General features: G+C 42.2%; 1 protein-coding gene and 2 long non-coding RNA genes across 10 annotated transcripts in view; 2 read left to right on the top strand and 1 right to left on the bottom strand.

The window, feature by feature from the left end:
• MTDH (metadherin) overlaps positions 1 to 9,195 on the bottom strand; it is a 57,801-nt gene extending 48,606 nt beyond the window's left edge. For 3 of the 5 annotated variants that reach the window (XM_040494067.1, XM_040494069.1, XM_040494071.1), the window contains exon 1: positions 8,495 to 9,195. In XM_040494067.1, coding sequence (XP_040350001.1) covers positions 8,495 to 8,875 — 381 coding nt within the window. In that variant the 5' untranslated portion in view covers positions 8,876 to 9,195. The remainder of the gene's footprint in view (positions 1 to 8,494) is intronic. The other 2 variants (XM_040494068.1, XM_040494070.1) reach the window with 1 other exon arrangement.
• Positions 9,196 to 11,329: 2,134 nt separating this feature from the next.
• LOC121042744 (uncharacterized) lies at positions 11,330 to 18,676 on the top strand. The gene is made up of 3 exons (XR_005796422.1): positions 11,330 to 11,379; positions 17,309 to 17,437; positions 18,404 to 18,676. It is a non-coding gene; the product is annotated as an uncharacterized LOC121042744 (long non-coding RNA).
• A 14,602-nt stretch (positions 18,677 to 33,278) lies between these two features.
• Positions 33,279 to 127,177, top strand: LOC121042743 (uncharacterized). 4 transcript variants are annotated; one of them, XR_005796420.1, is made up of 7 exons: positions 46,450 to 46,595; positions 55,542 to 55,774; positions 59,218 to 59,525; positions 119,003 to 119,076; positions 124,295 to 124,447; positions 124,905 to 124,968; positions 126,930 to 127,177. It is a non-coding gene; the product is annotated as an uncharacterized LOC121042743 (long non-coding RNA). The 4 variants fall into 4 exon arrangements; XR_005796421.1 differs by lacking the exons at positions 46,450 to 46,595; positions 55,542 to 55,774 and adding an exon at positions 33,279 to 33,665; XR_005796418.1 differs by lacking the exon at positions 55,542 to 55,774.
• Positions 127,178 to 144,179: the final 17,002 nt, after the last annotated feature.

Here is a 144,179-nt window from a genome sequence, read left to right as displayed (position 1 = left end):
CGACAATAAATGAGAGAACATGGCTATAATGGTTCAAATCCTCATCTCCTTGTCCAGCTTTCAGGTCACAACTAGCAAGCCTACAACCAGCGTTAAGTCCTGGTGGTCAAGAGGGTCAACAGACACTACATGCATCCATCAGGCCCAGTGCTCCAGACACAAATTCTTTTGGGGAGTTAACAGAATACAAATGGTAAGTAAACACAGCCTCTCAGAGGCTAGAAATAGTCCAGGCTTGCTGTCAAAGACAGCAATGTAGTATCTTTCTTTTTTAAAAAACTGCTTATAGTTTCACCGTTTTCTAAGAAAAGAAAATTACATCATACTCACTTATGTTCATTCACTTACTATCCAGTAAGTGAACATAACCCCTCCAACCCTACTCGTAAAGGAAAAGAGTATGGGTTTTAAAGGCAAGCTGAAACCAGGGTTGAATTCCCCAATGTGTGTAATCCCAGAGAAGTTACTATTTCACTAGAGTTTCAATTTTCTTAGCTTAAAGTTAATCTGAACATACAGGAGGCATAAGTAGACATATTACACCCATCATAAAAAAAGATCAAGGGCAAAATGTTATGGAAATTCAAGGTGCATCATCTTTAGCTGACAGAGTGAAGACGGCCTGACACGTAATTCCCAAGTATCTGCCGTGGGCCAAGCACCTTGCTAGATGCTTTACATGCATCATCTCATTTAGTGAACAAGACCTTGCCTTGGTCAGTGTATTTTTAGTTTGAAGAGTTCTGATATAAATTCAAGATAGAACAATTTCTTGCCATTTATTTGAAAGTGTCTTTTTTTCTGCCAAATGTGAATATGTCAAATATAAATATACTACAGCTTTAATTATAGTAATTTACTAACTTATTTTTAAATCCAACCCCAATTTTAAACTCTTAATAACTGAGAGTACAATCTTACAAATATGGCCTATGATTCAAATTTGCAAAATCATGCTATATATATCCTGAGCTATTTCCTTTAGTGTAAAGATCCTGTGCCTTCTAAGCAGCTAGCCAAAGACTCAACTCTCTTCAGGGATTCCGAACTATCAACTTGTTAACTGCACCAGGAATCCTCATGCTGTCAGCATGGAGCCCAGTTTGAATGCTCTGTGCCCCTCCCCCACTCACGTGCTCACTCTCAGAAATAAACATTAAAAAAAATTAAAAAATAAAATTAAAAAAATACTCTCAAAGCTTTCATAACCTTGAGAAGTAGTACATTAACCAATAATGTCAAAGTGCAAAAGAAACCTCAAGTGTTAAGAGGGTTTATTGCTGCTCTTAATATCTAAGATAAGCATAATTATTAAAGGTCTTCTCTGTTAGGACTTTGGCAGAATACAACGACAAGATGAAAAAGTCCTGTCATTTAACCAAACAGAGCCAAATTTCTGGAGCTTTGGTAAGAGTCACTACAATTTTCAGCACAAACTTTTGATTCTATTTTTTTAATGATTATTTACTTATTTTTGAGAGAGAGAGGGAGACGGTGAGCAAGTGAGCGGGGGGGGGGGGAATTCCAAGCAGGCTCCATGCTCAGCGCAGAGCCCAATGGGGGCTTGAGCTAAGGAACCGTGAGATCATGACCTGAGCCGAAATCAAGAGATGGACGCTCAACCGAATGAGCCACTTGGGTGCCCCCAAACTTTTGATTCTAAAAGTAAATTTTGAAAGAAATAAAGAGAGGGGCGCCTGGGTGGCTCAGTTGGTTAAGTGCCCATCAGCTAGTTCACGATCTCCTGGTTTGTGAGTTCGAGCCCCACGTGGGGCCCTGTGTTGACAGCTCAGAACCTGGAGCCTGCGTTGGATTGTGTCTCCCTCTCTCTCTGTCCCTCTCCTGCTCGTGTTCTCTTCCTCTCTCTCAAAAATAAATAAACCTTAAAGCAAATTAAAAAAAAAAAAGAAGAAGAAAGACAGCTGTAACTTACTGGGAAAATTGGAATTGTTCTCTGAATGCAATGTAATATTCTTGAACATGCTATGAAAACCAGAGAGGTACACGGACATAACAGCAGAATTTGTAGACTACAAATTATCATACCATTTAGCCTTTGAAACTCCTTTGCTCTATGACCTCAAATAAGTTATTATAATCTATAAATCTCAAGATTCCATTTCTGTAAAATCAGCAATGTTTATCTAGAACTCAGGAGTTTTTAATCAAATGATTTTTCTTTTTATACTTATAACATGGGGAATAGTGATTTAAAGGTAAAAAGAAAATCCTGTTTGTAGGTAGCAAGTGATATAATTTACCTTTACTAATACCTGGGATAATACAGCAAAATTACTACCTAGAATAAAAGACATACTTCTTTTTTTTTTTTAATTTTTTTAACGTTTATTTATTTTTGAGACAGAGAGAGACAGAGCATGAATGGGGGAGGGTCAGAGAAGAGGGAGACACAGAATCTGAAACAGGCTCCAGGCTCTGCACTGTCAGCACAGAGCCCGACGCGGGGCTCGAACTCACAGACGTGAGATCATGACCTGAGCCGAAGTCGGACACTTAACCAACTGAGCCACCCAGGCACCCCTAAAAGACATACTTCTATTGGAATATCTTAACAGCTAAATTTACTTAGCCAAATAAATTATCCAATTAAACTATGAGGTATCATTATACTTTGTTCAGAACTGAGTTCGACAAATAATCATCAAAGGCACTTTACATGCCAGGCACTGTTTGCCATTGTAAATATATATCAAGATATACAACCTAGGGGCGCCTGGATGGCTCAGTTGGTCAAGTGTCTGACTTCTGCTCAGGTCATGATCTGATGATTCATGAGTTCCAGCCCCATGTTGGGCTTTGTGCTGAGAGCTCAGAGCCTGGAGCCTGCTTCGGATTCCGTGTCTCCCTCTCTCTCTGCCCCTCCCCTGCTCGCTAGTGCACATGTGCTCACACTCTCTTGCTCTCTCAAAAATAAACATAAAAAAAAAAAAAAGACTTACAACCTAGTGGAGGGAAAAGGCCTCTGAAAAGTAAATGGGTAAGTAATTTACAAACTGTGATAATTATAATAAATACATACAAAGAGTTGACGCAGAAGACAGAAGGGGATGCCTATTTCAACTAGGGTGATCAGTAAATAGTTTTCTAGGAAGGTGAGGTTTTTTTTTTTTTTTAATGTTTATTTATTTTTGACAGAGAGAGACAGACAGACAGAGTACGAGTGGGGAAGGGGCAGAGAGCGAGGGAGACAAAGAATCCAAAGCAGGCTCCAGGCTCTGACTGTCAGCACATAGCCTGGTGTGGGGCTCAAATTCATGAACACTAAGATCATGACCTGAGCCAAAGTGGGATGCTTAATTGATTGAGCCACCCAGGCATCCCTAGGAAGGTGAGTTTTAAGGTGAGACCCACAGGCTGATTTGAACAGTAGGCAAAAGTTTATCCCAGAAGTGCTAATAATAGTTCATGCAAAGGAACTGGGTTGTAAAAGAGTGAAGAACTGAAAAGAGATCACTATAGTTGGAGGTAATAAAGAGAGGAAATGAACTCAAAATCAGCCTAGAAAGAAAAGCAGGTACTGGGCCACACAGGAAAATCTAAACAGATTTTAAATGCAAAAGCTACTGAAGTGTTGGTTTTAGACAAGTGTTGGCTTTAGGACTGGGGGGCAATGTGCAGAGGTTACTACTCTGTAAGTGAGCTAAGGGGCCAGACAGACATTAGAATGAGAGTAGTCAGACTGAATACACATCTTGGAGATAAAATTAATGGTACCTGCTGACGGATTAGATATGAGGTACGGAAGATATAAGGGAATGAGAAAAAGGGAAGAATCAAGAACGACTCTTAGATTTTTGGACTGAATAACTGAATGGGTGGCAGTCATTTACCATTTACAGAAATGGGGAAGACCAGGAGAGAAAAGGGAATCATGAATTGTTTTGGAGATGTTAAAATTTGAGAAAAATGTCAGATTTCCAATAGAAGAAATCAAGTATATACCTAGACATGAGGTTCTGGAGATGAGAGGAATGGTCCAGTTACAGTTACAGACTAATATGAAGTTGATCCCATTATTCAGGGATTCCATATTGGCAAGTTCACCTGCTCACTAAAATTAATTTCTAATCCCGAAATTAATACCTGAGGTGCTCTCCTCATCACTCACAGACATGCACAGGGCTGGGGAAAAAATCTGAATTGCCCTTCAGGTACCTTCCCAGGCAATGTTCAGTTTTGTTTCAATATCATAAAAAATATAAAATAAAAATATAAAAGAGAGAGACTAACCCTAGCTGCAGAACTAGGGAAGGCTTCAGAGTAGAGACAGCACCATAGCTGGGCCTTCAAGGATAAGTAGAAATCATAGAGAGAAAGAAATAAAGGGCTTTTAATAGAACAAAATAGTTTGAATAAGAGACACTAAAGTCTAGCCAATAGTAATGTGTTTGAGATAATAGTTAAGAGATAAATCTAAGATGGGGGTTACATTATAAAGAGGATTGAGTGCCATGTTGTCGACTGGGTTTTATTCAACATGTGATGAGAAAACTACTGACAAGACGCAAACATGAAAGTCATGGTCAGAGCTGGGCTTTAAAAGATTTAACTGGCATGAGTGGGTAGAAAGGATTGGCAACAAAGAGACTGGAAGCAGGAAAACCAGTTAGGATGGTATTAGTACAGTCTAAGCAAAAGGTAATAAAGTCCAAAAGGAGGGCAGTGGCAATGAAACTGGAACAGAAATAATGACTACAAAAGATGCTGCATACTATTAGAATGATTTATTGGCTATAGAATGACGGACCTTATAAAATTTTAGCCAGAAGAGGCAAACACAGCCATCTTCCACTGTAAAAATAAAAAGGTGGCTCACATGGCTGTTTACCAGGCATGAAGAATGGGAATGAGTGGTATAAATACTTTGGTAGGGCATCTTACTACTTTATGCATTCAGTAATTTTTTACTGAGTACTAAGCACTATGCAAGGTTATACAAGAGCAAACAAGACAAAAACACTACTTATTCAGTGAGCTTATAGATATCAACAATTGCATTATGGCAAATCTTTATGAGAAGTCCTACACTAATATAAAAATAACCTTTTCACTAATACAAATTTTCACTGAAGTTGACCCTGGCTATAGGTAGGCTTCTAGTTGAAATTCAAGGCAACAACTGTTAAACACCAGTTAGTTATATGATATCTCACATCCATCTAAATTATGGCTCAGATTAAGTCAAGTTGAAAAATATTTACTGAGTTCCTATTTAATACTTACATTGTACTAGCTGTCATGGGAAAATACATAATGATTTCCAAAAATGCCAAGAAATAAGCCCAGTGAAAAGTGCCACCCCCTTCACTTTTAGTAGGAAAACAAACTGCAATTCATACCCTGAAAGACCTTTGCCAAGATATTAGGGGATAAAAATCAAAATGATATAAAGATTTTAAAAAGTGCTTATGCGTTGGTTTAAAAAAGCTAAATACCACCTACTCTATAGATAGAAATAAACTACTAGAAACAAATTTTAAAAATCTGAGTTGCAAAATTTGCAATGATTTTAGAGACAACTAAAAATAATGGGATAAAAAGATGAAAACAAAACATTTAATATGTAATATCCCTTCACAAAACTAGTTAGTTGGATCAGAGTAAGTATATACTAAAATGTGTATCAGAATGATATAGTAATGAAGAGATAGATTGTAAGATTAAACATGACACCCCTTAGAAATCTCTCCTTTACTATGGATCTTATGGCTCTATGCTAGTGAGTGATTTTTTAAACTAATAGCAAGGATTTACCAAGGGAGCTTGTTAAAAATGCAGATTTCCTGGACTCAGTTCCAGAGATTTTTGATTCTGAATTTATAAGATCTGTGCTGGTGTTCAGGAATCTATAAATTTTAATAAGCATTCAAAGCAACTCCACTGCAAATAGTCAGAGATAACATTTAGAGGAATCCTCCAATATTTTAACTCAACTAAAATCTTCAATTTATAAACAAGATAAGCTAAACAGAGCAAGGTTAAATGCCTTATGCAAGTTTAGTTCCTGCCAGGCTGACAGAGTTAAGTCTTCCTCTCCTGGGCCTTTCCTGTTTCTTCAGCCTTTTCCACTATCTTGCTCCTACCCACTTTCAAAGCCAGATTCCGTGATAAGGTCTTTCACGGCCTCCTGGGCCCACAATGGGTTTGCACTGTTAATTTTTTTTAGCATATCCTTTTCCACAACTGGAATAAAAATCTCTCTGGGGAGCAACTGAGCTTCTACTTTTGTATCCCCTTCACAATGAGACATATGAATATTGTATTCCTTTTCACTGCCTTCAAATTGCAAGCTGTATGCTACCTTTCTCCAAGTAAATACTTAGCACAGTGCAAAGCACAGGAGTACTACATAAATGGGTGCTTCTACTTCTCAGTCTCATAAAGCAGTGTTTTTCTGTGGGTCATGCCTCACAGTGAAATGTGAAACCAATTTGATGGGTCACAACTATCATTAAAGAAAAACAAACCGTATGGTTTGATATGTGTGTGTTCTCGATAAGGGGGTGGAAGTTGGGAGGTACTGTAATGGAAAATGTGTTTTTTATTGTCAGTTGCAGTCAAAAAGCTAGAATGCCACAATTTTGTTAATGTTGATAAACTTCTCCAACACCTGTATACCATGAGGTAGGCAAAGATATTTTCTCACCCAATCAACACTGAACAATTTGATTAGTCATCCCGTTCTTCACTCCCCAAAGCTTAATACTAAGATGTATTTACTCATTTACTGCCCCATTCGTCAACTAAGATGAAAAAGAGGAGTAAGTCCTAAGTCTGATGAGTATTTTTCACAGGAACCTGTTCCTTCTTCAGATAGGTCGTCTGAGTGTTATGATGCACTTCGGATGGACTCCTAGAGCACCTGTCTCTCGACTCAAGTCTACCTGAAATTCTAGATGTCCCAGACAGGGCTTTGAAATGTTCACAATCTGCTTCATCCACACAGGGTTTAGGGTTATTAATGTGCGTGGTTTTTTCAAGATCACCTTCTTCACTTATTTTGGAGCCAGGTTCTCTATATCCACCATAACATTACTTTCCAGTAACCTCTGCTCAAAAAATGTAATTATATATATTCGAAATCAGTTCTATTTCCTCTTCCAACTTAAGGTAGAATTCATACTGACAAAGTCATATCCTTTTCTAAGTTTTGTATGTTATCTTAATCAGCAGACTAAATGTGAACACTTATCTAGGCCTAATAATGCACCAACTGTGACCTGTCACTTCTCTAATACTGACTTATTCCAACAATACTCTCATTGCTTTAGTTTGAACTCAAATCCCACTTCCTCCAGTAACTTTCCTAAATCCCTTCAATGGAATTAGTCTCCCACCCTCCAAGCCTCACCTGTCTGTGCTCTATTAGCATAATTGATGAATCTGTCTCCTACATTAGTCTCCATGACTGATTCTCATTCCTATGTGTATACCTCCCACCCGGCAACACACACCAGAGTGCATTTCACATGCTACGACTGGGTTACATTTACTTTGTTGCACTGAAAGGTAAGGAGCTTAATTCAGTGTATATAAAAATAGCCTAGCTGTTTCTAATTCTACACACCCTCCACTTGTATTGTAAAAAACAAAACTCTAAAAGATATAGTGGGAGATCTACGGGTAATAAAGAATGTACAAATAAAACGGGAAAGCATGATAAAATGGATGTGATGCTCTCTGCATTTCCACACGTGGCCCGGTAAAACGGTGCCTAAATCTCTTTCAGACAGCACCATTCTGCTCTGTCATTCCCTTTTACTATTTCAAAACCTCGCACACCAATTACCTTGACTTAGCTCTCCCTCATGGGGCCATGTACCCCGAAGTATATTAGGCAGCGACTCCCTCTTGCCTTGCTGCTGTTCAGGCCTCCATTGGCTGCATTCACAAGAGTAAGAGTGGGCAACCATTTCCCTTAAACAGTTTAACTAAAATGGAAGCGCGTGTAGACCTAGGTACCTTTAATCCTCCGTAAACCCCAGATTTTTTAGGTCATCGTATTTCCTCCCCCGGCTACCGTCTCAATGTAACTTGAAGTAGACATCTGCCTTCCAGGCGCAGTCTTTCCACAACTTCCCAGCACCACCGTAAGGTCCCATCACTCTCCACACACAGCCTACCCGGTAGGCCTCAAGAAGGGTTGGCATGTTATTCCGGCGGTCAAGGTTCCCGAAAATGGCCTGACCTCCGGCGCTTTTATTTAAACGTACCCCACGCCGCCGTCTAACTTCCTTCCTCGAAACTAGTCTTCCCCACTCGTCCTACACTTCCCGAGTTTCCACGATTCCCCAAGTAACGTGTCCACCGATCACCTCCTCCACCTGGGGAGAGCTCAGTCCCAGCTCTTGACTAACCTCACTTTTCCCCTTCCATTCCCCGCTGGGGGGACTGGGACTCGGCCTTCCGCTCGCTCGAGGGTTTCCACGCCGGGCCCTGGCCCCTATTCTACCGCCGCTCCACCCCTACTCACTTTGGGCTTCTCGGGCAATTTCTTCCGGTTCTTCTTCTTCTGCTCCTCGCTCCTGAGATTCTTCAACAGGGCTACATCGTCGGTGGCCGGGGCCGGCAGGGCCGCCGCCTCCTCCCGCTTGCGGGGCGGGCTCCTCCGCTTTTTTCGGGCGCCGGCACAAGCCGCGGCCCAGCCGTAGCAGAGCAGGAGGAGCAGCAGCAGTCCCAGCGCGCCGGTGCCCACCAGGATCACCCAGCCCGGGTACCGCTTCGGCTCCAGCCCCAGGTCGAGGCCCAGCTCGGTGCGCAGAAGGCCTAGGCCAACCGACAGCATTTCCCGCAGCCGAGCCGAGCCCTCCTCGGCCTGCTGGGCCAGGTCGTCCTGCCAGCTCTGTGCAGCCATCTTCCCTCCGTCAAAGAGACTCTCAGGGTGACGCTGGGGCGCACAGACGCCGTAGAAGAGTCAAGGGAGGCGAGGAAGGGACGGGCCGGACTGCCTCAAGCCGAGCGCATCGCGGCCGCCCCTCGCGCCGGAGCCGGGGATCGGCAGCTGCCGCCGCCAGGAGAGGGGGCTCCCAGTTCCCCCTAGTCAGCCTCACTCCGCCGCCGCCAGGAGGAGGGGGGCGGCGGGAGGGAGTGTCTCCAGTGGCGGCCGCTAAGCGGCGTCTCGGCGCCAGGGCCAGGCCCTGCTGTCGTCCCTTGGCGGAACAATGGCGGCTCCGGCCGCGATCCACGCCGCGCGCGCGGCGGGGGGGCGGGGGAGATGGCCGCGGGTCACGTGGGCAACCTGGGCGGGACGTGGGTGTCACGTGGGCAGGGCGGGGCGGGAGCCGTTGGGTCCAGGGCGCGGCTCTCGCGGTTGGTGGTGACCAGTCCTGGCCTAGTGGAGGCTCCGAGCCTGGGGATCGCTGACCTTGGACGGGAGTCTGGGAGGGGTTAACTGCAGGAAGCCTCCGCCGGGTGGCTGGTGCCCCGGAACTAGGAGACGTGGCGCTTTGAATGGGTCCGGGGGAGGGGCTCTCGAGGAAGTCGGGGATGGGGTGGGGTAGGGAGGAGTGGGTGAAGAGTGTGGAAGCGGGTAAGGGGGTCTAGGTCAAAGTCGCTCAAGGAGGGTGTAGGTTTTCTACATTCTTTTCCTGGGAGTGGTGTTGAGGTGGAACAAGCATTTTCTCCCTGGGTCACACAGCTAGATGCTTCCAGAGTAGGCTTAACTGAGTATGAAGCCCGCACTCTTGCAAGGCCTAGGTTTCATTCACAAACTGGCTATTTCTCTTCAGGGCCAACTAACATACTGCGTGCCTATCATTCGCTAGCCTGGCTCATTCACTGTTGATCTGGGTGTTCCCCAGAAATCAAAACTTGGAAAGCCCGTGGGCGGCACTATTTTCCTAGTAATTTGTAGCTTTAATAAGAAATAACAAGAGAAGCACATTGAACTGTGTTTACACGTAGAGGTAGCTCCCCCCTTGTGTTTTATTTTAAGCTTTTATACAAGACCACAAAAGGAGTTTGAAAAAATTCTGTGTTTATAATCTGTGTTGACCATCTCTGGGTAGAGTTAGGAAGAAATGAATTGCCTTTTCAGATTTTAATTACAAAGATAATGTTTGCTGGATGCCTTCAGTTTTTTCCTTTTTGCTATATGGAAACTTTAATCATTAAATGATAGCAAACATGTAAGCAGGTGTCTTGACTGGACTAATTACAGTTGACCCTTGAACAACTCAGGGGTTAAGGGCACTGACTCCTGGGCAGTGGAGTATAACTTTTGCCTCCCCCAAAACTTGTAATAGCCTCCTGTTGACTGGAAGCCTTACCAGGAACAGGAACAGTCACCTAACACATATTTTGTATGTTATATGTATTACATACTATCGTCTTAAGTAAGTCTTAAAGTAAGCTAGAGAAAAAAAAATGTTAAGAAAATCGTAAGGAAAATACGTTTACAGTACTGTGCTGTTTTATTTGTTGAAAGAAATGCATGTATAAGTGGACCCAGGCAGTTCAACTTCGTGTTTTTCAAGGGTCAACTGTGCAGACTTTCTCAAAGAATATAAATGGGATAAGATTAATAAGCACCTAATGCCAAAACTGTATTAAGGAGTATTTTGATCTACTTTGCAACAGTATTGTAAATGCATGTTGTGATTAATGGGTGGAAGGGAATTTTGTAAATAATAATAAAAATAAACCACTCTTGCTAAGCTTTTATAGACTTATAATTAAAGACAGTGTAAATTATAAGGCCTAAAACTTTGAAGATATCATTGGGATCTGCTTTATCTCTACAAGGTTCCAAATTCCATTTATGTTTATGAAGTTAGATTTATAATCCCATTCTTAACATTTTGTTTCCAGAGACGGGAAATGTGATGACTTTCCTAAGAGGTTCCACTGCCCATTCTAGGTTAACACCTGTGGATTTAGGAATTGGGCAGATTATACAATAAGAGTAGCAGGATTTCCCTGTTCCTTGGGCAGCCTAGCAAGTATTGATTATGTAAAATCATTTCACCTTTCTTTTTTCTGTGACTGTCCCTAAAAATACCTTTAAAAAAAACTTTAAAATAAATTTAAAATTTTACTTTGTTTAGTAATACAGATAACATCATTTTCATATATAACTTTATAGTCATTTTTCCAGGTTTTGTAATATATGTATATATTATCTATGTATATATGTATATATTATATATATGTTTTACACATTTATTTTAAAATTTATTTATTTATTTTTGAGAAAGAAAGAGAACACAAGCGGGGAAGGGGCAGAGAAAGAGAGGGAGACAGAATCTGAAGCAGGCTCCAGGCTCTGAGCTGTCAGCACAAGATGTGGGGCTCGGACCCAAGAACAGTGAGATCAGGACCTGAGCTGAAGTCGGCTGCTTAACCACCTGAGCCGCCCAGGTACCCCTCAAGTATCTATATTTTAAAAACATAAATAAGGTTGTACACTATTTACTGTTTTGCACTTCATGTGGTCATGAACATTCATGTCAGTGGATAAAGCCTATCTAAAACCAGAAACACACCTGTAGTTCCACAAAGTTGGGCTTATTAACTTGTAGCAGAATGAAGTTTAGGTAAAGTTTAAATGAAGCAATGCTTTGAAAGACTCAAAGAAAAACTGGTTGTGTATAAAGGAGTTATCAGGCCTGACCCAAGTAGACTCAGAATCCTAATTCCTTGGAAATGGCAAAATTAAGATAAATGTGAAATGTTTCTGAAGCCTGAAATGTGGGTTGGAATTAAAACACTGCTTTATCCTTTTTTTTTTTTTTTAAGTTTATTTTTGAAAGAGAGAGAGAGAGAGCTGGGAGGGGGAGAAAGAGGGAGAGAGAAAGAGAATCCCAACCAGGCCCAATGTCACCAGCGTGGAACCTGATGTGGGGCCCTGAGATCACGACCTGAACCAAAATCTAGTCGGTCGCTTAACTGACTGAGCCACCCAGGCACCGCCCCACCCCCCAAAAAAACCCCTGCATTTTCTAAGTGTCAAAGTGACTCATACAGTGGAATACCACTTGGGAGTAAAAAGGAATGAATTATAAATACATGCAACAACATGGATGAATCTCCACATAATTATGCTGAGTGAAAGAAGCCAGGCAAAAAGAGTACATAGAATATGATTCCATTTATATAAAACTAGGAAATGCAAAGTATAGAGACAGAAAGCAGATAAAATAGTTACTTGCAGGGAGGGGTGGGAGCAAGAAGTAGGAGGGAGCGATTACAAAGGGGTACCAGAAAACCAGGGAGTCATGGATATGTTCATTATCTTTATTGTTGTGATGGTTCTATGATGTTTACATACATACAGGTCAAAACTTATCAAGTTGTATACTTTAAATATTAGAGTTTATGTTGCTACACCTCAAAAAAACCCAAAAAAACAGTTCAAGGAAATTTTTAGAAAGTGCATGGCTCAGATCCTTACAACAGTGCGATGTTGTTCCAGTCTCACTGAGGAGATTTCTAACAAAATTTTTGCCAATCTACAACTTTAAAAAACAAGGTTTCTTGGGGCGCCTGGGTGGCGCAGTCGGTTAAGCGTCCGACTTCGGCCAGGTCCCGATCTCGCGGTCCGGGAGTTCGAGCCCCGCGTCGGGCTCTGGGCTGATGGCTCAGAGCCTGGAGCCTGTTTCCGATTCTGTGTCTCCCTCTCTCTCTGCCCCTCCCCCGTTCATGCTCTGTCTCTCTCTGTCCCAAAAATAACTAAAAACGTTGAAAAAAAAAAAACAAGGTTTCTCAATACTGTATCCTTGATGTTTCTTAACAAAAGCAGTTTTTATAGGCTTACACAATAAATATTCACTTATTCTACTGTCTGGCTCTACTGTAATTTAACGTACTTTATTGTTGGATAGTTAGATTACAGGGGTTTTTGTTTTTGTTTCTTGCCATTGAATGCAGTTCTGGCATGAACTAAATCTTTGTGACTATCCATAATTACTTCTTAAAGATAGAATCCTAGCAGTGTAATTGCCTGAGTCATAGCCCACAAATGTAATCTAACCCTTTTAATTAGGAAGTTTTAAGGGACCTGAAGAAGTTCTACTTAAAGCCTCTCATTTCACTGAAGAAAAAAGAGAGCTTCAAAGTGTCGTCATACCCTAGAGTCAGAGTAGAAGCCAGCCTTCTCCTTGCCTTTGACCCCTTGGCTGCTCCTCTTTTTCAGTATCCTGTGTGATCAGTTCTTGGGAATAGAGTGTGTATCTGTATGTTCAGGCTGCCATAATAAAATTCCCTAGACAGGGTAGCTAAAACAAAAGATTTATTTTCTCGTGGTTCTGGAAGCTGGAAATCCAGGATCAAGGTGTCAGTATGGTCAGTTTCTGGTAAGGACTCTCTTCCTGGCTTGTAGATGGCCGTTTTCCTGCTGTGTTCTCACAAGGTAGATAGAAGGCCAGTGAACTCTGGTGTCACATAAGGATACTAATCCTATATATATATATATATTATACATATATATAATATATATATAAAATATATATATATAATATATATGTATAATATATATATATAAGTACCATTTTTTAAATTTTTAAATTTTATTTATTATTTTTTAATATAATTTATTGTTGAATTGGTTTACATACAACACCCAGTGCTCATCCCAGCAAGTGCCCTCCTCAATGCCCATCACCCACTTTCCCCTCTCCCTCATCCCCACATCAACCCTCAGTTTGTTCCCTGTATTTAAGAGTCTCTTATGGTTTGCCTCCCTCCCTCTCTGTTACTATCTTTTTCTCCCCCTTTCCTTCCCACATGGTCTTCTGTTAAGTTTCTTAAGATCCACACAGGTGAGTGAAACCATATGATATCTGTCTTTCTCTGACTGACTTATTTCACTTAGCACAATACCCTCCAGTTCCATCCACGTTGCTGCAAATGGCATGATTTCATTCTTTCTCATTGCGAAGTAGTATGCCATTGTATATATAGACCACATCTTCTTTATCCATTCACCAGTTGATGGACATTTAGGCTGTTTCCATAATTTGACTCTTATTGAAAGCGCTGCTATAAACATAGGGGTACATGTACCCCTATGCACCAGCACTCCTGTATTAAAGATACTGGTCCTTTCAGATCAAAGCCCTACCCTATGACTTAATTTAACCTTAATTATTTCCTTAAAGGCCCTATCTCCAAATACAGTCACACTGGGGGTTAGGGCTTGAACAGATGAATTTGAGGGGCAGGGGAACACAAACCTTCGGTCCATAACTGTGTAGGAAGCTTCCACTCAAGTAGCTTATCTCTGAGGGCTCATGGAAGGAAAATGTTGACTTGGGTCTTCAAAATGTAGTCTGCTGCCATTGTAAACTCCTGGGCCACAGGATTATACACCAAGAGAGTGATTTTACAGTAAAGCAGGAAATTACAGTTTGAGTGTGCCAAGACTTTGGAACTATGGTCAGGAAAAGGTTATCCTCAGAATAAATTAGTAAGAATTAATAAATAATGAAATTATCTGCAGAAATATCCTAAGCTGAAAGATAATTTATAAATATGTTGCTGAAAGGGCCAGGATATTTCCCAGTCTCTTTAAAAGATCAGAAGATATGCTAAGAACCTGCATGGAAGTAAAAACTGGTTGGGGCATGAAGGTAGGGGCCAAGGGAAGAAGAGAAGACTGATAATAAAAGCAAAAGTTACAGCAAATTCATTTGGTGGAATGCCATGCCACAATAAACCTAGCAAAGGTATCTCAAACTAGGTTGTGGGTACAAGCGCCTCCTTATATTATCTCTACTTTTTATATGCCAGAAATACTTTATAATTAAAAATAAGCAACAAAAAGTAAATGACAAAAGCAATAGTTTGTACAGAGGCTAAACAAAATAATGGAGGCCCTCCTTGACTACTCAACTATTGTGTCACTATTATCTTGCGGTGGGGAAAAGGGTATCAGACCATCTTGGCTCAACAGGTGACTGCTAAGGTCATTTAACCCCCTTTGCACTGATTTCATGCTCAGCACACCACACCCATGTGGCATCTCATATAGACTCTATCACATAACAGAGAATGGGTTGAAGAGTTGGCTTAAGTACTCTGATTCTCTTAGCAGTTACATTTATTGGCATAAATCATGCATTCTTGATGATCCAATGTTGCTCCCATGGGGGTACAAATAACTGGTTCTTGGGGCAAAGAATACTTTAAGAAACATATAACACACAAATAAAATATACTAGATGCAAAGATATGCAATATATCTGTGGCATTACTAGTTCACAGGGGGTAATTAGGGAAAAATAACTAAAAAGGCACTTAGAGAGGTGATAATGAAAATATGGTTGAAAAATACTGGTGTAAAGGAAGAAATTGACATTTGGTTTCATCAATTAGGCTCCCATGTTTTTGGTTAATTAGTCTCCTTGGGTCATTTAGTCATTTCTTCACTGTACTGTTATTAAATTGCAACTCTGATTTAAATGCATATTGTCCTCAGAAATCTCAGAACCTAGTGAGTAAAATGGACCCATTTAAAAATAGCCTTAATGCAAGATAGTATTGCTATAGTAAGTTGATTTGAACATGGGGATTATAGTGGATGCTGTGATGTGCTTCCTAGATGCCCCTTCAATAATGAGGAACTTATCCCCAACTCTGGGAGTATTACTAGAAGGCATCTCTGAGGTAGGTGTCAGACTTTTGGGAAGATTACTGAGGAAAACCTCCTCAGCCAAAGTCATGTCTCCTTCCAGGAATAGCCCACATCGAGTCACCCAATAGCCTGGGAGTATAAAATCTTGGCCGCCTTGTCCTAACTTGGGACTTATTTTATTTTACTTCTTAAAGTTTTTTTTTTTTTAAGTTTTAATTTTTTATTTTGAGAGAAAGAGCATGTGCTCAGGGGAGGACCAGAGAGAGAGGGGGAGAGAGAATCCCAAGCAGACTCTGTGCTGATGGCATGGAGCCTGACACAGGGCTCGATCTCACAAACTATGAGATCTTGACCTGAGCCCAAATGAAGAGTTGGACACTTAACTGACTGAGCCACCTAGGCGACCTTATCTTATTTTATTTGAGAAAGAAAGAGAGAGAGAGTACAAGCAGGGGAAAGGAACAGAGGGAAAGAGAGAGAGAATCCCAAGCAAACTCCACACTCAGCCCAGAACACAACATGGGGTTCGATCCCATGACCCTCGGATCATTACCTGAGACAAAATCAAAAGTCAGAGGCTCAACTGCCTGAGCCACCCAGGCACCCCCCTAACTTGGGACAATTTTAAAAGACCATCCCAGCCCCAGAGCACTCCATGGGCTTGGCTGAGGATTGTTAGCACTGTATCATAGCTCAGTTTTCCCTCTGCCCAGTCCTACTTCCTTCCCTCCCTTCTACAGGCACCGTTTCTGAGAGCACTTCCTAACATGCTGATCTATCTTAAGTCTGCTTCCCAGAGAACACAACCTGTAACAGGGATGATAAGAAATATACAAAATATTTGGCATCACTAAGGTGGGAGAGATGATTTCCAGAATTCAGTGATTCATCACTTACATACAACTTCCAGTGCTTATCACAATAAGTGCCCTCCTTAGTTACCCATCACCTATCTATCCCATCTCCCACCCACCTCCCTCCATCAGCCCGTAGTTTGTTCTCTATCATTAAGAGTCTCTTGCGGTTTGTTTCCCTCTCTTCTCTCCCCACCCCCTTCCCATATGTACATTTGTCTTGTTTCTTAAATTATACATATGAGTGAAATCATATGGTTTTTTTCTTTCTCTGATTGACTTATTTTGCTGAGTATAATATATTCTAGCTCCATCCATGTCATTATGAATACTTCATGCTTTTTGATGGCTGAGTGATATTCCATTATATATATATATATATATAAATACCTAATAGTGCAATTCTTGGATTATAGGGTAGTTCTATTTGCATTTTATTGAGGAACCTCCATACTGTTCTTCAGAGTGGCTGCACCAGTTTGCATTCCCATCAACAGTGCAAGAGAGTTCCCGTTTCTCCTCATCCTCGCCAACACCTGTTGTTTCTTATGTTGTTAATTTTAGTCATTCTGACGGATGTGAGGTGGTATCTCACTGTGGTTTTGATTTGTAGTTCCCTGATGGTGAGTGATGTTGAGAATATTTTCATGTGTCTGTTGGCCATCTGGACATCTTCTTTGGAAAAGTGTCTATTCGTGCCTACTGCCCATTTCTTAACTGGCTTATTTGTTTTTTGGTGTTGAGTTTGATAAGTTCTTTATAAATTTTGGATACTAACCCTTTATCAGATATGTCATTTGCAAATATCTTCTCCCATTCTCTAGTCTGCCTTTAATTTTGTTGATTTTTTTCTTCTGTTTAGGTTAAGTCTTGAAGGATGAGTAGGATGTTGCCAAGAAGAGAAGGAAGGGGGTAGAGCTTAATTCTAAGCATGGAGACCAGCAAAAGTAAAGGCTTGGGACATGAGAAAATTTGGTGTATCTGGATTGTGGTGAGCATTTCTATAACTGGTGATAAAGTCCTTAAGATTTTGGCAAGGGATTGAGGAAGATGGAATTTTCAAGAATGATTCCTATGCTTCTCACTTCCAGTTGCACAGATGGTGGTGCCATTCACTGAGATAGGGAATATTGGGAAAGAACTAAGTCTGGCAAGCCAAGATTAGTGGTATGGTTTTATATGCATTGATTTTGAGGAGTACAAAATATCCAGATGAAGATAGGCAGGTGAATACATAGGTGTAGACTCCAAAGCACAGATGAGAATCTGGAGGTGACTCTTGGTTTCTTTGCTCTAATCACATTTTTCATTCCTCAATCACTCGATGATTTCTGCTCTTATAAGCCCCTTGTATTTCTCTTCCTTGGGCTTTCCCTGGTTAATTCCTACTCATTCTTCATATCTCAAATGAAACATCCTCCCACAGGCTGTGCTCAACCACCAGATCCAGTCACTTCCTCATATTACATATTTTCATAGCACCACAAATTTTCATAGTATTTGTCAAAATTGTAATTTCACATTTATTCACAGAATTATTTTCTCTCTCTCTCTGACTATAATTTCCATGAGAACAAGACCTGTGTATGGCTTTGTTCATCATTATACCCTGTACCTAACATACTGCCTAGCACATGTAAATGTTCAGGACATATTTAAAAGAATGGTTGATGTTCATATTAATGGGAATAAAAACCCAATGGCCATTTACACACGAAGATATGTCCCTAACTGAAGGCACCAGTATTTTGTGGATGAAAGACTCTTAGGATGCCGCCCAGTTATCCTGACTCCTTGTATTCACATCCTTGTGTAATTTCCTCCCCTGGAGCATGGGAGAAGCCCATGACTTATTTCTAACCATAGGATAAGGCAAAGGGTGATTACATTACATAAGACTGTAGCTGCCATCTTGCTGGAAAATCCTATTTTCTCGTCTCTTGCTTGTTTGGTAAAGTGAGCTTCCCTGAGGAGAGGCACATGGGGCAAGAAATTTGAGGGTGGCCTCCTACCAGCAGCCAGTAAGAAAGCAAGATGCTCAGTCGGATGATCCAGAAAGAACTAAATCCTGCCAACAACCACATGAATTTGGAAACGGAATCTTCCCTGATAAGACTCCAGTGCTGGCTAACGTCCTTCTGAGGGGCACCAAAGCAGAGCAGCCAGTTAAGCTGTATCCATATTCATGATTCACAGAAACTGTGAGATAATAAATAGGTACTGTTTTTCAGTTGGTAAATTTGTGGGAATATTGTTTTGTAGCAACAGATAACTAATTGTGGGATTTTGGTGCCTAATAGGGGGTGCTGGTAATAAATACCTGAAAATGTGGGAGTGGGTTTGAAACCAAGCAGTGGTCGAAGGCTGGAAAAATTTTGAGGAGCACCAAAAGGAAAGCCAAATTGTCTTGAACGGTTTGTGAGAAGAAATAATGGACTTTAAAGACAGTGCCCAGGAGGCTTAAAAGGACATGAGGAACATGTTTTTGAATATTTTTAATGTTTATTTGTATTTGAGAGAGAGACAGAGCACAAGTGGCCGAGGGACAGAGAGAGAGAGGGAGGCACAGAATCAGAAGCAGGCTCCAGGCTCCGAGCTGTTAGCAGAGAGCCACACCCAGGGCTCGAACTCACGAACTGTGAGACCATGACCTGAGCTGAAGTCGGACGCTTAACCGAGTCACCCAGGTGCCCCAGGAACATTTTTTTTTTTTTTGTAATAGCAGAAAATTTAGCCAGGTGTTTTCTGCAATTATGTGGAAAGCAAGACCTCTAAGTGATGAACGTAGACATGCAATCATGAAAATTTTCAAGCAAAAGTGTTGAAGGTGCCACTGGGTTTCTTCTTGATATTTATAGTAAAATGCAAGAGGAGAGAAATAAGAGAATAACTATTAAACAAAAGAAGCCAGGACTTGATAATTCTGGAATTTTTTAGCCTCTTCAGATGGGAAAAGATGCTAAAATGGAGGACCGGCTTTTTTTTTTTTTAATGTTTATTTATTTTTGAGAGAGAGGCAGACTGCAAGTGGGGGAGGGGCAGAGAGAGAGAGAGAGACAGAAACGGAAGCAGGCTCCAAGTTGTCAGCACAGAGCCCAATGTGGGGCATGAACCCATGAACAGTGAGATCATGGCCCAAGCCAAAATCAGAAGCTTAACTGCCTGAGCAAGCCAGGCCCCCCTGGGGGACTGGCTTCTAAGCACTGACTGAGAAAGTGGCATGGAGAAAAAGCTGAGAGTGTGACTTAAGAACCTTTTGTTAAAACCTCAGAAAGATCGAAGGATCATACTATTCAGTCACATGAAGGATCTTGAGAGAGGTCAAGGGTATGCTTCAAGGAACCTCTCAATTAACCCATAGATCTTCTAGGAAGTGTAAGAGCGTTTTTTTTTTTGTTGTTGTTGTTGTTGTTTTTTCTTAGCAAAATGAAGAGGGGCCCAAAGTAGAGACGGTCTTACCCAGAAGAGATTTTGGATTGGCTTTTGTGCAGTGGAGTGAACCCCAGTGAAATTCATAGTTGACCCACAAAGTTTATGAGAAAATTGCATCACCAAAACACTGCCACTTTGGACTGAATGGGACAGAGACAGTACAAAAATGAAAAGAAGGTGTTGGGCTTCCCAAATTCTACTGGCAGGAGTCAGGCTGAGAAAACCACGTACACTGCCAACTTCTGCTACTTTCGCGAAAAGAAACAGAGATTCAGAATATGGGACCAAGATTCTAGGGGGTGGAGTCAAGGACCACAGAGAACTATACCTAGACCTTGAAGCCTAACCAAAGAATGTCCAACATTTGCTGAGGAGTATTTCTGAGTTGCTCTGGATCACTGATGCTTTTGTATCTACCATTTCCCCCAATGTGATTGGCAATGACTTAGCTGTTTTCCTTTGCCTGTCACACCACTGTCTATTCGGTGTCTAGGAGGAAGAAAATCTATCTCTTTAGTTTCACAGTCCCCCTAAATTGAAAAGAACTGTGCTCCAGGAGATATAGCTACCAAAACTACACCTACGTAGCTTCCTTTGTAGCAGGACCTGATTTAGATGATGAGATTCTGAACTTTGAGCAGATGCTATAATGGGATGAAACCCCTGAGGGCCTTAGGAGAGGATGATGTGTTTTGCATGTGGAAGTGATGTGAATCATTGAGGACCAGAGGGGGGATTTTGGGAGGCATTTTCCAACATGGACCCTAATGATCTCTTCTTCTGGTGTTTATGGCTTTGTATCATCCCATCTCCTTAAATAACTTGCTTCTAAGAAACAATAGACTACTTCAACATTGAGGGAATGTCATTTCTATGATCAGATTGCAAAAGATTCTGAGTTCCATCTGGCCAGCAGACTTACTTCCTTGATGGTTTTGATGAAGCAAGTTGCCGTGTTGGAGAGGCACACGTGGCAGGGAACTGAGGGACAGCCTCTGGCCAGTAGCCAGCTGCAAACTGAAGCCCTCAATCCAACAACCCAAAAGAAACTGAATCCTGCCAACAGCCATGTAAATCAGCTTAGAAGCAAATCCTCCCTTAATTAAACCTTCAGATAAGTCCCCGGCCCCGGCTTATGGTTTGATTGCAGTGAAAATTTTGAGAGAATTTAGAGGGACCCAGTTCAACTGTGCCTGAATGCCTGATTCTCAGACCCCGTGAGATAATTAAATATGGTTTCAGTTGCTAAGTTTGTGGTAATTTGTTACACAGAAGTAGAACTGATACACCTGTTATATTGCCAAAGTTGGAAAAGATGGACAAACCTCAGTGTTTGCAAGGCTGCAGGGGAACAGACATTCTCATGTAGTTTTGGTGAGAGTACAAAATTTCTGAAGGCAATTTGGCAATATAAATTTAAGAAAATTCAGGAGCACCTGGGTAGCTCAGCCAGTTGACCGTCCAACTCTTGATTTCGGCTCAGGTTATGATCTCAGGGTTTGTGAGTTCAAGCCCCGTGTAGGGCTCTGTTCTGACATTGTGGAATCTGCTTGGGATTCTCTCTCTCTCCCTGTCTCTCTGCCACTCCCCCCACTTGCGCTGTATCTGTCTCTCTCAAAATAAAAATAAGAACTTTGGAAAAACAAAAGAAAATTCAAAAGCTCAAAGGTGGATATTTTTGATCCAGCAAAGTTCATTGCTAGGAAATTGTCCGAAAGAAATAATTGGACAAATGTACAAAAGGAAAATCACATAGTCATTACACTGTAGTTTATTCTCTCAAAAAATTATATGCAATCCAAAATGGTGATTCTTTGAATACATTGTGACACATGCAGGGATAGGATATTATGCAGCCATTAAAGAATATGATGTGTATTTAGGTATGTCAGTTATTCACTGACCTGGAAAGCCACACTGCTAAGTGAAAAAACTTAGTTACAAAATAACATGTTTAGTAGTAACTCATTAATATTTTAGAATGTATTTTTATATATCCATGAATAGACATCTGGAAAGATATTCCCCCACATCTTTTTTTTTAAGTTTTCATTTATTTATTTTGAGAGCATGAACAGGGCAGGGGCAAGAGAGAAGGAGAGAGAGAATCCCAAGCAGGCTCCGTGCTGTCAGCACAGAGTCCAACAAGAGGCTTGAACTCATGAACCATGAGATCATGACCTGAGCCGAAATCAAGAGTCAGATGCCTAACTAACTGGGCCACCCAGGAGCCCCCCCCCAAATCTTTATAATAATGTATAGCAGCCATGTGTAGGAACTAGAGTTTTTTGATGGTTTTTATTGTTTCTATACAACTTTAGAACTGTTTGAATATTTTATATGAACATGTATTATCCTTTTATTTTATTATTTTTTAATGTTTTTTTTTAATTTTTGAGACAGAGAGAGACAGAGCATGAGTGGGGAAGGGGCAGAGAGAGAGGGAGACACAGAATCTGAAGCAGGCTCCAGGCTCTGAGCTGTCAGCACAGAGCCCGACCGCGGGGCTTGAACTCACAGTCTGTGAGATCGTGACCTGAGCTGAAGTCAGATGCTCAACCAACTGAGCCACCCTGGTGCCCCTGTATTATCCTTTTAATCAGAATAAAATAAGGGTTCTTTTTGCCTTGCTGAAGCTTAACCTACAGAATAATTGTGCACCACATCATATAAACAACCTTAAAAATCATAGAAAGAGAATGGCACAGCTATGTCTATATGCTCAGAGAAGCCATTGAGTTTTGGTGACATTTAAAATTTGAACAGTGACTAAGAATGAAAACAAACTCTGAACCATACAAAAATCATTCATTGTCTACCAGGTACAGCTAAAGCAGTGGGCACTGTTTTGTATGGTACGTGTTTCGGCCTCACACGTGAGCCGGGTCATGGAAGGAATCTGTTCAGAGAGGCTAACCTCTGTCTTCTGAATCATTCTTTTCTTCCTTCTTCCTAAAAGAATTTTTCATTCACCTTTTAAAAATTGGAAAGAAGCTTATTATTGACCCATAGAAAAATTTCTCCCAAGAGGACCAAGAGGATAATCATTTTCTGGGTAATATGTATTAGTTAGTATAATTTAGATTTAAAATGCCTTCTTGGGAAATGCTCCCTAAGAGTTATAATATTTAGTTAAGTATTGTGTTTCATTGAGGCTCACTTTGCTGAATCATGCCAGTACTAAATTTTGAGATATGCCAACCCATGTCATTTATTAATATAACCAGTGGCTTCTAAAGTTCCAGTTAAATTTTAAGATTTATTTCTTTGCCTGTGAAACGTTTATTTCCTCAAGGAAAACTTCTTTAGAAGGTGATAAGTAGCCTCTGCTGAAAGAGAGGGGAAAAAATAATACCTCAAGCCTTATTGAGACCTCATGTCCATAAAGATGAGTAGCTCTTCTGGTGGCTGAGTAGAAAGGAAAGACACAGGTGCACTTGCTGGGAAAGACCAAAGTTTATGAAAATTAGTAACCTCAGATACTGAAAGGGAACCAATATTGTAATCTAAAAAAATAAACTAGGCAGTTAGCGAGTTTATTACTCCAATGTGGCCTTACTACATCTAATAAGTTCTAAATTTGATGAATTACTTGAAGTCAATTTTGTGTGTGTGTGTGTGTGTGTGTGTGTGTGTGTGTGTGTGTGTGTTGTTAAAGCTTAGAGTATGGTACAAGTGAATTGCAAATATGAACTATGGTTGCTATTTGGAGAAATTCCTTTATCCATGCTGTGACCCTTAATCTTGATGAACCATGTTGTGAAGCTATGTGACAGCTTTAACCACGTCAGTACAAATTTGTTGTCTTCACCTTTCAAAAAGGAATATTTTTGATAAATAACATCTTTTTCAGATAGGTATGTTACGACATTATTTTCTTGGAAAAATGGAAACAAAAAGTTGCAATGTGGAATACCTTATTACTTTAAGATACTATTTGATAGTTGCATCTGGTTTGGCCGAGACAATTATCTTGGCCTGCGAGCGTCTTCTTACTCTTCTGTGAGTGTCACATGAAATCTGTTTGTGAAAGGGATGTATACCCAAGCAGGCAGTTACTTTGTGACTTGCTCTTAAGAGGTTCTTTAGTTCCCTACGTGCACTTTGTCTGCAATTAGAGTAAGAAAAACCCCATTAGTGCTTTAGTTATAGCCTCCTCTTCCAAATAGACTTCCATCACTGGCAGGAAGAACAAAAAGAGAGATTAACAAACTTTGCCCAAATTATGCCTTAAGAAATAATGACGTTTCTTATTACAACAGTGGGGTAGAGTGATGATGAGGAGTTACATGGACAAAGGTTTGGAATAGAGAGCTGGTGTGTCTTTGGAGAATCTCACTTAACTGGAGCTGAGGATTGGCATTTGAGAATAGTGCCTGTGTGGTGGGAACAAGAGTAGCAGGATGTCTTAGTCAGCTCAGGCTGCCATAAAGGAATATCACAGACTAATCCACAGACTGGGTAGATTAAACAAAAGACATTAATTTCCTTACAGTTCTGGTGACTGGAGGTCTATGATTAAGGTGCCAGCAGAGTTGGTTTGTCTTGAGGCCTTTCTCCTTGGCTTATAGATGGCTGCCTTCTTGTGTCTCCACATGACCTTTTGTTTGTGTGCGAGTGGAGGGAGAGAGAGCTCTGGTGTCTCTTCCTCTTTTTCTTTCTTTCTTCCTTTCTTTCTTTCTTTCTTTCTTTCTTTCTTTCTTTCTTTCTTTCTTTCTTTCTTTCTTTCTTTCTTTCATTCTTTCCTTCCTTCCTTCCTTCTTTCCTGTAAGCTCTATGCCCAATGTAGGGCTTGAGATCAAGGGTTGCATGCTCTACCAACTGAGACAGCCAGGCACCCCTCTTCCTTTTATTAAAAGGACACCAGTTCTACAGGATTGTGGTCACCCTTATGATAGCATTTAACCTTGGTTACCTCCATAAAGGCCCTGTCTCCAAAGGCAGTCACACTGGGGGTTAGGGTTTCGATATGAATTTGGAGTTGGCAGGGTGGGGACACAAACATTCAGTTCATAACACAAGAGATCTGGGATTGTTCTATAGAGTCTATAGAGTCTTTGAGGACAAGATACCATAAAATTGACTTGCTATCATCCCTTGCTAGACCGTAAGTCCCTTGGGGACAGGAAGAGTGTCTGACTTGTGTACTATGGTACCCCTAGCACTTACTGCAGTGCGTGTTAGTACAAGTATTTGTTCCACTGATGAATTAATGAATGTGGTGACTGGAGAGTAGGGTGGAAGGAAGGATGTTTCAGTGATCTGATAAGCGAAGTACCAAGTGCCTGAACTTAGTGGTGGTGGAAATAAAGTGAAAGGGTGGCAATGAGTAAAAATAAGAAGATGGGATAAAAGGGAGTGGAGGGAAGAATCATAGATGTGATTAAGTGACATGATGATCACTATCCTATCAGATAGAGACATTGAGAGATTTTAGTACGGTGAATCCTCATGTTGAAATGAGATGCCTCTTAGGACTTGCTCCAATGTTTGTGAAACTGAAAGTTCTCATAGCTTCTCCCAGATGTCCCCTAAGGTTTCCCTGAAGGCCGTGTGATTCCTTTCTCTTCAAGCAACATTTACAGCTTCTCTTTTCTGACTTAGCACTCTCACCCAATTTTGGTGTAGCCCAAAGAGAATCAGGAAGACTGGAGACACACATTTCTCCTCCTCTTTTAATAATACTACTTCTAGCTTTACTGCCTTTTATTTATGGTAACCACCATAGAAATAGAAATTATAGTCATACTGGGCATCACAGTGAAATAAAATTTCTAATCATGAGTATTCTTTATTTTAAGATGGTTCCTCTTTTCCTGACTGCTTCCTTGTCTTCATAATTCTAAGAGCAATGACTCATAACTTTCTTTCTCACTTTGTTCTCTAGCTGAGTAATTTGTGAGTGGAAATTTGCATTGAATAGTAATCTACTTTCTGAAATTGCTGGTAGTTACAACAGCCTCAGCTTGTACCAGAAGCTTTTTGAACATCTCCATTACCTCTTCCGAACAAACTATTCTTAGCCAACTTTAAAACTGAAACTCAACAGGTTGTTAAATATAGAATTAAAGTAATTTGTTTACATCTGCTAAGAGGATTTAGCAACAGGAAGTTAATTGTTTATCTCGAATAATTGAAACTCATTCTTCTAGCTTTTGCTCTAATTGCACCAAAAGTAAAATGTTTCCGTGTACTCCCTTAAAAGTTTATGTTCATTTTCTTTGTGAGTCAACAGCATTGTGCATAACTTTTAGAATAGAGTTTGTTCACTGGATGTGGACTTTTATAATTAGCCAATAAAATGACCACTTTGTATATGTGCTGCCAAAGTGAGCACTAAAATGACCACTTTGAACTACTAGATGATGCAATGCCCATCGATGTTAGTGACCTTATCATCCTCTTTGTATAGACATTTGTACAATTCTTTGAACGTTTTATTGCTCCTTGACTTAAATACTCTGCAACATCTAGTGAACATGAAACAGCAATGAGTCACCAAAAGCAAACATGCTAAATGTAATAAAACTGAGGAGTACCTGGGTGGCTCAGTTGGTTGAGCGTCCAACTTCGGCTCAGGTCATGATCTCACAGTCTACTGTCTGTGGATTTGAGCCCCGCAATGGGCTCTGTGTTGACAGCTTGGAGCCTGGAGCCTGCTTCAGATTCTGTGTCTCCCTCTTTCTGCCCCTCCCCCATTGGTGCTCACTCTCTCTGTCTCTCTCTCAAAGTAATAAATAAACATTAAAAAATTTTTTAAAAATAAACATAATAAAATTGAAACTGAAATTGTAAGGTGTTTCAATTAGGATCAAGATTAATCTGCTTTAACAAAGACAGAGGTTTAAACAATATATAATTTTATTTCTCACTTAACAGTCTGATGTATTTCTCACATAATGTTGAGACGTTGGCTCCTTCCATCCTGCAGTACCACACCAGTGTCCCCTAAATATTAGCCCTGTCTGCTTGTTCTTAGGTGGCTTGCCACCATGTCCAAGTTCTAGGCACCAGGATGGCAAAAGAAGAGATACATTTTCCATTCAAGGAGCACAACTCAGACATTGTCACTTCTGCTCACATTCTGTTGGTCAGAAATTAGTCATTATAGCCACACATAGACACAATGGAGGGTGGGACATATGCCCAGCTGGAACTTGGGATTCTATCCCTTAAGGGAATATAGAAAGATGGATATGATATGCCAAAAGTTGTGACTCTTCAGTCTCTGATGAATGCTCATTGGATTAAGCCGGTTGGCTGTGGATTCAACCGTGAAGGAAGAAAACAGAGGCAAGAGCACGCACCATTAGCAAAATGTTGAAAGTATGTTGTCAAAAGCCAAGTCTGAAAGATATACAAAACTTATGGGTCCCGGTAACTGAAGCTCTCCTTATAACTTGCAAGTTTATGGTTTGATTTTCAAAGATCTGGCCTTTGAATTTATTTAGAGTAACACGCTTTGTGTGAAAACAATGAACAACATATCTGCATGAAAATTTCTGGCTTGTCTTTTGTTTTGAAATTTTATGGCAGAATCAGTGTTACAGAGAAAGCTAGATGCTTTGAGTAGCCAAGTTTTCAGTGAAGAATATAATGTGGTGGGTGTCAGTACTTTCTAGACAAAGCTTCTCTACTGAACCTTAGAACATGCTTTTGAGTTTGTGTACAAGGAAGACTTGGTCATCAGGCATCATCAGTGTCCACTTTAACCAGAGCTGCTCTTGAGGGAAGCAGCGCTTTCTAATATCCTGCTCTTGTGTGGCACTGTCAGTCTGCCTGGAGAAGGGAACAAGAGCACAGCCTGAGAGCAAGTGAAGTGTTAGGAAGCATGAAGTGCCAAAGCCCAGCCTGGGTTCCGGTAGACCGGAGAACAAGATGAGTGGAAAAGTCCGGGATCTCACTTTAGAAGGGGGAAGAGTCACATGGTACTCTTCTGCTCTGGTCCATTTGAGCGCCTCAGAACCTCAGCAACTGGTGAGGGAATGACTGGGGTGGCCATCTTGTTCAACACCAGAGCCACTATGGCTTGAAATGTTTAATACCAGACCAGAACTAAATAGCCACATGCTTGGGGTTCTTTGAGGAGTCCCCCATGTCTCCCCCCCCCCAGCCATTTTATATTTCATCTATTAACCTACTACAGCCCTTAGGGACTCTGACAAATATGAGATGCTATAGCTTCCTTTGGCTCTAGTGGCATGAATTTTCTACCACTGAAGGCAATCTTTCAGGTTAAGCAATAAAAGTGAAGACATTGTCTCTGAAAGCCACAGTCTGGCTTTGGGAGGACAAGGGAGTGGGATGTTGTATCTCTAGTTCTTTCTTTAGCTCATAATCATTTATAACTGACATATTTATTTGATCAACTATTTGCCACATTGGGAGTCAGAGAAGTGTGAATAAGTATGCCAGCAACTATACAGTCTGACTGAGTAGGGGCTGTTTTGCAGGGGATAAGCTAAGGAGGGCAGGGCCTGGGAATTACGTTGTACAGAGGCAGGTTGTGAGTGTGGAGCAGAAAAGTAGGAGTGGCACATAAGCGTCATCCAGTGAAACATATTCTCCAAGGCTGCTCCTGCTCTGACTTCTTCTAGGCTTAGAACGTCTGGGTTGGAAGCAACGTTATTGTGATTGTCCAATTCACTGTGGTTCAGTAAATGGAATATTTTTTCATCTTAATTTTTTTCATAATATATTCATAATTTTTTTGCTACTCATACCACTGCATTTTCAATACTTTGATCTTTAAATAGTTATATTATGATGAATTATGAATTTGGGTTAGAGCTTTTTTGCTATAGCCTTTGATGAGATTAGCGTGTCTCTGTGAGAAGCCTGTATCTTATGAATAGTACAGATCTTTAATGATATGTCTCTTTAACCCAAACAAGTTTGAAAAAATAACCACATTTCTTTATGTATAAATATTTTTATAAGTCTTTATGGGATCAAAGATAGTTCCTTTAATAATGGATGAGAAACTATCGATCAATGGAAAATGCACTGCACCTAGATTCAGAGGACCTAGGTTGTCATGGGTCCTGCTGAAATGATTTTGTTGTATTTTTAATCAACTGGATACCTAGTTAAAAACTTACAATGAGAAATACACCTTCCCCATGATCAGAACAGTCATATCTATTGACTACGGGTCTAATCCCAGTATTAGGGTATTGGGAAATAGGTATAGTATTACTTCTGATGTAATTTCTCATGATCTTAATTCATATTTTATAATATTAGAGGTTTGGATAAGATAGCCTTTAAAGTTCCTTTCAATTCTAAAAATTCGTATTGCATGGTCTGCATCATGGGAAAGGGAAGCCCCGCACAGAACTTGGAATGTAGATGGGTTCAGTGCCAGGCACTGTGGTAAACTCTCACTGTGCATTATTTGTTTAATCTTCACAATTCATGAGGTAGGTATTGTTATCATCATTTTTACAGGTGAAGAAACTGAGAATTAAAGGTGTTAAGGAACTTGCTCAATATCCTACAGCTAGTGAGAGGTAGAGTTGAGATTTTGAACATATGTATGTGGGACTCCAGAGTTTTGGGGATGAAGATTGTGCTTTATTTTATTTTATTTTAATTTGTTTTAATGTTTATTTATTTTTGAGTGAGAGAGAGACAAAGCATGAGCAGGGAGAGGACCAGAGAGAGAGGGGGAGACACAGAATCCGAACCAGGCTCCAGGCTCTGAGCTGTCAGCACAGAGCCTGACACGGGACTCGAACTCACAGGCTGTGAGATCATGACCTGAGCCAAAGTCAGACGCCTAACCTACTGAGCTACCCAGGGACCCCAGAAGACTACGCTTCTTAACTGTTATTTAGTAGCAGTTTTGAGGAATGTTTAACTACCCAAGAGCAATAAACAGTCTGATCAACAAGTTTTTACTCTATAACAAATGATGTAGCAGCAATATTTCTCTAGATATTTTCTATATGCCTATTATTATAAGTTTATAAGATTTGAAAACTGAAAGGGCAAAGTGACCTCTGATACAAATAGCAAAATAACATCGGATTAAATCATCTTCCTTCAAATCTAATGAAATGAACAGAAGTGGTGAAAAAAGGCAACAATTCATGAACGAACAAAGGAGAACACCTTTGTATGAACTCCTTTGTATGAACTTCAGTGTAAACTTCAGAGTGACGGCTAAGGCAAGTGACGAGTTGTGCTATGGCTCCTTTCTTCATACCCACTCACCAGGAGCAGTACTGAGAACTCTGAGCGTTTTTATTAATGTCATCCACTGTGGACGGAAGCAGCCTGAGGGAGTAAGTAGGTAGCCCTGGATAAGTAAAGGGAAATGTCTTAAGTGTAGTTGACCCAACTTCTCTTGATGGGGCCTTGAGGTGGGTGGGGTGGGTGAGGTGGAGGGGGGCAAGAAGGGCCTCCATAGCTTCTGATCCTTCAGGCCCCCGAGGGTGGGTAGGATGAATGAGAGGCTTATCTCCACAGCTGGGTGGGGTGGGCACTGGTGCAAGATGTTTAACTGGCCTCCAAAGGAGAAATTAGAGGCTCCCCCCTACCTAGTACGGGTTTGACCTCACTCACAGGCCTCCCAACATGCCCTCGGCTAAAGATAAGTGTATTGAAAGCAATTCCAATACAATGAATTAGCTTCCTATGGGCAGACAGACTGGTCCTAAATAAAGTGGAAGCATTATATCAGACCAAATAAAAGTCACAACAGAGCTAGCTAATGAAAATGAAAAACCAAAAATGGCATGGCGATAAGTAAACACCTTAGAACAAGAAGATGAAAGAGAAGGAAAAGAAAAATGAGAAAAAAAAGGAAGAACATGGTACAAAAAGACATGCTTTAAGGGGGAGAATGGCTTTTAACATAATAAAAGTACAGCTTTTTCAAATAAGATTCCCCGAGAGAGCTTTAAGGTACAGAATTGCTTTATGACCCTATTATTCTATAAAACTAAGGCCTTAAAATAAGATAATAAAATAGCAGAATGAACTCAACAGGGACATTTCAGAGCTAAGAAAACTAGTTGCAACTCCAAAGAGCACCATGATAGATCTAAAAAATTATTTAGGAAGAGCAAGGAACAAGAGAGACAGTGGTTGAAAATAAAATTAGGGGGCGCCTGGGTGGCACAGTCGGTTAAGCGTCCGACTTCAGCCAGGTCACGATCTCGCGGTTCCGTGAGTTCGAGCCCCGCGTCAGGCTCTGGGCTGATGGCTCAGAGCCTGGAGCCTCTTTCCGATTCTGTGTCTCCCTCTCTCTCTGCCCCTCCCCCGTTCATGCTCTGTCTCTCTCTGTCCCAAAAATAAATAAACGTTGAAAAAAAAAATTAAAAAAAAAAAGAAAATAAAATTAGTGGAATGGAAGAAATGCATGACATAATCAGTGAATGCAGAGAAAAGGGACAAAGAAATTAAAATATGTAGAAGGCAGTCAGTATGGAGGACAGAGACCAGCCAACAGAGACAACAAAATGGAACAGGAAAGGTAGTTAGATATGTGATAAAAGAAACTTTCCCTGGAATTAACAAATGAAATCTTAAGCTAGAAGGTCACTCTGTATGCTAGAAAAAAATTGATTCAACACAATAAACATGCAGACACCCTTTGGTTAAGTTACTGAAATTAAAGGATAAGAAAAGAAATCTTTAGCTATTCAGAAAGAAAAAGTAAGTCACCTATAAGGAGGAAAATGAGGATTGCCTTAGACTTCTCAGCAATATTCAAAGCCAGAACATGATGGAATAATGTTTACAAACTTCTGAGGACAAGAAAGTGGGACCCACTCAAAAACTGTTTGGTTATAAAGTCAGCAAGAAGGCTGTCTCAAACATGGAAAAATACACAGAAAGTAGTGTTTAGAATCTGGTATGAAAGATACAGAATTTGAGAGACTTTCTTGGGAAAACAAAACAAAACAAAACACAATACATTTGACATTGAAATTCTGCCAAAGAAATGAATGAAGATCAAGAATTTATGACTCGTAAAAGAATCAGAAATGGACACTGGACCCATGTTTAAAAAGAACGAAGATGAAATAATGAGGAGTATTGCAGTTACAGCACACAATGTGATGGTTTATAACCTGGCCAAGTAAAAATATAAGCAATGAACAATAGAACAGGGAAAAGTGTAGGTGGGAGGACTAACCAAAGTGTATCACTTCATCTTTCAGAGCACAGTCAATTCATGCTGTCTCAAATTAAACCACATTGTTTAAAAACAAACAAACAACGAAACAGCAGCAGCATTTCCAAAACTTTGATTTTTATAATCTCTGTGCTTAACCTAAGAGCCAGCAAGGCAAGGCAGCCTATGTGTGCCAGATTCACCTGCAGCTATGTTTTGGTTTTGTAAGGTCAGTTCAGCATTTTTAACTATTTTAAAATATGAATGTTTTTAGATGGGGGGTGAACTTGCCAGTTAACCCCAATTTCCATCGTATTTCACCCTCTTAGGGATCTGCCTGGCTTTGCCTGTGGGGGACTCTTTAGGAACTAAAATCTCTTGTGAAGAATTATGTGTCTGAACTTCAATCATTCCTAGTGTAAGATGAAATAGTAATTGATCAATAGATATATTCCTCTCATTTGTTTTGTAAAACAAGGTATTTTTCTCTTGCACAACCAATGACATTTTCCCATATGTTAGAATGACATAAATCTGTCTCTTGGCAAATCACTGTTTCCTTAACTTGGCTGCCACCAGGCCTTGACTCCAGTGGCAATCAGAAGTGATACAGAGTAACTTTCCTGAAAGATCCCTTTTACCACATAGGAACACTCCTGGGAAGCTTCTCCTTAGGTGGTGTCTTTCTTATGCTATTTAAAGCCTTAGGGCTTAGCTGTTGTCACCTACCAGCTATTTCTTTGGGTCAGTTTTAACTTTCAGCCCTTTAAATAGAGTATGGATGGGGACTGAAAAGGAGCCAGAAGGAACAGCTGATTGGCTGTGAAGGCCCCATGGGGAGGATCTGACACCCGCCTTAGAGGCTGAGCTGGTCATTCTAAGAAAAACTACGTGGGTGGCCCCAGGGGCTACTCTGATGGCTTTAGAACTGGCATCTGATGGGCACTGGAAGGACTAGCCCTCCAGCAGGAGACTAGCGACCGGGCACTGCAAAAAGAACTGCACAATTCTTAAGTTAGTATTTCTTTTCTTTTCTTTTCTTTTCTTTTCTTTTCTTTTCTTTTCTTTTCTTTTCTTTTCTTTTATGTTTATTTATTTTTGAGAAAGAGAGTGCAAGCAGGGGAGGGGCAGAGAGAGAGGAAGACACACAGAATCCAAAGCAGGTTCCAGGCCAGAAACTGTCAGCACAGAGCCTGACGCGGGGTTCAAACTCACGAACTGAGTGATCATGACCTGAGCCGAAGTCGGACACTCCACCGACTGAGCCACCCAGGTGCCCCATAAGGTAGTATTTCCACATCCAGGTACTTCATCAGATCTTCAGCCATTTGCGATGGCAAAAGACACTACCTTAGAAAGGCGAAACTAGCCTTTTATTTAAACTAAATACTGCACTAATCAAGAGAGAGATGCCTCTCACTCTTAGGTTTCTAATTTATAAATATTTCCATATTTGGAAGGTGTTCCATAGGAGAGAATAAAGGCTGGACCGTTTAATGGTAGCAGTGAGAATGGGGGAGGTGGTTTCATACCGACCTGCTCCCCCACCCTATTCTCATGGCTGCCATCACACAGGCCACAGGAAAGGAAGACTCAGAGTTTGTTTCCTGACTGGATGTGGGAACAGAGAAGGAATCAAGCTCCATAACTTGAACAACAGGTAACATGAACCATGGACAGGTTGAGGGTTTTATACACTTAACACAAAGCGTTCTCACTTGCACATGTACTGCTTTGGTAGGGAATACCGTTGGGGGCAGAGCATCTCCTTTAGTAAGAAGACATTTCTCTGTCTTAGCAGTGCTTACAACGACAACTCTCTTAGGATAACCTCTGTAAGCCCAGGACAGATTACCAAGTACAGACAGACGCCTTATACATCGCATTTTTCTCATGGAAAAAGGTTCATGAATGTGTGTAAAGCTGGTCACCATTAACCTATTGGTTGACTTCAAAGCTCAGCACTGAGAAAGGTAAATTGCTTGCTACTAAAATATTCAGGTATATAGAGCCGTCACCCTTTCCGCCATGTGAGGACACAGCAAAAAGACAGCTATCTATGAGCCAGGAAGTGGGCTGTCACCAGACAGTGAATTTGTTGGTGACTTGATCTTGGACATTCCAGTCTCCAGAACTGTGAGAAATACATTTCTGGGGGTGTCTGGGTGGCTCAGTCAGTTCAGCGTCTGACTCTTGATTTCAGCTCAGGTCATGATCTCGTGGTTTGTGGGACGGAGTCCCAAGTTGGTCTCTGTGCTTGGGGTTCTCTCTCTTCCTCTCTCTCTCTGCCCCTCCCCCACTCTCTCTCTTTGTCTCTCAAAATAAATAAATAAATAAATAAACATTAAAAAAATACGTTTCTGCGTTTATAAGCTATCCAATATATGATATTTTTGTGTCAGCAGCCTGAATGCACTAAGACAATACAGATTTTTTTTTAAACATTTTTTTTTAACACTTACTCATTTTTGAGAGACAGAGAGAGACGGAGCATGAGTGGAGGAGGGGTAGAGAGAGGAGACACAAAATCTGAAGCAGGCTCCAAACTGTCAGCACAGAACCTGATGCAGGGCTCGAACTCACTAACTGGGAGATCATGACCTGAGCTGAAATCAGATGCTTAACTGACTGAGCCACCCAGGTATCCCAGACAATACAGATTTCTAAGTGTAGTATATCTTAAGTCTTTAAATACTCTTTATAAATGTAATTAAATTCAGTGACACATTCTAAAATAAGGAGAAACAATGAAAATTTCAATAAATAATAGGGTTAATATGCCAATTTCTATAATATGCCAGATTGTCTTCAACATTTGCAAACAAATTAAAACACACAAAGATTTTCTTGATATTTGTAAAGCTTATTCCCAAACTTAACACAAAAGAATGAATAATGGATTTGGTTACCTTACCATCCTTGTTCTTATTTCACTGTCTTCTTAGTGTTATAGAGTCATTTGTCCAATGAACAGATTTACCAACTCAGTTGGGTTGGGGTTACCGGTTCTTAACCCCCACCCTGCAATTGGGTTATGAATTAGATCAGTGGTTGTCAAACTTTTTGGTGTCAGGATCCTTTTATACTTCTAAAAATTATTGAGAACCACAGAAAGCTTTTGCTTATGTGGTTATAACTTAATATTTACTATAACAGAAGTTAAACCTAAGAAATTTAAACAATATTTTTATTGATTCATTTAAAAAACCAATATTAGGGCCGCCTGGGTGGCTCAGTTGGTTAAGCGACCGACTTCGGCTCAGTCATGATATCGCAGTTTGTGAGTTTGAGCCCCGCGTCGGGCTCTGTGCTGACAGCTCAGAGCCTGGAGCCTACTTCAGATTCTGTGTCTCCCCCTCTCTCTATCCCTCCCCTGCTCATGCTCTGTGTCTCTCTGTCTCTCAATAATAAACAGTAAAAAAAAAAATAAATAAATAAAAATAAATAAATAAATAAATAACCAATATTAAACACGTTACATTTTAACACAAACAATACATTTTTATGGGAAAAGACCCTGTTTTTTTCCAAAGCAAAAGAAATGAAAAGAAAATTAAAGTGGCATAACTTTACAATGTTGCAAATCTTTTCCTGGAAAATTCCACTGGATACTAGTGAGAGAATGAGAGAGAAAAAGGCCAATAATTTGTTAGTATTATTACGAAAATAAGTTGAAGTACTGGAGCTGCTTGAAAGGGTCACTCTCAGGAGTCTCTGAACCACACTTTGAGAACCGTTATGTTAGATAATAATGAGTTAGATGACCAAGCCAGGACCTGAGTGTTATACACCAGGATAATTCGCCCAAAGCCACGGGTTAACAACTTGCTGAGGTTTCTCTCACAGTTGACTTGCCCGCTGTGTCAGTGGGGGGTGAGGGGCAAGTCTATGCCTTTCATCACATGTCCCCTAGGCAACTTTTAGATTTCATCCTTACTTAATTTTTTTCAACTTTTAATCACCTGATCTAGGAAGATGGAAAGCTTTTTACTGAATGATTGGGACTTACTGAACTCTGCACTATTTCACCTAGATCTTAATAATCCCCTTTGTTTTCTAGTTAGACTGTACATTATTTTTTATATTTTTCTTTTCTGCCAGTTGACCGCAATTCTTTAGGTAATTTGTTACTAGGGCCCTGAGCCCAGTTTTCTTGCATGTAAATAGTCAAGCATCTGGACACCACTTAACGTTGTTTGTTTTCACAGAAGCTGGATGACCCCTTGTTAGAGAAATTGTCGAAGTGGCTCCTTCACTAGGCGGGAAATTGGGCTAGATCAATGATCTCAAAGTTCTTTCCATTTGAAGATTCTATGCTACTTTTGCTGTCTCCTTGCAGCCCTGAAAAACGCGGTCTGCTCTGAGGAACACTGGAGGTCATGACCTCTGCTTGCTTTTTTCATGTTCAGTCTCTTCTTTGTCCTTCGTTGAAGAGACTCAGTTGTGTTAGAGCATTACTGTGTCCAGTTAAAAAGACATAATTCTCTGGATTCTTTGCAACCAGGGATGGTCTTGTGACCTAGTTCAGGCCACTCCTAGTTGCAAATGATCCAAAGACTCCAGAATGGAATATACAAAATGAGATTTAAGCAAAAGGCCACATGATGGTGGTTCTGAGAGAGTGATTATTCTCCTTATAAAAAAGAAGCACACTTAGGAAATAAGTGTCTTTTTACTTCTGCCTGTCTGGAACATAGATGTGATACCTGGAGGTAGTGTTGGGGCAGGGGCTCTCTTATGCCCTTAAAGAAGAAAACCACATGCTGAAGACTGATGAGCAGGAAGCCAAAGGAAGCTGAGGCCTTGAGAACTTTCTCAAGAAAATGTGTGAAGCCTGGTCTGCCTCCTTCTCGACTTGATACAGGAGTAAAAGAAGCCTTTTATAAGGCACTGTAATCGAGTTCCTGTTACAGGCAGGCTACATTTAATCTCAGTTGTCCAATACATTCACTAGTTGTGGCAGCTAGTGCCTTAGTCTGTCATCTGACCACTTGAGTATTCTTGACAAGGTTAATACCATGGTACAGTGTAAAAACAACAACAACAACAAAAACCTCTGGCTTTGTATCACTAGCTATGTGACCTCAGGCAAGTTCCTTAATCTCTTTGAGCCTTAGTTTTCTCATCCATTGAATCGAGACTATGATTTAATATCTCCCGGTTATTGTGAGGATTAAAAGAGGTAACAGACAGGGACATGTGGGTGGCTCAGTCAGTTAAGTGTCCAATTCTTGATTTTGGCTCAGGTCATGATCTCAGGGTCGTGAGACAGAACCTTGCATAGGGCTCCATGCTGGGCATGGAGCCTGCTTAAGATTCATTCTCTCTCTCTCTCTCTCTCTCTCTCAAAAAAAAGAAAAAAAAAAAAAGAAAGAAAGAAAAAAGAAAAAAAAAGGAAGAGGTAACAGACAAACCCCCCAGCACAATGCCATGTGGGTCAAAATATGTATTCAACAAATGCAGGCTCCATTTCTCTTTTCCTGTTACAGAAGAAAATTAGTCCTCTTTGTTCTCAATGGCAAATATTCGAGACGTATCTCTCACTAGTTTGAAGCTGAAAACAAAAATGTAACAGGATTTTGGTAAGCTAATGCCTAGGCAGATATTTGTACGATAAGCCAGGTAGGGTAGGGTTGCTGGTGACAACTGGCAGTCTGCACAGATGGGAAAGATGGGATACTGATCATCTACTGAAGCACCGAATGGTGACCACTTTGAAGGGTAGGATAGTAATAAAGATGATGATGATGATGATAGAAGGTAGTATTTCTTTTTTTTAAACATTTTTTAACGTTTATTCATTTTTGAAAGAGAGAGAGACAGAGCATGAGCAGAGGAGGGGCAGAGAGAGGGGGAGACTCAGAATCCAAAGCAGGCTCCAGGCTCCCAGCTGTCAGCACAGAGCCTGATGCAGGGCTCGAACCTGCAAACAATGAGTTCATGACCTGAGCCGAGTTTGGACACAAACTACCATGCCACCCAGGCACCCCAGAACCTAATATTTCTTTTTTATTAAAAAAATTTTTTTTAATGTTTTTTAATTTATTTTTGAGACAGAGCATGAGCAGGGGAAGGGCATAGAGAGAGGGAGACACAGAATCTGAAGCAGACTCCAGGCTCTGAGCTGTCAGCACAGAGCCTGACACGGGGCTTGAACTCATGGACTGTGAGATCATGAGCTGAGCTGAAGTTGGACACTTAACCGACTGAGCCACCCAGGAGCCCCTAGAACCTAATATTTCTTAAGTACCTACCATGTGCTAGTTGCTACGGTGAAGGCATTGCTTCATTTCCAACACTCAAGAACTGTAAAGTAGCTACTATTATCTCCAGTTTATGGATAAAGAAATGGAAGCTTAAAGAAATTAAATAAGTTGTCCAAAGTCACCCAGTGCTAGAGTTGGGGCTAGATTCCAACTCTGTCCAACTCCAAGGTCGTGTTGATGACAATAGCCTATTGATAAGATGTAAACTAATGGTAAGCTGATTGTGAGAGCCTATTACATGCATCTCTTCTCAACTCTGAGCTCAGTGAAGTCACATAGGTAGCTTGAAATCAGCCCCAGTAAGAGTATTTACACCACAGAAGTTGGCAATTGCTACACGTCACATCTGTCCCTTCATTTCCTGCTGTGAGAACTGGTTGTTAAACATTTACCAGCACACCACTGGATGGAATATAGCCACTTTTGAAAGGCTATGAATCAGGAAACAGTGAATCTGGTGGATAGCAGATATTAAAGTATTGAGTAAATGAGGACAGGAAAGCTTCTTGAACATTTCTCTTGAGTCGTTTGCCAGGCAAGATGGATTCCTACGAACAAGAGAATAGAAGGATCCTTGGGGCTACAGAAAGGGGCGTCAAGCCTGAGTGAGGGTCTGAGAACCTCACAAAAAAGATACAATGTACATTTCCCTATTATCCCAAGGTTCTTCTTTCAAATGCCTTCTCTGTGTGGGTACTTCTACGTGTCACATAAAGAAACAAAATAGAATCTCTTGGTGACACACACATATATACAAATAATTACAATGTAATGTGAGAAAAAGTAATAACAATCTGTGCACATACGTTTTTTGGTGAAGTGGTGATTTGTCATAACTACTGTGAATAACCCGTTTGGTGCTTCACAGATCTTCTGAGGGGAAAACTCTTTTATTAGGTGGATTATGTTCATAAATCAAGGCTCACGTTGCACAACATTGTCATTGTACTGTCTCAAGCCGTGGTGTAAATGTGCACAGCTATGGAGACCAAGAGCACCCTAACAACATCTCTTTGTCCGGGTAGGTTGGTAAAGAAGGCCAGCGTTAGCTCTTTGAAGTTGACTTTCTGTCCCTCTTCAGTAGCCTTCATGTTCCTAAGTGTTCTCTGCAGGCCATCAAAGGAGAAAGGATCCGGTATGTCACTTAATGTTTATCACCATGCTGCGTGCTTATCCCTACTGTGGACTGTTTCCATCACTGTGTTACCTGAACACATTTTCAGTCTTTTCTTTTACGAGGTATAATTGACATAACATTATATTAGTTTCAGGTGACCACATAATGATTCCATATTTGTACGTATTGTGAAATGATCACCATACTAAGTCTCCTTAACATCTGTCACCATACAGAGTCGTGATTTTTTTCTTGTGATAAGAACTATTAAGATTTATTCTATTAGAAACTTTCAGGGGCATCTGGGTGGCTCAGTTGGTTAAGCATCCGACTTTGGCTCTGGCTCAGGTCATGATCTCACAGTTTGTGGGTCTGAGCCCTGCATCGGGTTCTGTGCTGATAGCTCGGAGCCTGGAGCCTCCTTCAGATTCTGTGTCTCCCTCTCTCTCTGCCCCTCCCGTGCTCATGCTCTGTCTCTCTCCCTCTCTCAAAAATAAATAATAAACAACAAAAAAAGAAACTTTAAAATGTGCAATACAGTATTGTTAATTATAGTCTCCATTCTGTGTATTATATACCATGACTCATTCCTAAAAATGTTTTATTTATTTTTGAGAGAGAGAGAGAGGGAGAGAGAGAGGGAGCAAGCAGGGGAGGGGCAGAGAGAGGGAGACACAGAACCCAAAGCAGGCTCTAGGCTCTGAGCTGTCAGCACAGAGCTTGACGCAGGGCTCAAACCCACGAACTCATGACCTGAGATCATGACCTGAGCTGGAGTCAGATGCTTAACCGACTGACTCAGGCACCCCAATGACTTATTCCTTTATAAGTGGGTTTGTACCTTTTGACCCTCTTCGCCCATTTTGCTCAACAACACTGCCCACCTCTGACAACCACCAATCTGTTCTCTGTATCTATGAGTTTGGTTTTTTTCCTTGAGCACTTCAACATCTATTATTCCTCTGATTGTGTGCAAAATATTGACACATTTTCTTTAATGGAAAAAAATGATTAAAATAGAAAATCTACTGCAATATTTTTTGATTTACTAATTTACTTATATTTATATTACTACATATTTTTTCAATTTCTCAACAATTTCATTATTCTTTCTTTTTATAATTCCCTTGAGCATCCATGTGGGTTTTTCCCCCTAAGGTTTTTTTATTGTTTATGAGAGCATTTGCATTAAACAGTGATAGATTCTGAATTTTCTGTACTCTCTCTCTCTCTTTTTTTAACCTCTTATTACCATGTGACGGGCTTGGAATTCAGTAACACTGTGATAAAACAACTCTGGTTGTTTATCTTTCAAGATAGGGAAAGGGTTATTGAAAATCTATTCCGCACTCACTTCCCCCGTGAATCTGGTAAGATTTAAAACCCACCTTTTTTATGATCAAGTATTTTACCTCTAGTGTCTGAAGGATCCTTGTGAATATTGTATCTTTGTTTCTCAGAAAAGAGTGAAGAATTAGGCTGGTCTCTTGCTGTATAAAAAGCGATTTCCTCCCAGAACAGAATGTTTAGGGGAGATAACGGTTTTCAACCTCAAAGCTATATATTCATGTCAGGGACTTAATGTCTGGGTTGTTAGATACAAGCAGAATGATAAAGATAGCTTCCCTGAGTTACATTCAGAGGAAAAGAGGATACTGGCCTTAAATTAGACCAGGGATGCTCTCCAGGCGAATTTTTAAAAACTTGGTAATAGGTCATTCTAAGTTTGACTCATTCCGTTGCTGGAAAGTCCCCTTTACTGTCTCGATGAGACACTTTAATTTCTTTGAAGCTGTGGATGATTTTGGAGTTGCTATCACTCTTGTATAACTACCCCTCGTGGTTCCACAGGTACTGTAGAAATGAACAAACAAGCCAGCGCTGGGGTCAGCCTGACCAGCGTGTGGCCAGCACTTCCCCGCCTTCCAGATGGTCTTACAGGTGGGCCAGCTGGCCACTTCTGGCATCTTCTGATGGCTACTGGAAATGGACCAAACTTCATCCATCAGGGGATCTAAGAAGCAGACTGATTTCCATTGTTTAAATTTTTACATTCAAATTCATATTCCCTTAAGGACCCTTTGTCTTTTTGCCTGTTTATAAGTATTGTGCTGGCCTTTTCATTCCTTGAAAAGCTCAGTAAATACTTTTTTGGGGGGGTGGGGGGTGGGGAATAATGAGTTGGCTTAAATAGGCTTTTATTATGAATAGAAGTAGAGATGCATTTTTCCCTGGCATGGCTTGGACAAGCTGTTGTTATCCCTAATAATTTTTGTTATATATTTTGGAGATTTAACATTTTTTAAATGACTGAACCCCAGATGTCAACTGTCCCCCAGGACAGCTTCTGTTTTCACTTCATGTAAACCTATACACGGGATTCAGCACCATTATGAAGTCTTCACAAAACCCACTTGAAGGATGGTGGTTAATATAATGAATTTGAATCTTTGTTCTGGATGTGGAATCTTTACTATCTTCATTAACCTCTCTGCCTCAATTTCCTTATCTCTAAAATGGACATGATAAAATAATACCTACCTCACAGAGTTGTCTGGGTCAAATAGAAAAATTCATATTAAGTGTTCAATAAATTGCAACTGTTATTAGTGGGCCATATAGATTTAAAAACTTTTTATTTTTAAGGTTTTTTTTAATGTTTTTATTTATTTTTGAAACAGAGAGAGACAGAGCATGAGCAGGGGAGGGGCAGAGAGAGAGAGAGACACAGAATCTGAAGCAGGCTCCAGGCTCTGAGCTGACAGCTCAGAGCCTGATGCGGGGCTCGAACTCAACAGACTTGAGATCATGACCTGAGCTGAAGTCAGACGCTTAACCGATTGAACCACCCAGGAGCCCCTTAAAAAACTTTTTATTAAGGAATATTTCAAACACGTGTAAAAGTAGAGAGGAAAGTACAATGAAACCCCCTGTACTCATTTCCTAGCTTCAGTGATGATAGCTTTATGGCCAGTCTGATTCATCTTATTTCTTACTCTTCTCCCCAGGATTCATTTGAAACAAATCTCAGATTTTGTGTCTTTTTACCTGTAAATATTTAAGTATAGATTTCTAAAAGATTAAGAAAAGCATCCTTTTTAAAAAATAACCATAATACCATTATCACGCATTAAACCTAAGAAAAATTCTTTAATATCAACTATCAAACCACTGTTCAATTTCCTAACTTTCTCATAAAGATAATAATTAAAAAAAAAAATCCGTTTACTTGTTTGAATCTGGATCCAATTAAGGTCCATACACTGCGATTCTCAATATGTCTTGAATCCTTTTTAATCCATAGTTTTTCTTACCCTACCTTTGTTTTTTCCCTATTGCAATTATGGAAAAAAACGGTCATCTGAATTTTGCTAATTGCTCACCCATAGTGTGTAGCTTTTTTCCTTTGTCTCCTATGGTTCTTGTGAACTGGTAGTTAGATCTCCAGGCTTTGTCAGATTCAGCTTTGAGTTTTCAGCAGGACCGGTTTTCATGGGTCATGTGATCCTTCCATCTGGCCGTATCTCCTTGTAATGCCAGCGGCCATTGATGGTTCGTGCCCAGATCCTTTCATTCATTTGGGATTGCAGAATGGTGATGTTCTAATTCTGTTATTTATTCTTCATTTCTTAGCTGGAATACTATTTGGTTACACAGTGTACAGTTTATATAGGAAAGGCAGGATAAATGCTTGGTTATTTCCTTTTATCAGTTTTCGAAAAAATAAGCTGTCTCACTAGTATCCGCCAACAGTGACCAATAGGTTTTAATTTGCTTTATTCTCTTTATAAACTAATGAAATAAATGTCTTTGATGTATTTAAATCCTTTGGTGTTAGAATTCATACTGATGCTCTGTATGTATGTATGCACTGACCTTTGGTCAGTGGGAGCCCCTTTAAATTTTCTCCAGAGCCCTTTACGCAGGACTCTGTAGTCTCTGACATTCTGCGTTGTCTGGAATGACTAGATGTTCCAAGCTCACCTTGCATTCCTCTGCCCCTAGAATTAGTTCTTTATAAGAAGCCCTTATTCCTTTTAGTGGAAAGAATATTTCAAGGTCACAATTTGGGTACGAGGGTGCTCATTGCTACGTTTTTGGCCATTCTTTCCAGAACTCTTCATCAGACAAAGAGAAAATGCATCATTTTCAAATTCATGACTATAGGATTTTTACTCAACCTCTTTTATTAAATTTATTTCCTTCTTTTCATACCAAGAGTCTCATTTCTCAATAATGTTGGAAATAAGAGAGTTGGAACATCACATAATAACTCATTTGCTTTATCCCAGGTTATATACATGACAGTCGCAGATACAAACAGTATAAACTTCAACACCTCCTTATTAATGTTTTTGTTTGTTTGTTTTAAATAGCTCCTCTCATCCTTGGGCTATATCTCACAGAGGATGCCACTCAAATCACTTTGTTTTAAAGTCACTTAGAATGGCTTCTTTCTGATGGTTATATCACCAACTAGATACACATTTGTTTCCTTTCATTTTTTGATTTTAAGGATTGCTTTTCCTTACGAATTATTTAAACATCTACTTGATCCCCAAGTTAAATCTCCCAAACAAGACCCATCTTAAGAAGTCTAATTTCTGTTTGTTTCTTCTCTACCTTATTTCCTCTCTACTTTCCCAGATAGGTATTGTTGTTTTTACTTTATGGTTGTCTTTTGTTGTTTAAAAAATATAATCATAGGGGCGCCTGGGTGGCACAGTCGGTTAAGCGTCCGACTTCAGCCAGGTCACGATCTCGCGGTCCGGGAGTTCGAGCCCCGTGTCAGGCTCTGGGCTGATGGCTCGGAGCCTGGAGCCTGTTTCCGATTCTGTGTCTCCCTCTCTCTCTGCCCCTCCCCCGTTCATGCTCTGTCTCTCTCTGTCCCCAAAATAAAAAAAAATATATATATATATAATCATATATATTTATTAAATATAAGCGAATATGTTTGTATGCTATGTTCTCATATGAGCTGTAGCATAGTATACAAATTACCTAAATCTTGCTTTCTTCGCTTAACCATATATTCTGCAGCATTTAATAGATTTTTATTAATGAGTTGATAGATGCAGGAAATGTAGACTTAAAGGCAGGCGGACAAGAGATTTTTTTCCTAGTGTTTCTCTTCTCCCCGGCCTTTTTCCCTACACCAACAAGTACACTGTAGCCTCCAGGCTCCCGACTTTCTAGCTTGCTCTTTTTATTATGCAGATCTCTTTCGGACTCACCCCCTTCTGTTTCCTCCCCTGCCAACCCACACCCAGCAAAAACTCCAGGTACCAGGATCCTACTGTTGGAAGCCACTGGGATCATTTTGAAAAACAAAACAAAAACAAAAAAAACAAAAAAAACCCCACAACAGGCCCACAATGGAGTCATATATGCTAAGCTCCATGTTACCAAACAGAGACTTAACTACAGTTTCGGCTCTCCCAGAAATGGAAACTTCAACCAGTCAATCAGGAATGGCTTCATCAGCAGTAGTCAGGTAATCTGTCCGATGGGTAAATCTCTGCCATCCCCTAAAGGAAAGTCATCTTGTAAGAACCAACTTCTCACCTGGTATAGCTTCCTTATTTTTCTTCTTTCTAGCCATATAAGTCTTTTGTATAGCATTTCAGAGGTCCTTTCTATCTGCTAGATTTCATGCTGCCTGATTCATCAATCACTGATCTTTAAAATTTACTCAGTTGAATATAGTTTTAACAGACTATATATAATACATATATATGTATATATATGTGTATATATGTGTATATATATATGTATTATATATATTAGCTTAGCAGAAAAAGTTTTCAAGATGGACAAGAGAACTGAAAACTATTGGTGTGAGTGGATCCATTCTTAACTGGAAATGTTAACAAATTCTTAAAAATGTTAAGACATTTTTGATCTTTGGGATGTGTAACTGCAAAACACAATTTGGAATATCCATGTAAAAGAAGATTGTCAGTTGGGAAGTAGGAATATTGTTCTTTAAATGAATTCCGTAGAAAGAAACCCAGTTAAGAATGGATCCACTCACACCAGTGGTTTTCAGTTCTCTTGTCCATCTTGAAAATCTTTTTTCTGCCAAGCTCATCTGGTTTCCATCCTAAACGGGAATTACTTGCTCATCTCTATTTCAGTGCCATGAACACGCACTTCCTACATTTGGAATGTCTTCTGTTTCTATCCACTGCTTCTGTCAGCAGTTGGCTAAAAACTCAGATTCTGTAGGAAGATTATCTGACCAACTCCACTCTCTTAGTCTCCTTTCTCTATTCTACTTGCCTCAAGTTCAGTGTTGCCAGATTTAGCAAGCAATAATACAGGATGCCCAGTTAATTTGAATTTCAGATAAATAACAAATACCCTGTTCTCTTCTTTTTAGCATGAGACATGCTTATACTAAAAATTATTTGTTGTTTATGAAATTCAAATATTACTGGGGGTCTTGTATTTTATCTGGTGACTCAAGTTTAAAGATCTTGGAAAAAAAGTAACCTCCCAACCTTGTTACACTTTATTATGTTGCTTTCACATTTTTCCATGAGTTATTTTATGTGTATATTTTGCTTTCTAAGTAGATTATAAACTCCTCGAAAGTGGAAACTGTCTTTTGTTTTTGTAGCCTCCTCCTCCCCACCGTGCTCCCCACACAATGCTGATCATCAGTTCTGAGCTCATGTTTGATGATGAATGAATACATCCAGGGAGCTTTGTTTTGGGTTAAAGAGAAAACAACCTGCATCCTTGAGAGAAATCTTTGACTGAAACATAAAATACTGTAAAGCTGAGTAAAAATTATTTTTAGAACCAATCTAAATTTCTAAGGCTGATTAGAGTACAGTCAGAAGTTATTACCGTGTTTTCTTCTCACAAAATTACCCCATTATCTCATCTGTGATACACATTTTTATTACATTTTGTAGCTGCTTCTTGCTTCACTTAAAAAAAAAATTGTAGCAGCAGTTGCTTTCCCTGGCTTTAATCACTAAGCCACCGCAAACGACTGCCTTATACCAGATTCACTATCTGCCACGTCATAATCTGTGTTGGTAAAACTCGGGCCCTTTTGAATCAGCAGAGGGAGCCAACTTCAGTTTTGACTTCTCTCTGCGGTGTAAGAATTAGCTGACTTCTAAAAGTTCAAATGTAGAGGCGACTATTTGAAGGCCATTTATTTGTTCTTAGGATTGGCAATGTGGGCCTAGAGGTAAGACGCTAACGAATTCAATAACCAGTATCAGGTTTTAACGTTAACAATGGAGTGGGGCGCGATTAAAGCTAGTACCACGGATTGCGGTTATGAAAGCAGTTTAATTTGCTGCTAATTCTCTGCACAAAATGTTCTGGTGTACGTCAGGGTTTTGACATTTTAATCTTGGGTTTTGAAAGAACTGACAAGATTGCAAAGAAAAAACAGAAGGAAGGGGCAATGGCTGAGGAGTGTTTCGTCCCTGGGACAGTCGCGAGAGGCAAACAGACCAAAAAAAAAAAAAAAAAAAAAAAAAGAAGGTTGTTTGAAGGGTGGGGTGGGCACAGGAGGAGGAGGGGGAGGAGGAGAAGGAGGAGGAGCTATTCTGTTTATCTAAAAGGAACAAAAAGGGAAGTAGTGGTAAAAAGGGGGAGAAATGGTGTGTCTGGTGAACCTAATCAGAGGAATTCTCAAGCAAAGAGTAGTTTGGAGCCTGTGGTAGGAAGAAAGGAAGTAGGAACAGAGTAAGAGGAGCCCTTTTTAGCCCACTTGGAAGGCTGGAAGGGGCCCTGGAAGAGAAAGCAGCGGTAGCTGCTGCTTCTGAAGTCATTGTGAGCTAGAAAGGAGGGCCCTGACCAGGACAAGCTGGAATTAAGGGTAGGTATAAAGAAAACTGTCGAAAAAAAGCTCTGGTAAGAGGAGAGATGGACTCAGTTTGAAAAAAGAGAAAAAAGGGAAATTATTTTATTTAAAAAATTTTTTTAATGTTTATTCATTTTTTGAGAGAGAGAGTGAGAGAGAGCTAGCAAGCATGAGTGGGGGAGGGTCCGAGAGAGAGGGAGACACTGAATCTGAAGCAGGCTCCAGGCTCTGAGCTGTCAGCACAGAGCCTCATGTGGGCCTTGAACTCACAAACTGTGAGATCATGACCTGGCGGAAGTGGGATGCTTAACCAACTGAGCCACCCAGGCGCCCCAAAAGGGAAATTATTAGAGAGTTACATTGTAGAATCTATTTTAATTTAATTTAATTTAATTTAATTTAATTTAATTTATTTCAGGGAGGAACATTTTTTTTTTAATTTTTTTTTTCAACGTTTATTTATTTTTGGGACAGAGACAGAGCATGAACGGGGGAGGGGCAGAGAGAGAGGGAGACACAGAATTGGAAACAGGCTCCAGGCTCTGAGCCATCAGCCCAGAGCCTGACGCGGGGCTCGAACTCATGGACCGCGAGATCTTGACCTGGCTGAAGTCGGACGCTCAACCGACTGCGCCACCCAGGCGCCCCGGGGAGGAACATTTTTAATTACCATTTCAAATTCTTTAATGGTTGTTAATTTGTATTTTCTTCAGCCTATTTTGGCATTATATATGTATATATATATATTTAATTTTATTTTTTATTTTTTATTTTTTAAAATTTACATCCAAATTAGTTAGCATATAGTGAAACAATGATTTCAGGAGTAGATTCCTTAGTGCCCCTTACCCATTTAGCCCATACCCCGCCCACAACCCCTCCAGCAACCCTCTGTTTGTTTTCCATATTTATGAGTCTCTTCTGTTTTGTCCCCCTCCCTGTTTTTATATTATTTTTGTTTCCCTTCCCTTATGTTCATGTGTTTTGTCTCTTAAAGTCCTCATATGAGTGAAGTCATGATTTTTGTCTTTCTCTGACTGACTAATTTCACTTAGCATAATACCCTCCAGTTCCATCCACATAGTTGCAAATGGCAAGATTTCACTCATTTTGATGGCCGTGTAATACTCCATTGTACATATATACCACATTTTCTTTATCCAATCATCCATCGATGGACATTTGGGCTCTTTCCATCTTTTGGCTATTGTTGGTTGATAGTGCTGCTCTAAACATGGGGGTGCATGTGTCCTTTTGAAACAGCACACTTGTATCCTGTGGATAAATGCCTAGTGGTGCAATGGCTGGGTCGTAGGGTAGTTCTATTTTTAGTTTTTTGAGGAACCTCCATACTGTTTTCCAGAGTGGCTGCACCAGCTTGCGTTGTAGAATCTATTTTAAGACAATTATTTTTTTGTTACTAAATTTAAAAATTTAAAAATCTTTTAGGTTTTTTAGAAATCTGTTATGGAAGGCTGTCATTTGAGGTCTCGTCTATTTGAGCATATAGGGCCACCATCAAAAATTTTCCCCCAAGCAATAAAGAGCTTTAATTAAAATACCGCCTGTAAGTTCACCACCCAGATAGTATAACCATTATAAGTAACATTTTGATACTTACCCTTCTGGAAAATGCATGTGTCCACCTACAGATAGAATGGATATGTAATCAGGCAGTGGGATCACACTGTATGTAATCATGGTAGCAAGCACTTGCCAGGAGCTTAGTATATGCTGGTCCCTGTTCTCAGGGCTTTCCCTGTAATACTGCATTGAACCCTCACAAAACCCCAGTAAGGTAGTACTTTCATTCCCACTTTAGAAATGAAGCCCAGAGAGGTTAAGAAACTTGCTCAAGATCACACAGCTAATAGTTGGGGTGTGATTCCAGACCATTTGATTCTGGATGTGTTTCTAACCCTTATAACCATCTTTCATGTTAGTGCTCTGCAGTCTGCTTTCTTTCACTTAAAAATAATGTATAAGGGACATCTTTTCATGTCAATATAGATCTTCACCATTAATATCACATGTATGTACTCAATCCTCTTCTGATGGGCATATGGGTTGTTTCACGTTTTTTTGCTACTGTGTACATACATCTTTGTTCATTTACTTTTTGAAATAATATACTTCTAAAAACGGGTTTTTTTTTTTGTGGGGGAGGGCATTGTGAACTCATTGTGAACTCACTGTGAGAAAGATTCTCAATGAGCATTCTACCAGCAGTGGGGCTCTGAAGGCTTGACAGCTAATCTTGGAGTTGGACTCCCAAGCCAGAGGTTCCCTAGTGCCACCTAGTGATACTATCTCTAAATTGTAGTAGCAGCATTTTGAGATCATTCAAGAATGAACACTCCAGGAAGGATTTTGAGCAAAATGTTGTTCAGTTTTCACTATTGTAAATAATACTGTAATTATCCAAGTTACTCATATTTGAGATCACTGTTTTAGTGAACAGAGTCATTAACAATTCTTTACATCGTCACAAGGTATAAACATATTTTTTTTTTTTTGTCTATCATAGAATTTCACTTATATCTTGAATCAAAAAAAAAAAAAAAAAAAAAAAAAAAAACAAACCCAAACAGAACAAAACAAAAACCCAGACTTACAGATACAGGGAATAGTGATTGCCAGAGAGTAGGGGAGTTTGGGGGGTGCGAAATGGGTGAAAGGTATCAAGAAATATGAACTTCCGTTTTTAAAATAAGTCATGGGGGGGTGCCTGGGTGGCTCAGTCAGTTAAGCGTCTGACTTTTGATTTCAGCTCGTGTCATGATCTCACGGTCATGGGATTGAGCTCCGAGTTGGGCTCTGTGTTGAGCCACTGAACTGAGCTTGGAGCCTGGTTCAGATTTTCTCTCTCTCCCTCTGCTTCTCTATGGCTTGTGCTCTGTCTCTCTCTAAATAAATAAGCATTAAAAAAAAAAAAAAAAGAAAACTTACTGTAAGAGAGGAGAGAAGTAATCACACAGGTGATTCAGTGGGGCGAGCCAGGGGCTCCTGGCCAGAAAAACAAGGTTCAATCAATATATCCCTGTGGTCATCCCCTAGCCAACCCTTTGGTTTCCTCGTGTAGAAAATACCAGGAGTGTCTCTAGGGGCTTTTGCAGCTCCAATCATCTGGGAGTTTGGAATCCTGATATCTCTATGGGGCAGGGCCGGGGTAAGTGTCATCTCGAACCACGAACCATGGAGAGGCAGATGTGTGAGAAAGGAGACACCAGCAGAGAAAGGGAGAGGCGGGGCTGGCTGAAGGGGACCCGTGAAGTGACAGGTGGCCCCAATGCACGCAGAAGGACCAGAGCTTTGGTTAGTGTTTTGTTTTCACGGTCCTGAACATTTTCAATAAGCTTTGAACAATGGTTCTCACATTTTCACTTTGCACTGGGTCCCACAAATTATTAGGTGGTCCTGGGTAGGGAACAGAATGGAGGTGGGAGGACAGCAGAGATGTGGCACGGATGGAAGAAAGTGCAGGGTATGCTGAGAAGGGGGCCCGGTCCCTCTCCTGCCCCATGCTGTTGGGCCCCCCAAGCCCACACCAAATGCTCCCCCCATTACCTGAATCCTGGGGTCCCCATCAGCTTCCTTCGCATAGCCCACAGCCCCCAAGTAGACAAACTTTCTGGTGTTTACTGTTCACAGACAAGTATTGTGTCAGGAATCCTCTTTTAATTTTTTTTTTTAAATGTTTATTTTTGAGAGAGAGAGAGAGAGAGAGAGAGACAGAGTACGAGCAGGGGAGGGGCAGAGAGAGAGGGAGACACAGAATCTGAAGCAGGCTCCAGGCTCTGAGCGGTCAGCACACAGTCCGACATGGGGCTCGAATCCACGAGTCGTGAGATCATGACCTGAGCTGAAGTCAGATGCCCACCCGACTGAGCCACCCAGGTGCCCCAGGAGCCCTCTTTTAGACTAGTTTTTTTTTTTTTCCCTGTGAATTTGGCAGAACTTTCACCTTAATACACAGTATTTTCAGGCGCTGGCTTGTGTCTGCAGAGGCCTGCAGAATAACAGGGTTAGAGAACATCTGTCCAGTGTGTGCACCGTGGGTGAGGGCCGTGAGTGGCCACCCTCACCCTGCTCAGGCATTCCTTTGTCTTCCCAGGCACAAAACAGCCACGAGAATCTAAAGACATTCTTTGAAGAGTTTGTGGCAGCTCATCCTTTGCAGAGGCCGCAGAGGTCAGGCAACAGGAGTCTAGAAGTGAAAGTTGGCCTAGAAAGAAATCCAAAATAATCACTAAGTGTAAGCAGTTGTCTTTAACAGAATCCTGGACAATGAACTCACACAGCTGAGTTGACAGATTACCTGTTGGCATTAGACAGAATTGAGGGCTAAGTTACCAGGAGGGAATTTAATACATATTTATCCATCTTAAACAACATGCCAGGCGCTGTGATAGGCGCTTTAAATATACTATTTCATCTAATGTTCACAACACCCCAGGGTGGTTAAGCCCAGTTATTGGTCTCAGTTTGCAGATGAGGAAACTCAAATACAGAGAATAAAAATACGTCTTAGGTCTCTGTAGTGGAATCAATAGGCAGAGAGGTTTGTGAGGGTGGTGAAGGCGGTCCTTAAGGGAATATGGGGATGACTGATGTCCCATGTAGTCATTCCTAGATGTAAACAAAATTACTTATTTGAGTTTTCAAGGTCCTCCTCTGTTCACTGAGTTTCCTCCAACACTAAATGTCTGGAGTTGGGGGCTCGGGGCTTAGACTTCTCAGTCTTCTTATCTTAGATTTCTTAGATTCCTCCCTTGCCCCCATCTTAGACTTCTCATCTCTAAAGGACCAGTCAGAGCGACATGGTCTATAACAGCAGAGTTGTTTATCACACCTTTGTTGTCACTAACCTCTAACTGAAATGTAGTATTTCCTTCAATTATGAACATAGGCAGTGAACCACAGTTTGCAGGATCCTTGTTTGCAGGATCTGAGACTTTCTTCTTTTTTTTTTTTTTAAATGTTGTTATTTATTTTTGAGAGAGAGAGAGAGAAAGAAAAAAGAAAGAAAGAAAGAAACAGAAAAAGAGAGAGAGAATGAGCAGAAGAGGGGGAGAAAGAGAGGGAGACACAGAATCTGAAGCAGGCTCCAGGGTCTGAGCTGTCAGCACAGAGCCCAACGTGGGGCTCGAACTCACAGACCACAAGATCATGACCTGAAAGGAAGTTGGATGCTTAACCGACTGAGCCACCCAGGCACCCCAGGATCTGCGACTTTCTTGTCAGCAGAAATCACGTATATTTTCATTTTACATTATGGGAGTTGTAGAGATTTCTGAATATCACTTACTCCCTTCACTGCTTTGAAAGTATAGTAGTTATGAGACCCATGGCTCGATCTTGTTACTGGATGCATAGTACTATATCACAAACTTCTGAGCATTTTATTCTTGTGGTAAAGATATATAGCACAGAAGTTGCCATTTGAACCATTTTGAAGTGTACAATTCAGTGGCATTAATTACATTGATGGTTGTACATCCATCCCCAGGTTTGAACGATATTTTGATAGCTATATTTTAATGTAATGGGTTTCCCCTTGTTTATATTATATTAAAAGCATTAGTCTCAGAACGGGTTACATGCTTCATTAGACTTCTAAAGGGCTCTGGGACCCATAAAGATTAAGAAGCCCTTATTTATAAAGTCTTTCCACTTTTAACATTCTGTGATTACATGATTCTAAACCAATCAAGCTTTCTTTTAACAAATGGGGATTGTAATATTTCTCTGCTCGAGACCTAACCTTGGAGATGGCCACTTGACAAGCTTTGGGTTAAGTGTTGTGGAATACGGAAGGCAGGCGCTGAGTGTCCTTCAGCGCGGCATTGATGTTCTTGGCAAGACTTTGGCATGTCGAAGGCTCCCTGGAGACCCAGGACCTGGGATCACGCGGCACAGGCCCTCTCTCTGAGAGCCGCCTGTGAATGCCACGGTCAGGAAGGGGACAGTGCTTCACTCCTGGGGCTCAGAATCAGGCCAGGGACCCAGAGACCAGGAGGAGGCCTGCTCCCCCCGGGGGCATGCTCAGGATGGACCCCGTTAGCTGGCCGGTAGGACTCATCCACCAAGTGGTATCAGCCATTTAGTATAGTTGGGAAAGTATCCATTCATTCGCTTTATTCATTTGTTTAGCCATGTAATACATTTTTACTGAGTGCCTACTCCTGTGTCAGGATTGCTTCAATGAAAAAAAAAGACAGAAGTTTTGCCCTTGTGGAGCTCACATTCTAGAGGAGGGAAGGCACAGGCAATAACCAAAATTTGAAAGTGCATCGGGGCAACTGGGTGGCTCAGTCGGTCGAACGTCTGACTTCAGCTCACATCAAGACCTCGCGGTTCAGGAGTTTGAGCCCCCTTTGGGCTCGCTGCTGTCAGCCTGTCAGCACAGCCTGGAGCCCGCTTTGGATCCTCTGCCCCCCTCTCCCTGCCCCTCCCCTGCTTGTGCTCTCCCCAAAATAAATAAACATAAAGAAATAAAATAGCATATAGTAATGATACATTTTGGGGAATGATACAGTGCTCTGGGAGGTGGGCTGGGTTGTAATAGCTGCTACGGTGTCCAGGAAGGGTGTTACTGAGAAGGTGACATTTGATTAAAGGCTTGAATGAGGCTGGGAGAATGAGAGCGCAGACATTTGAGGCCAGATATACCAGGCAAAGGGAGAAGTGCAAAGGTCCTGAGGCAGGAGCACACATGACACGTTTAAGAAACACCAAGGAGGCCAGTGTGGCTGGAGCTGAGACATGAGGTAGAGACGACAGACTGGTTATAGGAGTCAGCTCCTAGAGGGTCCTTCAGAGCACTGGGTTTTTATCTTAGGAAAGATCAGAAGCTGTTGGAGGGTTTCGAGTAGCTAAGGAAAATATCTGCTTTCAGTTTTTGCAGGATCAGCAGGAGGACAAGGTCTGAAAGTGCAGAGACCAGTAGAAGGCTGTTGCACTCATTCAGCAGAGGTGATGGTAGCTCAGACCGGGATGGTGATGGTGGCAGGGGCAAGAAATGGTCAGATTCTGCATATGTTTGAAGGTCAAGCTGAGGGGATTTGCTAATAGATGGGATGTGAGGTGTGCTAGGAAGACAGGAACCGAGGATGATTTCAAGGTTTTTGACTTGAGCGACGTGAAAGATGGGGGCAGTTATTTTGTGGGTGTCTACTTTATGGCTGGCCAGAGTTAACCCTCAGGGAGACAACAATGAGTGGAGCCCAGTCCCTGCCTTCAGGCAGCTTATAGTCCAGAGGGTGGGGTGAGGAAGGCAGAAAAACAGGCAGCCATCATACACCTTCCTAAGCCTTGTACCATCTCAACGGCTTCCAGGGTGTCCTTACGACTCTTGTCCTCATCTGTCTAAGTAGATACTAATAGTCCGTATAATGGGTTTCTATACTGAATAAATAAAACAAAGCATGCAAAGCACTTAGCACAGCACCTGGGACATAATAAATGCTAGCCAATATTCAGCACCATCACACATTAGCAATCTCTGGCATAGATTTTATTTGGTGCCTAAAGGGCAACTGTATTTCCTAATTATAATTTTTTGGCTGGCATTTTATCGGTTGAACAGTTAAACTTCTTGCCCGTCGATGGATGTCTATATGGTAAAACAGGAGCAGCTTCTGAAATGAGAACTGATTTATGTTTTCATTGGGATTCAAGTAAATGTGGGGTATGGAAGGGCAGTGGAAAAAACATGCAATTCATATTATCAGTTGAAAATGAATGCATGCCACACAGTATTCTTTTCATCTGTTGTGCTTTGAGCTTTCTGCTGGTATTGTTTCGAAGGGTTCAAATTTCTGGATTTGATAGCTTAGGGAATTAAGCTGTCGATCTCTTTGGCAAAGAGGTGTGGGAGTTTATAAATATTAGTTTAGATAAATATAGCTTATGATGGACATTCGATTGTTCTATTACCATATTTGAAAGATATAGTTGTGTACAGCCAGATACGATCTCCCCACAGCCTGGCTACTCTTCACAGGGCTAACGAGGAAATAAGAGAGGGGAAAGAGGAAGAATTTTTTTTTTACCAGAGGCCCAGAGCTGCAAAGCTCCTCATTTCTTACTTCTATAAACCAACATATCAGCCAACAAATACAGCCCCTGGCACGTTTTGTTTGCACATAGTCTGCACTTCCTTACATGAGTGACTGAGTGAGTCTGAGGGCTGAGTCAGGCAGGGGCAGATAGAAATACGCTCTACAGAAAAATAATGGCGCTTATCGTTCAGCGCAGGATGCTTTTTTTCCCCAAGTTCTGTCACTGACATTATACCCTGCCATCCTGACACCTATGTAGTGAGTGGCCAGATGGGTGTTCTCAACTGCATTTTACAGAAGACACAGCTGAAACCCAATCACCTGCCCAAGGTCAAACTCTGAGAAGGTGGTGAGTCCCCGAATCCTCGTGGGATGTGCTGCCACCAGCATGAGCTGCTTTATGAAATCGACGCACCGACACTCAGATTCTGAGGTTCCAACTCAAATGAGATGGGCTCACAAAGCACAAGATGGCCTCCCATATGAGATCAGGTGTGGCCCAAATCTCTTCCCACTAGAAGCTTCTGGTCCCTCTCACTCCATGCGCAGGGTCTCAGCCTCTCTGCCTCGCCTAAGACCAGATGCCACTCTGGGAAGTAGGGATGAGGGCTCTCAGGGTCGAGTTCCCGGCCTTATCATCAAGTTGCCGTGCTGTCGGCACTGCCCTCACCCTGGTGGCCCCATGTTTGAGGGCAGGTTTCTGTCCTAGATAACCCAGTCTTGGGACATTGCGTTTTAGCAACTGGGTTCATCTCTCGTTAGTTACTCACCTTCTTTGTGGCTGGTCTGTGTTCCCGGTAGATCGATCTGTCTGAATTTCGGGGTTTTCTGTTTCTCAGGTCCTTGCCTTCACTGCAGCTGCTCAGAATCCCTTCTCCAGCGTCTATGCATGCCTCACACCTGCTCCACAAAGGTAAAATGCCCTTGGTACTAACCATCACTCTGCCACCGCGCTGGACTTTGTGTCTCAGCCCCCTTCTTAGCACAGAGTTCCCATGGTCTTGGGAAATCCTCCCTGCCTGTCCTGGAGCAGGCCCGTTCTGTCTGGCCCTCCGATCACTCCTAGCACAGAGCAACCTGGGCTCAAGTAAGTGCAGCCGAGGTCAGTTTCCAGCTCCCTGCTGAGCCACATAAGGAGAAATGTGGGCCCCCATGTACACTTAGTGGACCCCCATGTACAATGACCTCCCATATTTTGAATAGTCCCCTAACATGGCTGTATGTGAAGTCCTGTGTCATTCGATGGCCTGCCATCGTCAACTCTCATAAACTTGTCCTGTGGGAGACTTGACAGGCAGGGCCTGGGAACAGTGGGCTGATTGGAAATGACGATCATTATTGTACAACAGGGAGCCATAAAACAGTCTGTCTTCATTAAAAAAATTGCTATTTTGCCCGCCATGGATTCTTGACATTAATTTTGATTTTTAAAATTTTGCATTAAAGTTTTATTTATGTCGGTTAATGAGGGTTTTTTGGCACCCCTCTAAACTTTGTGTTTTAGGCAGGTGCCTCCGTTTCTTCGTCCTCTCCCCAGCTCTGTCCATCACTTGCAGCCGGTCCTCTCTTCCCTGTGGTCCTTTATCACCATAAAAGCCAAATGCACCTCCTCCCCTCCCCTCGCACCTCTGCTGTCTTGTTTTCTCAGTCTTGCTCTGCACCTGCTCACCTCTGGGTCCTCCCACATTCGTCCTCCTTCCAGTACACACACCACAGCATTTATTTCATCATTTGCAAACTCCTCAACATCTCACATGTGTTCAGACTCCCTTTTTTCAGTCCTGGTCCTCATGAGAATCTGACTCAATGCCCTGAGACGCCAGGTCTGCAATCCTCACAGCCTCCCACCCCAGGAGCACTGCTGGAGGAGGGGCAGGAAGACTGCTGGCTTCCTTCCGGCTCCCCTCTGCCATTCCTTGGTTGCCCATTCCCTGTTCTCATGTAAGAGGACATTTGCCATCGAGGCTCACTCGGGTATCCACGAGGACCTCCCTCTCCTTCTCGGAGTCTCCCGCTGGTAAGCTGGAGCCTGCCCACCTCCCTCACTAAAGACTGAAGTGGAGCTGACTCTCCCCACTAAAGAAGAATCCTACCACAATCTAGGATATTCTGTTGTCTTGTAGCTTTCTTGTCCCAACCTTGGCCTTGCTCTTGAACTTCCCCTTGACTTTCACTTCTAGTCCTTTATAGTTACCTGCTTCATGGGCCACATCTTCAATTGTTTGTTACTGGAAACAACTAGCAGATGTAGCCTTAATTTGCGACCGGTTCACCCCAAACATTGGTCATTTTCTCTTTCCCATGGACTTACTCTTTCTTGGACTCCTCCACCTCCTCTCCGCTTCTCTGATCCTGCTCACCTTCTTCCAGCCTTTCAACCCTTTAGGCTCTTCATCCCCTATTGGCTATTTCATACGTCTTCACCTGAACTGCTCTATCAACTCCTCTGCCCACAGACCCCTCCATCTCTCGGCCATATAATTCAAACCCTAACCTGATCTGTCTCCTGTCTTCCTAAAGACTTCTTGTTGGAAATTGTTGGAGAAAGACACAAAATGGTACCGCCTCTTGATCCAGCATCAGCTTGCTCCTCTGCTGGGACCCCCTCCCCATAGTATAATAATGGCCCCCTGTTGCAAGGGGGGCGTATTCAAGTAGACTCAGAGGGTTGGTACATTGTACCTTTGCCACCATTTGCAAGCCTCATCCTCAGTGGTTCCAGTGGTGACTTTCTTTTCCTCTGGGTTCTCTATATTCTGTGGTAACTAGCATCTAGAAAATTCCTCAGATGGATCTTGAGACCAAAACATCACTTTGAGCCTCATAAATCTTAAGTCCAAGAAACCAAAAATTTCATAAATCTTAAACCTCTCAGCTGGGAGTATACCTATGTATACACCAATTAAAAAGGAGACTAGAGGGGCTCCTGGGTAGTTCAGTCAATTAAGCGTCCGACTTCAGCTCAAGTCACAATCTTACAGTTGTTCATAGGTTTGAGCCCTATGTTGGGCTCTGTGCTGACAGCTTGGAGTCTGGAGCCTGCTTTGGATTCTGTGTCTCCCTCTCTCTCTGCCCGCCCCCTCCCCCCCCCCCAGCTCATGCTCTGTCTCTCTCTCAAAAATGAATAAACATTAAAAAAAATTTTTTAAAAACACTGAAAAAAGAAAAAAAGAAAAGCTACATATGCTCGGTTCTCAATAGCCACTATGAGCTGGCTCTAGAACACTGTTATCATTAGTGGAAGCAGTGACAAGAGGGACAAGGGACCATGACCCTGATCACCACAAAGGCTAGAGAGAATCCAGAACCAAGAAAAAGGATCCGGATGCTGTTTTCACACCCTCTTTCCCTGTCTCTGAAGTAACATTCTCCATAGAAGGCCTACATTTCTCTGCATATCTGAGTTAAACTAATAGTAGGTTTGGGGCCATCCAACATATGGCATAAAATCTAAGCTCACGTATGTGACATTTGGGGCTAACTGATCTGCTCCTGCCTGTTTCCAGACTCATTTCTTATTTTTTGCTATATGTGCTTTTTTTTTTTTTTTTTTTGCCCACCTAACTTCTATGTATTTTTAGACTTAACTCAGACGTCAAAAAGCCTTCTCTGAATTCTTTAGAATTCAGTGCTGTCTAGTAGAATGTTGTACAACAGTGGAAGTATTCTGTATTTGCACTGTCTCACATGGTAGCCATTTGCCACATATGGCTTTTGCCACTAAGGAACTGAATTTTAAATTTCAGTTAATTTTAATGAATTTAAATTTGAGTAGCCACATGTGGTTTAATGGCTACCACATTGGGTAGCACAGCTCTATACTGACGTGGGTGCCTCTTTTCATGTTCATAAAATACATTTTGTGTTGCTCTCACTTTGCATTTACCTTATTATGTCACATTTGTTGTTTTTCTTTGCTTGTCTCTCCTCACCAGATGTTGCCCTCATTTAGGGAAAGGAATGTGCTTACAACGCAGCAGACCCTCAATGTCGTTGAACGTGTGAATACTGCTGAATTTTTCCGACACTGGTATCTGCCTCTTAGACTTTTCCCTGTAAGCTCGGCTGCCTGAATGGACCTTTATCTGCAGGCCACCAACTAGACTTGACGTTCTTCTAGACTTACTTCATTCCACTTGAATTTCCACCCCCGTAATTGGCTTTCCTGGAAGAGCAACTCACTTTTCACTTCTGTACTCTACCTAGATTAACATCTAAGGCTTTACCTGGACCATGACTTAAGGTAGCCATCTTTCCATCTCTGGACTGATATGTTGGTTTCCTTTTCTTCTGATTCATGCTTTTATATGCTGGCCCTTACAGTTATATCCCCTGACTTTATGTACATACAGCCATATTTTAACCTATATCAAAAGTGTACCTACATTTGGCCTGAGGCTTGCCCTCTCTCAATCATTTCCAGCCTGCCACTTCTGAAGAATTGGGTTTGCTTCACTGGTTTATGAGACATACACATTTTCTTTTATGATCATCATTACTCTCTCTATATATGCCCTTCCAAGAGGTTCCTCCAGGCCCTTTAAAACTTGATCCTATAATTACTGTAAGCCTCTCCTGTACCCTGGTCATTTTGCCTAACTATAAGATTTAAAATAAGCCAGGTGATTAGCTGAGTGGAAATTAATATGTATTGTTCACTCTTTGTTTAAAAAAAAGTAAAAATGTCTAATAAATATCCAAACTGAATACTAAATAACATTTTATGTAAGTGGTCATATAATTTTCTTCTTTATCCTGTTCATGGGATGAATTACACTGATTTTCAAGTATAAATCAGTATTATATTCTTGGAATAAACCCAGCTTGGACATGATGGATCATCCTCTTATAACTAAACTTGGTTGATAATATTTTGTTTTGGATTTTGGTATTTATGTTCACAAGAGAGATTGGTCTGCACCTTTTCCTTCTGCTACTATCATTGTCTATTTTTGGTGTTATGGTCAGGAAGGTCTGATAAAGTACAATTGGAGTATAAATACTCCAGCTCTCTTGCAATTTGGGTGATAGACGGGAGGTATTGCAGATTTCCCCTGTGGACTCAGGCTTTGGATAATCCCAGTGGCAAAAACAAACAAACAAACAAACAAAAAAACCACACACAACCAAAAACCAGCTCTTTTTTGTCTGCCTTCCCTTCCTTGTCTCACTTCCCCACTACCCTACCAATGTTTCCTCTAATCATCCCTTACACTCAAATCATTCTCTTGGAATCTGCTTCTGAGAGGAACATAAACTAAGGATTGTGGGCTCTCAATTCCCGACTGTTTTGGTAGCTTCTGAAAGCCTTAAAAAAGATATGTGGTGAATTCTATCCAACTTTTCTAGTTGTTCTTGGTGACAGAGTTGGTTGAGTATAATCTAGTCCATCATGGCTGAAAACAGAAACACTTAATGATATTCTATTTACACATCATATATCTGTCATAAAAAAGAAAATGCCCTTTGGGTATTTTGGTAACTTTCCTAATAGTAGAGTTCAGTCTTTGATATCTATGAGTTCTGATTTAAAGTAACCCTGGTAACATAGACACTTTGTTTTAAGTTTATTTATTTGTTTTGAGAGAGAGAGAGAGAGAGAGAGAGAGAGAGAGAATGCACATGAGGGAGGGGCAGAGAGAGAGAGAGAGAGAGAAAGAATCCCAAGCTGGTTTGAGTCTCAATCTCATGAACTGTGAGATCATGACCTGAGCCGAAATCAAGAGTCAGATGTTTGACTGAGCTGCCCAGGCGCCCCAACATAGCCACCCTTAATGTTTATTATTTACTCTGAAGGCTTATCTTGGAGTCAGATCCCTCCTGAGGAAGGTTCACGCTTCTGGGACTTAGGCCAGTTTGGGGTTCCTCTACTTCTCCATCACCTGTGTTCTCCTCTGTATGTGGCATTACCCTGGTAATTAAAGGTAAGCCTCAGTTTATCCTTCTAGCTTCCTTATTGCCTTGGAAATTCGCTGTGCCTCCTGATTCCCCTACATCTCTTCAAAGCAGAAAAAGACACAGTAGACAATGAACCTCATGTTCACTATGACAACAACATTTTGTTCTCCTGAACAACAAGAATTCAATTTCCACTTTACTTTAAAAGAGGGAAACATTTCTGTTTTCAGCCACTACTGCATCTCGAGCTTCTTACGTATTGCTAAATTTTAGTATGGGAGCATTTCACTAATTGTTTGAGTTGTCCCCCCTAATCTACAACTTTTATAAGTAGCACTTCTTAAAAGGGACACATACCTTTTCCCAGAATACGTTTCTTAACAACTCTGAAACAATGTTTCGCATTTAAGAAGCAGAAGGTTGTCCTATTGTTTTTCCTCATCTGTTTCCTATTCTTTTCCCTGTAGCTCAAAAGCCATTATGTGGGGTTGAGCAGCTCAGTGATCTTGTTGGGAGGGGGGAGATGTCAGTGACCCAAGGCGGGGGGGGGGGTCAGAGCCCAAACAAGTTCAGGTGGATGCGCCTGCAGGGAGACAGGCCAGCTTGATTTGCTTTTTCCCTCACAATTCACAGTCAATCCAGTAGCGTTCTCACCTTCCCCTCTAAAATAGATTCTAAATCTGACCACCTTTCATGCTCTCCAATGTTGCAACCTTGGTCCAAGACCCCTAGACTATTGTAACAGCCTCTCCACTCGTTTTCTGGCCTTCACTCTTTGTCTACGTAGCAGCCAGAACATAAGTTAGAAAATATCACTCATCTTCTTCCCATCACAACCAGAACAAAACCTGTGCTCTGTTATGACCTACAAGGGCCCACAAAATTGGGCCCTTAACATGCTCTTGGGCCACACCTCTTCATTCCCTCTTGTTCACGTGGCCTATATTAGTGTTCTATTGCTGCCGTAACAAATAACCACAAGCTTTCGCGGCCCAAACCATACACATCTATTTTCCTACGGGTTTGGAGGTCAGAAGTCCTAAAGTCATGGTGTGGGCAGGGCTGTGTTCTTGGTGGAAGCTCCAGAAGAACAGTGTAGGTTAGAAATAACTGTAGGAGGAACAGAAGATGGAGCTGTCTGTAGACATTGACTCTTGTGTCTGGCCCAGTGCTTTGCACATAGTAGGTGTTCAATAAGATAAATTGGATCAAGGAATAGACACATTAGAAAGACTCTTGGGTGACACTGAAGTGTCCGTTGAGGTTAAGATATTGACTTAGATGGTGTTACGGGCAGGGAACAGTATCCTATCTGGTGACTGCTTATAGCTGCTAAATGCATGGTGTTTAGCCTGCTTGCTGAGAGATGGCAGGGTAGTTTATCCTGAGGCACAGGCAGGGCAGAAGCTCCAATCATCTGGATGAGACCTTCTAGTCCATACTACAACCTGAATGCTCCTCTTTGACCACTATGGATGCCAAGAAGTTGAAGCCTGGCCACACCTGAGCTCTAAGCATATTATAGAGCAAACAAGAATTGTTTAAGTCATGATATGATCTGAGAATAAATTCAACAATATGACCTCATTCCAAACGGGATCAGTTTTTATTTTTAATGTATTTATAGAATCGAGGTTCGGACTTCCAAGGGAATGTGAGAAAGGGATCGAGGTCAATAAAGGGGGTGAGAAAATAGCTCAAAATGAGCCCTGGGACATTCCATTTAAAAAGAAATGTGTTTGTGGCCAGCCGGAAAGTGATCATAATGGTTGTAAATAGGCAATAGTCATAAGAGAAAGATTTAAGTAACTTTTCATTACTTGGCAATGTTTTAAATTTGGCTGTATCTGACACTAACAGGGGAGGGAGAAAAGCCAGCCCATCATTCTAAAACTAAATTAAAACTGCTCTTGAGGCATCTGTAGATTTCAATCTTGGTGAATAATTGGTTTTTGTTTCAGTTCATGCAAGTCAGCAGGCAGGGTGAGAAAAGCACTGACCTGCAACAAAGCATTAGCCTTCCAAGCAGCGGGCCTTGGTTTCAATAAGTGCAGTTTAGAAAAAAAAAAAAAACTCTACAAACCTTCTGCCTGTAAACTGAACGGTGTTGTACAACTTCGATGTACAGGAAACTCCACCCGTATACATTTGGCAGGTGTCCAAGGATACTGGCAGCTCAGGGTCTTGACTTACAGCAAAGGACAGCGTGATAGTACATCCTAAGAAAGCTATCTATAGGACACTAGTGCCTGTTATTTTCTTTAACTCTCATCTAATTGATCTCAATGTTTTTGGGCTCTGCCATTTATTTCAACATTAAATTATAGGTTTTTAAAACTAGACCATTATGCCTGGCCATCCAGCAGTTTCCTATTACTCACCTGCCACTGCTCGGGCAAGTCGTCTGAGGAAATGTAACAAGATCACCGGGGTGACCCCTTTCCAAGGCTAATTATTCCAGCACACTCTGTATCGCATTGTTATTTTTAACTTACTAACATTAGCTTTTGTCTTCCTAAGGAGACGAGTCCACTCGATTTCCTTAACTGTCAAAAACGCAGGTTGCAGTTGTATTTTTTTCTGATTTCCTGGGAAACTGTAACCCTCATGTCCAGCTCCATCTTCCCGCTTCTCTTTGATTTTCTCACGGAGCAGGGGTTAAATCTGATCACTGTAAGGTGACATTGCAAAAGCAGGCTGGACACATTTTCAAGTGAAGGCTGTTGGGAAGAGGGGCTCGCATCCAGGAGGGCAGCAGCTCTTAACACGGCTGTTTTGCCCTGACCCCTCTCCAATCTGTTCTCAATCCAGTGGCCAGGCGATCTGTTCAGACCTCAGTGGGTCACATCAGTCCTCCATCCCAAACCCTACCAGATCTATTTTCTCTTCCGGGAATGCTCTTTCCCCAGATATCCGTATCATTTGCTCTCTCACGTCCTTCACGTCTGTACTCGGTGAGGCCACCCTTAACCGTCCTATTTTAAATCACAAGCTCCTCCTCCAGTCCCCAACCGGAACTCCCTCTTCCCTGTTCCTGTGCTACTTTTCTCCATAGCACCCATCACCCTCTATCTTACTATGCGCATTTCTTGTTTATTTTTTCACGTCTGTTTTTCCCTACTAAACCTAAACTCCAAGATGGTAAGACACGTTGTGCATTTTGTTTATGGCTGTATTCGTACTGCTTAGAAGAGTGCCTTGAATCAATTAGTAAGCATGTTGTCTAACTAGGGGCTCATTTCACGAAGCCTATTGATGTTTTCTTTTTTTTTTTCTTTTTTCTTTTTTCTTTTCCTATTGATGTTTTCTAACGTCATCCCTTAATATTGCTTCCAGTCTCCCTTGTCCGATGGTGTGCTGGTGAAATCCTTCCGCAAATAGAAACCATAAATACCCATAACCACCGCAGAAAAGAAACACAGAAAGATGCAATGGGCTCCTAATGTATGTTTCCATTTTCAAACACTTGAAAAATAGGTCATTCATGGTTCTTTCCCATATAATTAAGAACGCCATTAGCACCATTAGCAAGTTATTAGCAGTGACTCGGCATTAAGTATGTGTGTCATAGTCTTTCCCTAAATAAAGAAAATAACTTTCATAGTTCTGAAAGATGTCTCCAATGGAATTGGCTCAACTTCATTTTATTTTTTTGCAGAAGTGATTTCTCTGCACTGCAGAGCAAGTTTTTGACTCGTTAAATATTTGTTAAACACCCTTTATATTCCAAGAAACCATAGCATGCACTGTGCTGTAGTTATTTCATTTATTAACTTCTATTAGCGGTCTTGAATTGGGGTGCTTGGTTTCCGCTGAGCAAGGCCATTTGGTAAAAATGTTAATTGCGTTCCCTTTTAAGAATCCCCAGGAGGTTACACCACAGTTCAGTTTCCTGGGGGAACATCTGGTTCTTTGGTAAGTTCCAAACTTGGTCTCAAAGGTCTGTCTCACTTCCATCAAATTCCCAAAGCAAGCAGCAGCCGGGATTCCCAGAGCAGCTTTTGCTGTTCTATGCGAATCTTGGTTTTTGTGGGGAATTAACATATGGAGTAACAATACTCTTTTGTAGCAGGTTATTCATTACTCTTTCAGGGACCGGTGGGTTCTGGTTGTGGTTTGCACTTCCTTCTTAAACATAATAATCAACATGTATCTTCTGATTTAACTTTCATTCATTCATTCATTCATTCATTCATTCATTCTTGTATAGTGGTTACGCCTGTGGATCTTGGTGTGCCGGGTAAAAAGTTCAGTACATTAAAAACATAAGTCTCATATAGAATGAACATGTGTCACACATTTAATTAACCCATGAATGAGGGAACTAGCAGGATGGTAAACCCGGTTCAAAGGATTACAGTTGAGACTGAAGTATTCATGGTCACTGAAAGAAAGGCTGCCAGAATAAGATTGCTGCTTTAGCTGGGAACTGGCTAACCGCCTAGGCGACAATGGAGCTGTCACCTTGGGAGTTACCTTTTCCACTAGAGAGAAACTCCCTCGCATTGCTGCAGGTCATGGATCATTTGAGTCACTCTCAGCTTTGTGCAAGTTAGCATGTACCCTCACAAAGTTGTGGAAGGGCCTAATCAATAGTGAAGAGTGAGTCATTACGGTAAACCCCCTGGAGGACAAGATAATTCTGGAGTGAGTCTGTATTGTTCCAGTATGACACTGGAAAGGCGGCCAGCCGTCTTTTCATCTGCTTCCAAGCTTTGGATATTTTTGTCTTAACACTTGTTAGGTTGCCTGGAGTCAAACTCTGTTTCCCGCACTCGCTAGCTGTGACCTTGGCCAAGGTATTTAACTTCTCCAAGCCTCGGTTTCCTCATCTGTAAGGTAGAGATAACAATAGTTTCCACCACATTGGATTATTATGAGGTGTCAAGGAGCTGACCTGTGTGAGGAGAACAGAATGGAATAGAATCTCCTGGCATACAGTAAGTGCTCCACAAGGCTTGGCAACTTTTATTTATGCTGGCATTAGGCTGAACGGTGGGTGATCAGGGGAAAGGCCGGTGTCCTCCATGTTCTGGCCCTGTCGGGGAGAGTGCTGAGACTCGAAGGCTACCACGGGTTGGGTTGTAGTGGTTAGAGAGAGCTCATGTCATTTAGGAGTCGCGGCGAGCTCTCACATCCAGCCTGTGGTCAGAGTAGCTATTGGCAATCCAGAGCAGAGCCTGGGTGGAGGCAGAGATGGGGACCCACGTGCAAGAAACGAGGTGGAACAGAGAACAGGAAGGGAGAGCTGAGGCTCTGGTGTCACTCGCAGGTGGGGCTGCTGAGCCAGTAGACATTTGAGTCTTGCTTTCCCTCTTTCCTTTCTTCCTTTCTTTCCCCAACTGTTGGAGTCTGCATACAAGTACCAGGTACTCTTCTAGTATTTCTCTACTCTTCAAAGTTGAACACGATATAGTCCCTACACTTAGGGAGTTCACAGACTGGTGGAGGAACCAAGTGTGACCAATCAGTTTGGAGTGTGTACAAAGTGCGGTGTATCAGATGAGAGCTATGTCTGCAGAAGGAAGGCTTTTTGCACCCTCAAGGTTTGTGCCAGCAGCTAACTGGTCTGAGATGGACCACAGAAGGGTGGCACTGGAGCTTATGAGCACATTAGGAGCGCAATAGTGACTAGTTATGGGTTGAATTGTGTAACCCGATGTATATATTGAAGTTCTAACCCTCAGAACCTCAGAATGACCTTATTTGGAAATAGGGTCATCGCAGATGTAATTAGTTAAGATGAGCTCATGCTGGAGTAGGGTGAGCCGGTGTCCTTATAAGAAGAGGGGAATTTGGACACGGACATGCATTCAGGGAAGCTGATGTGAAGACACACAGGAAGACGGGCATGTGAAGATGGAGGCAGAGATAGGAGTTATGGTGTCACAGGCCAATGAGTGCCAGGGGCTGCCAGGAGCTGGAGGACGTGGGGAGGGATCATCCCCTGGAGGCTGTGGTGGGAACGTGGCCCTGCTGACACTTTGATTTCTAACTTCTAACCTCCAGAACTGTGAGAGAATACACTTCTGTTATTCTAGGCCAACCAGATTGTGGTACTTTGTGACATCAGCCCTAGGCAACTAGATAGCTTTTTTAGGAGGTGATGTTATTTATAGTTGTCTTACAATTTTGCATTCAAAAAAAATCATAGAAGAGGGAAACGTTGGTATAAGACTCAAAGCAGAGCTGACATGGCTCATTTCTGGAATTCTCTGGCCAAGAAGATGGTCCATCAGTCCAAAATGATGAAGAACATGGGGGTTACATTCACTGAAGGCTTGTGGTCACCCTTTGAACATCTTCTGTGAATGAGGTATTATTATTATCTCCATGTTACAGAGGGGGAAGCTGAGATATGGCCCAAAATCACAGTGAGTACTTTAGCAGGACTGGGATTTACAACGAGGAAGTCTGGCTCCAGAGCTTGTGTTCTTAACTGTGACAGTGCTGGAGTCCTCCCCTTGGACCTCAGGGGAGGGGAAGGGACATACAATGGCCAGCAGTTCCTCTCCTGTCCGCTGCCCTCATGCTCTCTTTTCTCAGCTACTGCCCTCAAACAATCACCCTGCAAATTGCTCCCTAGTGCTACCTTTTCTTTTCTGTTTTTAAAAACTGACTTAAAAAAGAGTTGGGATGAAATTCACAAAACATGAAATTAACCATTTTATTTTATTTTTATCTTTTATTTGAGAGACAGAGAGAGAGAGAGAGAGAGAGAGAGAGAGAGAATTTTAAGCAGGCTCCATGCTCAGCATAGGGCCCAACTTGGGGATTGATCCCAAGACTCTGGGATCATGACCTGAGCCGAAATCAAGAATCTGATGCTCAACTGACTGAGCTACCCAGGTGCCCCCAAATTAACCATTTTAAAGTGAACAACTCAGTGGCACTTAATAAATTCATAATATTATGCAGCCACTACTTCTAGTTCCAAAACATATCGTTCTCCCAAAATAAAACTCTGCAATCACCCCCTCTCCTCTCCCTCGGCCCCAGGCAGCCACCAGTTGGCTTTCTGTATCTATGGACCTACTCTGACATTTCACATCAATGGCATCCTACAATATGAGGCCTTTTATGTCTGGTTTCTTTCAACGATAATGCTGTTTTCAAGGCTCATCCAGCATGTATCAGTACTTTATGCCTTTCAATGGCTGAATAATATTCCATTGTATGTATATACTGTAATTTGCTTATCCATTTATCTGCTGATGGACATTTTTTTTTAAAACCTCTGGCTAATGTGAATAGAGCTGCTGTGAACACGAATGCACAAGTGCTCATTTGAGTATCTCTTTTCAGTTCTTTTGGGTATTCCTAGGTGTGGAATTTCTGGGTCATATATTACTTCTTTTTTATTTCTGTCTTTTTTTGGGGGGGGTCATATATTATTTCTGTGTTTAACTTTTTGACCTAGTGTCTCTTCTTTTTTTTTTATTTTATTTTTTATTTTTTACAATTTACAATCAAATTAGCATATAGTGCAACAATGATTTCAGGAGCAGATTCCTTAGTGCCCCTTACCCATTTAGCCCATTCCCCTTCCCACACCCCCTCCAGTAACCCTCAGTTTGTTCTCCATATTTATGAGTCTCTTCTGTTTTGTCCCGCTCCCTGTTTTTATATTATTTTTGTTTCCCTTCCCTTATGTTCATGTGTTTTGTCTCTTAAAGTCCTCATATGACTGAGGTCAGTTGATATTTGTCTTTCTCTGACTAATTTCACTTAGCATAATATAATACTCTCCAGTTCCATCTACGTAGTTGCAAATGGCAAGATTTCATTCTTTTTGATTGCCAAGTAATACTCTGTTGTATGTATGTGTGTGTGTGTGTATATATATATATATATATATATATATATATATATATATATCACATTTTCTTTATCCATTCATCCATGATGGACATTTGGGCTCTTTCCATCCTTTGGCTATTGTTGATAGTGCTGCTAGAAACAGGGGGGTGCGTGTGTCCCGTTGAAACAGCACACCTGTATCCCTTGGATAAATGCCTAGTAGTGCAATTGGTGGGTCGTAGGGTAGTTCTAGTTTTAGTTTTTTGAGGAACCTCCATACTGTTTTCCAGAGTGGCTGTCCCAGCTTACATTCCCATTCTGGTTACTGGAGGGGTTGTGGGAGGGGATATGGGCTAAGTGGATAAGGGGCATTAAGGAATCTACTCCTGAAATCATTGTTGCACTATATGCTAACTAATTTGGATGTAAATTTTAAAAAATAAATAAAAGAAAATAAAAGAAAAATAAAAGAATTGAAAAAGAAAAAAAAGAGCAAAAAGAAAATTGAATAGATGGACCTGCTAACAGATTGAAATGGGACTGAAATTACTTTGTTTTCTCCTAGATGTTAGACTATGAAATGCTTTATAGTCCATAAACGAAGTAGGTGGTGAGACTTGTGTTCTTGAAGAGCGAGGTTGGCCCAGTTGGGCGGGGCTCAGTGTAATGGCTCCATTCTCCACTAGATGGCGCTGCTAGCCTACTGGGGTGGAGGGCTTGGCGTTTATAGGTGCATATGCGCATGCACGGGGTTGGTGAAAATGGCGCCATGCAGCTACCCAGTGTGTTCTCCCGGGTCAGCAATCGCGCACCCGTCCTCTGTCTTCAGCTCTCGTCCACTCCCCGCTTTTTCACTCTCCGTGACCAGGCCCCAGGCAGTACCTCTCTCCGGGGTTTAGTCTCAGATGCGGCTGTTTTCCCCGGCCCCTTACTTCCAAAAGACTGTGGCTTTGACCCGTTCCGCCCCTCTGCGGGAGGGTCTCACTGAGCAATAGCTGAATGCTGGCTGCACCCAGGAACGCTTGCTGGACCCTGTTGTTGCCAGTGCCCCGAGACTGCGGCCAGGTACCAGCCCGCCCCCCAAAAAAGTTCACGAGATAGTGTAGCAGCAGCTTTTCAGGGATTATGGAAAATCACAACACACATCTGGCACCAGGCTTCACCCTTAATGACCTTGCCTCAGCACCAGCAAATGTGGCCGCCTTCTGGGGTCTGCTGGGACCAGGTGGATTCAACAGTTTGTACCAAATGTCCTTTCAGCAGTGGAACCGCTTTTCTCCGTGTGGCCCGAGAACCTCCCGGACCCCACTCTGTTCCTGGGGATTCGCCCTTCCTACCAGAGCACCGCCAGGTATGGAGCTGCGGAGTTGCAGACTTAGCGCTCCCCTTGTTTACAGTCTTAATGGAATTTAAACCCTCTCCTTTCTCCTTTCTCCCTTTTTAATTTAGTCCCTGTGGCTGTTTCCAATATTCCACTTTCTCTCCAGCTGCTTTTGGAGAGGGGTGCTTTTCCCATATTCCCCCCTGCCCCTCCATCTTCTGTCCACCTGCAAAAGCACCTCCCTTCCCTGGGCTTCTTGCTCCCCAAGTTCACCTCTCCGCGTACCTAGGGAATTCTGTGGTTCAGGTTGTGCAGATTGTTGTGTTAATCCTCCAATCAGTTTTCTAGGCGTGTAGGATGGTTTAGTGTTGGTCTGGCTGTATTTCATGGATGTGAGACACACAAAAAACTTCCATGCTGTTCCGCCATCTGGGCTCCTCCCAACCTGGTGTCTCTTCTTGATTCTCATTCTTCAATGTTGATTCCTCTTCACCAAGCCCTGCTTGGGGTGTGGGGAAGCTGCAAAGTCTGAAATAGGCCAAGGAGTAGGGTCAGAATCAAGGAAAGCCTGGGACCATGCCCACTTTAATTATCATTTACTCTGTCACACTTACTATGTGGGACTATTCTCAAGTTTGGGGAAAAGAGATTAAAATTTGCTCCTTACCATTGAATTGTAGAACTTTCAAGATGGAAGAGACCATAGAGATTTTCCAATTTGGTGAATTCTCAAACTTTCCTTGGCTGACTTCTGTCGGGCCTCATGAGGAAGGCCTTGGGGTCCTCCCATGTCCAATCCATCCTTTAGTCATGTTGGCTCTAATTTTTATCTGTTTTACATTTTGTGTTTTGGGGAAATATTTCACAGGAAGAGCAGAGGAATGATATTTTAAAATCTAACTTGTTTTATTTCTGGCATTTCCTTGCCTCCCTGGGCCCTTGACCCATTTAGTGAGCATGGGTTTCTGTGTCCATTACCTTAGGAGAAAGATGACTCAGAGAAGACAGAGGGACAAAAAAGAAAAGACATTCTTGGGCTGTAAATTTCAAAAACCTGGGTTTCTGCAAGGGCAGGTGTCTGTGTGTAGGGCAGAGATTTGGGAAGTGAGTAAAGGCAAAGACTTCTGCCTTAGGAAAGACTCTCAGAGATGGGAGACAGGGAAAGATAGGGGGAAGTGAATAGGAAGGGAGGTCGGTGGGGTCTGGGTGGGGGACCAGATTCCAATATGTGCAGAGTCAGCATCTAGAGCCTGGCAGGCTCCCAAGCACCTAAGCCATCAATGAAAGGCTTACCTGTGTTGGATGTCAAAGGAAGCCAAGTTTCTGTTGGAGTGAGCACTGCATCCCCCACAAGGAGGAGCTTTGGCAATGGATTTCTTGGTGTCTGGTGAGGACTTCCTCTTAGAAAGCCATCTGCATATCATCTAATGACTAGCATGAGGACCTCCATCTGTGTCCCAATACTTTCTCATTCCTGTGGCATCTACAGCTAGTAGCCTACTCGATTTCCTCTCACTTGTTTCCCCTTACTATTATATCTCCAATTTGGTTCAGGGTGGCAACGTGTTCATTAAAAAATTCCTAGGTTTCCTTCAAGGTCATGTGGTCATGTGGACAGCTTCTAGGAAAGTTATTGCTTTGCTAAAAGAAATGGAGGGACTCAGCTGGCATGAACCTTTGCCCTCTCCTTTCCCTTCCTTTTCTGCCTAAAATGGAGACATGATGCCTAGAGATACCCCAGACACTTTGTGACCATTTGCTAAGGATGGAGGAGTTAGGGATGTAGGAGCCCCTGTCCTTGGGCAGCCACATTAGGGCTGGCTTACCTGGTACTCAGTTTCCTTGTTAAATGAAAGAAATAAATCCCTCACTTAATCTACTATTTAGCTGCTGAAACACGTAACCGAGCACACTTGGGATAGGCCCCGTGACTCCTACTCCATGTGGACAACTTGAATTGGAAGGTTTGTCCCACATGCAGGAGTCCCATCCCCATGATTGATGGGGGACCTGTTTCTGGACACCTGGAGAGGTGGTGCAGTGAGGAAGGGGAAACCTCCAACATTTGTGTGAGGCCAAATGGAATCCATTTACCATCTCTCTAGAGCCAGGACGTTGATAGACTATTCTTCCATTACAAAAGAATGGGTTCACTTAAAAATAAGTTTCTACTTACTTATTTTTGAGAGAGAAAGAGTGCAAACAGGGGAGGCGCAGAGAGAGAAGGGGACAGGGGGTTTGAAGCAGGCTCCAGGCTCTGAGCTGTCAGCACAGAGCTCAACACAGGGCTCAAACACAGGAACTATGAGATCATGATCAGAGCCGAAGGCAGATGCTTAACTGACTGAGCCACCCAAGTGCTCTGAATTCGCTTAAAAATAAAAAGTTAAATCCTCTGTTGCAGTCCAGCCCTCTGTCACTTTACAAAGGAAGGGAATGAAATCGAGGGACAGGAAGTTACTTGCCCAGGGTCCTGCAGGTAATGGGTGGCTGATGTGGACTGAAAGGTAGGTCTCTTCCGTCCTCCATGCTGTTTCCACCAACTTAGTGGTTCCAGTGCTAAGTTCCATCATATTTTGTTCTGTTTTCTGCTAAGGCAATAAGCTGAATATCTGGTGTGCTAAATTAGTGAAATTTGAGGGCTGTTAAGTGAAAGTAAACAAGGCTTAAACAAACCAGATAATTTAAAAGAAATCCAGATGGTAGTTAAAAGGATTAATCCTGGTGTTTCTAAATGACAAACCGTTCTCTTAATCTTAATTATTAATTGCTAAATTAAATGTTACAGCCTCATATGTTCTCATATTGTTATGATTTATTCATCACCAGTGTACTTAAGAAAAGTGGCAACCATAAATTAAGCATATGTAAATTTCCATAGTCACAAACAGATGCAAGAATAGGACCGCTCCCACTACTGCAGAAGGATTATAGCTGACATAGAACTCCAGTCTAAGGCAACACTGATCCTACGTGACTCTGCCTCTAGGAAATGGGGTACTGATCTCGAAATCTGGAGCTGAAGATACAGTACTTTTCCATGGAGCGCAGTTTATGGAGGATTGGTTGGGAAAACAGCCATGAGCGCTTTGTGACTTCAAAATCTGAGTGCTCCTCAGGGAGCTCATTGAGGTAGTTCTCGGGATTTTGGTGGAGCACCATCTGGTGGCTCAAAATTTTTCCTGCAGGTTTTTCTGCAAGAATATGGAACCTTACCTCTAGGAATGGAGTAATTTGGGAACCACTGTTTTTTGTGGTGACTTTGCACCTCCTTTAGGAAAGCATTCTCCTGCTTCACATATTTTATGTTTTACAAAATTTTACTAAGTCCCAACCTGCCTTGCCTTTGATGCTGCTTAAATTCTTGTTTTTTTTCTTCAGCAGGTAGTGATGCTTCTCCTACCAACTGAAATACATACTTTCAAATCCCGCATTTAAAGACTAATATTTAGTGGGCCACTGAGAAGGAAGGAGCCAGCGTCTCCTAATTTCGTTCAGTGTAAAAGGGAAACTTGCTACCGCACCTGTGGTCATTTTGGGGATTACTTTCATTTTAACATTATTTTGTAATATATGTGAGAGATTTGGAAAATTTTTAAGCCTAAGTATTATCTGCATCTCTGTCTATCTCAAGAGAATAGGAAACAGTCACCAAGCTCAGTTATAAAGGCAGAGAATCCTCAGCTAGAAGGTTGGAAGATCATTCTTTCATTCCCTCATCAAACATTTATTAAGCACCTGCAGCCAGCAAATACATAGAAGTTCTTAAAGAGCAGATAGTCTAGTGGGGGAGAGAAAAACATAAACAAATAGTTACAGTGTCTGAGCAAGTTTATAAGACTTCAATTCCCTTTATATTCACAACACAAAACCACTTTAACCCATGCAATTTGAACATACTATCTAAAGACATCATTTGGTAGGAATTACACATTTTTTAAAATTTATTTTTTGAGAGACAGGAGAGACAGAGCATAACCAGGGGAGGGGCAGAGAGAGAGAGGGAGACAAAGAATCCGAAGCTGGCTCCAGGTTCTGAGCTGTCAGCACAGACCCTGATGTGGGGCTCGAACCTGTGAGCCATGAAATCATGGCCTGAGCTGAAGTCTGATGCTTAACAGACTGAGCCACCCAGGGGCCCCAAGAATTACACATTTATATCATGTAATAGAAAATAAACTCACCTCTATTAATCACGCAATAATTCACTGGCTTAGGTGATACCTTAAAAGTTTCCTTCTATCCCACTGGTTCCTGAAATAAAAAAGTGCTGACATGTTAAAAAAAAAAAAAAAAAGCAAAGCAAAGAAAACCAGAAAGTTTCTGTAGCAAGCACAGTGTCTGGCACACAGTAGAGGCTCAGCAAATATTTGCGATATGAACAGATACATGAATAGCAAAAGAGGGAAGGGATTTTTCTGTTTCTTATCCAAGCACTGTTTAGAATGTCCATTTTGGAACTCAGTACTAGGCTCTTGCACCCTAGCTATGAACATGTTAGCATCTATATAACTTTCTATGATTTCGGTTTTGAAAAGAAGCTGGGTCTAATCTCAAGCAGTGGTTTCCTGCACAGGGCGAATTTGTTCCCTCTCTTTGCAGGAGGTCTGGGGGGCTTCTCAATGTCTGGAGATAATTTTGGTTGTCACAACTTCCCCGGGGATGCTACTGGCATCTAGTGGGCAGAGGTGAGGGATGGTGCTAAGCATCCTGTAACCAAGAATTAAGCAGTCTTGGGGCACCCAGGTGGCTCAGTTGGTTGGTTAAATGTCTGACTTCGGCTTGTGAGTCCGAACCCCACATCAGGCTCTCCGATGTCAGCACAGAGCCGGCTTCAGATCCTCTCTCTCTCCTTCAAAAATAAACATAAGAAGAAAAGAGTTAGAGAGTCTTGAAAGTTAATAGGGCTGAGGTTGAGAGTCTGTGGTTTGAAGTTATCACGCAGTTCAGCCAAATTCAGAAAAAACCGTCAGTAGCAGCCCTCTTGAGTTAGGAAACACCTCTGATTCTTTCAGGGCCTGTCGCTTTGTGCAAACCCCTTGCCCACCTGCTGGCACTTCACGGGGACTGCTCCCATCCGCTGCTCCCCATCCCCTGCAAACTGGACCAAACTGCCTTCCTGCCAACTAATTGATTCCTCTGACTTGGGGACAAGGGGCTTTGGAGTCCGTCTGAGGTCAGGCTTAGCTACTGGCTCCAAAGGGGAGGTGAACAAGTAGATTTTTGCCTCTGATGAGGAAGCATGCTTAAATCATTGAAAACCTGGCCAAGGCAGCAAGGTAAATGCCTCTGAGATCTGAATGATGATTTTTACATATCTTCTCTCTCTCTCTTTTTAATCTGAGGTCATTTAACTTTTTTAAATTTTTTAAAATTTGAGGTCATTTTATTTATTTTATTTTTAGAAAGAGAGAGCGCAAGAGCATGGGAGAGGGACAGGGGGTGGGGGAGAGAGAGTGAGAGAGAGAGAGAGAAAGAGAGAGAGAGAAACTTAAGCAGGCTCCACACTCGGGGCAGAGGTGGATCTCACCACCCTAAAATCATGACCTGAGCCAAAATCAAGAGTTGGTGCTCATCCCTGAGCCACCCAGGTGCCCCTACATAGCTTGTCCCTTTACCACTTTGTCTTACAAAGAGGAGATAGGAAAACTCTTACCTTTGGTAACTTTTGAATCACCAGCAGAGGGCAGACATTGCTTACCTAAAGGAAAAACCTGAGTACAGCCTGCCAAACCTGTATCTGCAGAAACCGCCTGATTGATCGACCACCTCTCCTGTCATTCTCTTCCTCCATGTCACAGCTGCGTGATTGAAGTCATCTGGGCCAATTATAATGTTGTATCTGGAAATACTTGATTTCTTTTTTTTCTGTTGATGACTATTCAGGGTGATTTGAAAATCTTTCTTGAAAAAGTATCTATTTTTTCCTAATTAAAAATAATGCATGAGCATTGAAGAAAATGAGAGAAATACAGAAAAGCAGAAAGGAAATTTTTGCCTCCCAGAGATGATGACTGGTAGTTAGCTCTTTGGTGCCTTTCCTTCTGATCTCTGTTCCATTAAAATTTCTGAATGTGCATGTAGCAATGACACGGGAGGGATCCCTGACACACAGAGAAATGTATATACAGCATGTGTTTTCTTGTCTCTGTCTTTGCTCACCCAACTCAACTGGAAATTCTTTTTCTAATCTTTGAAAATGCAAGTCCTAGATATTTTTCAAGGTCAAGCTCTTATGCCTTGCTTGATTCTCCCCAGGAGGAATTGATCTATTTTCTCTGTATTTTTGTGTCACTGTGTCTATGACTTTGTTATGGCGATTACCACCTTCTGCCTTACATTACAATTTTTATGTACAGTTGAATCTTCCTGTATTCCAAATCTTCCAAATTTTTTGAATGTGGGGACCTCACTTTATCATTCTGTCTTCCATAGGACCAACATTGGGTTATCACATAATAAGTACTCATAAGTATTTATGAATAGTAAGGAAGGGAAGAGACAAAGGAAAGAAAGAGGAAGGAGAGAGGGAAGGGGACAAAAAAGGAGGAAGGAGTGAAGGAAATAAGGGGGAAAGAAAGAAGAAAATTATTTCATTATAACTTACAGCAAGCTTTTCGAGGAAGGCAGGAATTATTCCAGTTTCACAGGGGAGGCCCAGCGAGTCTAAGTGCTGGCTCATGTTTATAATGCCACTTGGAGGAATTTTCTCAGATTAGAAGATTCAGTGCGCGAGTGTGTGTGTGTGTGTGTGTGTGTGTGTGTGTGTGTGTGTATGTGCTCTCTAAAATGATGTATTGAAGTCCTACCCCTGGTACCTGTGAATGTGACCTTATTTAGAAATAGGGTCTTTGCAGATGTAATCAAGTTAAGATGAGGTCACATACTGGATTAGAATGGGTCCTAAATCTAATGACTGCTCCTTACAAGAAGAAGGAGGTTGGGACACAGAGATACACAGAGGGAGGATGACCATGTGAAGACCAGGCAGAAACTGGAGCGATGCAGCTACAAGCCAAGGAATGCCAAGGATGGCTGACTGCCACCAGCATCTAGAAAAGAAAGGAAGGATTCTTCCCTAGAGGCTTCAAAGAGAACTTGGCCCTACTGACACCTTCATTTTATACTCTAGTCTTTAAGACTTGAGAAAATAAATTTCTACTATTTTAATCCACCCAGTTTGGAGTAATTTATTACAACAGCCCAAGGGAAACAATGCTTCATGTTGACAACTTTCTAGTGACAACAGGCCCACCTGGGTCATGAAAGGAAGTCCTATGGATACTTGGAAGGAAGTCAAGATGCCAAAGAGATATAGGGAGTCCTTGGTGAGGATCATACAGAAGGGAGTCGTTGGCTGGGTTCAGAGATAGCTTTCAGTTGTTTCTTTGCCAAAATTTTAGCACAAGCAAATCCTTCTTTTCCCTCATTTATCTTTCAAGGCATTAGGCCTTACCAAAGGTCTTTGGAAGATGTTGCAAAAGGTAACCATCTAATTTTTCTGGTGTCATCAACAGGCTATTTCTAAACACATGGAACAGTGGTTGGCATCTTGTTAACTCCTAACTAGTTTCTGTTGTATAATATAGTGATAAATTTGGAAAGATGATGTGAAAAGCTAAAAAATGGTAGCCACCCAGATCAGGTTTTGGGAATAAAAATGAGGATTTAATGCACTGCAGACATTCATTTTTCCATTACCATCCTAAGGTTCTTATAGGATTCTGAGAATTAAATTGTAACTGGGAAAATATTGCCAAAGTAGGGGAATGGGGTTTCCTCTGCAAAATAAGCCCAAATGTCCCCCACTCTGACCCCTATGACTCAGGTAACTTAGATACTATGGCCCCAAAATAGAAAGATTAATTCTTTTTAATGTTTTTTTTATTTTTGAGAGAGATACAGAGTGTGACATACACAGAATCTGAAGCAGGCTCCAGGCTCCGAGCTGTCAGCACAGAGCCCGACATGGGGCTCGAACTCACGAGTGGTGAGATCATGACCTGAGCCGAAGTCAGACGCTCAACGGACTGAGCCACCCAGGCGCCCCAAAAGATCAATTTTTAGAATAAAACAACTTGCAGGGAGGTGTAGGTGAGACTGCTTGATAAATGTCATCATCTCTCCCTGTGGTGGGAAAAATAAGTCAGCAGACATAGAGGTGACTTTTCTTAGGTTCCCATGGTGGCCTTCTCCACCAATGTCTCCAACATATCATGAATAATGATGAAGATGATGGAGATAGGGATAACAATAACCATTATCACTGGAACAAAAACAACAACAAACACTATTCCAGAGAGGATTTTAGCTTAGCAGTGTCTTGCACATAGTATCCCCTCAGTGAAAGTTTTCTAAGTGAATAGAATACACAATTAAGTGAATGAATGACTTAGGGGCATTGATCCTAGCAGTGCCCTTTATTGCTTTGTAACTGAGTTTGTTTCTGTAATTTCCCTGCAGGATGTCTAGGAATGAGAGAAGCTCTTTAAACTGACAATATATGGCCAAAGTCATGAATTTCAAGTAGTAGTGAGTTTTGGTTTTCCTATATCACCTTCTGTCTTTTCAGGGTTACTGGTTTCTGAGTGTATCAGTAGGCTGGGACTGGATACTAGACAACGATTTCAGGGATGCCTGATGCATTGTCTTCAAAACCAAAGGCAACTACATTGAGTGTAGCAATGGCCATGACATTTCTGCTTTCAGTTTATGCTAAGTCCCTGGATTAAGTTCCTATTTGGTTAAAAATGATATTGCCATTTGAGTATTTCTTGACCTTAGGATTCAAGCCTTACTGATTTATTAAACAAATATTAAACATCTAGTATGTTCCAGGTTCTTCTTCTTTTTTTAAATTTTATTTAAATCCAAGTTAGTTAATATATAGTGTAGTAATGGTTTAAGGAGTAGAATTTAGTAATTCATCACCTACATATAACGCTCAGAGCTTATCACAACAAGTACCCTCTTTAACACCTGCAACCCATATAACCCATCCCCCCACCCAACACCCCACCAGCAACCCTCAGTTTATTCTCTGTATTTGAGAGTCTCTTATTGTTTGCCTCCTTCTCTGCTTTTATCTTATTTTTCCTTCCCTTCCCCTATGTTCATCCATTTTGTTTCTTAAATTCCACATATGAGTGAAATCATATGGTATTTATCTTTATTTGACTGACTTGTTTCACTTGGCATAATGCATTTCAGTTCCATCCACATTGTTGCAAATGGCAAGATTTCATTCTTTTTCATCGCTGAGTAATATTCCATTGTGTGTATGTATATAAATATATATATATATATGTATATACTACATCCTCTTTATCCATTTGTCAGTTGATGGGCATTTGGGCTCTTTCCATACTTTGGCTATTGTTGATACTACTGCTATAAACATTGGGGTACAGTTTCCCAGCTGAATCAGCATTTTTGTATCCTTTGGATAAATACCTAGTAGTGCAATTATTGGGTCAGAGTATAGCTCTATTTTAATTTTTTGAGGAACCTCCATATTATTTTTCAGAGTGGCTGCACCAATTTGCATTCCTACCAGCAGTACACAAGTGTTCCCCTTTGTCCACATCCTCGCCAACATCTGTTGTTTCCTGATTTGTTCATTTTAGCCATTCTGACAGTGTGAGGTGGTATTTCATTGTGGTTTTGATTTGCATTTCCCTCATGATGAGTGATGGTGAGTGTCTTTTCATGTGTCTGTTAGCCATCTGGATGTCTTCTTTGGAAAAGTGTCTGTTCATGCCTTTTGCCCATTTCTTAACTGGATTACTTGTTTTTTGGATGTTGGGTTTGCTAAGTTCTTTATAGATTTTAGATACTAACCCTTTATCTGATATGTCATTTGCAAATATCTTCTCCCATTCAATTGGTTGCCTTTTAGTTTTGTTGATGTTTGTGCCAACTTCTTTTATTGAAGATTTTTTAGTAAACAAAATGCATCCACAGGCTTAAATCCCAGGGAGGAAAGAGTGACAATACACAAATAAAGTGTAAAACAGTGTAAAGCATTGATCATGCTATGAATCAGAACAGCAGAATAAGGAGATGGAGAATGTTGGGGAGGCAGGGGTCTCTCTTACAGATAATGTGGCTTCTCTGAAGAGGTAATATTTCAACAGAGACTCAAGTGAGTGAAGGAGTGAATTGTGTGAAAACTTCTGGGAAAAGTTCATTCTAACATAAAAGTCTAAGACCTTTACCTCCTGCCTCCAATACCCAAAACAATTGTCCTTCACGAAAGTGTCTAGGAGTAGTGTACTTTAGAATAAGAGCACTGGCTAGAAGCTCACAGCCTGGTGTCTGGTTCTTTCCATCTTTGTTTAGCCATCCTCAGCATTGGTCATACCTTCAGGCTGTCAGCAAAATGACTGCAACACAACCTTCTAAAAACAATAATCAGCAGAGTCTTTCATTGGCCCTTTGTTAAGAATTGCAGTTGACTAACTTCAATTAAGATAAAAAACAAAACAAAACAAAAGAGAACAGAGAGTGACCCTAGCTGACTTCTTGCATCTCATTAACTGTCACTGGCCAGTCACTCCAAAGGAGTGGCAGTGCCCTTAGCAGGAGTCACCTTCCCTGAGACACTTGGCTGTGTTATATCTGAGCAAAATTGTGGTTCTAGTAGAGAAAAGAAGGGAGAATGGGTGTTTGGTAGGCAACCAACAGTGCCTGCTACACAAGACCAGCACAATTCAATGTGGTACAGATGATAGGTAGTTATTTTGGTGAAGTGTGGTAACACAAAGAATCACTAGTGGTAGTTACCGGATTGCCAGGATCGTTAAGGAAGCCACAGGGAGCAGGAAAGCACTATATATGCACTGAAGTTTCATAGTCAAGAACGCAGTTATATATAGGATTGCCATGTTGTTGTTCTGCTGATGAAGTCAGGCTTCCGCAGGGAAAACAGATGTTTAGAGCAAAGAGTTGGAAGGGAGAAGAAATGAATCCAAGTTCTGCTGCATAATATTCAGGTGTTTCATCAACTTAGCTGCTTGAGTCCCTGGAGACAAGGCAAGATACTCTGAGTCAGATGTTTACACGTAAGTAGTAGGTCAAAAATAAAATAGCCTTTTGCTACATCAGGCAGCCCGTGGTGGTTAGTCACATCAGATTTCTTATTTATTCACGTTAACGGTAGCAACTAACCGGATGAGTATGATAGGTAGGACTGGATCCAGACCGTATTTTCCTTCGGGAATAGTGGGAAGTTCTGCTGCAAATTCTTGATTATTCACAGCAATGGATGGGAGCAAGAGCACAGCTAATCTAAATTGGCAGTCAAAAGGGTTTCTTTTTCACCAACTGTGACTTGCATACGAATATGACTGTTATCTGCTATTTTGTTACTGAAAAGCCTGTCTCCAGAATTAGAAATTTCTCCATTTCCCCACTTCTGTCCTCCTGCTGCTCTTTGGCCTTCTATTTCACTCATATGGAGTCAACTCCATGCCTTTGTACGTGTTATTGCTTCTTAGAATGCCCTTTTCCTGCCTTGTTGCCCTGGCAGATTTGTGCTCTTTTCTAAACTCAAATCAAGGCTCTAGAAATTCTCCCTCAACTAATAACTCCACTAATAACTGCCACTGAAGTGGTTGAAATGTTCTGTTGTCTTCAGAATGTTCCCAGCCTAAAGGGGAGTTCTTATTAGAAGGATGACAAATTTTCCCAGTTTGCCTGGGACTGGGTTGCAGGAAAAGGGTGTCAAGGGATGTGGGATCTTCAATGCTAAAACACAGAAGTCAAGGAAAAACTGGGGATGAGTTTTTTAAGAATAAGGAGGAAAGAGAGCCAATAGGGCTTGGGAGGCAAGAAGCAGGAAGTGGAAAGTGAAAAATTTATGGAATATTACTCAGTGATGAAAAAGAATGAAATCTTGCCATTTGCAACAATGTGGATGGAACTAGAGGGTATTATGCTAAATGAAATAAGTCAGTCAAAAAAGACAGATACATGATTTCACTCATGTGTGGAATTTGTGAAACACAACAGATGAACATAGGGAAAGAGGAGGAAAAATAAGATAGGACAGAGAGGGAGACAAACCATTAGAGACTCTTACAGAGAACAAACTGAGGGTTGCTGGAGTGAGGATGGGTTAAATGGGTGACGGGCATAAAGGAGGGCACTTGTTTGGATGAGCACTGGGTGTCATATGCAAGAGATGAATCACTGGGATGTACTCCTGAAGCCAAGACGACACTGTAAGGTAATTAACTTGAATTAAAAAAAAGAAGTAGAAAGTGAGGGAAAGGGTGAAATGACAAAAGAGCTCTCATGAATCCCTCCTCCCTCACACTTTAAAGCTCATCACACACTCCAGGCTATGAAAAACAATAAATGAGAATGGAGACAATTTACTTTTGGTCTTTTCCCTTTGAAGTTGGTCTTTTCTCTTTAAAATGTGTATATTAAAAGTATCACTCTTAAATGGAAGCAATGACTATTGAGTTGTTATGATCATTTAGGCACTTATTGAGAGCTCCGTCTCAAAAACTGCCCTTGCAACTTATTCCTCATTCATTCATTCATTCATTCATTCAACAGATATTCACCAAGTGGCCAGGCACCATATGTGTGCCATTAGCCTGGAAGGGTCCTGGCGAGGACCTTGTCTCTCCTAGGAGTTGTATATCAACTCCTCCCTGCATATTCTTTTGTTTGTGGCTGAGGGATTTACCGTGCAGGACATCTTGGTAGACTTCCAGAGCAGCCTTTGGAATAAAATGGCCAGTAGAATGTTGGCAAATTTGAATAGAGCTTGGGACACAAGTAGTCTGACGTATCCAGGAATGAAAATAGCCAACTACAATTCATCCTCAGCTTAAATGCACCTGTGAGATGGGGAAAGCAAGGCATCCTTCAGCTAATGAACCCCACAGCTTCATTTCTTTTGTCGTTCCACCCACCTACCTTGGTGATATTTGTGGCTCCTTGAACTTGCCTGCTTCTCTTTGACCCCTAGGGCCTCCCCAAGCTTGTTAAGTCTACTTGCACCATCCTTCCTAGTACAGCGCCTGCTCCTACCCCCATTAAGTTGTCTTATGTAGACTTGCTCCCAGACCTCATCTTTGCCATCACCTCCTCCTATAGACCTGCCCAAGCCCTTTCCTCTGATTTTGCACAGCCCACTGCACCTGCCCCACTTCAGCATTTACTACCTGGTATTGAAATGATTTATTTAGTTATGTGTCTTCTGTCACTAGATTGTGAGCTTGCTGGGGGCAGGACTGTGCCTTGCTCAGCACAGAGCAGGTGCTTAATAAATATATATGTATTGAATAATTGAATAAATAAATAAATATATATTGAATAATTGAAAACAAGATTAAAGACATTTCACTGAAGCTATGGTAAAGGTAGGTTTCATGATTTTTGCAGTCAGCTGACACATTAGTTTGGTTAAAGAATATGATATTCAAAATATTTATTACTCTTGAACTAGATCGTCAGTGGGAATGGACCAAACCCAGTGGTGCTGAATGAAGGTGGTATGCTAGATGTTACCCCTTTAGTTACTGGACCCTGGGGAGGTGTGGGGTCCCTAAGGAGGAGCCCAATGTCAGAGGTGGGGCACGATGGTAACTTGGTTATTTACCAATTGATTGATACCGAAGTATTTCAGTATTTTAACAACAACTGCTATGGTCATCCACGTGCATTTGGACCACATTCCAGCCCTGGTCAGGTTCATCGTCTCATTAAAATGAATGCTTAGGGTTTGTAGCAGGAAGAGAAAGGATGCATTTTAAATTGCCCCAGTTTCCCCTGGTGGGATGATCTGTGTAATTCTTATCAGATATGTTTATGCATGGGGGAGACTCGTTATGCGGTTCCCATCACAGAGCAGAGAAATATCGATTTCATCTAGAACTCCCTTCCCTGAATGCCGGGCTGAGGGGGTTCACTGGGGTCCACCGTGGCTCGCTGTCTCTGATGTTGCATTTGGTGAGCCCGTGCTTTGACAGAAGGCAGGATGTGATGGGGAGGCTGTGGTGGGGAATGCTAGCAGCCATGTGATACTGGGGGCTGCTATGCCCCTGGGAGCTGCCTGAAGGATGCTGGCCCTTAAATCAGAGTTTCATAGCAGATAACCCCCAAACTGATTTTTTTCAGAGCCCGAGAGTGCCAAAATAAAATGTGAATCATTAAGACATGAAGACGCTAGGATATATTTGAAACCCTGGATATATTTGAAAGCTCTTTGTGTTTCCAAAGACTTTAAAATTTGGCTTCATTTAATTTAGCCATAGGGAGATGGCTGGTATAGGTCTGTGGGCCTGTTTTGCGCAAGCACTGAATATAGAAAGGTGTTTAACTACAACTTGGATGCTAATGAGTGCAAATTTCAGCAACTCTGCCACGTTCCCCAGTGAAACTCTGATCTAAAAGAATTATACAAAGCCATACTTCCTCTCTAAGCATAAGGGATTTCCCATGGAAAGAGATAAAGTTCAGAAAGTACAGGTTTGTGTGATAAAGGCTGTTTTCTACCTATTTTAATATATGCTTTGAAAACGCAGGGGTATTAGAAGAAGAGGAGAATGTAAGATCCAAGTTATGTACTGAAAGATCCCGGGGAATAGCTTGCAAGGTATAATAGGATGTAAGATGTTGAGAGATTGCATCAGCTACCCGAGAGCACTGTTTCTGATTAAGAGCTCAAATCTAATGGCCAGGACACCTGAAACAGCTGAATGAAAATAGAATCCCCAGAAGAATCTTTGAAAATAAAATAGGACAGAAGCCCAGAGGCATATCCAGAAATTGCTAAAGGCACCAAGTAAAGAAAGGTCGCAAAGAATAAAAGAACATGGAATCGCCAAAAGAAGGGGGAGAACAAGAAGGGGTATCTTATTAAAATTTAGTGTGAAAAACTGTACTATTGCTACTCCTTGTTACGTATCTAGAGGAAATAAGCTGCTGTGCAGGCCATGATTTATGCTCAGAGATGTTCATCACAATGTTATTTATGATAACTCAACAGTGGAAACCATCTTAAAGGTCAACAGTAGAAGAACGATGAAGCCAAATATGGCGTGCCTGTGTAATACACGATTGTATGCAGCCATGAAAATAATGGTCTTTGGAAGGTTTTACTGAAATGAAAATACTCGTACCATACATACAGTTTAATCTCATCCCTGTAAACCACAACAAACATTTCTTTCTTTCTTTCTTTTTTAATATGAAATTTATTGTCAAATTGGTTTCCATACAACACCCACTGCTCATCCCAACAGGTGCCCTCCTCAATACCCATCACCTGCCCTCCCCTCCCTCCCACCCCCCATCAACCCTCAGTTTGTTCTCAGTTTTTAAGCAACAAACATTTTCTTGTTGCAGGTTAATTTGTTGAAATAGTAATTCCTGTTTTTCCTCCTGTGTTTTTTTTCTCCCCATTAAAAAATTGTTTATTTATTTGTTTTTTTGAAAAATTTTTTTAATGTTTACTTATTTTTGAGAGAGACAGAGACAGAATGCGAGTGGGTTAGGGGCAGAGAGAGAGGGAGACACAGAATTGGAAGCAGGCTCCAGGCTCTGAGCTGTCAGTACAGAGCCTGACGCGGGGCTTGAACTCATGTACGGTGAGATCATGACCTGAGCCGAAGTTGGACGCTCAACCGACTGAACCACCCGGGTGCCCCTATTTATTTGTTTTGAGAGAGTGTGAGCAGGGGAGGGGCAGAGAGAGAGGGAGAAAGAGAATCCCAAGCAGGCTCCGCGCTGTCAGCGGAGAGCCATGATGCAGGGCTGGAACCCATGACCTGAGCTGAAATCAAGTGTCAGAAGCTCACCCGACTGAGCCACCCAGGTGCCCCTTTTCTCCCCGTTTTTAATTTTTTTTTTCGACGTTTATGTATTTTTGGGACAGAGAGAGACAGAGCATGAACAGGGGAGGGGCAGAGAGAGAGGGAGACACAGAATCGGAAACAGGCTCCAGGCTCTGAGCCATCAGCCCAGAGCCCGACGTGGGGCTCGAACTCACGGACCGCGAGATCGTGACCTGGCTGAAGTCGGACGCTTAACCGACTGCGCCACCCAGGCGCCCCTCTCTCTGTTTTTAAGCAGAAGGCAGGTTTTTGTCACTTTCTGTCTCAGAGATCTGATCAGTGAGCAGAGGCAGTCTGAAGTCAGTTACCTTTTGAAATGTTACTTTTCTAATCAGAAAATGACAAAAAATGGCTTTTAAAAAATGCTATTAAAACTCCCACTTTAAAGATCATGGAAAAAAAAATCTTCCAATGCCATTTGGCAAAATGGTGCTGCCTACTGCAAAGTAGCAATGTCTGCTGCTGCCACTGAGTGTCCCGGCTCATCTGCTACGTTTACAGAGGACAGGAAGGCTGGCTGCAGCTTCTGGACCCAGGAGAAATTGTAAGGCTTCCTTGTCCTTCCAGACTGGTCTCTAGGCAGCACCTCAGGTTCCATTAAGAGCAATTTTGAGGGTTGGTTATGTGTACATATCATGTATTGGGAGAGCCAAGAATGGCAAGGGCCATTATCATCATTCCATTAAGCAGAGGTTTTACTGACCACCACTTCCATAAGATCTTGCAGTACTTTCCAAATCACCCAAAGTGGCTCAGTACAGATAGTCTGAATCACAACTTATTAACCAGAACAGTGGTGTTTAAACTTTCTTTTCAACAGAGCGACAGCCTGTTCTTCAAACCCCAGCTTGTATGAAGTTTAATGGGTCACCGAGATAAAAGGTGATTTGCTCTGGTAAGTGGTGGTAGAGAGCCTCCAGGACCCAGCTCAGCCCTACTTTTTTCCTGCAGGTTACCTTCTCCTCACCCTCAGGGGGACCCTCAGGCCCCCTCACCCCCCAGCGCTCTGTGAGCACAAATAAAAAACGGTAGAACTGCGGGGCGCCTGGGTGGCTCAGTCGGTTGAGCGTCGACTGCTGATTTCAGCTCAGGTCGTGATCTCCTGGTTCATGGGATCGAGCCCCGTGTTGGGAGGACACAGAGGATCCTGCTTGGGATCCTCTCTCCCTCCCTCTCTGCCCCTCCCCCGCTCTCTCTCTCTCAAAATAAATACACATTAAAACAATTCCAAGTTTAAAAACATAAGAAAATAAACATTAAAAAAATGCAGAACCTCAACATTTTCAAGAGAACAAGTTGTGACCAAACAGAGAAAAAGAGCAGATGGTCTGAACACATTGCACATTACATCTTGCTGTGGTTGGTGGGGAGGTAGAGGAGAGAGTAAAAGGGCGTCTCTCCCTGAAAAGCGAGACAGGTTTGGAGATCCTCAGCCCCTCTCCCTTCTTGAAACATCATCATCGATACTTGTCTTTAGACTGGGAAAACTGGGAGTGAGATAAGGCTGCCCTGTGAAATTCAGTACAAAATTAAATTAACCCCCTAATTTTAATATATTCCAGGGTCAACTGTACGTTTGGAATGTGAGGAAGAAACATGTAACAGTGCTGGATCAGAAAGCCTTTGAGTTTTCAGATCCATCTGGCATGAAGAATTTCTTCACCTTCTCTCTTTTTCCCAATTAAAATCGGAGTTTTCATCATTCCTCCTGGCTCACTTATCAACTACTCGGTGGCTTCAGGGGAGGGTGAGATAGGGTCCGGGAGGACACTGCCCTTGGGTCTGCAGCTGGACAGAGCTGAGTCTAAATCTTGCCCCGTTATTCAGTGACTGTGTCAGGGAGTGTGACAGGCAAGCTCCAGGGGCCTTCATTTCCTCTCTGCAAAGTGGGGGGTAGGGTAGTAAAAGTGCTTACATCACAGGGTGGTTGTGAGGAGTGAATGAGATGATATGTTTAAATACCTATCACAATGCCTGGTACGTTGTATCTATTTATTTTTATTATGAGTTTAGTTTGTGAGCCTCTACAACAGTGATTAGAAAAAAATCATGGCTACCAATTAGAATCACCAGGAGTGCTTTAAAAACTATAAATAGCTGATGGCACACACCAATTAAATCAAAGCTTTTGGACCCGCAAGGGGGGGGGGGCTGGGCATTTGTAATTTAAAAAGCTACCTCAGTGATTCTAATGTGCAGCCAGGGTGATGGCTGTGGGACTGAATATGAAGCAGAGGGGTGGTGAGAATGTCCCACAGTGTGGGGGAAGGGCGTGGCAGGTAGTCGGTCATCTTGTAGCTCATCTTGTTGGGGACGCTCAGAAGTGCTTGCGTCCCCTGTCATGGCCTCGTGGGGCTGGCTGCCAGGCAAGTGGAAGAGCAAAAACAGCGTCAGGGAGGAGGGGGGGGGGGGGGGGAAGGGATTTCAGAGAGATGCCTGGAGGTGAAGGAATCAATAACTGGACCTTGATTGCGCATGGCCCCATCCCATTTCCAAAGGGTTTCCCATAATTAACCAGTTCAGCCTTCTCAATAACCCCGTGAAATACAGGAGGCACACGTTATACCAAAGCAGAGAAAGGAGAATCGAGTCACGAACTCATCAAGTCATCTGCTTACCATCAGTCAGTATCTGGTGGGCAGGGTCATGACAAAACCCACATCTGCTGAGCCCACTTGTCTTTCTGGGATACCATCTATGTCTCTTGCTTAGCCCCTCTGCCTGGTGGCTGTTCCACACCCACTCTCAACCAGCAAGGGGAAGTTCTAGAGAACCTCCTGGTTTTGAATGCATGGACGCGGGAGTGTCTTTTTGCCTCTTCCACAAATGACGGGAGCAAAGTAAGAGAAGGTTCTAGTGGAGACAAACATTGTAATGTGACTCTCAGTTTTGCATTAGCTAGTGTCCCTCTCCAAGCTCTGAAGTACAGGCAAGCTGGCACAGCAGGAGGAATTCAGTTCTCAACGTTGTGTCAACAACAAGCCTTAGTGCTGCTTTTGTGCTGAGCTCCCGGAAGTCGAATAATGTTTGTGAACATGATGGATTTCAAGCTACTTGTGTTGAATATTCCAGGAAAAGCTAACCTGAGAATACATGATGTCCTCAGTGTCCCACATAACTTCTTAGAAGAACCTGTACCAAAGTAAACTGTGGTCTGGGTAACAGCAAAGTGCTTATACATACGTGCCCACCCACCATCCCCAGGACAATGACCAAGAATTGGATTTAGCTCTTAGGTACTCTGTGGCCCATGATTTCTTTGACACTCTAGCACTGTTCTGTTAGTTCGTGTGAACTATCTGGTTTCCCTATCCCTGGGGATCTGTTGCGATTTTAAATGTTGTAAGCAGATGATGGGTTTACGGGAATTGCCTAGCCAGCATTGCATCTTGATTTGTGGTCTCACAATTGGTTATGGAGTTAATCTGGATTCAAAGGAGCAAATGACCACAGCATCAGGATGTGGGTTGGTCTTAAAAACAAGGGTGGATGTTCGTGTAGCTACAGCTGTCTGGGAACTAGCTAGTTTGTACCATGAAAGAGACTATCAAGGTGTTTTTCTTTCTTTCTTTCTTTCTTTCTTTCTTTCTTTCTTTCTTTCTTTCTTTTCTTTTCTTTTCTTTTCTTTTCTTTTCTTCTTTTTTTTTTTTTAACTGAGGCTTGGGTTAGTAATTTATTCTGAGACTTCACACTACATCTGAAATCCCCTAGGACCTGAAGGAGTGAATGGAAAGCTATTTTAATCATGTTTCAGTCATAGCTATGGAGAGAAATATTGTCCAGAAAACCCCTGTTCCAACCATAGGGATTTTTTCCCATGAGGAACTCAGAAACATAGAGAAACATCAGGTTCACAACTTGCTCTCTGGATTCTGATCAAGGTAATCATCACAATTCTGATAAGCTATCATCAGCACACAAGTGTAAGCCAAGAAGAAGTGAGACTATGGGATAATCAGTCACCCTGCCTTTTTGCTCTTCTTCCAGTATGCTACCCTCCTTCTGCCACAGGACCTTTGATCAGCCTTTCTCTCTGCCTCACTTGTCTTCTCCTAGTTAGCTCGTAACCATCTGCTATGGGTGAATTGTGTTCTCAAAAAAGGTATGTTGAGGTCCTGACCTCCAATACCTCAGAAAGTGATCTTATTTGGAAATAGGATCATTGTAGATGTAATTAGTTGAGGTGAAGACGTATTGAAATAGTGTGAGCCCTTAATCCAATATGACTGCTGTCCATATAAGAAGGCCATGAGAGACACACAGAATACCAGGTGACGGTTGAGGCAGATATTGGGGTGGTGCAGCTGCAAGTGGAGGGATACTAGGGACTTATGGCCACCTAGAAGCCAGGAAGATGCAAGGAAGGATTCTACTCAGAGTCTCAGAGGGAGCATGGCTCTGTTGGCACTTTGATTTTGGACTTGCGCCTTGCAGAACTGTGGGAGAATTGATTGCTGTTGTTTCAAGCTGCCCAATGTGTGGAGTTTTGTTATGGCAGCCCCTGGAAAAGAATACACCATCCTTCTGATCTGAATTGAAATGTCACATTTTGGGGAAGTCTTTCAGATCTTTCTGCAGTCCAGAGTACATCTTCCTACCATGCTGTCCCCAACCACCTCATCTTTTCCTTCATGACCCTCATCATGTTTAGCAATTATCACTCAGTTTGTCTTTTCTATTAGACTGCAAAGTCTCCGAGGGCAGAGATGAAGTTTCCAGGACTCATCCCTGTGTTCCCAGCAACCAGGGTTGTAGCTGCCATTAGCATCCATTCTCTAGATGTTTGTTGAATGAATGAAAAATGAGGAAATTCTATTTAAAAATGTTATTTCTAGCTTTTCAGAATCATCTGGAGGTTAGCACTTTATGAATGGAAATTTGCTCATTAAAACTCACTTTATCTGAAAGAAGGATTGTTTTTTGGGAGCTTGAAATCCAGCCTTTTTATATTTAGTCACAATATTTCTCTTCAAAGTACAAAAAAAATATTTAGGCTTTCTTTTATATAAATAGTTTTCAAGAGGAAAACAGTGTGAAAAAACCCTGCTTGAAGTGTTTGAAATCTCCCTCTCCTCCCTCCTCCATAAACTGCAATTTAGAATATATTTTGTATATCCTTTTCTTGATGGATTCACCACTTAAGGCAGTAACAGTGCCATTCACTGAATATGAAATGAGTCAACAAGTTGTTCAAAGTATTTTCCTTGCATTTTCCTCAATGCCCTCCACCTTTCTTTGAAGCTGCTGGTGTAGATTGTAAAGTATCTTTTAAAGCTTTGTATTCCCTTTTGGCCATGTGTGATAGTTACAGGGAACACTATGGAAGAATGAAAATAGGAAGCTCGACTCTAAAGTAATACATGGATGCTAAGTATTTCCTCACCTTCAAGTATTTAATCCAAAATTGTTAAAAACATCATTCTGACTTTTATTCTGGAAGAGCTTCTAAAGTTTGCAAGAAGACCAGGCTTATTACTGTGTTGTCATGTCTGGTTTTGGAGGGAAAGAAAGTAAACCTTTATTTCCTTGGGTTATTCCATATGATTTTTGGCCATTTGTCTGTGATGGAGAAGTTTGAAGGATGGGCCCTGAGAGAGGACAATAGAGTTGCAGCGTGGTGCTGAGGGAGGTGTTATGGGTGTGGGGTGGGCATGGCTGAGTTTGAGCTCCCATTGGTGATGTCACGCTAGTCCTTAACTTTCTTGAGTCTTAGCTTCCTCACTTGTAAAATGAAAATAATATTTGTAATGTTGCAAAGAAGATGACTCTTCACAATATGTGTAAAGATGCTTGACCACATATTAAGTGCCGTGGATATGAATTGAGGGTGGAATGATTTAGATACAATTATACTTTATACTCTCGTAACACTTTACCACTTAACAAAATGCTTTGGGATGCATTCTATTGCTTGAGATTTAAAATAATCTGTTGAGTGAAATGGGCTAGGCAGTAAGCTACATAGGTGAACAAGATATAGTTTCTGGTGGCAAGGAGTTTATGGTCTAGGGGAAGAGACAGACAGCTAGATAATTTCAATAGTAAGTGCAGTGTACCTACTTTGCATTGTACTTTATATGTGCTATCCCATGAATCCTTATGACCAACTTATGAGGCCATAATAATTATCTAGGGACTTGCCCACAATCACACAGCTGGTAAAGGACAAAGTTCGGACTGAAATCTTAGCATATCTCCAGAGTATAAAGCTTGACTACTGCACTTGGCAGAGATTTCATAGGTGTTCCAGTTTTACTGCTGCATATCATATCACCCCAATCTTAGTGGCATTAAACAACAGCTATTTTACTATGCTCATGGATTTTTGTGGGTCATGAATCCATAAAAGGGCACAGAAGCAACAGCTTATCTCTGTTCCATGGTCTGGACCTCAGACGGACAGACCGAAAGACTGGGGTGACTCAGCAGTTGGGGTCTGGAAGGATAACTTAACCACATACCCTGTGGTTGATTCTGGCTTTTGTCTGGGACCTCAGCTGGGGCGGTTAGCCAAATACCTATATGTGGCTTCTTCATGTGACTACTTGAATTCCCTCACAGCATGGAGTCTGGGTTTCAAGAGCAAGCTACCCAAAGAGAACAAGCCTGCAGCTGCATAGCCTTTTATACCCTAGCTTTGGAAGTCACACAGTGTCATTTACAAGCCCCACTCCACTACAGATTCGAGGAGAGAGAACATAAACCCCATTTTCAATGGGAGGAGTGTTAATGTCATATTGCAGAAACATGTGGGATTGGAAAATCCAATCTGCCACAGTCTACAATAATTCATATTCCTCCCATATGAATTACACTCATGCCCTCCAAGTCTCATCCCCATATGGCATCAGTTTGAAGTCCAAGATCTCATCATTAAATCTGATTCAGTGTGTATGCAGCTCCTTTTATGTGGTTCCTCTGAAGACCAGTGAATTAGAGGTAAGTTATCCATCTCCCTTCTTCTCCTTCCAATATGGATGTTTGTGGGACAAACATTAGATAACTGTGATAAAACTTTTATTTGAAAAGGAGAAAATGAGTAGCACACAGCAGTTACTGGTCCATAACAATTTTGAAATTGGTCTGGGCACATTTTATTTGTTCCTTAGTTAAGGCCCAGTCCTACTGCTTGGGAGTTGTTTTCTTGGCTCTTAGTTCCAACCTCTAAGCTATCCTCCTTTTCTATAAGAAACCACAGGTGTTTGCCACTGAGTGATTTTCTCAACTGATTTCCTGCCCGTAGAAATTCAAAGGTCAAAGGTCTCCTGTCTATGTCCTTTTAAGTCATGTGTGATCTAATTCTTTAGAAAACTATGGATGTTCTGTGTATCTATTTACTGCATTGGATAAAAGTCACACACTTGGAACCCTTTGAGATAAGCTCTCTCTCTTGGGCTTCCTTTGAGACTCTGGGGTAATGTCCTTATAGTTCTTAGAAGATCTATCCTTTAATAGAGATCTGTGAAGCATGCCCTTAAGTTCCTTAGTAGGCCTGTTGTCTATTTGAAAGATTCTATGAGATTTTAACAAAGGATCTTAGGACCCCACCTTGGATTTGATCTTTAGCTTGAGGTCCTTCTTAATTTAAGAATTATTGCTGGGGGCGCCTGGGTGGCGCAGTCGGTTAAGCGTCCGACTTCAGCCCGGTCACGATCTCGTGGTCCGTGAGTTCGAGCCCCGCATCGGGCTCTGGGCTGATGGCTCAGAGCCTGGAGCCTGTTTCTGATTCTGTGTCTCCCTCTCTCTCTCTGCCCCTCCCCTGTTCATGCTCTGTCTCTCTCTGTCCCAAAAATAAATAAACGTTGAAAAAAAAATTAAAAAAAAAAAGAATTATTGCTGGCTGAAAACACTGGGAATGAGAAGCAGTTTTGTATTTGAACCTAGTAAGTTATGGCTCCTTTATATTTAACATTTCATTCATTAATTTCTTTCTACATTTTGTTTATTGGAAGCAAAAAGAATCCAGGTGCCATTTTCAATATTATGACTAGAAATCTACAAACCCAGATCATTGAATTCATTAGGTATATTCCTATTTTCCATGTTACTGTGACAGTGTTGCTAAATTCTCTGCGCATAAATAATGGGGATCTCCTTTCTTTCAGCTTCCAATGACATTTTAAAATAAGTCTCCTTTAACTTCTAACCAACAGACTCCCCAAAGCTTTATTGGTTTCCACCAACCAGTCCCGAAGTCAATGCTGTAATTTTTGGGTTTTATTATGACAGCACCCTACTTTCAGGTATCAAAATCTATTTCGGATACTATGGTTGCTCTACAAACCACCCCAAACTTAGTGGCATAAAACAGCAAACATCTTATTATGTGGGGCAGGAATTCTGAACAGGTATGTGTCTTGTTTCAATCATCATGTCTGGCTCTGAACAATGAGTATCAGTTGGGAAGATTTGAAGATTGTAGGTGAATTGATGGTTGAGGGCTAAAATCATCTGAAGGCTTGCTCAGTTACTTGTGTGGTAGTGGGTGCTGACTAATTAATGTCTGAGACCTTAGCTGGGATTGTTGACCAGACCACCTACACATGGCCTTTCCCTGTGGCTGCTTGGGCTTCACAGCTGGGCTCTAAGAGTGACTTCTAAAAAGAGTTAGGAAGAAACTGCAATTTTTAAGATATAGCTCTGCAAGTCAATAACATCTCTTCTGCTCTTAGTCACCAGCCTGCTCAGATTCAGGGAGAGGGAATATAGAGCCTCTCTTAATAGAAGAAATGTCAAAGTTATTGAAAATGATGGGAGATGTGGGTGGGAGATGCTGTTGCAACCATCTTTGGAAAATATAATCTGCCACGATTAGAAACTATGGGATTACAGGGAATGAACACTTGAGGATTCCAAAAAGTCTGTCAGAGGGAGATCATCCCTGATTTGAGTCTTAAAGATGAGCTTGGCAAGAGTATCATCATTTTCCTGACTTCATGGCAAAGGAAACAGAGTTCTGAGTATAATCTCCTAAATGGTTATGGGTATAACCTCCTGAATTACTACTTTGAGATATATATCTATATATCTACTGTTTTGTATATCATATATATGTGATAAGATATATATATGATATATATATATATAAAATATATGCACTGTTGTATATCATATATATGATGTATATATACTGTGTCATATATCATATATATGTATATATATACATACATATACATGTATATATATACTATGTTAGAAATGTTCACTTTATTTGATAGACAAACTCAACACTGAAGAAATGTTTAATGATGATCTATAAGTGGCAAAAAAAGTCACCACTTCAAGAGATATAATTCAAATGAATTGGTAACAAATAGGCAGAAACTGATAATCATAGTCCAATGAAGAAAATTCAGGCAGGGGCATCTAGCAAAAAGAATTCTGTAGGAGGGAGAAAAAGAACGGAGAATCTGCCACAGCACAAGGCGAAGGGATTCAAGGCAGCAAATGAAATGGCTATACAATTTGGGGCTAAATATAGCCAGGACCAGTCAACATCTGCTAGTACAGAGGGATGACATCAATTTTCCCCTTAATGACTCTAGGCCACTGTCCCCGGAGCAGTGTTCTGGATGAGGTTGTCTATGCAATACCTTTCCTTGTTCAAATAATAGTCTGACAGTGAATGGAGGGCCATTTGGATCTCTATATGCCCCTCCAAATTGCTGCCCTTGTAATAGAGCTTTGTAGATGGTTACACAAAACTCCTCAAAGTTTTATCTCAGCTTTCTGTCTCATTTGCAGCAATAGGGGCCTGGCCTAATATTTATTTCTTTATCTCTAAATTCAATGTTATGAATAGCTCTAACTTCACATCATTCAAAACACCAGAAGGTATCAATAGACAAGGCATGACATTCTCTCTGCCATCTTTGTCTCCATTCCACTTTCTCATAGGTAGCCACTGTCCTTAGCTTCCTGTGTGTTGTTCTAGAAGTTTTTCATGTATAGATAAAAAAATACCAACACAGATTTTTATTGTCTTCCTACCTTCACCTCTTGCCTATTTTTAAACTTCAAAGACAGTGTATTTTTTCAAGTTTTTATTGATTTACTTAGAGAGAGAGAGAGAGAGAGAGAGAGAGAGAGAGAGAGACAGTGTGATTTGGGGAGGCGCAGAGAGAGAGGGACAGAGAGAACCCCAAGCAGGCTCTGCACCATCAGCATGGAGCCCCATGAGGGGCTCAAGCCTGAGCTGAAACCGGGAGTTGGTTGCTTACCCGACTGAGCCACTCATATACCCCTCAAAGACAGTGTAATTATGTAATGTGTTTTGCGACTTGCTTTGTTCACTTACTACATTTCTTGGAAATTATTCCCCTCACTTCATTACATGGTGAATTTGTATGTATGTATGTATTACAGGTCTACGGCCATACCACCCTGAACGCTCCCGATCTCATCTGTGCGTATTACAGTCAGTAAGAGAATTCTCAAACCTCATCTCATGGGAGGTAGTGGATATAATACAGATATTGGGATTAGAGCCAAGATGAGTTTGAAATTCATCTTTTCCATTTAAAAACCATGCGCGGCACCTAGGTGGCTCAGTCAGTTGAGGGTGTGATTTCAGCTCAGGTCATGATCTCTCGCTTTGTGAGTTCAAGTCCCACATCAAGCTCACTACTGTCAGCCTGTCAGCGCAGAACCCACTTTGGATCCTCTGTCCCCCTCTTACTGTCCCTCCATCACTTGCACTCTCTGAAAAATAAATAAATATTTTTTAAAAACCCATGTAATATTGGGCAATTTCCTTAATCTTTTAGAGCCAATGTCTTCCTATGAAAGTGGTAATAATGATACCTTGAAGGTTTATAATGAGGCCATCAATAAAAGACTACATATAAATGCCTAGAACATAGAAGATGCTCAACAAAAAATGCCTGTCATTATTATTTCGTCATCTGAGTTTGGAATGACACTGATTGCTCTTCAGGTGCCCCAATAATCATCCTGATCTGGTTCTGGATCTAAGGCTTTCACCCTAAATAGTCTCCATCTCCATTCTGCTAGCACTTTATAAATCAAGTTCTATTGAACTTGAAGCCCTTGCGATCTCTGGTGAACATTAGCAGTGCTGCTAAAAATATGTTATGTCGATATTTTGTGGTACTTAAAGGAACAATAAGAAATACGAGATTAGACTGAAGCTTGTGTGTTGGCTCAGGTGCATTGGCCACTGTGGCAGACTGCATTTTAGTCTCGATTCGCCACCCTTTCCTGAATCCATGCCATTTGCCATGTGACTTGGTAGTTCCCCTGCTGAAAGGATGGAGTATATTTCCTGTCCCTTGGCTTTAGTCTGGGCCATGTAATTTGCTTTAGTCAATAGAAAGGGGGGGGGGAGTGATAGTGTGTCAGTTCCCCATTTTTAAGAGGCCTTGTGGGTTTCTACTTCCTTTTTTCTGTTCTGCCATTGCTATGAGGAGAACATGTCTGAGTTAGGCCTCTGATCCTAGGAGGAGGACAAGACATGTGGAGCAGAGCTATTCCAGCTGAACTATCCTAGTCCAACCATCCTTGTAGGGCCCCGCCTTGATCAGCCGACTCCCAGACAACCCACAGATGGTCAAGCTAAATAATGGTTGCTGTTAAACACTAAGATATTATGGTTATTTGTTACACAGAATAGCAAGCCAACACAACTCACACCTTCCCAAATGGTTAAAAACTGTTGAAAAATAACAAGAAATTTCAGAAAGAACCACAACTACTTGCATACTGATTCATCATGTATATACATGGGCAGGATAGGTGGCAGGGAGAGTAAGAGATGAAATGGTTAGGTATGTTCACAATGCAACCAAACAGGGATGAGGAGGGAATATATAAACTGTCCACAAGTATTTAAAGTACAACTATCCGGGGATGGGGGGCGGGGGGGGAAGGTAAAGAGTTTATTGAGCTCCAAGAGGAAACATCTAGGAAAAAATGCATCATTGGTGAGCCAACAAAAATTTCTTAAATTGGAGGGGCGCCTGGGTGGCTCAGTCGGTTGAGCGTCCGACTTCAGCTCAAGTCATGATCTCGCGGTCTGTGAGTTCGAGCCCGGCGTCGGGCTCTGTGCTGACAGCTCACAGCCTGGAGCCTGTTTCAGATTCTGTGTCTCCCGCTCTCTTTCCCCTCCCCCGCTCATGCTCTGTCTCTCTCTCTCTGTCAAAAATAAATAAACAAAAAAATTAAAAAAAAATTTCTTAAATTGGAGCAAGAAAAAGTCTTCCTGATCAGATCTGCGTCACTCTTGCTCCTGAGAAGCATTACGGCCCCCTTGCTCTGATAGTTTTACATTTAACGAATAAGAGAATAGAAACATATTGTGGAAATAACCTCTGGCCAACTGGATGGGGGCTAGAATCAATAATCCAGCAAAGCTGAGCATCCAAATCTCATTAGACAGATGGGCATCTATCCTGTCCCCAGTGATCTTCCTGCTGTCTACAGCTGTTTGTGAATTTTAGACAATTTAAAAGAGGAAATATTGAAAATAATCTCTTGACCCAGAAAACTGTCTTTTAAAATTAGACATACGGCACAAACAGACCTGATAGAAAGTCTAGGTTAATGAGCTTCGGGTCAGAAAGGAATTGCAATAAAGTCAGGTTGGTCTTTTTAAAGATGGTGCACAGCCTGCGACTATTGTAGAGTCAGCGATGGCCAATCTAGGCAGAGGTCTCCTTCCTGTCATTGCTAAATACTTGGGTAGGCTAGTAAGTACTGGGCTGAGAGTCTTTCTTTTTCTTTTCTTTTTTTAAAAATGTAACAGCAAGACTGAACATTTTAGGGGAAAGTAATTCCAAGAGAAGTTCCTGTTCCTTTGGATAAACACAGGCTTTCAATGCTCCAAATGGCCATTCCAATTTCTTCTTCAGGAAACACATTTTATTCTAAAAGACTCATTTCAAAGTCTTTCTTGCAATTTGGAGAGTCGAATAGTCTGTTGGTTATACAGGGATGGGTTTTATGGGAGTGTTGTCGGGGTTCTCTTGATGGGAAGGAATTCACAAGGGGACAGGGCAGCACAATGTACCTTCTTGCCATTAGCTAAGAAGGAAATGTTCTATCTTTGGTTTTAACAGGGGCTGGGGCTGCATGAATAACTTCTCCTGGTATTAGTAATAATAAACCTCAGAATGCTTTAAATGTAATTTGGATTGGCTTTTGTTGGTTTCTCACAAATGAATTCCTTTCAGCATCTGGAAATCGATACTTGGGAGACTTGCCATAGCTGTCTTCCTAAGGTTGATTGAATTAAAACCATTGGTTTCTCCTCTTTTTTTTTTTGGATCTTATTCTGCATTAATCATCTTAACTTTCATGGGTTAATACAAAGAATAGAAACTTGAAAAAGTGGGTAGAGAAGTGTCATTCCTAGGCATTAAATATTTTAGTGACAGCAGGGTAAGACTCGATTTGAGGCCAAACTAGTAATGTTTCAGGCCAGTAGATTCACATATGTGTGAAAGCCTTTTCTATGTGCATGACAGAACACTCTCCTATATTTGTCCATGTAGGAAATACTTAAATCTTCCATTCTCATTTTCAATAAACAAATGAAGACATTCTCAACATCTTAAAAATGACTAATTCAAAGTCACATAGTAGGTGAAGGAAAAAAAATTCTTATCACAAATGGGATATGTTTTATGATAGAAATTTTAGAATCAGATGACCAAAAAGAAGAAAACTTCCATCATGTAGAATCTCCCTGACTGCAAGTAACAAAAAGTTCTAGGAATCCATATGTGGTAGGTAAGCACTCCCCTCCCTGTGGTCTCCACCTCCATTGGCATGAGGGAGGTAGAGTCCTCAGGACTCTGCAAACACCCCTTCCTTCCCTCCCCTGCAGCTCCCATGGCATTCTCACCTCTCCCTGCCTTGAGATGGCAGGATGAACTATCCCGGAGCTACTTATCTCACTTGGTCTGGTCCTCCCTCTTGCCCTAAGGCTTGAATGCCCTAAAGGCTCTTGTGCCCAATGTCCCTGACCCTAACCCCCAAATTGTCAAGTCTTTTATATCTTATGTATCTTATCAACCTTGAGCCTCCAGCCTTTTCTAAATCTTCTCTTCATCTTCTTGCTGTATCTCTCTCACACAGTGGCTGCTTTCTTTTCCACACCCTCCATACGACAGGGCACAGACAGGGGTTGGATGTCCTTCTTATTCTTCATTGCCACTTCCAGATCCTTCTGCTTGTCTTCTCCCTGAAAACCCTAGCTTTGAATCTCAATCAGATTGGAAACCCTCTTTTTCCTATTGCAGACATCTTCCTACCCTACTTCCCCCCATTCCTCATTTTTTGAAGCATGTTCTACGTCATACTTTCCATAAAGACTATAACCATTCTTGCTATAAATCTTAGAGGTTTTCAGTATTCACATAAATAATGATTCTAGTTCACTCCCCTCTCATCTCCTTGACTTCCTCCCCTCCAGTGATGTTGTTCTCTACTCTAGCTCACCCTTCTCTTCCTGGTCATGCCCTAGACCTCACCATTACCAATAACCATGGCATGTCCGCATATTGGTTTGAAGCATACCCCTCTGATGTTCTCTGTTTGCAATTCACTCCCTCTAGTATCCCAATGACAAAATTTTTGCAGCATCACTGGCATGCATGGTCCACAGATCCTTCTTCTTTTCAAAGTCTTTGAACCCCCTCATGTCCTCACCTCCCTCTTTACCATACTTAGATCCTATGGTCCAAATTATATCACTCCCTTGCACATATTGTTAATTTCTTTTCTTTTTCTCCCTTTATCATATTCTCTTGGCAAAACCCTGCTTAAATCCAACTCTCTGCTGATTCTGTGTTTGTTCAACTGACCATGGCTAGAGAAAAGCTCATGATCATGCTGACTGGAGCCCCTTTCAATTCATGGCCATGAACCTCAAGTGGGCCTTTCTTGTCACCAAGGAATCTCATTACATTTTCCAAGCTCATTTATGCTCCTGCTCCTCAAGGGAGCCATTTCACATATTTTTCTCTCTTTTCTAGTCTCTTCCACTATCCTTACTCTCAGCTTGCTGCCTATCACTAAGAAAATAGAGACAATTAGAAGAGGACACTTCCAGATGTTTCTATCACCATATTTACCCACCTAATTGCATCTCGTTTAATAAGCTCTGCCTGGTCTCCTCGGTGGATGAGTCACTTCTGCTCCATCTACAAATAATGCCTCCACTTTAGCACAAGTTCCCATGCTTTCACGTACTCAGGAAAGTTACAAAAAATTTTTTTGAGGGATCCCCTGTCTATATAAAAAAATTTTAAGTTTATTTATTTATTTTGAGAGAGAGCGAGAGAGAGAGTGTGAGCACAAGCAGGGGAAGGGCAGAGAGAGAGAGGGAGAGAGACAATCCCAAGCAGGCTCCACGTTGTAGGTGGCTCTGTAGGTGCAGAGCCTGAATCAGGGCTCAATCTCCCGAACCATGAGATCATGACCTGTGCCCAAATCAAGAGTCAGACATTCAACTAACTGAGCCACCCAGGCACCCCTCTATAAAATTTTTGATTAAAAGATGTGTTAGAAAATTCATGGGCCCATGTGAGGTATAGTGATTTGTTATGAAGATTGAGGATAATGGGTAAAGAAGTTCTTTTTTTATTTTTTAATTTTTAACGTTTATTTATTTTTGAGACAGAGAGAGACAGAGCTTGAACAGGGGAGGGACAGAGAGAGAGGGAGACACAGAATCTGAAACAGGCTCTGGGCTCTGAGCTGTCAGCACAGAGCCTGATGCGAGGCTCGAACTCACGGACCGCGAGATCATGACCTGAGCTGAAGTTGGACACTTAACCGACTGAGCCACCCAGGTGCCCCGAGAAGTTCTTATGTATTTATTGTCCCAGCAGCAGAAGTGAAGAGTCTGCATAGTGCTCGGGCACTATTTGTCTTTCCATTCAGATCGAGGGACCATCCCTTTTGTTTCTGATTGTCAGTGTGATGCTTCTGGCTCCTTTCACATCTCCCATCTTAAGAAAAGGGAACGAGGCTGTAATTACTTTGTCATGGCTCTTCAGAACCGTTTGTATCAAGGTAATATCGATCTTCTTGCCTCTGCATTTCCCTAATACCATTTATTTAATGCTGGTTATCTTATTACTCATAAAGCTGCATCATCCATTGTGTGGCCTGTGAATGCTCGCTTCCAAGGGCTCTCTTGAAGGTTGGTTCTGTGCTTCACTGCTGACCACCTTAAATACAAGTCTTACCCAGAGCATGGAGGGAAATCTGAACAACACTTTATGTTACATTTAACACTCAGAAGTTTACTGAATGAATGTAGAACATAGTCTTCTCTTAGCCTAACACGTTAGGCTGTACTCACTGCATTCCTAGGGTGTGCTCGCTTTCATTGCTGACCTCACTCCTGCCTCACACACACTGCCACCTGGGAAGAAGAATTAGAGGGGCCCATGAGCAGAATGAGAAGAGTGGCTTCATTCACCCCAGACCTTTGTTCATTCCTCTGAACCAACGTGACTTACCATCAACTTGGGAGAGCATGACATTGCCACATTGATTGGAGACCAGAAAGGACGTCATCTGGAAGTGCCCCCTGGTGCTGTAGAGAGAGCAGCTGTCTCATAAAGCCCTTAGGAGAGATAGGCATGTCGCCTCTGAAGACTGCCTGGCACGGAGACTGCAGAGGGACAGGATGACTGACGTGGGTGTCAGTGGCAGGAGCATACAGAATAAAGGATGTCTGCCATCACTTCCCTGCTGTGAACTGGAGGTGGGGCCTGCGGTCGGAACACAGACTGATGTGTCACCCAGGCCCGTACATACCCAACAGTTGGTGGCAGACCTCTGAAGTCATCCTGTGTCCTATGTGAGTCATCCAAAATCAGCACATCAGCCCCATTCTAGTGCCCTAATCTTGCACAGTCTTGCAAAAGAAATAATGCTTTGGTGAGTGGGAGGAATCCATAGAACTGAGGCCTGGCCCTGGATCCCCAGAATTCCACCATAGACATAGGCCCTGGAGCCCTTCGGGGCAGCTGATTGATTCCAAGGATGCCTGAAGGGTAATGGAGATATTAGAGATATCCCTGGATAATGGAGAGTGTCCTGAAGGGAAAACACAGTCTATGCTCGCCCCTGTCCAGGCTTGGGGCTTTCCATCCAGATGGCAGTGCTGGCCCCGGCCAATGTACCAGGCATTGAAGGGAGACAGAGCACGTCAAGGAAGGCACTCCTGGTGGTTACTAGGGTTCGAAGGTCAGGTCTGGGGACACCCTGCCCAGATGGCCCTAGTGGTTCCTCACCAACTTGGCATCACAAATCAACTGTCATCATATCAGTGAAACTTAACCTGAACACTCTTCTTGAAACATCAAAGGTCTCCCTCCAACAACTGATACTCCCAATCCCTCTCTTCCCTTGCTTATATTAGAGATAGCACTTATTTCCATCAGATATATATTTCCTTTTAAATTTCACTTATTGCCTGTAGCCACCCACTAGAAGGTAAACTCAATGAGGGCAGTGATTTTTGTTTGTTTTGTTTACTTTTCTGTTTCTAGAACTGGAACAAGGTAGGTGCTGTATCTCTTGAATGAACGACTAAACCACTTACTGTTGACTTTTTGTTCTTTCTCTTAGGACCACCTGGATTTACGTTTATAGTATTATTTAAAAATTTTATTGTTTATTTATTTTTGAGAGAGAGACAGTGAGAGCAGGGAGAGAGGGAGAAAGAGAATCCGAAGCAGGATCTAGGCTCTGAGCTGTCAGCACAGAGCCCAACCTGGGGCTCGAACTCACCAACCGTGAGATCATGACCTGAGTCAAAGTCAGACGCTCAACCGACTGAGCCACCCAGGCACCCCCCCATATATAGTATTATTTAAAAATCAAGACTATGTTGCACATATTATTTACTAACTGGCTTTAACACTATTTCATGAATATTATGTTTCCATTCTTTAGTCTTCTGTAACATTTTAATGACTGCATGTTTCAAAGTTTATTTATTTATTTTGAGAAACAGAGAGAGAGAGAGAGAGAGAGAGACAGCATGAGTAGGGGAGGGGCAGAGAGAAGGAGAGGGGGAATCCCAAGCAGGCTCCATGCTATCAGTACACAGCCTGACATGGGGCTTGATCTCACGAACCACGAGATCACGACCTGAGGAGAAATTAAGAGTTGGACGCTTAAGTGACTGAGCCACCCAGGTGACCCATGACTGCATATTTCATTGTATAGATAAATCACATCTTATTTACCTAGTGCTCTAGTGATAGAAAGTTGCATTTTTCCAAGGACTAACAATTATACTGCAGTGATGATTTAGCTATTCCTGTGATTAATTCTTTAATAACAGTAATTATCATAATTTATTAGGTACTTCCTTTGTGTTAGGCTCTGGGCTCAGAACTTTATTTTTTATTTTTATTAAAAATTTTTAATGTTTATTTTTGAGAGAGACAGCACGAGCAGGGGAGGGGCAGAGAGAGAGGGAGACTCAGAATCTGAAGCAGGCTCCAGGCTCTAAGCTGTCAGCACAGAGCCTGACTTGGGGGTCAAACTCACAAGCCATGAGATCATGACCTGAGCCAAGGTCAGACGCTTAACCAACTGAGCCAACCAGGCACCCCTGTGCTCAGAACTTTACATGCACTATCTTAATTAATCCTCTTAACAGGCCTATGAGGAAGTTATTTGTGGCAGGAATTAGTAGAAACTGAGGTTAAGTAACTTGCTCAGGGTCATGTAGGTAGAATGTGGCAGAGCTAGGTTTTAAACCCAGGTATGACTCCACTGGCCGCATGCCAAATTGAGATGCTCTGCCAATTTTGCAGGGTAATTTTCTAGAAATGGAATTTCTGCTCGATGCCCAATTCTTAAAAAGTCAGGTGTTTTGGAGAGATTTAATTCATTTATTGTTAGTTTAGGAGAAAGTCCTAGTTATAGCATTTCTTGTCATAGAGCCACAGAAAGAAGAAAACTTAAATATTTTTTTAATGTTATTCATACTCTGAAAATAGTACACACATATGATAAAAATTCAAGTTATATCATGGTGTTTAGTGAAAAATGAATCTGCTTTCTACCTCACATTTTTCAATCCTACCAACTTAGAGGTGTCACCATTAATAGTAATTCATATCCTTCCAGAAATTAGAGAACTTAAAAAAAATTTAATTGTTTTTAGAGAGAGAGTGGGCACACGAACAAGGGAGAGGGGCAGAAGAGAGAGAGAGAGAATCTTAGGTAGGCTCTATGCTTAGCATGAAGCCCACTGTGGGGCTTGATCTCATGACCCTGGGATCATAAGTCATGGATCATGAGTCTGGGATCATGACCTGAGCTGAATCAAGAGTCAGATGCTCAACCTACTGAGACACCCAGAATCCCCTAAAGGTTACTTAAAGAAAATTAAAAATTGGAAAGAGCTTTGGGAATCCCAAAAATAAAAATTAAGAGTTTTAAGGAGATAAGCAAGCATTATAATGAAGAAAGAGCAAGCAACCACCCAATTTTTCTCCTTTCCCTTCAGACCCTCATGTCGCTCAAGGTAGATGATGATTCTTGCCAATTTTTTTCTTTTTAAAAGCTATTTTCATATTAATGAGGGCAGGAATCTTGTCTGTTTTATCAGATACAATTTTTTTTATTAAATTTTTCTTGTCTCTCCAATGCCTGGCACACACTCAGTACTCAATAAATTTCTAGTTGAATACATGAAATTATTCTAAGAACAGTATTGCTTACTTGGCTTTTGGGTGCTCCATTCTGAGGGAAATAAGAAGCCACTCTCAGTCCCACAGAGGACCATGGAGACACCTTGACCATCCTCTATGAAGCCAGTGAAGACGGTTTTCCTGGCCTTGACCTTGCAGGTGTCAGAAGAGAGGAGTCTAGACCTGGAGGCGGGGTTGGGGCAGAGGGAGGGTGGTCAAGAGAGGAGAGACATCTGGGAATCCAGTCAAAATGGATCTCATAGGGCCCCCCAAAATGTGACTCAATGGGAATAGTCAAGATGTATGTTTTCTCATCCTTTAACTTCTAGGTGTGTATGTCCTTGATTCCTATCAGTTTTGAAAAGTCCTCAGTGAGCCAGCTTTCGCAACACTGCCAGGAACTCTTGAATGTGAATATGCCACAGTTTGTTTATCCATTCACTAGCTGAAGGACATTATGTTTGCTTTCAATTTGGGGTTAGTATGAATAAGGTCATTATAAATATTTGCAAATAGGTTTTTCTGTAAACTTCAATTTTTCTTTGGTAAATACCTAGGAGTGGGATCCCTAAGTTTTATGGTAAGTGTATACTTAAATTTATAAGACACTGCCACTGTTTCCAAAATGATTACCATTTTGTATTGCCACTAGCAATGCATGAAAGGTCCAGTTTTCCCACATCCTCACTAGCACTTGGTATTGTTAGTTTTTTGATTTTAGCTATCCTAATAGGCATGTATCTTATTGAGGTTTTAATTTACATTTCCTTAATGATTAATAATGTTGAACATCTTTTCATGAGTTTACTTTAGTGAGTGTTAAATATTTTACCCATAGTTTTCATTGGATTCTGTTTTTTTCCCAGATAGCTTTATTATTATTTTTTAATATGAAATTTATTGTCAAATTGGTTTCCATACAACATCCAGTGCTAATCCCAACAGGTGCCCTCTTCAGTGTCCATCACCCACTTTCCCCTCCCTCCCACCCCCATCAACCCTCAGTTTATTCTCAGTTTTTAAGAGTCTCTTATGGTTTGGCTCCCTCCCTCTCTAACTTTTTGGATTCTGTTTCTTTAAAAACTTCTTATTTCGAAAATCTTATTAGATCTTGTTAGAATTCTACTACTTTTTTGGGGGGCACCTGGGTGGCTCAGTCGGTTGAGCCTCCGACCTCAGCTCAGGTCATGGTCTCGCGGCTCGTGAGTTTGAGCCCCGTGTCGGGCTCTGTGCTGACAGCTCAGAGCCTGGAGCCTGCTTCTGCTTCTGTGTCTCCCTCTCTCTCTGCCCCTAACCCACTTACATTCTGCCTCTGTCTCTCTCAAAAATAAATAAACATTAAAAGAATTCCACTACCTTTTCTACTAATGTCTGTTTTCTGGTACAGGATTCTAGTTAGAATCCCACTTTGCATTTTGTGGGGGTGATTTTTTTCTTCATCTGTTCTAAGCCATGACAGCTCCTCAGACTGTCCTTGTATTTCACAACCTTGAGTCCTGGTCAGTTATTTTGTAGGGTGGTCCTTTGTTTGGCTTGCCTGATGATTTCTCACAATTAGGATGAGATTGTACATTCTTGTCAAAAGTGCCGCAAAATGATACATTGTCCCCTGGGCTTCATATTAAAGGGCTCGTGATGTCAATGAATCCTGCTACTGGTGATGCTAACCTTGACCACTTTAAGGTGGTGTCTGATGAGCTTTTTAACTCTAAAATGGTCTTTCCCTTTGCAGTTAATAAATGTCTTGGGTAGATATTTTGACTATGAAAATATGAAAATATCCCTGTTCCCTTCACATTGCACCCAGGAATTTTAGCATTTGTAAATGGATCATGGATGCATCCGTTTTTACTGTGTTTTTTTCTTACACCGAGTAGGAATGTTTTTCATTTCTCTCTTTTTGACTTTTACAGAATTCTATTTTATAGGGGAAGAAGGGTCCCTACTTCCCATTTATTTATTTATTTGATTATTTATATCAGCATGCACACACGGATATTTATTTTATTCTACTGATTAAAGTTTAACACTGTCATTGGTTGTTCAAACTATTCCATCTTTAGCTATTAGGGGCTCCATTAGGCTACCTCTTGTGTTCTTTTGGCAAATCCCATGCTTTTCCGAGCAATTCCCATTTTTCTGCCACAAGATCTTATGTACTTTTCCTGACCAAGGCCTAGTATCACTTACTTATTGTTCTTTTTTTAAATTTTTTTAAGCTTTATTTATTTTTGAGGTAGAGAGAGAGAGAGAGAGAGAGAGAGACAGAGAGACAGAGTGTAAGTGGGGGAGGAGCAGGGAGAGGGAGACACAGAATCCGAAGCAGCTCCAGGCTCTGAGCTGTCAGCACAGAGCCCGACGCGGGGCTTGAACTCACAAACCGCGAGATCATGACCTGAGCCAAAGTCAGACGCCCAACCCACTGAGCCACCCACATGCCTCCACTTACTTATTCTTAACCAAGGAACCCTGGTTCCTTTGATTAGAAAATGGTAATTAGGAGGCACCTGGGTGGCGCAGTCGGTTAAGTGTCCGACTTCAGCCAGGTCACGATCTCGCGGTCCGTGAGTTCCAGCCCCACGTCGGGCTCTGGGCTGATGGCTCAGAGCCTGGAGCCTGCTTCCCATTCTGTGTCTCCCTCTCTCTCTGCCCCTTCCCCGTTCATGCTCTGTCTCTCTCTGTCCCCAAAATAAATAAACGTTGAAAAAAAAATTAAAAAAAAAAAAAGAAAATGGTAATTAGAAATAAAAATATGGGCACTAGGTGTGCTCCTTACTACTGAGCATCATTGCTTCTTGGCCCACCCAGCAGACAGAGCTAGAAAATGCATGTCTGGATTGTAGCACACTCGTCCCCACACAGTTCTATTTCTGTCACCATCCATATAGACATTAAAAACAGTGAGTTATTCTGATACTTCTGATTCCAGTCCAACACCAAAGTGTTCATTTTAGCCTTTCTCTTTGTAACTTCTTTCTCTCACAGCAAGAAATCTAGCTTTCTTGACCTATAGTTTATTTATTGTTCACTTCTAGTACACGCATGAAGTGGCTCAGAACAGCTAACGCATACCTTTGTGAGAAATACACTTGATAGCCAGATCACAGCATTTTGGTGCCCGTGTTCTCCTCTTTGCCTTATGGCATCCAGTCAAGATGCTGTTTTCCAAAGTTACTTAGGTTAGTTCTTTTCTTCCCCGCCCCTTGCCATGTGGTTATTTATTTGTAATACAGTGACATCCATTTTTCACTTTTCGTATTCTCTCTTGGATGTCCCCCCACATCTTACTTCGTTTTAATTGTCTCTTTAACTTGGCAAGGGGGTGGGTGGGAAATTTGTGAAATGTATGTGAAACCTTACTGCAGTTTGAACAGTCAGAGCGATAGGAAAGGTATGTTTGGAGAACAGTCAAGGCTAGTTTCATTTCTCTTCCTACTTCCTTACCTCCCTCCTCTGCCACTTGGTGGAGATCTGCAGAGAGGAGTCTGCCGGTGAGCGTGAACTTCTGTGGCTGCAGCTTCCAGGGAGTCTAGAGTCAGAGAAGCCCACATTTGGCCGTTAGCAACTTATTAAAGATTTTGCCACAATAAGTTCACCTCCATCGCCTCATATAGTTCCAAAAAAAAAACCCCATCACACGTTTTTTCCCCTAGTGATGAGAACTTTTAGCGTCTACTCTCTTAGCAACTTACAGATACTTACATATATTGTAGTATATAGTCATTACGATATATACCTTAAACTTGTACAGTGAGGGTGGCTATTAGATCTCAACAAAACTGAAAGAAAGCAAAAATGACGTTAGCTGAATTCTTACCCATTTGTATGGAGCCTGGCATCTGCCATGCCGTGTGCTCCAGGAGAGCCTGTGCTCACATGCGGTCTTCTTGGATAGGCTCACTTCCTTCAGATTTCACGCTGTTGAGTTGCTCTGAGACCTCAGCTCTCTGATGGGTTCAAAAAAATACTATGCTTTTTATCCAGATGTTTCATGTTGCTGGAGTAAGACTGATGCTCTGTCCAGCTTTTTATGTCTCAGGCACAGTGTAAACACGTGAGGGGCACTCCTGTGCACGCTGCTGTTTAAAGGCATCTTATGTGAATGCTTGGTTGTTCCAAAGACTTTATTTCTCCCTTAGCTTATCAACTTGTGAACCTCTTCCATGTCTATCTAAGTGGGTCATAGGCCCACTGAGGGTCACAGAAGGAGAACTTGATTTTTCTTATTTCTCCTAAAGTGCTCAGTGCAGCAGGCTCCGTACGCTATTGGCTAAAAAGTTTCAATCATTCACACTCCAGTTTAAACCTATTTCTTTTCCTATCTTTAATTGGCAGAGCTGGGGAAAGCACCACTCGCCCCTGTACTGGGTTGAATAATATCCTTCAAAAGTTCATGTCTGCCCAGAACTTGCGAATGTGACCTTATTTGGAAATGGGGTCTTTATAGATATAATCAATTTAAGATGAGGTCATACTGGAGTAGGGTCGGCCGTAAATCCAACATGACTGATGTCCTTATAAGAGGGAAATTGGACACAGAGACATAGGCACTCAGGGAAGCAGGCCACGTGGAGAGGGAGGCAGAGATTGGAGGGATGCTGCCAGAAGCCAAGGGATGCCAAGGTTTTCAGCAACGACTGGAAGCTAAGAAGAGTTGAGGAAGAATTCAACGTAGCGTCTCAGAGGGAGCATGGCCCTGCTGACATCTCGGTTTCAGACTTCTAGACTCCCCCACTCTTCAGGACCGTGGGATAATAAGTTTCTGTTGTTTGAAGCCCCAGGTCGGTGGTATTTTGTTATGGAGGTCACTGGAAGGAAACACACACCCAGTTTGTTACATCATGCGGTTCACTTCTGCCTCTACGATACAGGTGCAAAACTCTTTAGGTTTTCCGGGCAATTCCTTCATCCTTTCTTCATAGTCTTTTTTTCATACTTGTTCAGCCTACGTATGAGCATACATTTTCTCTAGTCAAAAGGGCTCTTGAAGAAAAGCTTTAAGGGAAAGCATTCCATATACAATATGGGAGAGCTGTGGCTTGCACATGGAGAAATGTCTTAGGATTTCAGAAACAGCGGCCCATTCAGAGTCAGTGGTGGATGTGGTTTCCAACAGAATTAATGTGATGCTAAGCTATGCTTGATTTTCACCCACCAGAGAGATCCCTAAGATCCATTCAAACAGCTTTGGTCTCTACAAAGTTTCCCCATGAAGAGCCATTTCAGTTTAATGTGGTCTGGCCCATTGGTCTTCAGGATGCATTTTTGTGGTGATAGAATAGTCACTGGTTTCTTTAGAAGAGAGATGGAAATGGCTCCCTAGAAGCCTCCAAGTATTTTCCATCTACCCAGTTGATCAGACAGCCTTACCCTTTAAATCTCTACCTGCTGGGACTGGAATAAGGATGGCCTTTTAAAGTGGTCTGCCAAATAGGCAATGGTTTTTGTACTCCAAAGGATGAGCAGGAAATGCATTGGAGATTTGTCTCACTCCTTTCCCTGGTTTCATATCCCAACATATTTTTCCCCCTCACAAAAAATAAGTTTTACCACTGGCTACTTTCTCTTTCTTTTTCTGAATTCTTCCTTTTGACTTATTTCTTTATTTCCCTGCTCTTTGATTTCCTTTCTTTCTTCTTGCATTGCGTTCTGAATTTCTTAGGCCCTACATCCAAGAAGCTGCTGGATTGACTTGCCCCCACACATCTGTATTTGATCTTATGGGCTTGCTCTGGATAAGGAGGGTGTTTCTGGTGGGGACTATAATTCTCTCACCACCAACTGCAGAGATCTCAGCTCTGGATTTCACTTCCTCTTTGAGCGGCCTTGGATCAGAGGGGCCTCGTACGTGTTGGGGGAGCTGCTGAGTTGATCAAGAACTTTCAGGTTGGATCAGACCCAGATGTTCTGGACTTTCTGGCAGGAAGTAGCCTGGACTACACTTTCAGGCTTCTCGACCAAGAAATCTGAAGGATTCCAGGGGATGAAGAAATGAGCTTAAACTGACAAGATGACATTTAGCAGGGGTATATGTGAAGGGGATCAGAATATTCCATTCCAGGATATGCCACTTAGGCATAAAGATGATTTTGAGCTAAAAGCAATTAAGAAACATCAGACTCAAGAGGAACTCTTTGCCCTTCCCGTTTGTGTCTAAAAGCAGGGCATAAATTTCCTTTTTATAAAGGTAACATAAAATTACATTTGTAAAGATGTCCACCACTTCTGTACTAGGAAGAAGAGAATGATTCTTAATTATTCTAGAAAATTTTCAGCAAAGAAGGCACCAACTCAAGTCTGCATAACAAACCTTACTAAAAAACCTTTATCGCTAGTTTCCCCATATATTTATTTACTTTTTCACAATTTACCACCCCTAGGAGCCCTTTATCTAGTCAAATTTCTGCAATTTATCACCTTTTGTTAAAATTTATGTGAGCTGAGCTTCTGAGTCTAATTGCTTTAGTGGGCTTTCACTTTTTTTCTATGAACACCTCCCCCCCCCCACCTATGCATGTAAAATAAAAAATATCAATGGTAAAAAGTATGTATTCCTTTTCTTCTACTAATCTGACTTTTGTCAGTTTAATTTGCACCCCCCAGCTACTGAATCTGAGAGGGTAGAGGAAAAAAGTTTGTTTTTCCTTTCCTATATGCAAGTATCTGAACTAAGAGTCAAAAAATCTGCTACATGAGTTCAGGTGGTTTAGCAGCTCTAGGAGCAAGGGAAAAAGAAACTAGTCAATAGTAACATCAGTGTTAGTCAAAACTTTTCCTTATGGCTTATTTGCATATTAATGCCCATCTTAGTGTAGACTAATAGAAATAGCATAGCAGTAAGCAAGATCCATATGAGCCACAGCTTATCGTAAAGACCAGGATAGAAAATTGCCTGTGTGGTAGATTAGTTACAAAAATGTTCCCAATATCTTTCAACCTCCTCCCTGTTTCCACACATTTTGCAATTTGACCATGCAACTCCTCCCATCTAGAAGGGAAGTCTATTTCTCCATGCCTTGAATCAAGCCTTGTGATTTGCTTTGGCCTGTATAGAATGTTGCAGAAATGATGGTGAAACTTTTCTGAGCCTAAACTTTGTGAGCCCTTGGACGTTTTCACACTTTTTTCTGGAACCATGCTTCTGTCATGTGAACAAACTCAGGCTAGTCTGCTGAATGCTGAGAAACCCATGGCCTAGTCATGTCTGTCATCCCAGTTAAGACACAGCCAACCACCACACCTGAGAGGAGACTATCAGACCAGTCAGCTCCCAGCTTACCGACAGTTGGCTGCAAATACGTACATGAGCTCAGCTGAGATCGGCTAAGCCTAACCCAGATAAGGAGAGTGACCCAGCTGACCTGTGGTCTCGTGAGCTATAGTGAATGGCTGTTTCTTAAACCATTAACATTTGGTCTGTTACACAGCAATAGCTTACTGATACAGCTTTGAAAGCACATCTTATAACAGTTGCTATAAGCCTCCATTGTTAAAGCAATGGATGATATTGCCTTTGTAGAAGGGAAGACGGGGTGGCGTGGCAGCTCTGGAGACTGTGGGGTTCAGAGGCTGGTGCTGGACCCACCAGCTGGGTGGCCAGCTCATCTGATGACAGAGCAAAGAAAAGCAGCAACCCAGGGAGTGGCCTGCACTATCAGTTTGTGGGGGCAACGGGCATGTATTTCCAATGGATCCAGTATAGACCACAGCCTGGAGAGATTTTAGAGAGACTCTGCTTAAGAGGGTAATCTGGCGGGGAGTCAGGATTCTAAATGACAGGATCTTTGGAGTGGCCTGCTGAAGGGACTTAAGGGTTGTAATAAGTGGCTGGTTGGAGGGAATATGGGATGAATTAAGGAGACTGAGTGAGAGACTGAGTAATTTCCTAATTACTCTGAGCAAGTGTAAATCTGCCTTGTAGGGTTATTGTGAGGATTAAATGAACTATTCTGTGCAAAGTCCCTGGGGCGCTAGAGTATGCCCGCAGTAAGTGGCAACTCTTGGAAACAGCTTTCACTACTGTTGGGTCAGTGGGTTTAGGTTACCCCCAACTCAGCCAAGGCAGAGAGCAACGGAAAAGAATGATAGAAGAGGATAAAGGGAGGCAGAGGGCTGAGGGGAGGGGAGGGATGGAGAAAGGGAAAATGGAAGCAAAACAATGATAAAGGGAAAGGGTTTTTTTTTTTTGTTTGTTTGTTTTTTTTTTTTTTTTTAATAGGAGAGGAATAGAGAAAAAGAAGAACATTGAGCTGGGGTCAAAATGTAAACATTATGACTCAGATACAGTCTTCTCTCCCCCAAAGAAGTTGATCTCCCATTGCTGGAAACAACAACTTGAATTGATGTGGAAAAAACACTTTAAGTGTTTTCATGCTTTCTAGCATGAAATAATCCTTTGTGAGTAAATACACAGTTGACTTAAAGTACAAGCTTCACAGAGGGTTTCTTTCTGCTTTGCAAGGTGTTTCCTCTTCCTTTCTCTTCTCAAGCTCTAATGTTCAGTAGGTTAGCTGTATTAAATGCATTTTTGACTTACAGTATTTTCTTTTTTTAAAAGTTATTATGTATTTTCTTTTTTAAAGTTATTTATGTATTTTCTTTTTTAAAGTTATGTATGTATGTATGTATAAATAAAGAGAGAGAGAGAGAACGAGCAGGAGAGGGACAGAGAGAGGGAGACAGAGGATCTGAAGCAGGTTCTGTACTGACGGCAGAGAGCCAGGCGTGTGGCTCAAACTCAAAAACCGTGAGATCATGACTTGAGCCAAAGTCAGATGCTTAACCCAACTGAGCCACCCAGGTGCCCCTTGACTTATAATATTTTCAGCTTACAATAGGCTTATTGGGGCATAACTGTATTGCAAGTTGAGGAAGATCTGTAACTAGTTATTTTTACTGTATTAGAAATTAAAATAGAAATTTAAAATTTTTATTAATCCATTTAAAAATAAAAAGAAAGTAAATAGCTATTATAGACTAATATAAATAACATTTAAAAGTGGAAGATAACTAGATTCCTAAAAAAATTAGTAAGAAAGCTGGTTTTACATTTTTTTTTCAAATTCCTTCAATATCTGGCTTCATAGAAGATGCATGTATTTAAGCCTATATCTAATAGAAGATATATACTTTGGCATTGAAACTATTGTGGTAACGTGCTGTGTAGACTCTGGAAAACTCCACTGTGCCTTCTTGACAGGGTGAGAGTGAAAAAGACAAACAATGCCTTAGCAGGAGCATGAAAATAGCTTTGATCTCACGGACCCCCTGGCAGGATCTTGGAAGGACCCACAGGAAGATCTGGATCATTTTGAGAATTGCTGCTCAAGAACTTTCTCCGTTCACTTCCAGAAAAGCTTTCCACATCCCTTTCCTGTCTGATGGGAATCCCTCCTGTGTCACACCTTCCTTCCACCCTGCTGGCATCCTCCTTTACCTTCCCTGGGCCAAGGACAGTGTCTGGGCTGTAAGGAAAGATGTTGAATTTTCCAGGAGGGAAAACACCTGCAGGGTTATTTCAAATATGTTATCCCCACCACTAAGAGGAAGGTAACTTGAAAGAAGAGGATGGTTCCCACCAACAGTGCAAGAGGGTTCCCGTTGCTCCACATTGTCGCCAGCATCTGTTGTTTCCTGATTTGTTACTTTTAGCCACTCTGACTGGTGTGAGGTGGTATCTCAGTGTGGTTTTGATTTGTGCTTCCCTGATGATAAGTGACGTTGAGCATCTTTTACTGTTGGTAGGAATACAAACTGGTGCAGCTGCTCTGGAAAACAGTGTGGAGGTTCCTCAAAAAATTAAAAATAGAACTACCCTACGACCCACCAACAGCACTACTAGGAATTTATCCAAAAGATACAGGAGTGCTGATGCATAGGGGCACTTGTACCCCAATGTTTATAGCAGCACTTTCAACAATAGCCAAACTATGGAAAGAGCCTAAATGTCCATCAACTGATGAATGGATAAAGAAAATGTGGCTTATATGTACAATGGAATACTACTTGGCAATGAGAAAGAATGAAATCATGCCATTTGCAGCAACGTGGATGGAACTGGAGGGTATTCTGCTGAGTGAAATAAGTCAGTCACAGAAAGACAGATATCATATGTTTTCACTCATACGTGGATCTTGAGAAACTTAACAGAAGACCATGGACGAAGGGAAGGGGAAAAATAGTTACAAACAGAGAGGGAGGGAAGCAAACCACAAGAGACTCTTAAATCCACAGAACAATCTGAGGGTTGATGGTGGGGGGAGAGGGGAAAATGGGTGATGGGCATTGAGGAGGGCACTTGTTGGGATGAGCACTGGGTGTTGTATGCAAGTGATGAACCACGGGAATCCACCCCCAAAACCAAAAGCATACTTGACACACTGTATGTTGGCCAATTTGACAATAAATTATATTTAAAAAAAAGAAAGGAGAGGATGGTTGAAAGTGAAATGTGTTAGGGACAGGGAGTAGCAGAATTGTGCCCTCAGTGCCTGCTGGGTGGGGCATTGGAACGCTCTGCCTAGCCTGCCTAGCAAATGTTATGTTCTTTCAGCTGCATTTATCACCTGCCTCTTCAATTAATGAGACCAGCTCCCTTCTCTGATGGTCAATTCACTAGTTTCTTTCTTCCCCATTTTGCTTTGGGGACCAGAGTAGGAAAACATCTGTGTTTCCTTTTGCATAAGGATAGACAGATATCATATACTATTAGTGTCTCATAACCAAGATCTATAAACTCAGCCCAGGGTGATAAAGCTGGGTGATTTTTCCCCCCACTGTCTTTCATGTCAATCCTCCTTCATCACAACATCATCAATCAATCAAATTGCTCTTGGAGTTCCTTGTGTTACCATGGCAACGCCTCCCCGCAGAGTTAAAAATAAAACTTCTGTATTCCTACTGAAATTTGGAGAGAACAAGAACCTAATTGCCTGGCGGTCCTCATCATGGGAACACCGCTCCTTCGGCAAAGCCACCCAGCCACTTTGTCCTGGAGAGTGAAGATGTGCTGTAAACCCCAAGTTCTGTGTCTGTCTCCCCAGGGCAGCACCCGTGGGAAAGTGAGGCTGCCCCTTGCAGAGCTGGTTGGTGCTTTTCATCACAGACCCACTGGAGTCTTCCCTGTTTTTAGGCTCGGGGTCCTTTATAGATACCTTCTCTGTGGTTTGGCAAATCCGCGGGGAAGAAGGAAAAAAAAATCAATGCAGAAAGCAGGGTTGGAAGCTTTAAGCACTCTCTTGGACACTTTAGATTGCTTAATAAGGAAAAGATTTCTGCAGAGATGTTGCTTCTTTTAGGTTCCCCCAGAGACAGACCTGAGACAAGGACTCAAGGGCAAGCAGTCGATTTGGGAGACACAGGGAACATCAGTGGGAACGGAGAGGGGAGGTGCCAAGGTAATACTGAGTAGAAAAGATAGCCAGTAAAGATGTTAGAAGCTCAGCCACCACTGTGGGCCATTGGGGCTTAATTCTGTAGGGAAACTCTGAGACGTGGGGGTAAACACTTGACTTTGAGTTATCCTACCCCATCTAAGTCATTTACACAATGACTCTCAAGGGTCTTTGGTTGAAGGCTGCTCCAAGGGTGTTTCTTCCCGGCATTTCTGCTCTGCCATGTGGGGCAGGGCAGTGCTTTGGCTCTATAGAATGCCCGCTGGCACAAAGATTTCGATACCTGCAGTCAGAAGTCTGTGGATAAGGGATTAGGATGGGTCATTGAAAGTGTCAGCTAGGAATGCTCACACTGGGCCTTTATTTGGGAAGTTAAAGAAGTTCTATCTGAAGCAAGCTTACAGGAAACTAGACCCAGGAGTAGTCAGTATGAAAATAATAAAAAGTGCAGAATGGTTTAAAAGTGGTTTTGTTATTGTTCTAGTTTGTATTTTTGAAGTAGGTATTTTCCTACAGTATGCCAGATATTTGAACGGACATTTGAATCTTCACCAGCATAAAATGGCTTTTCATCCTCACCAACCTCTCAGAACTTTAGTTCTTCAAAACCATGCATTTAATCCACAAATACCCTCGTGTCAAAATGTCAATATCATCTGCCTTCCCTAAGTGTGCTTTGCCTTTTCATTCTGCTCCTTTGATGCTTTCCCAAAGATGACTCCTGAGGGTCTGAGCGTGAAGTGACCGGAATATCAGAAACAAGGCTCCCAGAGGAGGGATGGTGACATCTATGGAGCATCCGTGTGCCAGGCAGCGTGCTATGTGATCTCCATGGATCATTTCATTTAAAACTCATAACCACTCCGTGAGGGAGATACTCTAATCACCCTGCTTTACAAATGAACAAGCAAAGGCACAGTGACTTGAAAGTTCCACATCTAACACATTTGGGAGCCAGGGTTCAAATCCGGGCTGTCTGTTCCCAGCAAATGTCTTTCATCACTTTCATTGCCTTTATCTTTTTTTTTTTTCCTTCTGTTAGTTCTTCCAAATCAAAATTGCTGTTTTGTGTTGACAATTTTCCATATTCAGGTGGACTCTACCACAAAATGTCTAGGACCAACCCCTCTGTAGCTAACCATCCTCGCTGGCCCTGGCCTGGGACCAATGTTGCTTAAAGTCAGATGTGTATTCAAGGCAAGTGTACTAGCATCCTCCTCCTCACCTCCCAAGGAAGAACCCCGCTGACACTTGCTTTTAAAATATTTCTCTCAGGCCAAAGTTGTTTATTTTGTACTTCATGGTAAGAGCTCAAAGGCGTCAGTTGATTTCAGTTTGTCCAGACCCCCAGGAAGATGTTGCTTGAGGACAAGTTGCCTCTAGCTCAGTGAACTTCTCCTATGGACCTGCTGCATAGGCCTACATTTCTTTCCATAGATGAAGCAACGTACTTTCATTTATCCTCTTGGGTGCAGACTGAGTGACTTAGAATATTACCTCCACTAGGGGCGCCTGGGTGGCTCAGTCGGTTAAGTGGCCGACTTCGGCTCAGGTCATGATCTTGCGGTCTGTGAGTTCCAGCCCCGCGTCAGGCTCTGTGCTGACAGCTCGGAGCCTGGAGCCTGCTTCTGTTTCTGTGTCTCCCTCTCTCTCTGTCCCTCCCCCATTCGTGCTCTGTCTCTCTCTGCCTTTCAAAAATGAATAAATATTTAAAAAAATGGGAAAAAAAAGAATATTACCTCCACTAATTCGCCACTTATTTTAAGGCTGCATGCACACAGGAAACCAAGAAAAACTGAAGAACTGGATGGAAAAGACAGAATCCATTGATCAGAGATAGGTGAGATGGTCTGAATGCTACAGTTTTGATATCGATGTGCCTCAGCCCCCACTGCAGATTTGCTTCTTGAACCTCTCTCTGTTCAGTTTTCTCATCTTTACCTCCATATACAGTAAAATCTTGGTTTGTGAGCATAATTGGTGTCGGAAACATGCTTGTAATCCAAAACACTTGTGTATCAAAGTGAGTGTCCCCATAAGAAATAATGGAAACTCAGATGATTCGTTCTACAACCCAAAAATATTCATATAAAAAATAATTACAATACTGTAATAGAATACAAAAGAATAAAGAAAATACAAAATAGAAGGGAAAATAAACAAATTAACCTGAACTTACCTTTGAAAACCTTCGTGGCTGGTGTGAGGGAGACAGAAAGAGGAGGGTTATTGTGTAGGACGACTTTCATTATCGCCAATGGAATCACTGCTCTCTATTGGCTCAGTGGAATCTTTTTCTTTTCGTGCAAGTTTAACAAGGAACCTGTCCAGTGACACTTGCTTTTGCCTCTTTTTGAGGATTTCACGGAAATGTGACATTGCATTGTCCTTAAACAGATTCATCGCTTGCACTGCTACAGCCTTATTCAGGTGGTGCTTTTCTACAAAAATTTGCACTGTCTCCCGCATTAAAATTTTTTAAAAAAAGTGTTTATTTATTTTTGAGAGAGAGAGAGTGAGCATGAGCAGGGGAGGGGCAGAGAGAGAGGGAGACAGAATCCCAAGCAGGCTCTAGGCTCTCAGCTGTCAGCACAGAGCCAGACTCAGGGCTTAAACTCATCAACCGTGAAATCATGACCTGCGCCGAAGTCAGTTGCTTAACCAACTGAGCTACCCAGACACCCTGCCCTGTTTCCCACATTTTACGCATCTCCCTAATCTCATTTGAAGTGAGGGACTCCTCCACCTTTTCTCCTCCTTTGCAGAGGAAGATGTAGACTTCTCATAAAATCTTACAATTTCAGCCACTTGCATACCTTGTTCATACTTCTCAATGATTTCCTTCTTGACTTCCACTGTAATCATCTCCCCCTTCTTACCACCCTTCTTTTCAACCTTTTTCTGCATGGGGGCCATTGTATACACTCACAGGATATTGACTACAGTACAGTATTAATAAACTCTTGTCATATATTGTATCTATGTAACTGGCAATAAGGCAGCAGAGGAAAGGGTCTATAACTGCACACAGCCTGACCTAGAATGAAGCAAAGCATTTTTTTTTTAATTTTTTTTTCAACGTTTATTTATTTTTGGGACAGAGAGAGACAGAGCATGAACGGGGGAGGGGCAGAGAGAGGGAGACACAGAATCGGAAACAGGCTCCAGGCTCCGAGCCATCAGCCCAGAGCCCGACGCGGGGCTCGAACTCCCGGACCGCGAGATCGTGACCTGGCTGAAGTCGGACGCTTAACCAACTGCGCCACCCAGGCGCCCCGAAGCAAAGCATTTTTAAGCTTACTCTGGTATAGAAAAGCAAAGGACTGTCCATGGGTGCTTTGAAGTGACAAAAAATACACTAGAGCCAGTTATGGGCACCTTCCAACGTTTGAAAAATCACTGATTTCTGCCAAACACCACAGCCTGAGACCAAGCATCCAAGCATGGGAGATGATCACCCACAATCCTGCAGCGAGAGGGAGGGAGAGAGAGAGAGAGAGAAAACCATTGGCTCAGTTGTGATCATGTAACATTCAGCATCATGTACTACTCATAAGACATCGCTCATTTATCAAGTTAAAATTTATTAGAAACGTTTGCTTGTCTTGTGGAACACTCACAGAACAAGTTACTTATAACCAGGTTTTACTGTACTTGTACTTCTTTTCCTCATATCTGCTGCTTCTCTTAGATTTCTCTTTTTTCTCTTTGTTTTACACACAGAGCCAACATGAATCCTGGCTTCTATTTATATTATGTTCATTAAACTAGTGTTTCCACAGTTAACTGCCCTAATGTCAGAATTTCTTGGCTTAAATGTTGAAGGGTGAGAATCAGAATGGACAAGTTCATGTGGTTGAGCCAAGCCATGTCATAAGCCTGTGCCTTCTTGGCCTTTAAGTCAAGTGACTGCCCCTGGTCCAGTTACCTTTGGCCAGGTACATGCGGTATCACCCCTTCAGCAAAGGTGCCTATGGGGGCTGTGGGCAGGGCCGGTACCGTGATAGAGATCCACTGTGCTGCTCTTTGAATTTCATAACCAAATGGCATCTTGCTCCCTGCACTTCTGTTACTAGACGCATATGGGTCTGATTTCTGGCATCAATAGAACTATAGAGACACTCAGGAGAGCTCAGTCTTGGGGCGCCTGGGTGGCGCAGTCGGTTAAGTGTCCGACTTCAGCCAGGTCACGATCTCGCGGTCCGGGAGTTCGAGCCCGGTGTCGGGCTCTGGGCTGATGGCTCGGAGCCTGGAGCCTGTTTCCGATTCTGTGTCTCCCTCTCTCTCTGCCTCTCCCCCGTTCATGCTCTGTCTCTCTCTGTCCCAAAAATAAATAAACGTTGAAAAAAAAAATTTAAAAAGGAGAGCTCAGTCTTGAATTGCCTCTCAAAAGCACAGCCATGGTATTTTATATTTGATGAAGGTAACCTAACAGAATTTCTAATCATCTAATGTTCTAGATTTTCTAGGCTTTATCTCCACATGAAATTACAGCGTCACAAAATCACATACCTGGACTATATTAGTTTACTTATTTGGAAACATGCCTGCATAAAATTATGGTTTAATATTATACCCCTGAGGTTAAATATAAGAAATGTTCACATGAAGAATGTATTTGCATCTTTAAAATTGCTTGAAAAGTCGCTAATTATTACAGGTTCTTTATATAAGGATTCATGTAATAATTTTCTCTTGGATTTTAGTGCCAAGGAAAAAACTTTATTTCTGTTTTAATGAGTGAGAATTATATAATTCACCAAATTTCCTATTGGCCACTAGAAAATTCTGAAGCAAAATTTAGGACTCAATTGTAGTATCACTCCTTAGCGTGGGTTTCTGGTATAATAACCTTTCTCCTCTCAAATATACACTTTTGATATTTTTATTTGATTATCCTTATTTTAACAATTGAAAAGTATATGTGTCTGTTGTCTAAACTGCTTCAAATACTTTTGGAGGTAGCTAGAATGTAAGTGATAAATATGATTCGATACATATTACTAATATTACTGCTTAGTAGAGTATATGCTAATGAATTCAGGGAAATTTTTGGTGCTTTAGGGGGTCTCCAGGCTAGTGACTTTCTACGCTCAAACGTATTGTAAATGAGAGGTTAGTTCCCACTGTGCTTCTGATACTAAGAAAATGTCTGTGGGGCCCCTGGAGCAATCTCATGATGTATTTATGTTGTAGAAAATTTGAATTTAAGAGAGTTCACACAAAGATTTTTATTAAAAGGGGAAGGGCTGAGGTTGGAAGCAACTGGCAAAGAATTATTCATTTTCCGTAAAGGAATCAAAACTTGATTGGCCTTTTATAATCGATGTTTGAGGATGCTGGAGGCTTTTGTGAGTTCCTTTAAACTATTGTCCTGTTTCACATTTCTTATGTATTTTTTGGAGCAGTGACTTCATTCCAGATGTTTCAACAGTTGAAAATTTAGTGAATCCACAGTTTGAATACACATTATCAGTAATAGACCGATGAATTTCCCCCTGCAACTAACACGATTAAACAGGCCCGTTGTTTTTAGCATTGGTAGGCACAACTTCAATTTTAGATAAGTACACACTTTCCAGAAAGGAAGCCTCTTTGGAAGGCAGCTAGCCATGTGGTTTACCAGGGTTACAAACCTGTTTTCCACTAAGTGTTTCCTGGGCTTCGCATTAAAAAAAAAGAGAGAGAGAGATTTAGCAGTCACACAAACAAAACTTGCACCTCTGTGGAGTGGTATCTTCCAGGCCATTGGGCATTCTCTACTATTGGATTGAGTAGCATGTCGTTGAATTTTTATTTTGGAAATGGCCAAGTCTTAAAATCTGCAGACGCTTTAGCCCCCATCCAGCACTCTAGTGTGCTTGGTTGGTGCTTGGTCAAACTCTGCTTCGTAGCAAGTTTGATTTGTTACTTTGGACCATTTTTCTATGGTTCTTTATTCTTTTGCTCTCACGTTGGAGGAGCCAAAGCAGTTGCTTTTGGCACCTGAATTTGTAACCTTTCCCGAATTTCTCCTTCACAGCCTCTTGTCAGAGACCCAAATCCCAAAGGCACATGCTAACGCAGCCCAGATGCCAGGAAGATCCATCCCCAGCTGGGCCATATGACCCTAATGAGCAAGCAGCCATATGTACAGTTAATTAAAACTCAAGTCAAAATAATAAAATGAGGTTTCAGGGTACACTCAGCAATGGCAAGGTTTCCTTTTGTAAAATCTGGAAACCACTTGTACAGCCACCAGGAAAAAGGAGCAAGCCACTCGCGTGGATTCCCTTTGCTTCAAAATCTCAGTGAATAGCTATAACGTATATGTATGTCACACACTGAGACATCCACCGGAAGACATTACAAGACAGATACAGAAAAAAGAAAGCAGTCTGTGCTTATGGTCTAGTGGGGCATTGACACATTAAATTCTCTCCTTCAGTAGCTGAAGTTCATGATTTTTCTCTTCTGTTTCCCTTGACCCTCTGCAGGTAGAATCTGTCTCTTACTTTTGTGGTTCTGTGTTTCCGTTGTGCTCTGTGACTGCCTGTGCATGCTGATGGTTGACTTGTTGCCTCCCCTTCTCACCTGTGAGGTCCAGCGGTTGTGCTGGAGCCTGCTAGTCTCAACTGGGGAGAGCATACTGTTACAGAGTAGTGTTGAGGGCCACTTGTTCACCGTGGGTAGCTGGATATCGACTATAGAGACAATATTTGTATATATCATGGAACTTGCCAAATCAGGGCTATGGATTTTTGGAGTGTGGATTTACCAGCACATGAAGTCCTTAAAGTTAGGATTGTGGCTTTATTTTTGGATCTCCAGAGCCTGGCCTCTCCTGGATACTCAACACATATTTGGTGAATGAACGAAGGGACACAAGTAGAATAAAACCAACTAACCGGTCTTGTATAAAATGAAGCAAGCAATCGCAATAATGCAGTGATTTGAGAGGCTGGTTGAAGGGTCCTCACCTCCCCACCAATAGGTATCCCCTTGCTGTTTTGCTGCAGCGCATGATCCACATATTGGTATTATTTTCAAAGTAAAGGCCACATTTTCATTGGCTTTAGGGAGAAGTTCGCTGGGTGGAGAAAGAGAAGTGGAAGCAGATAGGAAGCAAGACAATGGGAGCAAGCATATCAGCCACAAAACACACTGAAATGAGAGTTAGTTTATCCAGTTGTGATTCCACTACGGTCCATCACTGCCAGGACTCTGAAATGGTGAGATTTATTCCTAATCTCTTCTAACTTTCTCTGTAAGCCACAGCCTTCATATCACCCCTTGTTTGCCCAAGAAACATCTCCATTCCTTTTCTTTCTCTTTTAGTGTATTTATTTATTTTTGAGAGAGAGAAAGGGGGGGAGGGACAGAGAGAAAGGGAGAGAGAATCCCAAAGAGGCTCCATGCTGTCGGTACAGAGCCTGACATGGGGCTCGAACTCTCAAACTGTGAGATCATGACCTGAGCAGAAATCAGGAGTTGGATGATGAACTGGCTGAGCCACTCAGGTGCCCCTTTATTCCTTTTAAAGAAAAGAATCCCTTGTACTCTAGACCTGTTTCTCTCCCCTTACTTTTCTGTTACAACTTCCTTGTCTTTAGTCCCTTCTCTATGAGACCAGATATTCCTGGTTATGATTTGAGATGTTCTAAGCAAGTTGCTATTGTAATTCAACAGGGGACTCATGGAAACAGTACAGATTGGATCGAAAGCAGCAAAAAACCTGATGATGGTGTTTCAGGTACTGTGAGAGGTGTTTGGAGGGAAATTTTAGTGTTGGGGACAGAGAATATTTTAGGTGGTATGCTTTAAATCACTCCATGTAAGTAATTGCCTCTACTGCCTTAGTGTAAGCTAGGGTCTGACGGATTTTCAACAAAAGAGAACAGAGGCCTGTTGAGGTAGGAGTTGGCAGGGGTAAGTTTTGATAAAGGGAGGGAAGAGGCACAGGTCTAGGATCAGGGAGATGTTTCCTACCGTGCATCCTGGGCATTTGGAAGGGGTCAGGAATATGGAGTGTGGGCGTATGCTGGAGGCTGGAGTGTGATGCGGAAGCTTCTAGAAGGTATTGGCGGTAGGATGGCAGAAGAAGTCTCAGAGGCAAACATGGCCTGGAGCCAGCCTTGACTGCCATCTGTGTTTTTCTACTCAAAGTTTACTAGCTTTGTAACTGCTGAACACTTGTAGTGAGGCAAACTTCTCAGATGAGATTTGAGGTTCTGTGCTGATGGCCTGTGTTTATTGGATTCACTTTTCTTGGAGAATGACTCCTCCTGTTTCCTGCTCCTCCAAGGCTTCATGGAGAACTCAGGTCCACACTGCAAGGGAAGCTCAAAAAAGCCTTGCTTACAGCCTATTAGAGGATTCTGGGAAATAATGTTGTTTATTTCAAAATGCAAGGGGCAACATCTTTTTCTGAAAAATTTTTTCATTTATTTAAGTGTGTGTCTTTATTCTTTAGACAAGCTGTGAGGAGCTGGCAGGTGGGGATAATCCAAATCCTCAAAAATGTTTTGCAGTATGTCTAAGGTTTAAATAAAGATTTCATCAAGACTTCAGAAAATTGTATCTGCCCCCTTGATGACAACTCTCTGTCTGGGGAAGAGCATGAGCTAAAGTACAGTTGGAGAAAGTGACTTTACATTTCCCCCCACTGGCACTGGGACTAGTAAGTAGTGTCTTTTGAAGCAGTATGACTAGGGGGTTGGTGCCAATGCGTGAGCGTCTTGCACCAAGGTTCTTGTGCCAGTGCGCTGGTTGTAACACATTGTCCAATGCTCACACGGAAGCTGCTTTCTCCTTAAAGGTGTCAGATGACAATAATAATAAAAGTAAGTGCACATAAACGCATTGAGTAGTCACTGTGTGTTGGGTCCTGTGAACTAAGTGCTTCCCAGGATTATCCCACTTAGTCTTGTAAGAACCCTCTGAGGCAGCCACTGTTAATTATCCCCAGTTTATAGGTGAGGAAGCTGAGAGGGCAGTTAAACAACTTGCCAGTGGTCAGCAGCAGAGATGGGATTATGTATCCAGGCCTTAGCTGTGCTGCTAACCACTACACTACCTCGTCTCCTGGCAGTAGAAGGCAGGGCACAAACCACAACAGCAGCATTTAACAAGCACCTACTATATGCCAGGAACTGCACTAAGTCTCTTCCATGCCTTATTCACTTTTTTTCTCAACCACACTATGAGGTGGGTACTTTCTCTTTACGTTTTACAGAAAAGGAAACCGAGGCATAGGTCACAGTTAGGGTAATGGAGCCGGGATAGTGGTGGTGATGAAGCATCAGCTGGGCTTGAGCTACTACGGGTGGCTGTCAGAGTGACTGAAAAGACTAGCAAGGGGCATAGACCCGTTTTCATAAAGGCTAATCTAGGGTCTCACATAACTGGTTCTGAGCATGTTGACAGCACGCAAAAATGTGCGATTTCTCCCACTCACTGAGGCTGTGATCTGCCTCTCACCACAGCCACTTTCCACGCCACACCTGTCTCTCGCTCACTGCCTGAAGCCAGAGCCCTCTGGTGCTATGAGTGGAAAGGCTTTGGGTGCTGCCTGTGGGTAAAGGGGTGCGGATGGACAGTGTCTTCGGTTTGCCCGATTGTTGTAATAAGTAAACAAGAAATAGAAGGAGGGAATCTCAGGTTCTTCTACATCCCTCGGTTCCAGTTACCAATATCAGTCTCCATCTTTTTCAGGCAAGGAAAGTGGATAAGCAACTGAGGGAATGTAAAAGTTGCTAAAGGCAGCATTTTGAGACAAGGGAGATGCTCACACCTTGGACCTGTGTGTCTAGGTTCAGGGACAGAAGTTTATCGAATGTGTCTTTAGCTCAGCAACATAGAACAAGGGCTGATTTCTATCGTTTACCCCTCAATGGACTTCACCTGAACTTACAGCGCTCCCCAGTGATGCTACAGATATTAAACTGATGGTTCCTGCTTCCTTCCTCTGATTTCTTTTATCCCCACACAATACTTAATTTTTATGGGGATTGGCCATCTTAGCAGCTTATGAAATGAGAGATGGCTTTGACCAGAAGGTGTAAACAAGGCTTACTGTTTGAAGCTTCGCTATTTGTATTTGAGTTATTTTCCTGGTCACAGACACAGACTTGCAGTGATTTGTCATTCATTCATTGCCCTGAGCTCCCAGCCCCTCGAAGGAATGTAATCCAAATTTCCTCAAGCTGCTGACTTTCCACAGATAGGGGGACTCAAGTGCCCCTGCTCAGGCCACTAGCTGTGTAATGAATGACTTCCGTTTTCGCTCAGACTTCCACCAAGCTATTGCTAGGAGCCTCTGGGGCTGCCATATGAGATCATGAGCGCTGTTTCCACTTTGGACTGTCTTGTCAGCACCTGGGATTTGAGGGCAGACCTCATTGCTTCCATTATACAGCGTCCGATGCACCCCAGATCGTAAACCCTGTGGCGCCTGTGGCCCCTGGCCCATCTGCATTTCTTTCTGCACCTAAACCTAAACCACCCACGATCTACACAGAGGTGAAGCTATGCGTGATGTGATGGCACAGGCCCTTCTCCCCCGCAGGGGTCTCTGAGCCTCCCGGGGTCCCTCCTGCATACGGCATCTTGACTCTTATCTGCGGCCTTCTCCCGATGCCTCAGATATGAGCCCACAGGGTTGGCTGTGGTCAGTATCAGACGTGGACTCTCCAGCAGCCCATACGACATGCCCAGACCACCGTGAATCCCGTGAGTGGGTGCAAATTAGTGTGAAATTTGGACCCCAGCCTCTCATGTAATTTTCAGATGATTTTCAGACAGATCCAGCTCAAGGCTTAAAGTGGAGTGATGTTTACATTCAGTGGAATGCACTGCTTTTGGTTCTCTATCCTGGCTACCAGAAGGGCTGTCCCTGACCCAAAGCGTCTGTGCCTCTGGGAGCTTGTTAGAAATGCCCAGTCTCAGGCTCCAGCCCAGACCTACTAAATGCAAACCTGCCTTTTAACCAGATCTCCAGGTGATTTACATGCACACTGAAGTCTGAGAAGCACTGCTGTATATCATAACTGACAGATCAGACCGTACTTAGGAAATGGTGCTAAAGTGATTTTCCAGATCTGGGGAGCCCCACAGCATAGAACATTGCAAGTAATCCAGTGATTGCTTGCTATTAAATACCTATAGAACGTTTTTTCTGTCTTTACGTACTCTTTCATTTGAATTCAGATTTTATTTTGGGATTTTTGATATTCATGTTAGTCAATAATGGAGTTTGATATTGTGTATTAACTTGAATTCTCCCTCCCTTCCATTCTTCTTGGGTTAAGAACTCTGATAATAGAAGGGAACTATAGACCTGACATTCAAGGAAAATCCAGAAAATGAATTCTTTTTTATCTTCAGGCAGAGCAGCTCCAATGAATAGAGAAGTGTAATAAAGCCTTTTTATATGCCTGTCATAGAAAGACAAACCTTTTCCAAAGGAAATGGATTTGAGTATTTGCGAGGTATGATAAACAGCCTGACAAAAACGAGCCTGAATTTCCCTTTTAAATGTTCAGCAGGGGGAGGTTTTAACTTCTCCTGTCAGGTAAAAAAAGAATTCATTATGAAAGCCATTCTAGCTGAAACTCAAAAATGAAAACGAGGCCCGATCAGAGTGGAAAGCAATGATTTAGAAATGTGTTAAAGGGAGTATTTTAATGAATAAAGTGTCAACTTTCCATAGGAGCAAAAATAAATCACGCAAAGGCTTAACCAGTTTTGTCGCTGTGAATTAGCTGGGCGTAGTTGGGACCAGCACACCCTGTAAGGAAACATTAAAATCTAATTCTCGCTGAGATTTGTGTACGTGCATTGTTGATAATGATGTTAATAATGGCATTGTATGCATTTTACGACTTCTCTTTCCAGCAATTGCCAAAAGCCGGAAGAAAATGAGGCGCAGTTGAACGAAAATGGCCCCAATTCTCAGTTTTTCCACTCAGCGGAAAGCCTTGAGGCCTTGAATCCACCCGTCCAGGAACGACCTGATGTCTTGCTGCAGAATAGTCTAGACGCTCGGTGTTGCTGTCCTTGGTCTTGGTTCCCAGGTATCTTCCTTTCCTATGGCTGCCCTATCAGAGTACTGCAGACCAGGTGCCTTCAGCAGAACTTCATCGTCTCACGGTTCCGGAAGCCGGAAGTCCGTGTCAAATTGTGGGCAGGGTGGTTTCCTGCGGGGGTCTGGGTGGGAGAACAGGTGCCAGCTTCTGGTGGTTTGCTGCCAATCCTTGGCTTTAGATGGACCTCCTTGATCTCTGTTTTCATCTTCATGCGATGTTCTCCCTGTGTACAGGTCTGTATCCAAATTCCCACTCCCCCCACTTTTTAAAGTTTATTTATTTACTTGAGAGAGAGAAAGAGAGGGAGAGAGAGAGAGCATGAGCTTGGAAGGGACAGAGAGAGGGGGAGAGAGAATCCCAAGCAGGCTCAGTGCAGCTCCATTCCACCAATGGTGAGGTCATGACCTGAGCCAAAATCAAGAGTCAGACGCTTAACCGACTGAGCCACCCAGGTGCCCCCTAAATTCCCCCTTTGTTAGTCATACTAAATTAGGGCCCACCCAGATGATCTTCTCTTAACGAATTACATTTTCAAAGATTCTGTTTCTAAATAAGGTCACCTTCTGAGTTACTGGGGATTAAAACTCCAGTGTATCTTTTTCTGAGACACACAATTCATGCAACTCACCAGGTGGGACTGCTTTGTAACAAGGTTGTTTGATTTGTTAATAACTAAACTCACAAGTTTGTAGCACAATCCCTGGGCGAGTGATCAGAGTGCAGCAAATCACCATGGAATAAATAAAGTAATTCCTAACCTAGTCATATATACTTATGAAGCACCGTTAGGTATCTTTGAGGCATGGGTTGTGTAATACTTATTTTATTAGTAAGGAAATGGATGCAATAAGAGGTTAACAGAGTATGCTTCTCACATTCTATAGTTATTTGGTTTATTTTCTTATTATTCTTTGTCGAACTAAAAATGAGGGCAAGGATCTTGGGTAGTTGCTTAATACAATGTTGACCAACTGAGCTTGGTACTTGTGAGATGGTCAGATTCACGTAATTAGTGCTAGCTCTTAAGTACAGTGTGAAGCAACAGCACAGAGTGAAAGTACAAATTTGTGAGAACGAGAAGACTGGAGCTTTAATGGAGAACTCATCGGATCTAAGGTATCATGAGAAATCGTTCAACTTAATGCTCACACACGTTGGTGGGTCTCCTCAGCAGACAGCAAGGGAAGACGATCATCATATGCAAGTACTCCTTGCATGCCAAGGACAGAGGAGCAGATTGTGCACGTGTAAAACAATGCTTACATTTCCTTCCTCCTTCTCCTTTTCCTCTTTGATGTGTCGAGTCCCCACTGGTACCCACTAACATGCTGTTGCTTGAGATTTGCTCTTTACTAAGTAAGGAAAACCAAATGATTGCATTTTAGCTCGTTTTCTTTTTTTCCTGCTGTTCATCGAATGGCAACCTTACAATAACAGGTAAGGGAAGCAGGAACAGAAAGGAAGGGGAAAAAGCAGAGCCCTGCATAATTTGTGCATGGAAGTTCTTTTACAAAATCGTTTAGAAATGACTAGAGATTTATATAAAGTTTTCTCTTGTAAGACGGTAATTTTCTTGGGGTAAATTCATTTTTCCATCTTCACCATTGGATGGAAGTATTGCAGAGTGGGAAGGGGCCTTACAATTTGTCAAGTTCAATTCTCATTTTATAGGAGGACATTGAAGCCCAGAGATGATAAGGTACTTGTCCAGGGTCACAGAAATTAGTTTTTACCAGAGCCTGTACTGGCTACTATGCTTTCTTCGTGCTCAAGTTTTTTTTTTTTTTTTTTTTTTTTTTAGTATACTATATATTCCCTCTCAGAACTGAGAGGGTTTTTTTTCCTCCCCTCCCTCCCACCTCTTTCCTTTTCTTCTTTCTTTTCCCTTCCTTTGCTTTTAGATGCTGCTGACAGCTGTGTTCCCTGTGGGAGAAATTGCTTACCTGGATGCCTCACTCTGGAGTCTCCACTGTGTGAGTCTGGTGGGCACATCCTGGTGAGGTATCGGTTGCTAGGAGTCCCTGGAGGGGCATTTTGCTGTACCAGACTAGGTAAGGGTCATGCACGGGATAGGTAGTCAATGACTGTGGGGTCAGATCACATGTAGATTTCTCTAGGGGTAACCTACACTCCATCCTATGAAACAGTCATGAATACCACCCAGTGGCATTGTGAGATTCATTTCCACTCCCTCCTGGGGAAACCCTTAGCAAAGTGTGAGCAGGAACCGTCCGTCTTTCCTTACACATTCTGCCCTTTCTCAGCTGGCCTGTGCTGTTCTGGTCTTAAACCACTCCATGGGACTGCTTGATCGCTTCTATTTGGCCCTTGTTAGGGAACTCTGTTCCCTTCTGCCCTTGCTCCAAGTTCATTTGCAGTTTGGGTCTACCTTAATGGTATTTAAAGGAGGCAGATGTCCCTCAGAATGCTCAGCAAAAACATCGTCTTCCTGTTGACCACGCCTGCAGAGAGTCTCTCTTTCCCAGGCTCTGGGACCTGTCCTCATCTCTGTTCTGAGCAGCTGGGCTCTGCTCCACTGCCTCTGAGTCTTACTACTGTGTTTTCTGCTACACTGTGACATGGGGAAAGGGCTTTCCCCTTGGCTTGATTTGGTAAAAGGAATAACTTCTGCACTGGAGCCAAGCGGAAGATGAATTTTCCTTGGCTTTAACCACAGAGACCATTATCTTTCTCAGCTGTGGGGCTCCACCAAGCTTTTTTCTTGGCTGCTGAATTTCTCCATTTTACTTTTCACATTTTCGTATCTTCACTCTCAGTGTGGGCTAGGCAGGTGGACTGGAGGCACCTACTATCCCCCTGAAACAATGCTGGTGGCTTGGTGGGGAGAGGAAATGGTCATAAATAGCCCTACAATATGATCTGGAGGGGAGAATGGCCCCAGCGTTTGTATCTTCTGAATATTGCCTTCAGAAATGGTGACTTGAGCAGTGAGGTTCTGCTTTTGGAAAAACCCCAAAAGCAAAGCCAAAACCCAAAACAGAACTCTGGTCCCAAGAGGGAGGCAGTGAGTCCAGGATGGAGAAGAAGATGACAGGGGGTGGAGCTTGTATTCCCAGGTGAGCAATGGCCCCAAATGTAGCTGGAGGGCTGCATGGCTGCATGACATCGACCTTTGAACTGTCATGGTTCTACTGTTGTCTCTTTCCTTCTAACCCTCAGCTCGTTTGTCTTTTTCTCCTACTTCTACGTAACTCCTCTTATATCCCCACCACCCTACTGAGACAGTCAAGCTAACCACCAACAATGTGTCCCCTCCCCTCCCGGATGTGGGAATGTTGCAGGGAGGAGGCAAGCTGAGTAGGCCTTGCATTTCCCAGCCCTCCTTGCCTACACATGTGGCCGTGTAGCAAGTTTGCAGGGATGGAACATGGGCAGAGGAATGTCTGTCATTTCAGGCTGCACTTTGGAGAGAGAGTGTGCCTTCAGCACCACCTCGTTCCCCTTCCACCAGCTCACCATGAAGGATTCCGGAAGTGTTTTCAACCTTGTCGTTCATTGGAACCATCTGGAAAGCTTTAAAAACTCTCGCTGCCCAAACCCCTACCCCAGAGATGCTAATTAAATTGGTCTGGGGTGTGGCGGGAGCAGCAGGAGTTTTAAAAGGTGTTCTAGAGGCTAACCAAGGCAGAGAACTGGTGCTCTGGAGGGGTGTGGAGCCCCAAGAAGGAAATTGTCATGGAGAAGAAAGCTACCCACTTGCCAGGAACACCCACGTTGGAATGTCACTTAAAAGAGAAAGAAACCTTTATTCCGTTAAGTTCCTGGGAATTTGAGGTTTATTTCTTAGATCAGCTCAGTTGTCCCAATTAATGCATCTTTTTTAACGAACACAGAGAATGCCTCCTCAGCATGCCAAGATTTTCTCCCGACATCTTTCGGTTGCTGGGTTCTATTGGATTCAGCTGTCCCATAAGTGGGCGACAGGGGTGCTGGTGGGGTGCAGAGCCACCCCACTGCTCCGGCATTTGAGGTGCTACTCCTGCAACTGTGAGAACTTTCAATCAGGTACAGTGTCCCTGTCAGAGATAAGCCCACACAGAGATAATCATTGTTTTATTTGAAAGATGGTGATTTCCTCAGGTTTGCATTTATCCTGTGATTCTATTAGTCTGTGTGATTCTGCTTACTGATATTCCGTGCTCAGGATGTTGTCTTCTACTCTGTGGTTGGTGATAGGATACCATATTTAATTTTTCCAAGTTTTCTGATACCACTCAGTGAGAAAAATAATGGTTAGTGTTCAATTGCGGAAGGTTTCTCAAGTAATTGTCTCAAAACCGCAGGGCATGTATTTGATTTCTTTGATTGATCTGTTTTGTGTATATATTTTTCCAACATCTTGAATAATTTAGGAGCAATCTTGGTTTGTGCCTAATTTGGTGTCCAGCAATTATGCATCCTTCTGAAGCTGCTATTCGCTCAAGTGTCTGAAAGCAGGAGAGAACAGCCTTATAACAAGACTCATTGTTATGTGAACTTGGGCATAGCATGTGGCCACTCAGGTTCCTGGAAACCTGGTGCTTATCTTCAGGTCAAGGTGTGTTCTAAAAGGTGGGTGTTGGTCCTGTCTCCTCACATCAGCGTTGATGGGTGGATAAGCTTTCTGTTTGCTTTAAGCTTTTTCCCTTGCATTAGTTGAAAGCAACAGTGAAAGGGAAAATAATGCCTGCTGGAGGTCCTGAACCGACCTTGCAAACAACCCTAGGGAGGAAGTAGGGCTACTTCTAGAGCGAAAGTGGGCTGTGGTGGGGGAGTAAGCGTAGTAATACGGATGCTCTAGAATTGTTCTGGGACATGTAGAGAGCTTTCCAGCTGGGTGGTAATGCACCCTCAAACAGACAAAGGGACTCATCTATGCCAAAATGTGCACCTTGCTCTCTGATGCACTTGTGGCTGAACAAGTTGGGCTGGTTATTGTAATGAGGGGGGCACACACTGTAGGGAACTGTGGGGAGACTCAGTCAAAGGAAGAACCTCTTGGAGGATTTGAGCTTGTGTCTGATGGTTTTTAGGAGGGTTTAAGAAACTGGGATTGGATACTTTTAGGAAGTGGGGGTCATCCTATGGTTGGGTATCTTAACTATCTTCTCTAAAAGGTGGGATGAATGAATCGAAGCAGGAGTTGTAACTGGTAAAGAGTTACACTCATTTGGAGGATAGGGGGATATTGGGTGATTTTTGTGCTTTGGACAGCGTTCATATTTTTTGTGTGTACTCAGACGTGATTATGGGCTGGTCTTGTTTTTGCTCTGATCCGTCACATGCATGGTGGCCTTGTCTGATTATCGGTGTTCTGTGAAATTGTTTATGTTCAATAAGGCCTTGCTCTGGGTGCCAGTGCCAGCCACTAGCAGCAGCAAGGCCTGGCTGATTGAACCAGGCCGGTTCCCAGAGCTCAAGCTGGTATACTCTCATATAGCCATATTGGTTATTAAAAGATTGAAATAGTTCTCAATTGCTAATGAAATAGTCATTAACCATTGCTGTGAGTCTTCTTTTTTTTTTTTTTTTAAAGCTTATTTATTTTTGAGAGAGAGAGGATGCATGAGTTCTAGCTGGGGAGGGGCAGAGAGAGATGGAGAGAGAGAATCCCAAGCAGGTTCCACGCTGTCATCGCAGAGCCCGACCTGGGGCTCTGTCTCACAAACTGTGAGATCGTGACCCGAGCTGAAACCAAGCGTCCAACACTTAACCAGCTGAGCCACCCACACGCCCCACCATGAGTCTTCTGAGAAGTATCTCAGGACAGTTCCCCGTTGTCTTCTTCCCCACAACCCACTGGTTAGTAGCAAAGTAGGGAACCCTCTGGATTGTGCCCCAGGTAGCAGGAAAGGGTGAAAAGACATTAAGAAAATGAAGCAGAAATGAGGTCCAAACAGTGACCTTAACAAAGGCTAAAAAAACTGGAAAAAGCTGAGATGGAGGGAGGAACAGAGGAAGGGAATAGAGAACAAGAGGAAAATTCAGGCCAAGGTGCCCACCCTCAGGGGCTTTTGTCATACTGCCATTCAGTTATATTGAATATGTCTCCAAATGAGTTTGCCGTCGGCTGGAGCTTAGAAAACAATCGTTTCATTACAAAGAAGTTTGGGTTGGAATTGGATCAGATTTGGCAGGGTTCAACCTGTAAAGAAAAGAAGGAAATGGAGCTCTCCGGCTTCACAGCCACTTATGGCACAGCATTAGGGAAGCTGGTTATAATTCGCAGCTTGGCGCCTTCGCTGACGCTCCTTTGAATCACAACTTGCACAGGGTCCTGTGCAGGTACGAAAAACCTCACTGTCTTTGAGTTAGAATGAAAACCAGCATGCGTTTCCCTGCCAAGTCTCCGCGAGAAGGCAGTGCGAACAGATGGTGGAGGAAGCTGCACAGAAAACCTTGATTAACACCCAGTGATGTGCGTGGGGCACCACTCGGGAAGGCCTTTCCTCTCCCACTTGTGAAGAACTTCTACAAACAGCCAGTGGGAACACAGGAGGGGGGTGGGGGCACCTACGATCTCATTCTTCTGAAGTCCTACTTCTTTGAATTGGCAGCATAAGCACTGTTCCAGGGAACACACAGGGACTTTTGAAAGAATCAATGAAAAGGAAAGAGAAGGTAAGCGTGAAAAAGAGGAAACAGTGCCTTGGCAGATGGAAGCTGGGTCCTGGGAGCTGGGAGGGGCCTGGAAGTTCACTCCATCCTGAGTTATCTCCACAGCTCTGTGTGTCCTCGGACTCTGGGGCATCTCTGGCAGCCAGACTCTTTCTGGTCACTTCCAGTGCCTGGCTCTGTGAAGTAGAAGCAGGCAATTGTGAAACTCTATTGTGCCAGGCACTCTATTTCTGCCAGGGCTAAAGTAGGGAAGATACTCACAAGGATGACTTTTCTATTAGATCTCTCTTCAGAGATTTTTTTCCTTAGAGAAATGAGTGTCCCATTTCACAAACACATTCAGAAAAGCCCCTACCCGGTGTGTGTGTGTGTGTGTGTGTGTGTGTGTGTGTGTGTGTTGTGTTGTGTTGTGTTCGGTCTTAGGGAAATAATTATTGGAGAAGTTGTTCTTTACAGGGGCTTCCTTTGTCTGGGCACTGGAAGATGTAATTTGTCTACATTTCTTTATTTTACATTTTTGGCTGGGTGACTATTCCTGGAAAGTTGGATTTCCTTTCTGGTCATGGAGGGATAGGTCATTTTTACTGCAGAGAGTTCCCTTGAGTCTCAAATATTTTAGATCTACCTTCATTGTTGACAAGTGTTTATTGGATGAAGCTACACTTTATGCAGCATTCTCAAACCTGATCATGTCCTTTTTTTTCTAACCTCTTAAAGGGAGCTCCATAATCTCAGGATGAGAACCCCAGTTCCTTGCTATGGTTGGCCCTGAGTATCTGGTCCTCTCTCACTTCTCCTGCCTCACGTGTCACCTACATCCCTTCCCATGAGAATCCTGGAAGTCTTTCTGGATAAGTTGTGCTCATTCTAGCTTTTCTGCCGATCCATGGGCTGGTCCATGAGAAAGCACTTGGGGAATGTGCCATCAAGCTGACCAGAAACCACAAGTCTCTATGATGTTGGACTCATTCTGGTTGCAAGGAAGAGACGTGCTCAGAATGTTCTGGGATTTATTTCAAGGACGCTCCGGGAATGGAGAAAAGCAGAAAACTGTCTTAATCCCTGCACTGCTGGACTCACAAAAACCGGGCATGATATTTGGGATGTAGATCGTGGTTCGGGATATAACATGGTTTATCTCATTGTTGCCTACCTTGGCTGGTGTTTCTTGTTACGGCGTTTCTCTATTTCTGCCTAAGCTTTCGCTGTCTGGTGTTGCTGACTCACTCTGCTCTCTACCTCGTAGGTTTGGTTTATTCATGGCTGCTCTGTATTGCTTTTTTCAAAGTGAGTTTTTCTGTTTCCTCTGCCTCTGTTTTCCTCTCTGTGTGTTTGGCATTTGGACTTGCTAAGAGAAGGACTGCAGGCAGTCAGCATCCTGGATGGGATGGTGCCACCGAGCTTTGGTTCTGGGCCCCGCCCTGGGGCATTGGTCAGTGAAGAGGTAATCGCCTTTAGGACAGATGCTAAGCCTTGGTCCAATCAGCTGTAGCCAAGGTGGCAAGGTTACTTGGCAGAAAATATATCACCCTAGGATAAGAAGCATCAAACAGGGGTGGGTCAGCATGGTAAGTGAGAAAAATTTCTGAGAAGCATTTCTTCTCAGAAATGCTTATGCGGGCTGCTTGGTACTTGGAAATAATATAAGACAGCAAATAAGTGTTGTATTAGTGAAACATGCAATCAGTGTGCTAGACCCAGGCGAGAAGGGGCTGAGATCATTATGTTCTGGGGTGGGCACGCCTCTGCTTACAATCTTGAGAATAAACTTCTCAGGATGGCATAAGGTCTTTATGATATCAAGCTTCTGCTTACCTTTCCAGCTGCATTTCCAGCTCACAGGATCTCCCTGCGGTCACTGGATGATTGTACCATATTTATTCAGATGCCGCAAGGAAGAACTGCTATACTTCTTTAACCTTGAGATGAAGCATTGTCTTTGCCAAAACCTTGACATATCCCCAATACCTAATACCTTTCCCGTGGCCCTCTGGACCTGCCTCTTTTCTGGCGGTCAGAGCTCCCGATTGTGAATCCTGGCTGACATATCCACCTTGCTCACTGGACTGTGAGGAAAGGTGCTGACTGTGATTTATTCATTTCTGTATCCCAGCAACAAACCCAGGGCTCGGTACCTATTAATACTGTCAGGGCTCCTGTTTATTGAGTTATTACTCTGTTCCATGTACTGTTCCAAGTGTTTTATATGTATTAACTAATTTAATTCTCTCAATCATCTTCTAAATAGGAGCCATTAAGATCCTCATTCTATGTTTTGGGAAGCTGAAGCACAGACAAGTTGAGAAACTTGCCCAAGGTCACATAAGCTAATAATTGGTGGAGTCAGGATTCAAGTCAGGTAACTTGTTCCAGTCTGTGCTTTGTCCACTGAGCTATACTGCCTCTTGGCAATGAATCTTCTAGTGGAAGTAGTAGGTATTCAATTAGTGTTGAGGAAATAAAGGAATCAGTGCAGGTATTTTAAGGGAGAGGAAAAGGCAGGGGCAGGCACTGTAGGAGAGGGAAATCAGCCATGCCAAAACATATCCACAGAACAGCCAACTGTCAGCCTTGGGGGACAAGGCTGGATATGTTGGTTGGACCAGATGGTGGACACAGTCAAATGACAACGGGTCGGGCTTTTGAGGAGGGGAGTGATGTGATTCAAAGCAAGTTTTAAGATTAATCTGGCTTCAGAGTACAGGATGATTTGAAATGGAAAGAGAATAGGCACAGAGGGTCCAAGTAGGAAGCCACTGAAATAGTCTTGGGAAGCAGTGTAATGAGAAGATCAGAGGACCTGGAGTCGGACAAATGTGGGGTTTGAGTCTTGAGTCTGTTGCTTGCTAGCTGTGTGACCTCTCTCAATCTTTGAGCCCCTAATCCTTCATATATATGACAGGCGTTATTACTCACCTCACAGTTTGTTATAAGGATTCAATGCAAATGCATGTTTGCCAAGGGCTTAGCACAGAACCTGATCCTGTTCTTCTTTTGTTTTGGGTCAGGTGATTAGGGCTTGTGCCCCTGATATAGCACTGGCAAGGGAAAGAACAGGAAAATGAGACTCAGTAGAATTTGCTGATTGACGGGTGCTGGGAAGTCGGGGCAAGAAAGGGTCAGTGAATGGTCAGTGTGGGTAGTAATGTCAAGAAGCCTAGGTTCCGGGTCTCGTTTTGTCACTAACTACTTTGGACATATCACTCATCCACGTGGCTAGATCTCCGTTCCTTCCCTGGAATGTAAAAATGTTGGACAATTGCTCATTTTTCTTCCAGCTCTGAATGCTACAGCACTTTAGCCAGGAGGTTTGGATTCTGGACAATGGGGAGAATATAAACGATGGCCAAGCTTTGCCTTCCCCTTCAAAGAGATTTTCCCACCCCCTCTAGTTTTATAATCCCACCCTTTCTTCTCCCTCTGAAATGGCAATATCTTTGTATTCTTTTGTTTTGGGCAAACAATCCCAAAATCTAGGCCACTGATGGAGGGTTTTACGACCAGAACAGAAGGTGAATCAGAGATGCCTTTTTTGCTGGAGTCCGCTGGTTGCCCTATCTGACCTGAGCCTCCCCATTTCTCTGAGAGGCAGAAGCAGGTGGCTTCTCAAACAATTTAGTGTTTTTTCCACTCCATGCAGGCACGGCCTGTGTTCTCCTTGGTCAGTCGTCACAGCTGGTTTGTGGTGATGCTCCTCAGATGTCTTCCTCCCTGGGCTCTCCAGCTGGGCGTCCTCAGAGAGAAAGACGGCGGAGCCCGTACCTGGCAAGATGCACTTGCAGTCCCCTGCTAATAAGTGTTTTTATATTGTGAATACTGCTTTGCCTGGATTCTATTGTGCTATGGGTAAAAGGAAATGTCTGAGCAGTTGCTGAAGCCTCCAGTGGTTGGGTTTCCATGGCAGCTCTCAGAGGGTTGAATCCCTCCCCAGAAAAGAGTAGTTGAGTTTTCATTTACAAAGGACAAAAAGGTCTTTACTGTGATTTTGCTTTGGAAACTTCGGATAAATCTCCCTAGCCTTCCAGGTGCCACATGGAGCTGGGAGGAGGGTCATTGACTTCTGTAACAGTACAACACCCTAGACACAGGATGGTGGTGATATGCAGCAACAAAAGAATGCTGGCTCTTAATCAAAAAGGGAAAAATTATCAAATTGACCTAGTAGGCATTCATCAAGCACCTACTGATAATTCCACCTGCCAGAGATGGCAAATTTCCACTCTTTCAGGGTTCTGGGTTGAATGTCAAGACTGCTTGTCTACTTAATAGGAAAATGAACTGCGGCATTCTTTGAGCTGCTAAGCAAAGATATGGGTCTAATCAACCACCACGTTAAACATTTCAAGAATCACAGCTTCTATAAGGAAATAGAGGTAATGATTATCCAACATGCTTTGTAAGAACAGCCCAACCCGTGGAAAGTTACCATAATGCAACTGAAAGAATGGGAAACAATTTTGCCCTAAAATCTTGGAAAATGTGATTCCACTTGACCCAGAAAGATGTCCAAAATTTCTTTCCGTTCACTAATTTTTTCTTCTGATGTGTCCAATATGCAGTCAAATACAACTAATGAGTTATTATATTTTTCATTCTTGTATTTTATTTTGGGAGTTCCTTTCTTTTTTCCAAATGTGCATATCACTTTGGATGGTGCCGTATTCCATGCACATATTTTCATGTTTGACATTTTTAAAAAACAAGTTTGGGTCCGATAATTCCATTACCTGAAATCTGTATGGGTCTGTTTCTATGGTGATTTTTTATGGTTCCTATTTATGTTGAGGTTGTCTTGTTTTCTTGTATGCCTGGTAATCCTTGACTGTTTGGTGGTCACTGGTCTTATAAAATTATTCGTGAGTGTTCTCTGAGGCCTAGTAGATGTGCCTCCTCCTGAGATGAGCTATTAGTCAAAACACCTCAGAACAAGTTCAAGTTTTGAGAGCCACTTGGTCACAATCCAGACTCCATAGAATGAGATACACATTTGTAAGATGTCTGGCAAGGGCCAGACCACAAATGCCCAAGAATAGATGCTTTTCCTCTCTTTTTCCTTTTTTCTCTCCTTTTGTTTATCACCAAAACAGGCTTTTGTGGTATTTCCAGAGGTTCTAGGGAGAGGGGCAGGATGAGATCTGATTGCTCTTCACATTGAGAGTATGGCCCTTTTGGGCCTTAGCTCCACGTGGGAAATGTCTCCTAAGACCTGCCCCCCCCCCGCCCCGCCCCTCAGTGCGCCTGAGCCCGACTGCTGTCTCTCTAGGTCTGCTGCTGGTGGCCTGAGTATAGACACTCATCTACACATTTTACTGACAAATGCTCTCAAATCATAAGTGGTTTTGTTGGTCTCATTTTCGACTTAGCCTTCTGGTTGCAGGATTTCATGCAGAAATTAGCCAGGAAGTTCCTCATGTCTTTTCAGGTCTTGGGTGCTTTTAAGTTTTTATTTTTACAATGTTGTCCATCATTTTTCTTTGATTTTAGCTGGAAGGTTGATCTGAGTAAACCCGATTGCTTTTTCTAGATACTGGAAGATGGTCTTTCAAAAGGCAAGTCTATGTGCGTTCTTCTTATGACTTATTATGGCCATTCTCAAAATACCTTACTTGTTAAAAGTTATTTACTTCTAGTTGGGCCCTCAGCTGCACTTTGGGAAACTTTCAGGATAAAGTTCAAGCTGCTTAGCATGGAGTACAAAGCTGCTCCCTACCTCCCCAGACCTACTACCTTATACTCCCCTCTTCACACTCCCACATTGTGCTCCAACGAGATGAACATGCCAAGGTGTATCTGAATGCACTGTACCTTTTCACACCATTGCGCCTTTGCACGTGCACTTCCTGTGGAACGGCGTACCCTTTTCTCTCTGTCCCCGAGTCAGCTGCTTATCCGTCTTTCAAAAGCCAGCTCAGAGGTCTCCTCCTTTATGAAATATTCTTGGACTGTCCTCTCCCCACAGGTTGTAATTGATCTTCCCTTTTATGGTATACATTGTACACGAGTTTATGAATCATTATCATACAATTATAATTTCCTTTTATACTAGATTTCAGGCTCCTGGAAGGCAGGGATTGTAATAAATTCATCTGTTTTACTCAGCCCCCAGTTCAGTGCCTGGCACATAGTTGATGCTCAAGCTACTTTTGTTAATTGGTTCAATGAATGCAGCACCTAATCAGGTAACTCAGATTCCAGCCCAAGCGGGAAGAGTACCTACTGTGACTTCTGATACTAACTCCCCCCAGATCTCAACTTTATAGGTTAAAGGCCCAGTCCTCCATTTTGGATACCAGCTGCAAGTCTGGGGGTCCCTACGCCACACTCACTTCTGATCACTATCACACTATCTCCCTAGGTTTGAAAATTTACTAGAGCTACTTAGCTCAAGAAATGCTACACTTATGACCATGGTTTTATTATGGCAAATTAGAACAAGTCAAAAGAAGAGACACTAGAACACAATCTGGGAGGGTTCCAAACACAAAGCTTCCATGCCCTCTCCCCGTGGAGTCAGAATGCATAGCCCTCCCAGAATATCAGTGTGTGAAATACATAGTAGAGCATTGTCCACCAGGGAAGCTCACCTGAGATTTGGTGTCTGGAGTTTTCGTCAGGGTTTCATCATGTAGGCATAATTGATCGAATCATTAGCCATATGATTGAAACCAATTTTCTGCTCCCCTCCTTTTCCAGAGGCCAGGCTGATATCATGTAGCTCAAAGCATCAAACTTCTAATCACACTGTTGGTCTTTCTGGCATGGCTAGTTCCAGTCCAGAGTCATCCTGTTAGCACAAGTATTCGGTGGAACGCCGAGTCACTTCGCTAACATAAACTGTTAAAGCTTACCATGAATAACAAAGACACTCCTATCACTTGGGAAGTTTTAAGGATTTAGAGGCTAACTTCCAGGCCATTCCAATTCTTTGTTGCACAAGAAATGCTTTCAGCTCTAATTTGGATGTTGTTGGTGCCTAGGAATTCCATCTGGTGAGCAGGGGCCATAGCAGGAAGTCCAAATGGGAACTTGATACCTGAGACACAGGTGAATGGCATATAGTAACTGACATTTTGCAATAACTGCCCTTAAATTATAGGTGAGAATCACCCAATGCGTGACACATAGTGGGTATTTAATAAATACTTGTTAAGTAGTGAAATGAAGTGAGCGTGAATTGGACCTTGACGTATGGGGAAGCCTGGACAGATGAAGAAGAGGTTAAGAGGGCATTCCAAGTACAACCCTGTCAAGGGCACAGAGCAGGGATGCATGTGTCAAGTTCAGGGGAGTGTTTGTAGGCTCATGTAGGGCTAGAGGGGGAAATAGGATGACTATGAGTAGAATTCATAGGTCCTTATGTGCCAGTATTGGCATATTGGTTCGGCCACTTTAACAGAAACCAAGGTAGAAGATTTAGTTCTAAATCATGTAAATGTGTAAGCTGGTGGTTGGCCCAGAGAAGTGATTGGCTCTACTCCCTGTTGTCTGCTGGGTTGAATCTAGTTCACCTCCCACCACATCTCCATTCTTGTGCATGGGAAGGAAGAAAGAAGAGGTAAAAGGGCAAGCAGTTTTCTTTGAAGGAGGTGATCCAGATGTTGTCCTCATTGTACTTCCTCATATCCTACCGGCCAGGGAGTAGCCATATGGGCAGTTGGGAAATAGATTCTTTAGCTGAGCAGTCTTTTACCCAGTGAAAATTTGGTGAAGGGTTGGGAGGGTGAGGGTTGTATAAGAAAAGTATGAAGGAGAAAATGAATATTGGGAAAAATAGCAGATTATGTCATACCAGCCTGAAGTGTTTAGACTTCATCTCCCAGGACATTGAGGCCTGGTGAGAGTTTGGGGAAGAAATGACCAAGCTCAGTTCTGAATGCCTTCTAGTGCCTCCTGAGTGGTTTCTGAGATTGATGATACACTCTTTCTTGATTTATGATAATAATGAGGTGGTATGAAAGGAGCACTAGTCTTACCACAGGAGGAGGCAACTGTCCCAAAACTTCCACAAACATCTCCTCCACCGATGCTTAGAATTCTGCCTTTATGGTCATTCTTTTGGGAGGGAGATTCGTAGTCAACCTTGCTGAGCCTCTTCCTGCAGGGGCACCGTGGGTGGGAACACATATTCTCCACTCTTAATAGTTCCTTCTGTGTGGAGGGTCCTTCCTTACAGGAACACCCTGCTCCCTCCACTCTTCTGTCACTCTTCCCCGGAAGAGAAGGAGGGTCATACATGATTGATAAGCCTTTAAATAGGGAT

Source organism: Herpailurus yagouaroundi, unplaced genomic scaffold, assembly GCF_014898765.1.
Source record: "Herpailurus yagouaroundi ecotype Mexico unplaced genomic scaffold, PumYag 186, whole genome shotgun sequence".
NCBI classification, from domain to species: Eukaryota; Metazoa; Chordata; class Mammalia; order Carnivora; family Felidae; genus Herpailurus; species Herpailurus yagouaroundi.
This window is presented reverse-complemented; position numbering and strand designations above follow the sequence as displayed.